General features: G+C 44.6%; 5 protein-coding genes across 10 annotated transcripts; 2 read left to right on the top strand and 3 right to left on the bottom strand.

The window, feature by feature from the left end:
* Positions 1-20,754: 20,754 nt before the first annotated feature.
* tnni3k (TNNI3 interacting kinase) lies at positions 20,755-69,565 on the bottom strand. Its single transcript, XM_041889796.2, has 25 exons — positions 69,452-69,565; positions 68,965-69,073; positions 68,453-68,538; positions 67,858-67,955; positions 67,118-67,228; positions 66,796-66,894; positions 61,143-61,281; positions 60,644-60,788; positions 59,032-59,136; positions 58,853-58,947; positions 58,334-58,483; positions 53,152-53,238; positions 52,489-52,545; positions 46,839-46,931; positions 46,682-46,739; positions 46,285-46,479; positions 27,075-27,179; positions 26,809-26,861; positions 26,445-26,497; positions 25,859-25,991; positions 25,624-25,733; positions 22,897-22,956; positions 22,545-22,711; positions 21,411-21,490; positions 20,755-21,220 (listed from the first exon to the last, which is right to left on the bottom strand). The coding sequence occupies exons 1-25, from the start codon at positions 69,489-69,491 to the stop codon at positions 21,141-21,143; spliced, it is 2,508 nt and encodes an 835-aa protein (XP_041745730.1). The 5' UTR covers positions 69,492-69,565; the 3' UTR covers positions 20,755-21,140.
* Positions 69,566-70,255: 690 nt separating this feature from the next.
* On the bottom strand, positions 70,256-74,573 carry fpgt (fucose-1-phosphate guanylyltransferase). Its single transcript, XM_041889797.2, has 4 exons — positions 74,300-74,573; positions 72,585-72,752; positions 72,209-72,301; positions 70,256-71,971 (listed from the first exon to the last, which is right to left on the bottom strand). Exons 1-4 carry the CDS (start codon positions 74,370-74,372, stop codon positions 70,566-70,568), a joined length of 1,740 nt encoding a protein of 579 aa, XP_041745731.2. The 5' UTR covers positions 74,373-74,573; the 3' UTR covers positions 70,256-70,565.
* Positions 74,574-74,964: 391 nt separating this feature from the next.
* lrriq3 (leucine rich repeats and IQ motif containing 3) lies at positions 74,965-79,293 on the top strand. 2 transcript variants are annotated; one of them, XM_041889795.2, is made up of 9 exons: positions 74,965-75,152; positions 75,356-75,661; positions 76,036-76,359; positions 76,473-76,603; positions 77,063-77,201; positions 77,581-77,658; positions 77,764-77,899; positions 78,102-78,831; positions 79,056-79,293. In XM_041889795.2, exons 1-9 carry the CDS (start codon positions 75,084-75,086, stop codon positions 79,225-79,227), a joined length of 2,085 nt encoding a protein of 694 aa, XP_041745729.2. In that variant the 5' UTR covers positions 74,965-75,083; the 3' UTR covers positions 79,228-79,293. The 2 variants fall into 2 exon arrangements, with proteins under 2 accessions (XP_041745729.2, XP_045079423.1); XM_045223488.1 differs by lacking the exon at positions 74,965-75,152 and having other exon boundaries at positions 75,255-75,661.
* A 98-nt stretch (positions 79,294-79,391) lies between these two features.
* LOC121576559 (acyl-coenzyme A thioesterase 11) lies at positions 79,392-94,894 on the bottom strand. Of its 2 annotated transcripts, none has more exons than XM_041889793.2 (16): positions 94,730-94,894; positions 93,309-93,507; positions 92,567-92,636; positions 92,349-92,409; positions 87,994-88,095; positions 87,690-87,825; positions 86,256-86,409; positions 84,751-84,870; positions 84,338-84,476; positions 84,040-84,095; positions 83,714-83,780; positions 83,437-83,520; positions 82,601-82,734; positions 82,149-82,280; positions 81,764-81,890; positions 79,392-80,545 (listed from the first exon to the last, which is right to left on the bottom strand). In XM_041889793.2, exons 2-16 carry the CDS (start codon positions 93,496-93,498, stop codon positions 80,387-80,389), a joined length of 1,731 nt encoding a protein of 576 aa, XP_041745727.1. In that variant the 5' UTR covers positions 93,499-93,507; positions 94,730-94,894; the 3' UTR covers positions 79,392-80,386. The 2 variants fall into 2 exon arrangements, with proteins under 2 accessions (XP_041745727.1, XP_041745728.1); XM_041889794.2 differs by having other exon boundaries at positions 93,309-93,502.
* Positions 94,895-99,285: 4,391 nt separating this feature from the next.
* Positions 99,286-116,152, top strand: LOC121576558 (single-stranded DNA-binding protein 3-like). 4 transcript variants are annotated; one of them, XM_045223485.1, is made up of 17 exons: positions 99,286-99,478; positions 100,364-100,436; positions 100,594-100,655; positions 100,900-100,984; positions 108,636-108,743; positions 110,362-110,436; positions 110,910-110,972; positions 111,163-111,300; positions 111,530-111,597; positions 111,687-111,741; positions 112,445-112,480; positions 112,642-112,696; positions 112,962-113,026; positions 113,318-113,396; positions 113,877-113,905; positions 114,147-114,248; positions 114,772-116,152. In XM_045223485.1, the coding sequence occupies exons 1-17, from the start codon at positions 99,423-99,425 to the stop codon at positions 114,799-114,801; spliced, it is 1,179 nt and encodes a 392-aa protein (XP_045079420.1). In that variant the 5' UTR covers positions 99,286-99,422; the 3' UTR covers positions 114,802-116,152. The 4 variants fall into 4 exon arrangements, with proteins under 4 accessions (XP_045079420.1, XP_045079422.1, XP_045079421.1 ...); XM_045223484.1 differs by having other exon boundaries at positions 99,290-99,478; positions 114,769-116,152; XM_045223487.1 differs by lacking the exon at positions 110,362-110,436.
* Positions 116,153-116,964: the final 812 nt, after the last annotated feature.

Below are 116,964 nucleotides of genomic sequence, written 5' to 3'. Positions count from 1 at the left end.
AAATAATGCACACTCTAGAATGCCCTTCAAGCCAATCAGAAAGGAGTATTCAAAATGCCATGGTATAATGCTTAAGTAAAATCATAGAACTCTCAAACAACAAACAAACAAGCAGAACATGAAAGATCTCTGATCACAACATTCTACTGAACCAATACAAAACAAATATACTAATGTATGGTTTTAGGTTTTGTTTGGTCCTTAGTATAACTATAGAGGTCACATCATTGTCACATGCAAAAACAAAATATCAGTGTAGTAATTCATTTGAGATTCCACAAAGAATTTCATTGAAATAAAACATTGTCATATGTCAATAGTTTTATTAAGGGGTTTTGAACAGATAATAATTCAGCTTTAGCAAACTAAGATCAAGGCGCATGATTTGGGATTTGGGACATCATCGATATGAGAAACAACAAGCATTGGCCCCAAATTAGTCTCCTAAAATCCCATAATTTGCTACTTTCACATACTCAACCGTTGATTTCTTTCAACCTTTAGGGCTGCAACTACTCATTTGCTTAATAGAAGTTAGGCTAAATTTGGGTGATTTACAATCGACACAACGACCTTGGCGTGAACTTTTCTCCTTGCTGTGAATGGGCCCTCGTTGAGGCTCAAGGGTGCCTTGTGTTAGCTGGTGGCCGATGAGGGATTCAGTTGAAATCACGGCGGTGAAAGTAACATTGGCAAGAGGACCCTGATTGCATTGGGACAGCATGCGAGGGGAAAAAGTGCCCTTATCAGCCAGTAATGGCCCACTTGACAATCACACAGGCACAAAACTGCTCTATTTAACACTGATTGCAAAGACTGGTTGCCTCCCCCATCCCCAAACTGCATGACTCTTCTAGATCTCCCTGCCACCCCCCTCCCCAAGCTTAAAGGCAAGCCCCCCCCCCCCCTCATAATAACCCCACATCTATTTGCAGCCTAATTGTTATTTTAAGACTTTTATTAGGCGTTTATTTCCAGGGAAATGTTGGCCTTGATTACACTGTTCAGTATGGGCATTGGAGGTATTCATACACACACTATACCTCTCGATTCCACCAGCTTGACGAGAGGGGAATGTCTGTATGTCTGTCTAACTGTTTGTCTGTCTGTCTGTCTGTCTGTCTCTCTGTCTGACTGTCTGTCTGTCTGTCTGTCTGTCTGTCTGTCTGTCTGTCTGACTATGATTCCTGCTCCTGCATTAGCCTTGAAGTTAGAGAATAGGTCCAGTAACAGCAGGCTTGCTGGTTTGAATCCCAGGGCTGAATGGTAAAACTCTGGCGGGAATGAGCTGGCAACCAAAGAGCTGCTGGCATCAGAATATTAAGTGCCACCTACTGCCATTGCACCCTACTGCCCTATTCACCTACTGCTGTTGAGCCCTTGACCAAGGCATTTAACCCCTAACCTAGGCTAATCCAGGGGTTCTGCTCTGTGGACAAATAAATAAAATGGACAAATAAATAAATAATATTTTATTGTATTCTCAATAAATCCTGTAATGTAAGTATACATAGATATTATTTATCCTAGCTAGGATCACACTTGGATAAACTGATCTGTTGATTTATTATGTATTATTTCCTATAGTATATTAAACATAAATACATAATTCCTGATAATAGATGTTTTATTTATTTACTAATATTACAGTAATACATTCATGACCAAATTGTTTACAATTATTGATAAATAGGTTAGTAACTATTAAGTAATGGTTTATAAGCCATTTTAGGCCTCCTGTAGCTCAGTTGGTAGAGCATGTCACTTGCAACGCCAGGGTTGTGGGTCCGATTCCCACGGGGGGCCATTATGAAAAATGTATGCACTCACTAACTGTAAGTCGCTCTGGATAAGAGCGTCTGCTAAATGACTACAATGTAAAATAAGCAGTCCTTCTAATATAGTGATCCCTAGTTGTATGTATTTAAATTAGTAATATGTACCCATTGATTCTCGAAGAATATCACTTATAAATGCCTAGTTCAACTTTCTAACCCCATCAGAACCCAAAATGTAAGCTTGATTTATTCCAATGTTTGTAAACAATGCAAATGTAAACAAACACCATGTAGCCTCAAAACATGGTTCAAACTAATTTTGATATCATGGATGGTCAGTCCATACACTGAAACAGGGATTTCACTTTGTTATTGTTTCAACAGCTGATTGCTGCTTTATCTGACATGTGCTCTGACGGCGTTTGTACACATACAGTATCATACCACTGAGAATGGTTTACTTTTTTAATCATCCTCTTGACTGACATTTCATGATATACTATATACTGATAATTTGGTAGGATATCCTTTTACAATACTTAGATTTTACAGTACTTGTAAATACATTTACATTTACTTTTGCAGATGCACAATTGAGAGCATCAACCACCCGAGCCACTGCCTGTTCACCCCGCTATCATCCAGAAGGCTAGGTCAGTACAGGTGCATCAAAGCTGGGACCGAGAGACTGAAAAACAGCTTATATCTCAAGGCCATCAGACTGTTAAACAGCCATCACTAGCACATTAGAGGCTTCTGCCAATAGACATAAGACTAGAAATCACTGGCCACTTTAAGAAATGGAACACTAGCCACTTTAATAATGTTTACATGTCTTGCATTACTCATCTCATATGTATATACTGTATTCTATACTATTCTACTGTATCTTAGTCCATGCCGCTCTGACATCGCTCGTCCATATATGTATATATTCTTAATTCATTCCTTACTAGATTTGTGTGTATTGGGTATATGTTGTGAAATTATTACATATTACTTGTTAGATATTACTGCACTGTCGGAGCTAGAAGCACAAGCATTTTGCTACACCCGCAAAATCATCTGCTAAACACATGTATGTAACCAATACAATTTTATTTGAGTCATTTAGGAGACGCTCTTAGGGTTAAGAGCCTTGCACATCAACAGATTTTTCACCTATATTTCACCTAGTCTGCTCTGGGATTTGAACCAGCAACCTTTCGGTTACTGGCCCAACATTCATAACCGCTAGGCTACCTGCCACACATACTCAGTAACTATTTAAACTATCTTATAATTACGAGATTACGATAAATCACTACTCTGTGTTCTCAAAAAGAACAACAGTTGAAATAGCTTGATATCGAATGTAAACTCTGCAAAAAAAGAAACGTCCCCTTTTCAGGACCCTGTCTTTCAAAGATAATAAGTAAAAATCCAAATAACTTCACAGATCTTCATTGTAAAGGGTTTAAACACTGTTTCCCATGCTTGTTCAATGAACCATAAACAATTAATGAACATGCACCTGTGGAACGGTCGTTAAGACACTAACAGCTTACAGACGGTAGGCAATTAAGGTCACAGTTATGAAAACTTAGGACACTAAAGAGGCCTTTCTACTGACTCTGAAAAACACCAAAAGAAAGATGCCCAGGGTCCCTGCTCATCTGCGTGAATGTGCCTTAGGCATGCTGCAAGGAGGCATGAGGACTGCAGATGTGGCCAGGGCAATAAATTGCAATGTCCATACTGTGAGACGCCTAAGACAGCGCTACAGGGAGACAGGACGGACAGCTGATCGTCCTCGCAGTGGCAGACCACGTGTAACAACACCTGCACAGGATCGGTACATCTGAACATCACACCTGTACAGGTACAGGATGGCAACAACAACTGCCCGAGTTACACCAGGAACGCACAATCCCTCCATCAGTGCTCAGACTGTCCGCAATAGGCTGAGAGAGGCTGGACTGAGGGCTTGTAGGCCTGTTGTAAGGCAGGTCCTCACCAGACATCACTGGCAACAACGTCGCCTATGGGCACAAACCCACCGTTGCTGAACCAGACAGGACTGGCAAAAAGTGCTCTTCACTGACGAGTCGCGGTTTTGTCTCACCATGTGTGATGGTCGGATTCGCGTTTATCGTCGAAGGAATGAGTGTTACACTGAGGCCTGTACTCTGGAGCGGGATCAATTTGGAGATGGAGGGTCTGTCATGGACTGGGGCGGTGTGTCACAGAATCATCGGACTGAGCTTGTTGTCATTGCAGGCAATCTCAACGCTGTGCGTTACAGGGAAGACATCCTCCTCCCTCATGTGGTACCCTTCCTGCAGGCTCATCCTGACATGACCCTCCAGCATGACAATGCCACCAGCCATACTGCTCGTTCTGTGCGTGATTTCCTGCAAGACAGAAATGTCAGTGTTCTGCCATGGCCAGCGGAGAGCCTGGATCTCAATCCCATTGAGCACGTCTGGGACCTGTTGGATCGGAGGTTGAGGGCTAGGGCCATTCCCCCCAGAAATGTCTGGGAACTTGCAGGTGCCTTGGTGGAAGAGTGGGGTAACATCTCACAGCAAGAACTGGCAAATCTAGTGCAGTCCATGAGGAGGAGATGCACTGCAGTACTTAATTCAGCTGCTGGCCACACCAGATACTGACTGTTACTTTTGATTTTGACCCCCCCCTTTGTTCAGGGACACATTATTCAATTTCTGTTAATCACATGTCTGTGGAACTTGTTCAGTTTATGTCTTAGTTGTTGAATCTTGTTATGTTCATACAAATATTTACATGTTAAGTTTGCTGAAAATAAATGCAGTTGACAGTGAGAGGACGTTTCTTTTTTTGCTGAGTTGATATATTTCAATGTCCTTGAGACATAATTAAATGAAAATTAATTGAATTATTAGCGCAATTATTAGCATATATGGTATTAGAATAATACAGTGCCTTGCAAAAGTATTCACCCCACTTGGCGTTTTTCCTATTTTGTTGTATTACAACCTGTAATTTAAATGGATTTTCATTTGGATTTCATGTAATGAACATACACAAAATAGTCCAAATTGGTGAAGTGAAATGAAAAAAATTACTTGTTTCAAATAATTATACAAAATAAATAATGGAAAAGTGGTAAGTGCATATGTATTCACCCCCTTTGCTATGAAGCCCCTAAATAAGATCTGGTGCAACCAATTACCTTCAGAAGTCACATAATTAGTTAAATAAAGTCCACCTGTGGGCAATCTAGGTGTCACATGATCTGTCCCATGATCTCAGTATATATACACCTGTTCTGAAAGGCCCCAGAGTCTGCAACACCACTAAGCAAGGGGCACCACCAAGCAAGAGGCACCATGAAGACCAAGGAGCTCTCCAAACAGGTCAGGACAAAGTTGTGGAGAAGTACAGATCAGGGTTGGGTTATAAAAAAATATCAGAAACTTTGAACATCCCGAGAAGCACCATTAAATCCATTATTTAAAAATTGAAAGAATATGGCACCACAACAAACCTGCCAAGAGAGGGCCGCCCACCAAAACTCACGGACCAGGAAAGGAGGGCATTAATCAGAGAGGCAACAAAGAGACCAAAGATAACCCTGAAGGAGCTGCAAAGCTCCACAGAGGAGATTGGAGTATCTGTCCATAGGACCACTTTAAGTCGTACACTCCACAGAGCTGGGCATTACGGAAGAGTGGCCAGAAAAAAGCCATTGCTTAAAGAAAAAAATAAGAGATTTGAGACTGGGACGGAGGTTCACCTTCCAGCAGGACAATGACCCTAAGCATACTGCTAAAGCAACACTTGAGTGGTTTGAGTGGGGCCCCGTGTAGCTCAGTTGGTAGAGCATGGCGCTTGCAACGCCAGCGTTGTGGGTTCGACTCCCACGGGGGGCCAGTATTAAAAAATTTATGCACTCACTAACTGTAAGTCGCTCTGGATAAGAGTGTCTGCTAAATGACAAAAAATGTTTAAGGGAAAACATTTAAATGTCTTGGAATGGACTAGTCAAAGCCCAGACCCAGGGGCGGTGTGTTCAATAGGGCGATATGGGCGACGCACTGCCAAACGGGAAAAGGAAGGGATTTTTTTTCTAATCAATTATATCACGGCAACAGTAGTTATCAGTGTTCTAATCTGATCTGACTGCCACTAAATGTCAAATCAGGCTAAAGTCGTGCTTCAAATGGCCCCGCCCGTTTTTGGGGCGATTTCAGTCAGGTTGAAAATCGCCCAGAAGTCTGTCATAGACTCTCATGTAAAATCTATTTTTTTCAAATTTCAAAGCTTTCAATACAATCTCTATGGGTGTCTGAGGGCTTGCACTTACGCGCTTTCGTCATACGTGACGTAACCATGAACGTAACTAAGAAAATAGCGGCTAGCAGCGTCTCTGTTGCGACCTGCAGTGTGGCGTTATCTTATGTTTTTAATTTGTACACTTAGTGGCGTTATTTTATGTTTTTAATTTGTACACTTAGTTTACAAACATTCTGCCAACCATGGATTTCCAGTGGTGGGTTTTGGACTGATCTTGTTGATCGTGTACATACCCGCTACGAACGGACTAAATAATGAAAACGCTGCTGGCAGCGGAATCCAATACAGCTGGGAGACTTGGCTGGATGACAGAGTCCCGGACAGAGAAGTGGAGCCGGCCGGCTTCACCCTGGTCAGAGCGGACCGCGATCTGACAGTCAAAGGGAAAATCGATCCTGGTAAGAGAGCGACTCTGTACCCCCGACATTGAACTGCTTTCTGTGTCACTGCGACCTTACTATCTGCCCCGTGAGTTCCCCCAATTGTTTGTTACCGTTGTGTACTGTTGATAATCACAAGTTTACTGGAGAACTGAGACCAAGTAGAGACTTTGGACAGGGTGGATATGGTATAATAAAGGCAGTTTATTCAGAGGTAAAGATATCTGGAATCGCGTGCACGGACTCGTTCGTCAAACTCTTAGGGAGCTATCTGAAGAGAGCCCCGAAAACATTGTGTGCAGACATTTTATACAATAAATGATGTAGGTTGAATCTAGTAGTTCTGATCTTCTGATTGGTCCTGATGAGTTGGGCGAGGTCCCCTCCACTGTTGCATTGGCTCTGAGTCGGGTTCTCTGTCTTCAAATGTTCAGCCTAAAGAGAGGGGATTTGTGTGTGTGTGTGTGTGTGTGTTTAACAGTGATGATGTGTGTGTGTGTGTGTGTTATCAGTGATGATGTGTGTGTGTGTGTGTGTGTGTGTGTGTGTTCCTCAGAGCAAGAACTCGTGAGTTGGAAGAACTGAGAGACCTATGGCGTGGGTGTTGTCCTTGGCCACCTGCTGACAAGGCTGACAAGATAGGACTCTTTTGTCCATTGTTATAGGATAGGAACAGCATTGATTGAAAACAAACGCCCCACACAAAATGGGTCATGCACAAGATTTTAGTCAGACCAAGCTATAACATTATATATTTACTACGACACTACATTCAACCAAAAGCTAATATAACAAAGGCATCAGAGATTATTTATAATCTGTCACAGAAACTGGAATCCATCTCCCCAGATCAGTCAATAAATGCTTCTGGTATTGACTTATATGCTGCCCCTGTCTTCATGTTGTTGCTGGACATATCTTTTTTAAAATGTGTGTAGGTCACCTAAATCATCAGAAAAATTGCCCCTCCTGAGAATTTTTTCAGGAGCCGCCACTGCCCAGACCTCAATTCAATTGATAATCTGTGGTATGACTTCAAGATTGCTGTACACCAGCGGAACCCATCCAACTTGAAGGAGCTGGGGCAGTTTTGCCTTCAAGAATGGGAAAAAATCCCAGAGGCTAGATGTGCCAAGCTTATAGAGACATACCCCAAGAGACTTGCAGCTGTAATTGCTGCAAAAGGTGGCTCTACAAAGTATTGACTTTGGGGGGGGGGTGAATAGTTATGCACGCTCAAGTTTTCAGTTTTTTTGTCTTATTTCTAGTTTGTAAAAAAAATAAAAAATAATTGCATCTTCAAAAGTGGTACGCATGTTGTGTAAATCAGATGATACAACCCCCAAAAAAATCCATTTAATTCGAGGTTCCAGGAAAAATGCCAAGGGGGGTGAATACTTTCAACGAGCCACTGTATGAATATATATTTAGTCTTGTGTATATAATACAAGAGTATGGGTTGTGAGGGTGAAGGAGATGCTGAACTCAGAAGACATGCCCCCCCCCCCCCACTGGGCTAAAGATGGACCAGCCCATCTGGCATACTCATTGCTAGATGGGATACAGCTAACCCTAACCCTTTTTCTAACTTTAACATAATTGTCCTAACTTGCTACGTTAATTCTCCTAACCTGCTGTGTAAATTCTCCTAACCTGCTACAATAAGTCAATTCTGGTCAGTTCTGACCTGAATAAAAACCATCTGGCATTTGCCAGTATTGCCCTAAGGTCAGTCCATCCTGCCTAGAGGGCTGCAGAATGTGCAGGCTCCTGTCTCAACTTAGCACTAAAACACCTTGTTCATGTAATCAATAACAGGGTTGGGGTCAACACCATTTCAATTCCAGTCAATTTAGTACACTGACATTTTCTTCAATGCTTTTCAATTAGGATAATTTGGATTAATTTCTTAATTGACTGGAATTTAAATGAAATTGACCCCAACCCTGATCAATAATCATCAAGACCGTGATCGTCTGAATCATTAGCGCTATGCTTGAATAAAATGTAACGATCCAACACTGCGGCCCCTATATGGTCAGTAGGGGGAACACTGTCATAATTCCACAAACATCCTTACAAAGACCTATGGCTCTCTCTACTAATCAACTGCTGCACTGCATAGGAATCTTCAGCAAACAGTTGCTCACTGACATTAGCAAGAAGCATCTTTTGAGGACCAGTAACTGTTCCCGAGCAAAGACTGGCAACCTTGACCTAAAGCCCCGTTTATACCTTGTGCTAACATGCGTCATATGATCTGATCTTATCCACATTCTGATTGTGCCCACATTTTTAGACAGGTGTAGATGATTAAGATATGCATTGTGACCTGATTGTGATCAGATCTTCCTGACCTCGGGAGGTAGTCAGGCACGCATTGTGTCTGAATCTCTTACAAGTGTAAACCGATCTGGACTCCAGCACTCCAAAATCATTGTCAGGTGGCACCATCAAAATGGGTCTTTAAATAAACAAATATTATTTTGGAAGAAATACCTGTCAAATAATTAGCATACAGGTAACAATGTGGACACAGTGGATTGATAAGAGACATATTTTAATACCATGTGTAGACTGATGTCTGAAAATGTGGGCACAATCAGAATGTGGACAAGTTCAAGGCATTTCAGTGCCAGGTATAAATTAGGCTAAAGAGACAGACATACACGGTCTGGCAGAAGTAAATGTGTAGCATGCTGTGACACCTGTAAAGCTTGTGCCCTCAAACCCCTGCAATTTATCCAGAATGCCGCAGCCTGCCTGGTGTACAATCTTCCCAAGTTCTCCCATGTCACCCTGCTCCTCCACACACTCCATGCTTCCAGTCAAAGCTCCCATCCACTACAAGACCATGGTACTTGCCTACGGTGCAGCAAGAGGAACTGCTTCTCCCTACCTTCAGGCTATGCTCAAACCCTACACCCCAATCTAAGTACTCCGTTCTACCACCTCTGGTCTATTGGCCCTCCCACCCCTATGGAGTCAAAGCTCTTCTCTGTCCTGACACTGCAATGGTGGAACCAGCTTCCCCCTGAAGCTAGGACAGCAGAGTCACTGCCTATCTTCCGAAAACATCTGAAACCCTACCTCTTCAAATATTATTTTACTGTAAATAATCCCACAGCCCCCCCTTCCAAAAATTTTATTTTGTTAACAAATGCTCGCACTTGACTTTTTCCCACCCTACTAAATGACTAAAAGGTAAGACAACTTCCAATAACAGTATTTATTTTATATTCCTATATTACACCTATGTAGAATGTACCATAAATGTGGAGCTCTGCAACCTGCTATGTCTGCATACCATAGCATTACAGTAGGCCTGCCTAAATGTTGTCTAATTCGTCACTAAATGAGGATTTGGGGTTATTTCCTATATCATGGGGCTGTTAGTAATTGTGGTAGTCAGTGTGACTGGTCTCTCATCTCCAGCAGAGGGACACATTGAGTGGGTGTTGGTGGTAGACCGACACTAGAGCATGAGTTCAACGCTATAATAATAATAAAATAAAACATGGAATAGAATAGAATCTAGGGCCAAGAATTTTGATACTTTCTATATTAGAATCGAATAGAAAACAGATCCTGCTGAAACAGAAAAATAATAATTGTAGCCTACTGTAGTTCTAAGTGGAGACCAGCCTCCTCGATAGCATCGTAACGTGACTTTCCATAGCAACGGTGAATGTCATTCAGTTCCACTGAGGAAGAAGTGTAGCAAGTAGTCAGCGATCACCCGTGTGTTGCGAGCCGGGCATTCGAATAGGGAAATGTTTTATCGTCTTGTTCTATGATACAGTATCTGCATGTATTTGAGCAGAGCAGACAGTCTTCCGACCCGGAGCGCTCCGTTTATTATAAAATACTGCATCCCGAAATCATGAGCCACCTGAACGTAGGGTAGGTGCCATTCTTTGGACATTTTCTACAGATTGATGTATACTAGTGATGATAGAGGTGTTAGGGTAGTCTACAGCTGGTAATCATAGGCTACTTCTTGAGAATTGAAAATGTATAGCTTAATATTTGCGTTTGGAAAACATATACTTTTTATTAATAGGTTATTTGGCTCTTCTGTTTAGCACGGAGAAAAGCTTTGCCTTCTAATGCAACTGAGTTGCGTCATCTGATGGAGCCTGACATACCACCATGGAGCCTGACATACCACCATGGAGCCAGAAAAGGAGGCAGAGGAGACAAAAAGCACCAAGGACGATGAGTCGTCTGCACCAGAAGAACCAGAGAGCAAGACCGAGATAGAAACAGCTGTGACGAATGGGGCAGGGGCTGAGGTGGTTGAGAGTGAATCAGTAGAGATGAAGGCAGAGCCCACAGCAGAGTCGGAATCCCTCAGCCATAAAGATACGTCTATAACTAACAAAGACAGGCAGGGAGATGAGGAGGAGGACATGGTTGGAGGCACAGAGACAGAAGTCAAAGGAGAGAATTCAAACAGCACGTCAGAGAAAAGTGGAGATACCACTGTCTGTGCTGGGAGATGAGAAGAGTGAGGATGAGCCCGGAAGACAAACCTGAGAGTGACACAGGACAGGCTACGATGGAAGACAGATCAGAAAAATAATCTGGTAAGGATGAAGTTGGAGTAGCGACTACTACAGAGGATAAGGCAAGTGATAAGGTAGAAGATGAGATTGGCCAAACTGAAGTAGAGGAAGTAAAAGATGGAGAAAAGACTGGAGATGATAAGGAAGAGAAAAAGGAGGAGATTGAGGAAGCAAAGACTGGAGAAGTTGAAGAGAAAGTCAGTGAGGGTAAGGTAGACGAAAGTGTGAACGATGGGGAGGATAACGCAGAAGAGGGGACAGAGGGTGGAGAAAATGCTGAAGGGAACAAGGCAGAGGAGGGAGAAACAGATGAAGGAAATAAGGCAGAGGGAGAAACAGATGAAGAAATAAGGCAGCAGAAGTAGAAGATATGGTGGAGAGTGAAGAGAAGGTTGGGCAGGCAGAAAAGGAAGAAAATGTTGGAGAAGAAATTGTGAACGAGGGCAAGCTAGAAAGTGGGGAAATGGTTGAAGAAGATAAAGCAGATGAAGGAGAAGAAGGCAGAGAAGATAAGGCAGATAAAGTATCAGAGGATGAAATAGGAGAGAAAGAGGGAGAGGAAGTAGTTGAGGAAAGGGTTGTGGATGCAGAGGAAGCTAGTGAACTTAAAGCAGAGGAAGGAGAAGACAAGGCAACAACTGATGTCAAAGATAATGCGGATGAGAAAGATGAATCTGACAAAGAGAGTGACTCAGCTCCAATTGCTGGAGACAGCACTGAGGCCAGAGAGACCCTAGTCAACAGGGAAGAAACAGAGAGAAAATACTGTGAGGTAGATGCTTAGAATGGAGAGACAGCTGCAGCCTCTACGGCTCAGAGTGAAACCTCAAGAGAGGAGATAGAGTCCACAAGCCAAGACACCAAAGGTAAGAACGATACAGAAGTAGAGGACAGGGCTGATGAAAAGGACATGGAGGCAGAAACAAAGACGGATGAACTAGACAAGGTGGAGACAGAGGAAAATGCTGAAGACCAGGAGGAGGCAAGTGACAAGTGAAGACAGCAAAGTAGATCAGGATGCAGACACCGAGGACAAAGAATCTAAGGCAGAGGAAGTGTCTCCCGAGTGGCGCAGTGGTCTATCGCAGTGCTAGCTGTGCCACTAGAGATCCTGGTTCGAATCCAGGCTCTGTCGTAGCTGGCCGTGACCGGGAGAACCATGGGGCGGCGCGCAATTGGCCCAGCGTCGTCCAGGGTAGGGGAGGGAATGGCCAGCAGGGATGTAGCTCAGTTGATAGAGCATGGCGTTTGCAACGCCAGGGTTGTGGGTTCGATTCCCACAGGGGGTATGAAAAAAAAAGAATGTATGCACTAACTAACTGTAAGTCGCTCTGGATAAGAGCGTCTGCTAAATGACGTAAATGTAAAGGAAGCTAACAGAGATAGCCCTGCTGGTTCACATGTAGGAGACCCAGAGCCAGTAAACACTGGGGTTAAATCCAAAGAGAAGGCTACGTTAGAGAATGCTGAGAAGGAGACTGAGAATCTCAAGGAATCTGAGGAGTCTCAAGAGCAATCTGAACAAAAAACTCAGTCAAAGGACGGAATTGACGATTATATACTTGAGAGTGAAGATAAAGACCCAGGTACAAACACAGAGAACTTGGATGAAGGCAAAGAGAAAGTAGACAATGATAAGACAGAGGTGACTGTTGTTTCTGCAGAGTCACAAGCTCAAGCTTCAGAACCCAGAGCTATGGATTTAGAAGATACCACAGAGACTGAATCAGATCTGAAGGAAAAATAACCTAAAAGGTACGACGACTCCACAGAAAGGGCAAGCAAGCCATCTGAAGAAGGAGCCAGCATTGTGCTCAAACCTCAGTCAGAAACACCACAAAAAGAAAGCATTGCATCTGGTAAAGAAGCTAATGTACTTGAGGAAGGAAGTGTTACTGATGAGGAACATGCTGTAACTCTAGATACCTTGGAGAAAGAAAATAGGGTTATTGTAACTAACTGGGTGAACGTACATCAATCCTCAAAGTTCTTCGAGACATTCATAGACCCTCCAGATTACCTTACTTCTGATAATACAATCAGTGAGTCTAATTCGAATGTCAGGTCTATAGAGTCAGCACACGTGACCGAGCTTTCTATACCAGAGAGTCCTACCAAAACGATAAAGACACCGGACCCGAAACCGGACGATCACTATACCAACGCTTCGGAGAGGAGCGCAGCCGTTGAAGGCAGAGGTGACACCATTGTTGAGAGTGCAGTTAATGAACTTAAAGAGTCAGGCTCAACAACAAAAGATGAAAATGAGTCAAACGGTAATAACAAGGTGGAAGTGATCCAATCAGATCTCAGGAGTACTCACTCAAGAGAAGATGAACCCAGTGAAACAGGGCCAACCAAAGACTTTCTGGAGCCGAAAAAAGAAACAGAAGTCACTGTCTTTACACTGTCTATTGAACCTGAACACAGCAGCGGAGAAGCCACAGCCGGGCCAGAGGAGAAGGGTCAACGTTCTTCAGAGGAGCTTAAAGAAACGACAGGGATGTCTGAGGCTAACAAGGATCTGAAATACATTTCCAAAACTGACGTTGAAAGCATTCAGTGCTCTAACCATTTAGCTTCCAGTGGCAGGCCTGAAAATATCAGTGAGAATTCAGCAGAGACTGAAGAAACCAAAGACAAGTCGGGGTTGGATGAGCAACAAAGAACAGTGGAAGAGATAACAGCCCCGACAACACTTTCCAAAAATGGAGATGAAACACAGGAGCAGTCTGAGAGTTCAGAGATTCACTCTGAATCTGAGCCTACTGTCACAACGTCAAGAGAACCAGAAGACATTAAAGATACGAAGGAACCGAGTGAGGAAGAGGCTGCAGAGGTTACAGAAAGCAGGAGTGGAGACAACAAATATCTACAGCTGATTGACCAGCTGAGCACCTTCTCAGTGGAAGACTCTTCACTGTTTGTCCACACCTCGTACCCTCTGTTGACAACTGCACTGACTGACAGTAACTGTTAGAAAGCAACAGCTTGGCACAAGGGTAAGTTGCACAGTTGTTCCATTTCTAAATATCTGAGATTTGTTGATATCTGAAAAAGAAAGTAAGATAACACATACAGTGCCTTCAGAAAGTATTCACACCCTTTGACTTATTCCACATACGTGTTAGAATCAGTTTTGGCAACGGTTTTGGATAAGTCTCTAAGAGCTTTGCACGCCTGGATTGTACAATATTTGTACATTATTCTTTTTTAAATTCTTCAAGATCTGTCAAGTTGGTTGTTGATCATTGCTAGACAGCCATTTTCAAGTCTTGACATAGATTTTCAAAAAGATTTACGTCAAAGCTAACTCGACCATTCAGGAACATTCAATGTCGTCTTGGTAAGCAACTCCAGTGTGTATATGGCCTTGTGTTTTAGGTGAATTTGTCTCTCAGTGTCTGTTGGAAAGCAGACTGAACCAGGTTTTCCTCCAGGATTTTTCCTGTGCTTAGCTTAATTCTGTTTATTTTTATCCTAAAAAAACTCCATAGTCCTTGCCAATGACAGGTATACCCATAACATGATGCAGCCACCACCATGCTTGAAAATACAGTATGAAGGGTGGTACTTAGTGATGTGTTGAGTTGGATTTGCCCCAAACATAACGCTTTGTTTTTCAGGAGTACATTTCTTTGCCACATTTTTTGCAGTTTTACTTTAGTGCCTTATTGCAAACAGGATGCATGTTTTGGAATATTTGTATTCTGTACAAGCTTCCTTCTTTTCACTCTGTTATTAAGGTTAGTATTGTGGAGTAACTACAATGTTGTTGATCCATCCTCAGTTTTCTCCTATCACAGCCATTAAACTCTGTAACTGTTTTAAAGTCACCATTGGCCTCATGGTGAAATCCCTGAATGGTTTCCTTCCCCTCCGGCAACTGAGTTAGGAAGGACGCCTGTATCTTTGTAGTGACTGGGTGTATTGATACACCATCCAATGTGTAATTAATACATTCACCATGCTCAAAGTGATATTATATGTCTACTTTTTTATTTTTTACCTATCTACCAATAGGTGTACTTCTTTGTGAGGCATTTGAAAACCTCCCTGGTCTTTGTGGTTGAATTTGTGTTTGAAATTCACTGCTCGACTGAGGGACGTTACAGATAATGGTATGTGTGGGTACAGAGATGAGGTAGTCATTCAAAAATTATGTTAAACACTATTATTGCACACAGAGTGAGTCCATGCAACTTATGTGACTTGTTAAGCAAATATTTACTCCTGAACTTATTTAAGCTTGCCATAACAAAGGGGTTGAATACTTATTGACTCAAGACATTTCAACTTTTCATTTTTATTTAATTTGTAAAAAAAATTGACATTATGGGGTATTGTGTGTGTAGGCCACTGGCACACAATCTCAATTTAATCCATTTTAAATTCATACTGTAACACAACAAATTGTGTGAAAAGTCAAGGGGTGGGAATACTTTCTGAAGGCACTGTAAGCCTATTATTTTGAATGAAGTTTGCTCTATCTATTTTACAGCACTTGAGATAATCAGATGACTGCAGGATGACCTGGAAGGACATTCTTTGCGATCACATTCTTTCCAGAGTCACATTCTCATTGGATGATATTGCTGTAACGGTTCTCATGAGATTATACCGCTGTAACAGTTTCTCCACAATTGTGAATACATTTTTATGTTTACTAAGATATTTAATGGTTGACCCTTTTTACCAACAAAGGCTAGGTCATGAAAATGAGTGTTTTCATAAAGGTTTTGATAGTAGCATATATGTTTGCAGCCTTCCGTTTTATAGGGGACCTCTATGCGGACGACACCATTTTGTATACATCTGGCCTTGTGTTAACAAACCTCCAAACGAGCTTCAACGCCATACAACACTCCTCCCGTAGCCTCCAACTGCTCTTAAATGCTAGTAAAACTAAATGAATGCTCTTCAACCTAACGCTGCTTGCATCCGCCCACCCGACTAGAATCACTACTCTCGGCGGGTCTGACCTAGAGTATGTGGACAACTACAAATTCCTAGGTGTCTGGTTAGACTGTAAACTCTCCTTCCAGACTCACATTAAGCATCTCCAATCAAAAGTTAGATGTAGAATCGCCTTCCTATTTCACAACAAAGCCTCCTTCACTCATGCTGCCAAACATGCCCTCGTAAAACTGACTATCCTACCGATCCTTGACTTCGGCGATGTCATTTACAAAATAGCCTCCAACACTCTACTCAGCAAATTGGATGTAGTCTATCACAGTGCCATCCGTTTTGTCACCAAAGCCCCCTATACTACCCACCATTGTGACCTGTACGCTCTTGTTGGCTGGCCCTCACTACATATTCGTCGCCAAACCCACTGGCTCCAGGTCATCTATAAATCACTGCTAGGCAAATCCCCGTCTTAACTTAGCTCACTGGTCACCATAGCAACACCCACCCGTAGTCTGCGCTCCAGCAGGTATATCTCACTGGTCATCCCCAAAGCCAAAACCTCCTTTGGCCGCCATTCCTTCTAGTTCTCTGCTGCCAATGACTGGAACGAACTGCAAAAATCTCTGAAGCTGGAGACTATCTCCCTCACTATTATCTCCCTCACTAACTTTAAGCGTCAGTTGTCAGAGCAGTTTACCGATCAATGCACCTGCACACAGCCATTCTGAAATTAGCCCATCCAACTACCTCATCCCCATATTGTTATTTATTTTGCTAATTTGCACCCCAGTATCTCTATTTGCACATCATCTTTTGCACATCTATCATTCCAGTGTTAATACGAAATAGTAACTATTTTGCACTATGGCCTATTTATTGCCTTACCTCCATAATTTACTACATTCGCACACACTGTATATATATATATTTTGTTGTATTTTTGACTTTATGTTTTGTTTACTCCATATGTAACTCTGTGTTGTTGTTTTTATCGCACAGCTTTGCTTTATCTTGGCCAGGTCGCAGTTGTAAATGAGAACTTGTTCTCAACTGGCTTACCTGGTTAAATAAAGGTGAAAAAAATAAATAAATAAAGGGGACAAACAGTGATGCCTTGTCTGCTGGAGGTATCAAGCACAGTCTGTCACCAGCCCCCCTGTAAACAGATACCCCTCCACTCACGCTGTAGAAATAATTAAATAATTAATAGTTGTTCAGCCTCGTGCAGGTCAGCTTGCCCCCAAAAAACCTTAACACACTTCGCAGGGCACATCTGTGTGATGATTGGTTTGGAAAAAAATTAAAAATAAACACTTCAAGCCACCCCTGACTTAAGAGCCAATTTATTCTTGATCCGAAAATGTGGTCGGAGGCCCCGTATGGATGGTGTGATGAAATCGCGTAGCCTCTGGAGGCACACAGAGGCCAAATTGAGCTCCGTACCGCATCGCGGTGTGCCTCTCAGATTTTGTAACAATGCGGAGAGCTCCGTATAGTTCCGAATTGACATGATTGGCTGATGGTGGGTGAGGGCGGGAGGTCCTGTATAAACACAAACTCACTTCCTTGACAACTTCCTTCACAACAGCGCTGTGCTGCTCGGCGAAGCGCAAGAACTATGAATACCCTGACTTCTGCAGAGGCCATATCACCTTAAATGCTGCATGGCCAAGGTGGACGTCGGATTGACCATGCAGCGCCTTTAAAGCACAACATTTTTGTGTTGATCACAGAGACCTTATTGGATGATAGTTTTGCACAGGAGAGAAAATACATTGGTTTACACAAGCTAGGTTTCCATCCAATTGGCGACAGATTTTCCTGCGAATATTCAATATGCAGATTTTCCCACCAGAGATGTTTCCATCAAATTGACTTGTTGCGGATAAAAGGCTGTGCGTGATGACGTAGTGCACATAAAAATATATTTTGCAGTTAAATTCCCATGTACCTAATAAAAAATAGAAGTTAAATGGGTTTCCATCACAATTTCAACTATTCTGATGGTTTTACCACAACAATATTTGCATCATATAGCGAATGTGCCCACTCTGGCCTTGGCACATGCGCCAACAGCTCGCAGATACCTTGTAGGTAGGCTACCTACATGATTATTATGGATGAGTGCAAGATTATTTTTATTTGTCAAACGGCAGCCAAGCATTGATCATCATGTCACCAGAATAAGACCCTCGATATTTATTGGAAAGGAACATCAAGCTCACGACCGTGCACATTCACCAACCTGAGATGTTCATCATAACTTATTTAATCTGTAGCTTAATAAACTCCATGCTTTCCCGAGTTGTAGTGGGAGGACCACGCAACATGTGACATCATCGCGTGACTCCAAGCGTACTTTGATACAATGGTTATTATGTCATAAAGATGTTTCCACTGCCATTTCTCGCATAATACATTTTATCAACACAAAAAGATCCCACCTTGTCTAGCGTATTTTGTTTTGTCAACGTTTGGAAAGTTTACCGACAAATTAGTTGTTTCCATCAGGCCTGTTGTGACATTTTTTTATACTCGCATAAAAAGGTTGCGAAGGAAACCTGGTTACAGACGTAATTACACAGACAATGTTCTTTATTTATACTGAACAAAAATATTAAAGCAACATGCAACAATTTCAAAGATTCTACTGAGTTACAGTTCATATAAGGAAATCAGTCAATTGAAATAAATTCATTAGGCCCTAATCTATGGATTTCACATGATGGGGAATACAGATATGCATCTGTTGGTCACAGATACCTTTAAAAAAAAAGTAGGGGCGTGGATCAGAAAACCAGTCAGTATATGGTGTGACCACCATTTGCCTCATGCAGCGCAATACATCTCCTTCGCATAGAGTTGATCAGGTTGTTGATTGTGGCCTGTGGAATGTTGTCCCACACCACTTCAATGGCTGTGTGAAGTCGCTGGATATTGGCGGGAACTGGAACACGCTGTCGTACACATCGATCCAGAGCATCCCAAACATGCTCAATGGGTGACATGTCTGGTGAGTATGCAGGGCATGGAAGAACTGGGACATTTTCAACTTCCAGGAATTGTGTACAGATCCTTGCAACATGGGGCCATGCATTATCATGCTGAAACGTGGTGATGGCGGCGGATGAATGGCACGACAATGGGCCTCAGGATCTCGTCACGGTATCTCTGTGCATTCAAATTGCCATCGATAAAATGCAATTGTGTTCGTTGTCCGTAGCTTATGCCTGCCCATACCATAACCCCACCACCACCATTAGGCACTCCGTTAACAACGTTGACATCAGCAAACTGCTCGCCCACACAACGCCATACACGTGGTCTGCAATTTTGAGGCCTTTTGGACGTACTGACAAATTCTCTAAAAACGACATTGGAGGTGGCTTATGGTACAGAAATTAACAATCAATTCTCTGGCAACTGCTCTGGTGTACATACCTGCAGTCAGCATGCCAATTGCACGCTCCCTCAAAACTTGAGACATCTGTGGCATTGTGTGGTGTGACAAAACTGCACATTTTAGCATGGCCTTTTATTGTCCCCAGCACAAGGTGCACCTGTGTACTGATCATGCTGTTTAATCAGCTTCTTGATATGTCACACCTGTCAGGTGGATGGATTATTTTAGCAAAGGAGAAATGCTCACTAACAGAGTGAGAAATAAGCGTTTTGTGTGTATAGAACATTTTTGGGATCTTTTATTCAGCTCATGAAACTTGGAACCAACACTTTACATGTTGCGTTTATAGTTTTGCTCAACGTATATTCAGAAAGAAGATTTGAGATAGATTTCCGTATTTTACATTGTGATAACTTTTGTGATAAAGTTCTACAACTTTATATGACTATCTAATGTCAGAAATTGTATCTCTGCAATTGTGACGAGGTGTGAATGAAGGAGTCAGGCGCAGGAGGTAAAATACCGAAGTCCAGAGTTTAATCCGTTTACATAAATCAAACGCCCAAAGCGTCAAACTAAACTATACAAGGGAAAAATCCACCTTGGCAATAACACAGTGAAATGTAGCTCAACCGAGCTACACGCTCTCACAACAAAACAATCACTCACAAAGACAAGGGGAACAGAGGGAACACTTATACACATACTAATTAGGGGAATGAGCACCAGGTGTGTGTGATTGACAAGACATGACAAGTGGAGTGATGAGAATGGGATCGGCAGTAGCTAGTACTCCGGTGACGACGAACGCCGAAGCTTGCCCGAACCAGGAGGGGGGGCAGCGTCGGCGGAAGTCGTGACAGCAATTCCATGCAATTTCAACCATCTCAGTTCCAGTCAGTTAAGGAATCACATTTTATTCCTTTGGAGGATTTTTAAATCCAATTGAAATGGACATGCATTGAAATATAATTCACCCAATGCATTTGAAAACATTGTATGTCATACATAGAACATACAACAAATAGCTACATAACTACACATACAGTAATAACAGTTGGTGAAATTATGAAATGTCCTAGGTAGGAAACAGTTTGTGTCAAAAAATATGTTGCTGCACACACTTTTAAGGCTGTGTTTACACAGATATCCCAATTCTGATATTTTATCCACCAATTGGTCTTTTGACCAATCATATCAGATATTTTGCCAATGATTGGACAAAAAAATCTGAATTTGCCTGCCTGTGTAAATGCAGCCTAATACCTCTACTTCTAAATATTCTTGGATAATTGATTTCTTCATATGCCATTCATTATGAATCATGTATTTTGTTTTGTTTGGTTAGGATGCATCTTGTTTATCACTGTCAAATCCAATAGAATGAAACTCAATGATTTCTCTTATTTTATTGAAAATAAAAAGCACAAATTGCCTAAGCATTCTGACGCTTAAATATGTTTTTACTGAATAGACTATACAGGTGGTATACTATGAAACATTCTCAAAAACCCCAAAATGCCTCTTATCTGAAGAATATTTACAAGATATAAAAACCACAAAAATCTACTCAAACAGTTCAACACCATAAACACAGAACATGGTAAATAGCTTTAGGAAATACACATAACGATATAGCTTATACTTTTTTTTTTAACCCAAAGTGAACACTCAAGACTAGATCAACCAATATGTCTATGTGATAAACTTAGAAATAAGGTTATGGCTTTATGACCTACAATAATAGTGCATAGTGGAGCTGGAAGACTTCCCATGTGCGTTAGTTGCTGTCCTCGAAGCTGCCGTTGCTGCAGCAGTTGGAGTGGAAGCGCATGGTGCTCATAGGGTCTGACACGTACCCTGAAGGAGATAGGACACAGAGGTCAGGGGTTAGGGGTTAGGGGTGATCCACAGCCTGTTCCTTTCCCAACACACACCAACACCAGCTTTGATGTACATTCTACCCAACTGGCTGTAATCCATTTCAAATGATGAAGTTCTATAATACCGGTAAAGGCTTGATGAGTATCTTCATTAATATGCTTTTTACCATTTCGGTCAATAGGTGGAAACTGCATATTCCTCCTCAGTTCGTCCAGAGACGGACCTTGGGAACCACGTCGTCCCTCGCTGAAAATAAAACATACATGAGCTGTTATAAGGTTGAATATAGTGATTCTGTTTACATAAACAACTACTACATAATACGACAATCTGCATCAAATAGTACAGACACATTTTGTATAATGATCTCATTAACTAATTAAAAATTGAAGAGGCGGAGTTAGATGAGGCAGGTGTAAACACATCTCTGATGTCCTCTGATGAATCTAGCATGACCCCCTGTGTAACAGCCCAGGACCTAATAACCACACTCTCTCACTTTTACATCTAGTATAAACAAAATGGATGAAACATTCGATTAACTGCCAGTCTGCCAGGACATTTCTAACCGACAGACACTTCAGCAGTAGAGAACACACACACACAGATCTAACTCCAGTTACTGTGTCCCTGGAGACCGTTGCCAGGCTCACTCTCTACTCCCTTTTCTCTCCAACCACATACACACACACTCACACATACTCACACATACACACACACACACAGATACACACACACTCACACATACACACTCACACATACACACTCACACACAGGCTTACAGGGCTGGTCACCAGTGGAGTCTTTAGTCCTTAGTCAGAATGCCATGTATGTTTTATTGCATTTGCTTGCCTTTGTTTTCCCTGACTCGTATCCGGGCAACTACACCTCTAACTGTTGCAGTAAAGCGTCTCTAGTGTTGTACACGTTATTGCTCAAACAGTGGATCAAGGCGGGTGCTATCGCTGCAACAAAGCACACATTTACAGGCCCAGACATGATGTCCATGGAATTCCTACTAGTACTGGCCTTCACACTCAACTTGGTTATGCTTAGCAATCCAGTTTATAGGGCACAGAGCACAGAAACAGAGGTCAACGTGCCCTAATAGAAAATATAAACTTTTCAAACAGTGAAACTCTCTAATCCACTCTCTCGGTTTTGTGGTCATCTGTGTGTGGAGAAGACTATATGATACACTAGCCTGGTCCCAGATCAGTTTGTGCTGTGTAGACAACTCCTATGGTCATTATCAACGCCAGGCAACGCCAGATGTGGGACCAGGCTAGTGATGCCCTACCTCTGAGTCCAGACTGCGTAGGCACGGGCGTTGAGGGCGTACTCCAGTTCAAAGCGGGAGCGGAGGGCGGCCACGTGACTCCGACCAGGACTGCCCCTCGCCAGGCAGTCAGAGGAGCCAGCGGGGGACAGGGACCCGCTGCTGTTACTGGAAGCCGGGGACATCAACTGTGGATCACACACATACACACACACACACACGTATGACATTATCATCAACAAGTATCACATGGACAGACAGGAAAGCCATAAGCTAGGAATCTGTGAACTTCTGAAAATGTAAGCAGCATTTTATATTTATATGTTTATTCCCACCATTGTGTAGATTCACATGCTATAGAAAAACACCATACCTCCACATTGCATAGGCATTCCTCTAGTGTGGCCAGCACCTCAGAGAACTCAGGTCTATCCTGATTCAGAGGAGATAAAATAGCATTATTTTACCTCTAAACACTAAACATAAAAAAGACACACACACACAGCTGTGCTTTCTCGGTCTGTCTGTCTGTGTGGTCATGTGGATCTACCCACGCATGAATCAAAGGTGAACTCTGCTTCAAAAGCAGCCTTTCCATTCTACTTCACTGTAAGACAACAAACACAGAGCCATATCCTACTTCACTGTAAGAGGAAAAACACAGAGCCAGATCCTACTTCACTGTAAGAGAACAAACACAGAGCCAGATCCTATTTCACTGTAAGAGGACAAACACAGAGCCAGATCCTATTTCACTGTAAGAGGACAAACACAGAGCCATATCCTACTTCACTGTAAGAGAACAAACACAGAGCCATATTCTACTTCACTGTAAGAGAACAAACACAGAGCCATATCCTACTTCACTGTAAGAGAACAAACACAGAGCCATATCCTACTTCACTGTAAGAGAACAAACACAGAGCCATATCCTACTTCACTGTAAGAGGACAAACACAGAGACAAATCCTACTTCACTGTAAGAGAACAAACACAGAGCCAGATCCTACTTCACTGTAAGAAGACAAACACAGAGACAGATCCTACTTCACTGTAAGAGGACAAACACAGAGCCATATCTTACTTCACTGTAAGAGGACAAACACAGAGCCATATCCTACTTCACTGTAAGAGGACAAACACAGAGGCAGATCCTACTTCACTGTAAGAGAACAAACACAGAGCCAGATCATACTTCACTGTAAGAAGACAAACACAGAGCCAGATCCTACTTCACTGTAAGAGGACAAACACAGAGCCATATCCTACTTCACTGTAAGAGGACAAACACAGAGGCAGATCCTACTTCACTGTAAGAGAACAAACACAGAGCCAGATCCTACTTCACTGTAAGAAGACAAACACAGAGCCAGATCCTACTTCACTGTAAGAGGACAAACACAGAGCCAGATCCTACGTCACTGTAAGAGGACAAACACAGAGCCATATCCTACTTCACTGTAAGAAGACAAACACAGAGCCAGATCCTACTTCACTGTAAGAGGACAAACACAGAGACAGATCCTACTTCACTGTAAGAGGACAAACACAGAGCCAGAGTAGACCTACTCACTAATACATTGGTCATGGTCTGTGTGCTGTTTTCATTTAACATTCCCAGGAAGTATCTGAATTGTGCTTCTTGGGAGCGTCTATTATTAAAATGTACAAAATTCTACAACCTTATCAACAGCTAAGAGGTTTCAAATCTATATTGATAATAATCATCTTAGATTGCAACATTCATTCACATCTTTCTAGATTTTAAACATGAAAGTCAGATAGTCTGTGGAAACCTATAACTGTTGGGACCATGTGTACATGGTAACCTATAGGTGCATGTGGATTCTGACCCCAGCGGGAACTTAAATGAAAACACTCAGCCTTGACACGGTTTCAGATTGGGTAGACTGTGGCTGTGTGGAGTCATGCAACAACCCAGCACCTTGGGAATACAGTTCCATTCATTATAGGTTTAATTATACGCTCCAAGACCCCAGTGCTAGCATCTGACCTCAGCGTTGACTCTGGTGTAAACACCTCTACAGGTCTACACAAGTACAGTGAACTTAGCTCACATGAACTTAGCATAGTTAGCACATGGACATAGCTCACATGGACATGAACTAGCAACGCGCATGCCCTGCCCACCTGAGGATCTGTCTTTTTCAGCCATCTATTTCCTGTGTTTGAGGGGTGCAAAATCCACTTGTGACTTAAATCTATCTGAATTGATTGCTTTCATTTTACTCCTTCGACTCTTTCGTACTATTGCTCGTTTTTCCCCGTTAACGTTATGACCTCCGGAATGTTTGTAATCACCTGTCAAACACACCACGGTAATGGCTGAAATGGGCTCAATGAAATACAGTACATTGTCTTTCCATTAAGTCTATAAGAACGATAGAGCTTTGTCTGGGATTTAATGCATCGTCTCGACACTAACGTCACAAGAAAAAGAGAACTTTATTTTCATGTTTTGGGAATTTTAAAAAGTAATAATTTAATACAGTTGAAATGTATACAAATAAGTTGCGCTGAAATAAAAGCAACTTCCGAAAATGAACATTCGGATTATAGTGATATGTCTGATCTCGCAAACAATGTCAAGTATGTTTAGATGGGTGTAATCTAGAGCCAAGCGTGTTGATTTAGAATCCGAGGGTATCCTGCTATTGACACACTTGATGAATTATGAAAGAGAACGTGACAACAACAATAATTAATGTGGCAGTCTAGACAGCACAGGTGAGCGCAGGTAGGGTAGACAGAGAAAGTGTTTGGCGGTTGCGGCCCTGTTCCACCCCTTTATGTTAATTTATTCATACGTAGCACTTAGCTCACATCAGCTGTATCATACTTACTTAGCACATGAACTTAGCTCACATGAATTTAGCTCATATGAACTTAGCATATGTAGCACTCAGCTCACATGAACGTAGCATCCTTAGCACATGAACTTAGCTCATATGAACTTAGCATACGTAGCACTTAGCATACTTAGCACATGAACTTAGCTCATATGAACTTAGCTCATATGTTTAGGGGTCTTTTACGCTCTAAGGAATCAAGGGGCTATCTATTGTAGGAGGACACTGACCTCTGGACAGACATTCCAGCCCCTCATTAGCATGGCAGAGATGGGTTTGGGTATGGAGTAGCCAATAGGAGGCCGGATGTGGTGGTAGGCCATGTCTGCAGCTGCTGCAGCTTTGATGAGGAGAGGGAGAATCCAACATATGTAACATGCTTGAAACAATTCAATACTCACTCATTGATTCACATTCTCCCAAAACAGTATCAGATTGGTGTGTTTGTATTCATGCAGGGATTACCAGGTTTCAGGTGGGCAAAGGGGATCTCTCCAGTGAGCAGCTCCCACAGACACAGGGCATAGCTGAACATGTCTGCCTTGACAGTATAGCGGGTACACTGGGTGAATATCTCTGGGGCCATCCAGCGCAGGTTCTGTACACCAACACAAGAGTCCAATTAGCAACGCAAAACACTCTGGCTACCATGGACAAATGGTTCCTCAGCGAAGGCTTCACCCCAGGGAGCATAATGCACACACACACGCACACGTGTTTAATTAACCTTGTGGGGACACACAATTTATAACCATTCAAAATACTATTTTCCCTAACCCTAATCCCAAAACCTAACCTTAACCCTAAACCTAATTATAACCCTACCTTAACCCTAAACCCCCTAGAAATAGCATTTGACCTTGTGGGGACAAATGTTGTTGTTTGTTTACTATTTTTGTGGGGACTTCTGGTCCCAACAAGTATAGTTAAACACATCCACGCACACGCACACGCACACACACACACACACACACACACACACACACACACACACACACACACACACACACACACACACACACAGTACGGTGACCCAGGAAGTTGGACTAACCCCTGGCTGCTTGGTCATATTGTCCACAACCTCGGATAACAGAAATCTGGATTCTAAAGAGGAAATAAAAGGGTTTCAAGATTCTAATAATGAGGTTAGTGAGGCAGCCATTTTTATTTCAATATCAAATCATTTCTGTGTAATTTAGTACCCTACTGTAATAGTTTCCCATTAAAATGGTAAAAAATGTCTCAAGCAAGAATTTTGTTAGGACAGTCTTGGAGTGGTCTGAGTCGGGAGGGATATGTAATCTGAAAACTAGCTGTTATCGGGCCTTTATGGCTAATTCACTATAGGAAATGGCTACTTTATCTACTGTAATCTATGTCTTCATTATACTGTATGTTTATATTTTGCTGCTTACCTCCAAAATCAGCCACCACAGCATGCCCGTCCTCATAGAGTAGAATGTTGTGACTAAAAGTAGCACATTTCATTATTGGAAGAATAACTAAAAACACTTAAATTCACATAGTCACTATAGCTTCAATTCAACATCTATACCTCTCATTATGCTCAATTACTACATAGAGTGAGTCCCAGTATCACTTCCCCACAAAACACACAAGCACCCAATTCATCACCCCACCCCCACACACAAAACCCCACTGACCCCCACCCTCCACTGACCTGTTGAGATCCCTGTGGATGATGGGCTGAGTGAGGTTGTGCAGGTACTCCATGCCCTTGGCCACGTCGATGGCGATGATGAGTTTGGACTGCAGGTCGATGATCCTGTCCGTTGACACATCATTACACATCATTAGAGGAACAACACCAACACTAAGTAACACAGATCGATGCTCCCTGGCCCTGCCAATCAACTGATACCACGGTACACAGCAGTAGATCAATTCGTCAGCTCATAGACTGTTAGACTTCATCTAAACGCAGAGTAACACTTAGTATAGATCAATGTTGGTAAGTGGGAGAAACGGATGTAAAGACATTACCAAGAAATAAGACATGAAACAGTTAACAACAATTGTTTTATGGCCACAATCTGCACGTTTTCAAGTACACTAATTTATTTCCATAAAAAAAACTGGATGATGGATTGACAACAGCACTAAACATTTAACCTACATATCAATTAAAAAGTTTAGGTAACGCTTCAATGTAGGTGTCCTTATGAATAAAGCCTTTATAACAGCTATGTAACACATTATAACATTCATAAGCTGTCATAAGTAGTTTGAAATAGTTATGAGTAACGCATGAGATGTTATAAAACCAGTTATAATGACTCGCTGACACAAGTTCTCTATAACTTTTGATTGGGTCCTTTTGTGTCAGCGATTCATATAGCTGAAATTTAATGGGCAGTTTGGAGATCCAATTAAACGTTATTGAGAGCTCTTGTGCCAGCTAATCAGTTGACATTAAAGCATTATGACAACAGGATGAACAGTCATTTCTATCACCAATTATAACTCGTTTTTATAACATCTCATGTCATTACTCATTAATATTTAAAACTACTTATGACAGATTATGACAAGTGTTATAATGTGTTATATAGCTGTTATAAAGGCTTTATGAATGCATTCATAAGGACACCTACAGTAGTGTTACGAAAGTTTAAATGTGAGAGAGATATACTGTTAGGAATTCCCTGCCGGTGACTGTTACCTCACAACCCTGAGTTGCACACTCCCTCGCACCCCATTCCCCACGACCGGAGCCTGAGAGTCTAGGGGGGACCATAAACCTGCCTCTCAAACTCTCTCTGACCTGTGTGACCTGTGCCCTGATAGGTTGCTGGACACCTGCCCATGCTATTGACTATACAGGTCACACAATACTGTCAGTCTCCCTCAAGCAGTGTCAGAGAGCAACAGCTCTGTCTCTGCCCATCAACAACTGGACTAACTTATATCTCTGTCTGGACTTGTGGGATGGTGTGCGTGCCCAATGTTGAGTTGTGTGACAATATATATTGTTCTTAATAGTTAGTTGTTTATTGTTGTTGCATTATGTATGTTGCCTCTGTATAGCTTGTAACATGTAAACATGTTCAGGGATTATGTGTCATTTATACAGTCCTTTATTACTGTTATTATTCTCGTCATATCATATGTACAGTATATTCATTGTCTTTCATTTCCTTCTACAGAACCACTACTATTCCTCTACCTTTCCCACTGTTCATCCCCGTGTTCATCTTCCTCAGTGCGTTTAAATAAAGTTCCTGTGTGTTAACTGTTGGGCTGCTTTATTCCCCTTTAACAGGGGGCGGTGTCAGTGAGTCACAGACCAGTAAGATACAGTGGGGAAAAAAAGTATTTAGTCAGCCACCAATTGTGCAAGTTCTCCCACTTAAAAAGATGAGAGAGGCCTGTCATTTTCATCATAGGTACACGTCAACTATGACAGACAAAATGAGGGGAAAAAAATCCAGAAAATCACATTGTAGGATTTTTTATGAATTTATTTGCAAATTATGGTGGAAAATAAGTATTTGGTCAATAACAAAAGTTTCTCAATACTTTGTTATATACCCTTTGTTGGCAATGACACAGGTCAAACGTTTTCTGTAAGTCTTCACAAGATTTTCACACACTGTTGCTGGTATTTTGGCCCATTCCTCCATGCAGATCTCCTCTAGAGCAGTGATGTTTTGGGGCTGTCGCTGGGCAACACGGACTTTCAACTCCCTCCAAAGATTTTCTATGGGGTTGAGATCTGGAGACTGGCTAGGCCACTCCAGGACCTTGAAATGCTTCTTACGAAGCCACTCCTTCGTTGCCCGGGCAGTGTGTTTGGGATCATTGTCATGCTGAAAGACCCAGCCACGTTTCATCTTCAATGCCCTTGCTGATGGAAGGAGGTTTTCACTCAAAATCTCACGATACATGGCCCCATTCATTCTTTCCTTTACACGGATCAGTCGTCCTGGTCCCTTTGCAGAAAAACAGCCCCAAAGCATGATGTTTCCACCCCCATGCTTCACAGTAGTTATGGTGTTCTTTGGATGCAACTCAGCATTCTTTGTCCTCCAAACACGACGAGTTGAGTTTTTACCAAAAAGTTATATTTTGGTTTCATCTGACCATATGACATTCTCCCAATCCTCTTCTGGATCATCCAAATGCACTCTAGCAAACTTCAGACGGGCCTGGACATGTACTGGCTTAAGCAGGGGGACACGTCTGGCACTGCAGGATTTGAGTCCCTGGCGGCGTAGTGTGTTACTGATGGTAGGCTTTGTTACTTTGGTCCCAGCTCTCTGCAGGTCATTCACTAGGTCCCCCCGAGTGGTTCTGGTATTTTTGCTCACCGTTCTTGTGATCATTTTGACCCCACGGGGTGAGATCTTGCGTGGAGCCCCAGATCGAGGGAGATTATCAGTGGTCTTGTATGTCTTCCATTTCCTAATAATTGCTCCCACAGTTGATTTCTTCAAACCAAGCTGCTTACCTATTGCAGATTCAGTCTTCCCAGCCTGGTGCAGGTCTACAATTTTGTTTCTGGTGTCATTTGACAGCTCTTTGGTCTTGGCCATAGTGGAGTTTGGAGTGTGACTGTTTGAGGTTGTGGACAGGTGTCTTTTATACTGATAACAAGTTCAAACAGGTGCCATTAATACAGGTAACGAGTGGAGGACAGAGGAGCCTCTTAAAGAAGAAGTTACAGGTCTGTGAGAGTCAGAAATCTTGCTTGTTTTTAGGTGACTAAATACTTATTTTCCACCATAATTTGCAAATAAATTCATAAAAAATCCTACAATGTGATTTTCTGGAGAAAAAAAATCTCAATTTGTCTGTCATAGTTGACGTGTACCTATGATGAAAATTACAGGCCTCTCATCTTTTTAAGTGGGAGAACTTGCACAATTGGTGGCTGACTAAATACTTTTTTCCCCCACTGTACGTAGAGCCAGGAAGGAGAAAGAAAAAGGACGTAACAACAAACTGATCTACCCCTCAGCCTCTCAATGTGTCTAAACAACAGATCCAGAAGAGATAGCACACATGTACAAGATGTAAAAATGAGATGCACACAGATACAACACAGCTAGCACGCAAAGCAGGGGAAGAACTGCCAGTCTTCATTCAATTGGACGACCACCAACTTCATATCTCATTGTGTAGAGCAGAATTCTACAACAACCGGACAAGAAATTGAAGCTGAAACAGATTACCTTTGACTACAGAGAAAAAATCCCATCAGATCGCTCTAACAAACCAGTATACCAGTGTTCAAGTGTTTCTACTTCATAAGAAATATGAGGCTGGTCTCTGCTCAGTTTGGACTATTGATGGTTTGGATCATTGGCTCCTGGGGTTGGTTGAGTAACAAATGCATCCTCTATGACAAGTCAATCAGTCACTGGGTTACCCCTCACAGCTACTGCTCACATGTCTGCGACCTCAAACTCAACCTCTCCATCATCCCATCTCACTACCAGTTCCTCTGGCTCAACGTCAGGAGTGGATCTGTCCTGCAGTCTGGAGCCCTCTCTAGGTTCTATCCTCTACTGACACTTTCTATAAAGGGCTGTCTGCCGACCATTCTCCATGGCACCTTCAAGGGGCTCTCCTGTGTGAAGAAATTGTCTTTGTCCTGCAGTAAGTTCATCACTTCCAATTCATCCCTTCCATCCAACACATTTACTGACCTGACTAGCTTGGAGGAACTGGAAATGATAACTACAGGCTTTCTGTGATGGCACCGGACGCATTGGGAGGGATCCCTCTTCTGAAAAAACTCTCAGTCTACAGCGGCACAGAGGAATTGTCTGATTTTGTTATGTAGGATAGTCAATATGTCACAGTCATTAACTAACCTGTACTTTAGGTCAGAGGAGATAGCCATTTTAAGACACCAGAACTGCTCTGACACGAACGGAGCTGTTCTTGAGCTTCCTCAATTCTATAGTCTTCAATAAGTTATTTTTCTTTCCCTAATGCACGCCAGTTAGAAAATTGAGCATTTAGATGCTTCGAAAACATCTCATTGCTCACTTTGCCCAATGAGCTACAGACACAGCTTATGCAGTCTGGAATTTGGAGACTGCTTGAATTACATTTTTTCAATGAGAAAAGCATTTCCTTTGAGTCTGTTTGTAAAACAGTTTTGAGACTTTCGATTACAAAACTTGATATATGAAAACATGAAACTGGGAACTACTCAGCGTCTGCAGTGAGAAACTGTCAGGGGGTTCAGGTGCTTAGCATCTACTTTCCTGCTGGTGTTAAGGCCAGTGTTAATCTGAGCTTGATCCATGATTTGAAGAATCTCACCGAAAAGAGCGCTTCTGTTCATTTCACTGATATCCTCTCTGAGCCCCCTGATTTAAATGTGCTTTGTGACACTCAGAAGAGTCCTGTCACATGGTTGAAACAAATTCAAATCCCAAACATCACCTCAGAGCAGTTCTGTTGCTTGATCAATCTGAAATGGCTGGATTTAAGATTCAATTATATCACCACTATTGTGGACTTTACATTTAAGGGACTTGGTGAATTGAGGTTCCTAAACCTAGGGAGTAACAACATCTCTCAGATTACAGAGAACAGTTTCTTTGGCCTGCAAAGTTTAGAGATTTTAACACTGTTCAATAATCCAATCATGCAAATTGCAGCATTTGCGTTCATCCACCTCACTTCGCTGACAAATTTAGATTTAGGGTACATTCACCATCCATCCAGCCAGTGGGAGAAACATGTGAGTGTGAATCTGACGCACATATTCGGTCGAGTCTTCCCTCAAGCGCTGACTCACATGAATATAAGCTCCTGGTGTCCTCTCAACATCACCGTCGGCAGCGACAGCACCCCAAAACCAGGCTTCACCCTGCAGCTCTTCACTCCATTGAATGTGATCTTCCAGGACTGCTGGAGACCATTCTTCCAGTCTGTTGTAAACCTCAGGGCTGTAACAGGACATCTTCTGTGTGGGTCTCACTTCGTCGCAAAGTACTTCCTCTCTCCACAGGAGTTTGAGTTTGAGTTGGTTCTCTCACCAGACTTTGTGAGAGAACCAACTGTGGACATGACTAACCTGAACAGGCTTGTGCAGCTGAAGCATCTGAAGCTGACAGGAGTGGACCTCATCGTGCAGCCAGCGCTGGGCATCATGTTCCACAACCTAACCAGGCTGGAGAGCCTGAGCCTAATCGAATGTAGGATCCTCCCTCTGGAGGAGGAGCTGAGCAGAGACCTGCACTCCCTCATTTTGATTCAAGTCCAAGCCCGAGAGGAGTTTAGCATGTTAGAGAGCTTTCCAGAGCCTCTGACCAGCCTGAGGTATATGGAGTTCTTCAGTCCTCGCCTGCACTGCAGCTGTGACAACGCCTGGCTGGACAACTGGGCCAGGAGACAGAGACAAGTCCAGGTATTTTTTTGGCTAAATGGGGAGTTGGAGTTGACATGCAAAAATGAAGATGGCGTCCAGAACTTCCACAGGTACTCTGCGGCCCACTGTTCCCTGGACATGGGCTTTGTCCTGTTCCTCTGCACCTCCCTGGGCCTGCTCCTCTTCATACTGGCTGTGCTGCTCCATCAGCTGGCCGGGGACTACCTACTGGCCTTCTGCCACCCACATCACACGTGGCTGGCTGGAAGAGGCTGTGTGGAGGCCCAACCCCAGGGGTCATCACCGCTTCGATGCCTTTGTGTCTTACAGCGGGAGAGACGAGAACTGGGTGGTGGAGCAGCTGTTGCCGGGCCTGGAGCAGAGGGGGACTCCCTTCCTTTCTCTCTGTCTACACAGCAGGGACTTCCAGCTGGGGAAGGACATCGTGGACAACATCATAGACAGCCTCTACGGCAGCCGCCACACCATGTGTGTGGGGAGTCATCACTACCTGCGCAGTAACTGGTGCTCCCTGGAGCTGCGGCTGGCCACCCTGTGTCTGCTGGTGGACCACAGGGATAACCTCATCCTGGTCTTCCTGGAGGAGTCACTGTCAATAATGGCTGATTCCTGGCTGTGAAACCACCCTCCGAGGATGTCTCAGGGGGAGTGGGATATGCAAAAAACTAATTTCCAATTCACATGCGTACAGTGCCTTCAGAAAGTATTAATACCCCTTGACTTATTCTGTCAAGGGGTGCTGAAGGTGGGTGTGGTGCATGAATCAAGCGCAGGACGCAGAAGCTCAGTCCAAAAGACTTTAGTGCAATATACACGTGGAAAATAAGCACAATAAGCCCGAAGGCGAAATAACGGCGCACACAGGCGTCAAACAAACGGCGCACTAACATGTGCGAAAAACCTCTCCAAAACACTGGAGGGAAGTACGTAGCTCCAACACGAAACAGAAGAGCAATCACACACAAAGACAAACACACACAACGAGAACTAAATAGGACACTAACGAGGACTAACAAGACACAGGTGTACAACATCAAGACAAAACCAAACGAACATGAAACATAGATCGGTGGCAGCTAGTACTCCGGGGATGACGACCGCCGAAGCCTGCCCGAAACAGGAGGAGGAGCAGCCTCGGCCGAAACCGTGACAGTACCCCCCCTTGACGCGCGGCTCCAGCCGTGCGCCGACCCCGGCCTCGGGGACGACCAGGAGGACGCGGAGCAGGGCGCGCGGGATGGTCCCGGTGGAACTCCGACAGGAGAGATGGGTCTAGGATGTCCCTCCGCGGCACCCAGCACCGCTCCTCCGGGCCGTACCCCTCCCACTCCACGAGATACTGGAGACCCCCATCCGGCGTCTTGAGTCCAAGATGGACCGAACGGTGTACGCCGGAGCCCCCTCGATGTCCAGTGGGGGCGGAGGAGTCTCCCCTATCTCATTGTCCTGGAGTGGACCAGCTACCACCGGCCTGAGAAGAGACACATGGAACGAGGGGTTAATATTCTTATACTCAACAGGTAGATGTAACCTATAACACACCTCGTTCAATCTTCTCAGGACTTTAAAGGGCCCCACAAACCGCCGACCCAGCTTCCGGCAGGGCAGGCGGAGGGGTAGGTTTCTGGTAGAGAGCCAGACTCGATCTCCGGGTGCGTACACCGGCCCCTCACTGCGGTGGAGATCGGCGCTCTCCTTGTGACGAAGGACGGCCCGCTGCAGGTGGACGTGGGCAGCGTTCCACGTCTCTTCCGAGCGCCTCATCCAATCATCCACCGCAGGGGCCTCGATCTGGCTCTGCTGCCAAGGTGCCAGAACCGGCTGGTAACCTAACACACATTGGAAGGGGGTTAGGTTGGTAGAGGAGTGGCGGAGAGAGTTCTGGGCCATCTCGGCCCAGGGAATGTACCGTGCCCACACCTCCGGCCGGCCCTGGCAATACGACCTCAGAAACCTGCCCACATCCTGGTTGACACGTTCTACCTGCCCGTTACTCTCCGGGTGGTACCCTGAGGTAAGGCTAACCGAGACCCCCAAACGCTCCATGAACGCTCTCCAAACACGGGAGGTAAACTGGGGGCCTCGATCAGACACTATATCCTCGGGTACCCCGTAATGCCGGAAGACGTGGGTAAATAGGGCCTCAGCGGTCTGTAGGGCAGTAGGAAGACCCGACATAGGGAGAAGACGACAGGCCTTAGAGAACCGGTCCACAACGACCAGGATGGTGGTATTCCCCTGAGAGAGGGGAAGGTCTGTCACAAAATCCACCGAGAGGTGGGACCATGGTCGTTGTGGAACGGGCAGGGGTTGTAACTTACCCCTGGGCAGATGTCGGGGCGCCTTACACTGGGCGCACACCGAGCAGGAGGAGACATAAACCCTCACATCCCTAGCCAAAGTGGGCCACCAGTATTTAGTGCTAAGGCAATGCACTGTCCGGCCAATACCCGGATGTCCAGAGGAGGGTGACGTGTGAGCCCAGTAAATGAGTCGATCCCGAATCTCGAGCGGAATGTACTTCCGACCCTCAGGACACTGTGGAGGGCTGGGGTCGGTACGCAACGCTCGCTCGATTTCGGCATCGACCTCCCACACCACCGGTGCCACAAGGCAAGACTCAGGTAGTATGGGAGTGGGCTCAACGGACCTCTCCTCCGTGTCATACCGCCGGGACAGCGCATCTGCCTTACCATTCTGGGACCCAGGGATGTACGTGATTTTAAATACGAACCTGGTGAGAAACATACTCCATCGAGCCTGGCGAGGGTTCAGTCTCCTCGCTGCCCGGATGTACTCCAGGTTCCGATGGTCAGTCAAAATGAGGAAAGGGTGTTGAGCCCCCTCAAGCCAATGCCTCCACACCTTAAGGGCTTGAACTACAGCTAACAGCTCCCTGTCCCCAACGTCATAGTTACGCTCCGCCGGGCTGAGCTTTTTGAGTAAAAAGCACAGGGGCGGAGTTTAGGTGGCGTGCCGGACCGTTGAGAGAGAACGGCCCCTATACCAGCCTCAGACGCGTCTACCTCAACCTGAAAGGGTATCGGGATCCGGATGCGCCAGCACCGGAGCCGACGTAAACAGGTCCTTCAGTCTCCTAAAGGCCCTGTCCGCATCAGCTGACCACTGCAGGCGCACCGGACCCCCTTTCAGAAGGGACGTGATGGGAGCTGCCACCTGTCCAAAACCCCGGATAAACCTCCGGTAGTAATTCGCAAAGCCCAAGAACTGCTGCACCTCTTTTACAGTGGTTGGAGTTTGCCAATTACGCACAGCGGACACACGATCCACCTCCATTCTCACCCCTGACGCGGACAACCGATAACCCAAAAAAGAGACCGACTCCTGGAAAAACAGACATTTCTCTGCCTTGACATATAGGTCGTGCTCCAACAGCCTCCTCAATACACGACGCACCAGGGTTATATGCTCGGCTCGGGTAGACGAGTACACCAGAATGTCATCAATGTACACGACCACCCCTTGTCCCTGCATATCCCGGAAAATGTCATCTACGAAGGATTGGAAGACTGAGGGAGCATTCATCAACCCATATGGCATGACGAGATATTCGAAATGACCTGATGTGGTACTAAACGCTGTCTTCCATTCGTCGCCCTCCCTAATGCGCACCAAGTTATACGCGCTCCTGAGATCCAATTTTGTGAAAAACCGCGCTCCATGCAATGACTCTGTCATGGTCGCAATCAGAGGGAGTGGATAACTGTATTTCACAGTAATCTGATTGAGACCACGGTAATCAATGCACGGGTGCAACCCTCCATCTTTCTTCTTCACAAAAAAGAAACTCGAGGAGGCGGGAGAAGTGGAGGGCCGAATGTATCCCTGTCTCAAAGATTCGGCTATGTAAGTCTCCATAGCTTTTCTCTCCTCTTGAGACAAAGGATACACGTGGCTCCGTGGGAGCGCTGCTCCTGCCTGGAGATCAATCGCACAATCCCCCTGTCTATGAGGAGGCAACTGCGTCGCCCTAGTTTTACTAAACACGAGAGCTAAATCCCCATATTCAGGCGGAATGTGCAGTGCGGGCACTTGGTTTGGACTTTCCACCGAAGTCGCCCCCCACGGAAACACCCAGACATCGCCCCTCGCACTGAGCAGACCACCCATCGAGAGCCCTCTGTTGCCACGAAATAGCAGGGTTATGGGTGCTAACCAGGGAATTCCCAGCACCACTGGGTACGCAGGAGAGTCGATCAGATACAGCTGTATAGTCTCTTCATGACCCCCCTGCGCACACATCCTAAGTGGTGCTGTGATCTCCCTAATCAACCCCGACCCCAACGGGCGGCTATCTAAGGCATGAACGGGAAAAGGTTTGTCAACAGGTAGGAGAGGGATCCCTAAATCTAAACAAAACTTCCGATCAACAAAATTCCCAGCTGCGCCTGAATCTACTAGCGCCTTATGCTGGGAATGAGGTGCAACCTGTGGAAAACACACAGGTATACAAAAGTGCGCAACAGAAAGCTCTGGGTAAGTGGGACGTCTACTCACCTGGGAGGCCCCCCAGTGCGTGGCCTGTTGTCTTCTCCCCCGGAGAACCCTCCCCAGCACCTGGCCGCAGTGTGCCCTCCACGACCGCACTTGGTGCAGGGAGACAGGCCCCCTCGGGCTCCTCCTCCTCCTTTCTCTAGCGCCGGCACCCCCGAGCTCCATAGGGCTCGGCTCGGAGGTGCCGGAGGGCGGAATGGACGGACCCCCCTCGGGACGTCCACGGGTGGCCAGCAGGGTGTCCAGACGGATGGACATATCGACCAACTGGTCGAAGGTGAGATGGGTATCCCTGCAGGCCAACTCACGTTGAACGTCCTCCCGTAGGCTACATCGAAAATGGTCGATGAGGGCCCGTTCATTCCACCCTGCGTCCGCCGCTAGAGTCCGGAACTCTAGAGCAAACGCCTGTGCGCTCCTCCTCCCCTGTCTCAGGTGGACTAGACGCTCCCCCGCCGCTTTGCCCTCAGGTGGATGGTCGAACACGGCCTTGAAGCGGCGGGAGAACTCGGCGTAGGAGATGGTGTTGGCGTCCATCTTCCTCCACTCGGCGTTAGCCCACTCCAACGCCTTGCCCGTGAGACAGGAGATGAGGGCGGAAACGCTCTCGTGTCCCGAGGGCACCGGGTGTACAGTGGCCAGGTAGAGCTCCACCTGCAGGAGGAACCCCTGACACCCGGCAGCTGTTCCGTCATACGCCCTCGGGAGCGAGAGCCGAATCCCCCTGGGTTCCGGACCTGGGACTGGTGGACCGGCCGATGGGGTTGGCAGGGTAGGTGGAGGTGTGGGTACCCCGCTGGCCTCCCATCGGTGCAGGGTGTTGATGACGTCCTGTAGAGCGGTCCCCAGTTGTCGTATCTGGTCATCTTGGCCGCGAACATGCTCCTCGAGCGACTCAGGCGTAACTGCAGATCCTGCTGATTCCATTGGGGTGTGTGATTCTGTCAAGGGGTGCTGAAGGTGGGTGTGGTGCATGAATCAAGCGCAGGACGCAGAAGCTCAGTCCAAAAGACTTTAGTGCAATATACACGTGGAAAATAAGCACAATAAGCCCGAAGGCGAAATAACGGCGCACACAGGCGTCAAACAAACGGCGCACTAACATGTGCGAAAAACCTCTCCAAAACACTGGAGGGAAGTACGTAGCTCCAACACGAAACAGAAGAGCAATCACACACAAAGACAAACACACACAACGAGAACTAAATAGGACACTAACGAGGACTAACAAGACACAGGTGTACAACATCAAAACAAAACCAAACGAACATGAAACATAGATCGGTGGCAGCTAGTACTCCGGGGACGACGACCGCCGAAGCCTGCCCGAACCAGGAGGAGGAGCAGCCTCGGCCGAAACCGTGACATATTCCACATTTTGTTGTGTTACAGCCTGAATTACAAATGGATTCAATTGTTTTTTTTCGCACCCATATAGACACAATATCCCATAATAACAAAGTGAAAACATGTTTTTAGAAATGTTTGCAAATTTACTGAAAATGAAATACAGAAATATCTAATTTACTTAAGTATTCACACCCCTGAGTCAATACTTTGTAGAAGCACCTTTGGCAGCGATTACAGCTGTGAGTCTGTGTAAGGCACTAAGAGCTTTCTACACCTGGATTGAGCAACATTTGCCCATTATTCTATTAACAATTATTCAAATTGGTTGTTGATCATGCTAGACAACAATTTTCAGGTCGTGCCATATATTTTCAAGTTGATTTAAGTCAAAACTGTAAGTCGGCAACTCAGGAACATTCACTGTCTTCTTGGTAAGCAACTCCATTGTAGATTTGACCTTGTGTTTTAGGTTATTGTCCTGCTGAAATGTGAATTCATCTCCCAGTGTCAGGTGGAAAGCAGACTGAACCAGGTTTTCCTCTAGGATTTTGCCTGTACTTAACTCCATTCCGTTTCTTTTTTCCCCCCCAGTCCTTAATGATCACAAGCATACCCTTAACATGATGCAGCCACCACTATGCTTCAAAATATGGAGAGTAGTACTCAGTAATGTGTTGTATTGGATTTGCCCCAAACATAACACTTGGTAGTGGGCGGCAGGTAGCTTAGTGGTAAAGAGCGTTGTGCCAGTAATCGAAAGGTCGCTGGTTCTAATCCCCGAGCCGACTAGGTGAAAAATCTGTCGATGTGCCCTTGCGCAAGGCACTTAACCCTAATTGCTCTGGATAAGAGCGTCTGCTAAATGACTAAAATGTAAATGTATTCAGGACAAAATGTTAATTGCTTTGCCACATTTTTTGCAGTATTACTTTAGTTCCTTGTTGCAAACAGGATGCATGTTTTGGAATATTTGTATTCTGTACAGGCTTCCTTATTTTCACTCTGTCAATTAGGTTAGTATTGTGGAGTAACTACGATGTTGTTTTCTCTTATCACAGCCTTTAAACTCTAACTGTTTTAAAGTCACCATTGGCCTCATGGTGAAATCCCTGAGCGGTTTCCTTCCTCTCTGGCAACTGAGTTAGGAAGGACGCCTGTATCTTTGTAGTGACTGGGTGTATTGACACACCATCCAAAGTGTAATTAATAACTTCACCATGCTCAAAGGGATATTCAATGTCTGCTTTTGTATTTTTACCGATCTACCAATAGGTGCAATTGGCATTGGAAAACCTCTCTGGTCTTTGTGGTTGAATCTGTGTTTGAAATTCACTGCTCGATTGAGGGACCTTACAGATAATGGTTTGGTTGGGTACAGAGATGAGGTAGTCATTCAGAAATCATGTTAAACATTATTATTGCACACAGAGTTAGTTCATACAACTTATTATGGGACTTGTTAAGCAAATTTTTACTCCTGAACTTATTTAAGCTTTCCATAACAAAGGGGTTGAATACTTATTGACTCAAGACATTTCAGCTTTAAATTTTTTATTTATTAAAAAAATATTCTACAAACATAATTCAATTTTGGGCCTCCCGAGTGGCGCAGCAGTTTAAGGCACTGCATTGCAGTGCTAGAGACGTCACTACAGACCTGGGTTCGATCCCGGGCTGTATCACAACCGGCCGTGATCGGGAGTCCCATAGGACGGCGCACAATTGGCCCAGCATCGTCTGGGTTAGGGGAGGGTTTGGCCAGGGGGGCTTTACGCCCATTGGGGAGTTGCAGCGATGAGATAAAAATACAATAAATAAATAAAACCATTATTCCACTTTGACATTATAGGATATTGCGTGTAGGCCAGTGACACAAAACTCAATTTAATCTATTTTAAATTCAGGCTGTAACACAACAAAATGTAGAAAAATTCAAGGGGTGTGAATACTTTCTGAAGACACTGTATAATATACACTTGTACATACAGTATGTGAAACAGGACAGATGTAAGCACCCACCTAATTATTATTTGTATTATTATAATGACTTATCAACAAGATTATTACTTCCTCCTACGTAACTAACTGTATCACAACAGAAGTATTTTACAGAAGAGAAAATGTTTCTTTTTTCCATGGTGTTCTGTTCTGTTCCTTTTACTGCAACAGAAGTATTTTACAGAAGAGAAAATGTTTCTTTTTTCCATGGTGTTCTGTTCTGTTCCTTTTACTGCAACAGAAGTATTTTACAGAAGAGAAAATGTTTCTTTTTTCCATGGTGTTCTGTTCTGTTCCTTTTACTGCAACAGAAGTATTTTACAGAAGAGAAAATGTTTCTTTTTTCCATGGTGTTCTGTTCTGTTCCTTTTACTGCAACAGAAGTATTTTACAGAAGAGAAAATGTTTCTTTTTTCCATGGTGTTCTGTTCTGTTCCTTTTACTGCAACAGCTTTTCCTTTCCTTTAGGTCATTTTTTCATTCAACATTTACAAATAAATTGTTCTTGTTTGATATTTTGTTCTTGTTGTTGTTGCTGTTTTTACCTTGAATAAAACTCCCTCTTAGAGGAGGAAAAGTATGTTTCTTGTGTAACTTGCTCTATATTAAATATTATATTAGTTTATTATTAACAATGATGTTATTGAGGATTGGCCAGTAACACATGACTTATAATAATTGAACAAGAAAACCTTTAATGAATGCCTAACAAATGTCTAACATGGCATAATTAAGCCCTATTAACTACTTGTATACACACTTATAAACTACAAATGAGTAGCTAATATGTGTACCTTATAATAAAGTGTTACCATGGTCCATTACTAGGTTCTTTGTTAATTTATATGTTGTGGAGATGCACGAGTATTGACTAATGTGTGGCCCATTGACAGCTACAGTGCATTCGGAAAGTATTCAGACCCCTTGACCTTTCCCACATTTTGTTACGTTACAGCCTTATTCTAAAATGGATTAAATTGTTTTCCCCCCTCATCAATCTACACACAATACCCCATAATGACAAAGCAAAAACAGGTTTTTAGAAATTTTAGCAAATGTATTACAAATGAAAAACAGAAATACCTTATTTACATAAGTATTCAGACCCTTTGCTATGAAACTCGAAATTGAGCTCAGATGCATCCTGTTCCCATTGATCATCCTTGAGATGTTTCTACAACGTGATTGGAGTCCAACTGTGGTAAATTCAATTGATTGGACCTGATTTGGAAAGGTACACACCTGTCTATATAAGGTCTCACAGTTGACAGTGCATGTTAGAGCAAAAAACCAAACCATGAGGTCGAAGGAATTGTCCGTAGAGTGCAGAGACAGGATTGTGTCGAGGCACAGATCTGGGGAAGGATACCAAAAAATTTCTGCAGCATTGAAGGTCCCCAAGAACACAGTGGCCTCCATCATTCTTAAATGGAAGAAGTTTGGAACCACCAAGACTCTTCCTAGAGCTGGCCACCTGGCTAAACTGAGCAATCGGGGGAGAAGGGCCTTGGTCAGGGAGGTGACCAAGAACCCGATGGTCACTCTGACAGAGCTCCAGAGTTTCTCTGTGGAGATAGGAGAACCTTCCAGAAGGACAACCATCTCTGCAGCACTCCACCAATCAGGTCTTTATGGTAGAGTGGCCAGACGGAAGCTACTCCTCAGTAAAAGGCACATGACAGCCCGCTTGGGAGTTTGCCAAAAGGCACCTAAAGAACTCTGACCATGAGAAACAAGATTCTCTGATCTGATAAAACCAAGATTGAACTCTTTGGCCTGAATGCCAAGCGTCACATCTGGAGGAAACCTGGCACCATCCCTACGGTGAAGCATGGTGGTGGCAGCATCATGTTATGGGGATGTTTTTCAGCGGCAGGGACTGGGAGACTAGTCAGGATCAAGGGAAAGATGAACAGAGCAAAGTACAGAGAGATCCTTGATGAAAACCTGCTCCAGAGAGAGCTCAGGACCTCAGACTGGGGCGAAGGTTCACCTTCCAACAGGACAACAACCCTAAGTACACAGCCAAGACAACGCAGGAGTGGCTTCGGGACAAGTCTCTGAATGTCCTTGAGTGGCCCAGCCAGAGCCCGGATTTGAACCTGATTGAACATCTCTGGAGAGACCTGAAAGTAGCTGTGCAGTGATGCTCCCCATCCAACCTGACAGAGCTTGAGAGGATCTGCAGAGAAGAATGGGGGAAACTCCCCAAATACAGGTGTGCCAAGCTTGTAGCGTCATACCCAAGAAGACTCTAGGCTGTAATCGCTGCCAAAGGTGCTTCAAAAAAGTACGGAGTAAAGGGTCTGAAAATTAGCAAACATTTCTAAAAACCTGTTTATGCTTTGTCATCATGGGGTATTGTGTGTAGATTAATGAGGGGGGAAAACAATTTAATCCATTTTAGAATAAGGCTGTAAAGTAACAAAATGTGGAAAAAGTAAATGGGTCTGAATACTTTCCGAATGCACTGTATATGTTTAGACAGAGTAAAAGTACAGTGGTCCATTGACAGGTCTAAGATCAGTTCAGAACCACCTCTTCTGTTCCTGGCCATTGACAGCGCTATATGTGTCAATGGCCAGGAACAGGAACGCTATATAGTATGCTAACTATTCTAGCTAACTAACTGGCTGAATAAGTTGACGACGGACTCGCTCAAGCTGTCGGGACTAACCCACAACGTTAGACACGGACACGAATGATCTGCTTGGCGTGTTGACACACTGGTGGTTTGTTGTGGCCGAGTATTGGTGCTAAACCGTGTTGTTGGAGTCCGACATGCTAGCTGGCTGTGGCGTCTTATGACTAGGTGCCCTGGACGATTTTCACGGAAGAATACTGTACCAAGTTAGCTAGCTGAATAAACTAAGTTAGTCTATTCCTAGAAAACATTGAACCGCTGTAGTTTACAACAATTATAGTTTCTGAGGTGGAAGTTGGGAGAGTTATATTTGGGTGTTGTGGTGAGGGAGGCCCCGCTCTCTCCTTTCCCAGATGTTTAGTTCATTTCATTCCGATCTCCTTTGCATTATTGTAGCCATTTTCTGTAGCCTGTCAACTATGCCTCTGTCTATCCCTGTTCTCTCCTCTCCGCACAGGCTATACAAACGCCTCACACCGCGTGGCTGCTGCCTCTCTAACCTGGTGGTCCCTGCACGCACCACCCATGTGGAGTTCCAGGTCTCAGGCAGCCTCTGGAACTGCCGTTCTAATGCCAACAAGGCAGAGTTCATCTCAGCCTATGCTACCCTCCAGTCCCTCGACTTCTTGGCGCTGACAGAAACATGGATTACCACTGAAAACACTGCTACTCTTACTGCTCTCTCCTCGTCTGACCATGTGTTCTCGCATACCCCGAGAGCATTACATTTACATTTTAGTAATTTAGCAGACGCTCTTATCCAGAGCGACTTACAGGAGCAATTAGGGTTAAGTGCCTTGCTCAAGGGCACATCGACTGATTTTTCACCTAGTCGGCTCGGGGATTAGAACCAGCGACCTTTCGGTTACTGGCACAACGCTCTTAACCACTAAGCTACCTGCCGCCATCTGGTCAGCGGGGTGGTGGCACAGGAATCCTCATCTCTCCCAAGTGGACATTCTCTATTTTTCCCCTGACCCATCTGTCTATCTCCTCATTTGAATTCCATGCTGTCACAGTCACTAGCCCATTTAAGCTTAACATCCTTGTCATTTATCGCCCTCCAGGTTCCCTTGGCGAGTTCATCAATGAGCTTGACAAGTTCCTTTCCTGAGGATGGCTCACCCCTCACAGTTCTCGGGGACTTCAACCTCCCTACGTCTACCTTTGACTCATTTCTCTCTGCCTCCTTCTTTCCACTCCTCTCCTCTTTTGATCGCACCCTCTCACCGTCCCCCCCTACTCACAAGGCAGGCAATACGCTTGACCTCATCTTTACTAGATGCTGTTCTTCTACTAATCTCACTGCAACTCCCCTCCATGTCTCCGACCACTACTTTGTATCCTTTTCTCTCTCGCTCTCCTCCAACACTACTCACTCTGCCCCTACTCAGATGGTAATGCGCCGTCGCAACCTTCGCTCTCTCTCTCCCGCTACTCTCTCCTCTTCCATCCTATCATCTCTTCCCTCTGCTCAATCCTTCTACCTCCAATCTCCTGATTCTGCCTCCTCAACCCTCCTCTCCTCCCTTTCTGCATCCTTTGACTCTCTATGTCCCCTATCCTCCCGGCCGGCTCGGTCCTCCCCTCCAGCTTCGTGGCTTGATGACTCATTGCAAGCTAACAGAACAGGGCTCCGGGCAGCCGAGCGGAAATGGATTAAAACTAGACTCCCTGCGGACCTGGCATCTTTTCACTCCCTCCTCTCTACATTTTCTTCATCTGTTTCTGCTGCTAAAGCCACTTTCTAGTACTCTAAATTCCAAGCATCTGCCTCTAACCCTAGGCAACTCTTTGCCACCTTCTCCTCCCTGCTGAATCCTCCTCCCCCTCCCCCCTCCTCCCTCTCTGTGGATGACTTCGTCAACTATTTTGAAAAGAAGGTTGACGACATCCGATCCTCGTTTGTTAAGTCAAATGACACTGCTGGTCCTGCTCACACTGCCCTACCCTATGCTTTGACTTATTTCTCCCCTCTCTCTCCAGATAAAATCTTGCGACTTGTGACGGCCGGCCGCCCAACAACCTGCCCGCTTGACCCTATCCCCTCCTCTCTTCTCCAGACCATCTCCGGTAACCTTCTCCCTTACCTCACCTCGCTCATCAACTCATCCTTGACCGCTGGCTATGTCCCTTCCGTCTTCAAGAGAGCGAGAGTTGCACCCCTTCTCAAAAAACCAACACTCAATCCCTCTGATGTCAACAACTACAGACCAATATCCCTTCTTTCTTTTCTCTCCAAAACTCTTGAGCGTGCCGTCTTTAGCTAACTCTCTTGCTATCTCTCTCAGAATGACCTTCTTGATCCAAACCAGTCAGGTTTCAAGACTGGTCATTCAACTGAGACTGCTCTTATCTGTGTCACGGAGGCTCTCCGCACTGCTAAAGCTAACTCTCTCTCCTCTGCTCTTGTCCTTCTAGACCTGTCTGCTGCCTTTGATACTGTGAACCATCAGATCCTCCTCTCCACCCTCTCCAAGCTGGGCATCTCCGGCGCGGCTCACTCTTGGATTGCGTCCTACCTGACCGGTCGCTCCTACCAAGTGGCGTGGCGAGAAGCTGTCTCCGCACCACGTGCTCTCACCACTGGTGTCCCCCAGGGCTCAGTTCTAGGCCCTCTCCTATTCTCGCTATACACCAAGTCACTTGGCTCTGTCATATCCTCACATGGCCTCTCCTATCATTGCTATTCAGACGACACACAACTAATATTCTCCTTTCCCCCTTCTGATAACCAGGTGGTGAATCGCATCTCTGCATGTCTGGCAGACATATCAGTGTGGATGACAGATCACCACCTCAATCTGAACCTTGGGATAGGATAAAGTAATCCTTCTACCCCCCACTGCTGAAGTGGTTATCCCACTGGCTATAAGGTGAATAAACCAATTTGTAAGTCGCTCTGGATAAGAGCGTCTGCTAAATGACGTAAATGTAAATGTAAATGTAAATGCTATAAAGACAGTAACAGTGCAGTCCATTGACAGGTCTGAGATCTGCCCAGGGCCTCACCTCTTCTGCTCGTGCAGCAGGGAGAACAGGGAGCCCCCAGAGACATATTGGGTGGCGATGGCGAACTGGCTGGGGTCGTCCAGACACGCCCCCACAAACTGGATGACACAGGGGTGGTTGAGACGACACAGGATGGACACCTCCCTGCAGAACATGTCCACATCTGACTTGGAGCAGTACGTGTTGGCCCGATACCTATAGAGAGGAGAATTAAAGTTAGTTCCTATTTCATTCATTTGTGTCTCAGAATTGTATTTAATATTTTAGTAGTTCGTATTTAAGTCATTTGTATTTTAGCATTTTATGTTGTATTTTAGTCCTTTGTATTTACATTCATTTTGCGAGCCAAGAGCAATGCTAACCAATGTTAGAGATGTTAATCCTTAGACTTACCTACCTTTTGATGGCAACGACCTGGTTCTTACACTTGCCTCTATAGACCTTTCCAAAGGAGCCTGTGGGTAGAAAATATATTATACTATTCAATATAGTCTGTATGTGCAAAAAGCATGTTGTTAAGGAAAACAGTATAGGGTTGAATCTGTCCGTAATACCTGAACCAATGATCTCATTGAACTCCAGGTCAGAGAGCTGCAGTTGGAAGCTTGAGTGGAGGCTGGCCCGGAGGAGAAGAACATCTGCCTTTTCTAAAGAGAGATAATAAAATGTTCAAGGTCATTTGAGTCTTATTTTGAATCAAGTGATCAATGATCAAGAAATGTGTCAAAAACAAACAGATATCAGGTAGGCTAAACTAGGAAAATATATAATTGACCATCAGTCAGTCCGCAGATTATCATTAGCCTGGTGTTTACTATATTGATTACCAGATCATAATTAAAAGACACACCGAGTCCAGGGCTGTCCCCGACAAAAAGAAATGTTGGTCGACCAAGAGTCGTCTGTTCGTTCGACCAATCAATTGGTCAAAATGTTTAAACGTGTATATTTCCATATGGTGGTGGCAGCATCATGCTGTGGGGATGTTTTTCAGCGGCAGGGACTGGGAGACTAGTCAGGATCGAGGGAAAGATGAACGGAGCAAAGTACAGGGAGATCCTTGATGAAAATCTGCCCCAGAGCGCTCACGACCTCAGACTGGGGCGAAGGTAACCTGCCAACAGGACAACGACCCTAAGCACACAGCCAAGACAACGCAGGAGAGGCTTCGGGACAAGTCTCTAAATGTCCTTGAGTGTCCCAGCCAGAGCCCGGACTTGAACCCGATCGAACATCTCTGGAGAGACCTGAAAATAGCTGTGCAGCGACGCTCCCAATACTACCTGACAGAGCTTGAGAGGATCTGCAGAGAAGAATGGGAGAAACTCCCCAAATACAGGTGTACAAAGTTTATAGCATCATACCCAAGAAGACTCTAGGCTGTAATCGATGACAAAGGTGCTTCAACAAAGTACTGAGTAAAGGGTCTGAATACTTACAGTACCCGTCAAAGGTTTCGACACACCTACTCATTCAAGGGTTTTTCTTAATTTTTGCTATTTTCTACATTGTAGAATAATAGTGAAGACATCAAAACTATGAAGTAACACATTTGGAATCATGTAGTAACCAAAAAAGTGTTAAACAAATCAACATATATGTTATATTTGAGATTCTTCAAAGTAGCCACCCTTTGCCTTGATGACAGCTTTGCACACTCTTGGCATTCTCTCAACCAGCTTCACCTGGAATGCTTTTCCAACAGTCTTGAAGGAGTTCCCACATATGCTGAGCACTTGTTGGCTGCTTTTCCTTTACTCTGCGGTCCAACTCTTCCCAAACCATCTCTATTGGGTTGAGGTCTGGTGATTGTGGAGGCCAGGTCATCTGATGCAGCATTCCATCACTCTCCTTCTTGGTCAAATAGCCCTTACACAGCCTGGAGGTGTGTTGGGTCATTGTCTTGTTGAAAAACAAATGTTAGTCCCACTAAGCACAAACCAGATGGGATGGCGTATCGCTAAATAATTCTGTGGTAGCCATGCTGGTTAAGTGTGCCTTGAATTCTAAATACCACCAGCAAAGCACCCCCACACCATCACACCTCCTCCTCCATGCTTCACGGTGGGAACTACACGTTTGGAGATAATCCGTTTACCTACTCTGCGTCTCACAAAGACACGGCGGTTTGAACCAAAAATCTCAAATTTGGACTCATCAGACCAAAGGACAGATTTCCACTGGTCTAATACCCATTGCTCGTGTTTCTTGGCCCAAGCAAGTCTCTTCTTCTTATTGGTGTCCTTTAGTAGTGGTTTCTTTGCAGCAATTCGACCATGAATGCTTGAGGTGAGATGTGTCTGTTACTTGAACTCTGTGAAGCATATATGTGGGCTGCAATCTGAGATGCAGTTAACTCTAATGAACTTATCCTCTGCAGCAGAGGTAACTCTGGGTCTTCCTTTCTTGTGGCGGTCCTCATAAGAGCCAGTTTCATCATAGCGCTTGATGGTTTTTGCGACTACACTTGAATAAACTTTCAAAGTTCTTGAAATGTTCCTGATAGACTGACATTCATGTCTTAAAGTAATGATGGACTGTCGTTTCTCTTTGCTTATGTGAGCTGTTCTTGCCACAATATGGACTTGGTCTTTTACCAAATAGGGCTATCTTCTGTATACCACCCCTACCTTGTCACAACACAACTGATTGGCTCAAACGCATTAAGAAGGAAAGAAATTCCACAAATTAACTTTTAAGAAGGCACACCTGTTAATTGAAATGCATTCCAGGTGACTACCTCATGAAGCTGGTTGAGAGAATGCCAAGAGTGTGCAAAGCTGTCATCAAGGCAAAGGGTGGCTACTAAAATATAAAATATATTTTGATTTGTGTAACACTTTTTTGGTTACTACATAATTCCATATATTCTACTATGTAGAAAATAGTACAAATAAAGAAAAGCCCTTGAATGAGTAGGTGTGTTCAGACTTTTGACTGGTACTGTATGTAAATGTTATATTTCAGTTATTTATTTGTAATATATTTGCAAAAAAATCTAAAAAACTGTTTTGCTTTGTCATTATGGGGTATTGTGTGTTGATTGATGAGGCGGAAAAAACGATTTTATCCATATTAGAATAAGGCTGTAATGTAACAAAATGTGGAAATTGTCAAGGGGTCTGAATACTTTCCGAATGCACTGTAAATACATAATTTCTGACCGAAAAGTTCTGTTACCAAACTCCCTCGTTTGTTTAGGAAAAACATTCCATATTCCCTCAACCGCTTTACGTCACACATGTATGCATCGCATGCACGTGACCAAAGACCTATTCTCACGGGACTAGTATTATTAGAGAACATCGGTTATCTAATTATTACTCCAGAATGTCCGCTATTCCAGAGTAAGATTCGGACGGCATTAGTTTTTTCCCCTGTAATTTGTATTTTAAAAAATAAATACATTGACAGTTATGACGGAAGCCTGGATGTTTAAATTCTAGGTATGAAGATACAGTATTTCAACATGTCCAGGTGATAGGGACACACTGATAACTCAAGCTTGGTTCCCAAGTTTCTAAACCATACCAAACCATCTTTGGTATATTATCCACATAATATTTGAATTGAGGAAGTGTGATCATAATCATTAGGCTATTTTAGCGATCAACAGTACATCCTAAATGCCCCCCAGCCTTCAGATGTGAGCAATTTCACTTGAGATGCGTTTTAAGGCTTTGGATGAGAAAATGAATGTATAATTTCAAACGTTTAGGTCAGTTGTATGCTGCTTTGCGATCTATTAACAGCAAGGGTTGCATTAAATAGGCTCAATAATTGTTTTTTACGGATGCGTTTGCCAATATTATATTCATACGCACAAAACATATAAACAAAAGCATTCACTGGGAAAGTTGCTAGGCTACATGTAGGCCGTTCATATATAGTTTATACGCAGCACTTAGTTCAATTTATCCAATCAGTTATTATTTTCTTGCGCAAACCGCGAGCAACACCTGTCAAACTCAGACCTTTCGTTCAAAACACAAGGATGTCGATTCGCACGGGACTAGTATTATCAGAGGACCTTGGAGTTCACAAAAAAGCAGTAGGTTATTCTGGCTGGAATTGTTACTCACCTGCATGTAAAAATTACTGACATGGCAGATTGGTATGGGACCAAAATTACAGATGTGGTGTTTTGTGCTCATGCACATAATTACATTGCCCAACCTCCCCTAGTAAAACTAATCAAGTCCGAATAGGGCACAATAGGGTTTGACCTATAGCATATCATAATCACATAAAATGGTATAACAAACTCTGAACACTGTAACCCATGTGACAGCAAAATGGATGCAGATGACCTGACAAATAAACTTGAAATGGGGAATGTTTACTGGTTGTGCAGGAGGTAAAGAGGAAGACAGATGTGTAGAATACATTTTACTAGTTGTGGAAAATACTGGCGATTAAGAAAAATAAGTTATGGAGCAAGCACTGCGTCATATTATGTGCGCCAAACAGGTGCTTTATACAATACAATATAATTTTCCTGACCATTTAGAACAATGTAAACACTCAATAAATGATAAGCTTCCAGAGAGTCTGTTGTAACGTTTTTTTTAAAGCCTTTATTACAGCAAAGACTAAAAACAGGCATTCATTCGTGAATGCCATTTCCGACTTGGAACGTTTTATTTATTGTTTAAGCTAATTATTCAAAGCTCGCTTTATTTTATATGAAAACTAAAATGCTTGATTGCATTTCAAATCAGGAATGACTGGTATGCTGTGGCCTAAGTAAGTTATACAGTATTAAGACTAAACAGGATGTGCTCTTAGGCCTACAGCTCAATGTTGGTTATACAAGGCTGCTATACTAAGCCTACTAATGACAATAACATTACTTATGATCATAATAATAATAATAATAACAATAAGAGGAGATCAAGAAAAAGGAGCGTTATTATTATTATAAATATTATTTTCCAGACAATTTGGAACAGTTTAAACAACAGTAAATAAATTATAAATAATACCAGACAGGCTGTTCTATCCAAAAAAAAGTATAAAGCCTTTATTACAGCAAAGCAAAGATTAAAAACAGCTGAATTTGTGGAATTGTTTAGTTGACATGTCGTTGCATGAGGCTTGGTGCTCACGGAATCAGTAGGCTATTAAACTCAAACAGGCAACAGAAGCAGGATCTGTATTATTTCTGTAGATATATTGATGATTTATAAACCAGGCACATTTAACAGTTAGGCTGTTGAATATAGACCTAATTAAGTTGGGGTTTCCTCTCTCCTCACTTTTCTTAGACAATAAGGCGAGGGCTGTTTTCTCATCTCCTCATTCTGCTGCTGCCTCCGCCGCATTGTTCTCAACACCAATATGCTGGTTAACTTTGCTATTATGCACATAGCAACATGGTCTAGGAAAAGGCGCCAATTAAACAGCGCATTGATGTGTTTCTGAACCGCGGACAGCGACCACTATCCAACGAGGGAGAAAGCGCATTTGTTATAAAATAATATTATTTGTATTAGTTTTGAGTCATTGTTCTTATGTAATATAACCATATACAATTTCAGTAGTGTAACAGTGTTGCTTCTGTCCATCTCCTCGGCCCAACCTGGGCTTGAACCAGGGACCCTCTGCACACATCGACAACAGTCACCCTCGAAGCATCATTACCCATCGCTCCACAAAAGCCGCGGCCCTTTCAGAGCAAGGGAAACAACTACTTTAAGGTCTCAGAGCGAGTGACGTCACCGACTGAAACGCTACTAGCGCACCGCTAACTAGCTAGCCATTTCACACCGGTTACAGTAGCACACGTCTTAGACTGATGGACTGTGCCATCCCAAAGGCCTCCACAATAGATCAGTCCACTCAGACAGGCGCCAATCAGACAGGTGTCTTATACACCATGATTACTTATTTTTTGGCTACTGCTGGACTAAAGAAATCTCGGTCGACCAACAGCCTATCGACCAAACAATCGACCAGTCGACTAAATGGGGTCAGCCCTACCTGAGTCACATAGCAACAGTAACCAGTGAGTTTTTTCTCTCTTTTTTTTGTTGTAGTTTCTTTTACATTGGCCTATTGTTTGCTATTGTCGATTACCATATCATCATATATAGGAGACACACACTAATAAGTCCCATAGCAACAGTAACCAGTGTCAGTATGACAGTGATGTGAAGTGCTCCTTGGATGATGCGTGTCATGTACTTCGCTTCACTCCAGTACCTTTAGTCATGCTTTTGATCTTGCCCAGGGGAGACGGCACAGACACGTAGGACCCATCTGAAAGAGTAGTGACAAGATAAACAGGATGAAGAAAATGCCCCATGTTTCTGCTCAATCTTTATTCCTTTTTAGAAAATCACATATACAGTGTTGTTTGTATTCAGCAATCTTGGTGACGTGTTATCTTGCACTTTGAACATTACACATGTTAATAATCAACATTCTCTCCTTTGTAGGCCTATTATTTAACATTTACGTGTGTTGTATTCAATCATCTTGGTGAGGTGTTATCTTTGAACATTACTAATGTTAATAGTCAACATCCTCTCCTTTGTTGGCCTCTCCTAAAGACACATAGCATTAGATGTACAGTATATTGCATAGCAAAGACATACAGTATAGCATCAAAAATAGAATATTAGTTCTCTCAATTGTCTTTGCTTAATTTCTTACATCCTCTCTCCTTGGCTCCTTAAAACGTATTGGAGAAAATCTGAGGTATCTCCCCTCTCACCTTCTCCCCCAATGTGTTTTGAGAAGGCAGTAAGTAGAGAGAACACAAGGAATCAAGCAAATACAATTGAGATTCACCCTATGAGATGGCCCTAGATGCTAGAGCCTTGAGGTCAAAGTGCACCAGTGACCCCCACCTCTCCCACTCACCTCCGCCAGGCTGAGAGTACTCATTACAGGGGGAGTCGTCCAGGGGACGCTTGTAGTGTTTGAGCAGAGTGACGATGGTATCATGACCTGGGGTAGGGACACCGGGACAGGGTCACAGATACAGGGATACACAGACAGGGTTGTTACGGTGGCATTCACTATAAACTAACCCATTATTACCGCATTATACCCATCTACCAAAGTCACCATTAGTAGTTGTACTACTACTAATACTACATGTACACTACCAGTCAAGAGTTTGGAAACACCTACTCATTCAAGGGTTTTTCTTTATTTTTACTATGTTTTACATTGTAGAATAATAGTGAAGACATCAAAACTATGAAATAACACATATGGAATCATGTAGTAAACAAAAAAGTGTTAAACAAATCAAAGTATATTTATATTTGAGAATCTTCAAATAGCAACCCTTTGCCTTGATGACAGCTTTGCACACTCTTGGCATTCTCTCAACCAGCTTCATGTGGTAGTCACCTGGAATGCATTTCAATTAACAGGTGTGCCTTCTTAAAAGTTAATTTGTGGAATTTCAATTTCAAGCCTGCCTGATCTGTCTATCTGAGACCTGGATTACGGAACAGGATCCCGACTCCGTTGTGGAGCTACACAATCGTTAGAATGGACCAAAACATCAACTCTGGTAAGAGAAAAGGTGGTGGAGTTTGTGCATTCATCAACGAGAAATATTGCAATCCTGCCCATATTACAACTAAGCACCAGGGCTGTACTAAAGACATTGAACTCCTTGCTCTTAACCTACGGCCATACTACCTGCCACTGGAAATAAATCAGGTCCTACTATTTATTGTTTACATAGCCCCCTCCGCTGATACCCATATAACTGCCGACTTGATTCATGACCTTGTATCCCAGGCTGAGACAGAGTCACCTGAAGCAATAGCTGCCGACTTGATCCATGACCTTGTATCCCAGGCTGAGACAGAGTCACCTGAAGCAGAAAAGCTGCTCTGACTTTAACATGTGTAATCTATCTGAACATTTACCATCATATCAGCAATATGTTACATGTCCTACCCGTCTGGACCTCTGTTATGGTAACATCCCAGTGGGGTATTTTTCCAAGGCATTACCCAATGTTGGGGGTTCGGATCATAACATGGTTCAGCTCATCCCAGTCTACAAACCGCATTTGCAGCGAGAGAAGACTAAAAGGTGGAGATGAACAGCTGGACTCCTGAAGCTACAGAAGCTTGCAGGACTGTTCTGAGTCCCCTGACTGGGCGGCCCTGACGGACAGCTCCGACGACCTGGAAGAGAGTCCCCTGACTGGGCGGCCCTGACGGACAGCGCCGACGACCTGGAAGAGAGTCCCCTGACTGGGCGGCCCTGACGGACAGCTCCCATGACCTGGAAGAGAGTCCCCTGACTGGGCGGCCCTGACGGACAGCTCCCATGACCTGGAAGAGAGTCCCCTGACTGGGCGGCCCTGACGGACAGCGCCGACGACCTGGAAGAGAGTCCCCTGACTGGGCGGCCCTGACGGACAGCTCCCATGACCTGGAAGAGAGTCCCCTGACTGGGCGGCCCTGACGGACAGCTCCCATGACCTGGAAGAGAGTCCCCTGACTGGGCGGCCCTGACGGACAGCTCCCATGACCTGGAAGAGAGTCCCCTGACTGGGCGGCCCTGACGGACAGCTCCGACGACCTGGAAGAGAGTCCCCTGACTGGGCGGCCCTGACGGACAGCTCCGACGACCTGGAAGAGAGTCCCCTGACTGGGCGGCCCTGACGGACAGCTCCGATGACCTGGAAGAGAGTCCCCTGACTGGGCGGCCCTGACGGACAGCTCCGATGACCTGGAAGAGAGTCCCCTGACTGGGCGGCCCTGACGGACAGCTCCCATGACCTGGAAGAGAGTCCCCTGACTGGGCGGCCCTGACGGACAGCTCCGATGACCTGGAAGAGAGTCCCCTGACTGGGCGGCCCTGACGGACAGCGCCCATGACCTGGAAGAGAGTCCCCTGACTGGGCGGCCCTGACGGACAGCTCCGATGACCTGGAAGAGAGTCCCTGACTGGGCGGCCCTGACGGACAGCTCCGATGACCTGGAAGAGAGTCCCTGACTGGGCGGCCCTGACGGACAGCTCCGATGACCTGGAAGAGAGTCCCCTGACTGGGCGGCCCTGACGGACAGCGCCCATGACCTGGAAGAGAGTCCCCTGACTGGGCGGCCCTGACGGACAGCTCCCATGACCTGGAAGAGAGTCCCCTGACTGGGCGGCCCTGACGGACAGCTCCGATGACCTGGAAGAGAGTCCCCTGACTGGGCGGCCCTGACGGACAGCTCCGATGACCTGGAAGAGAGTCCCCTGACTGGGCGGCCCTGACGGACAGCTCCGATGACCTGGAAGAGAGTCCCCTGACTGGGCGGCCCTGACGGACAGCTCCGATGACCTGGAAGAGAGTCCCCTGACTGGGCGGCCCTGACGGACAGCTCCGGTGACCTGGAAGAGAGTCCCCTGACTGGGCGGCCCTGACGGACAGCTCCGATGACCTGGAAGAGAGTCCCCTGACTGGGCGGCCCTGACGGACAGCTCCGATGACCTGGAAGAGAGTCCCCTGACTGGGCGGCCCTGACGGACAGCTCCGATGACCTGGAAGAGGCAACAGATACCGTCTCGGAGTACATCCGTTTCTGTGAGGATCTCGTTATTCCCAAAAAGAAAGTCAACATCTTCCCCAATAATGAACTGTGGGTAACTCTGGAATTAAAAGAGCTCCTCAACCAGAAAAAAAACTAGTGTTTAAATCAGGTGGCAGTAAAGAGGAAAGGAAAAACATTGAGAGGCGACTCAAAAACAAAATAAAGGAGTGCAAGGCAGCATAAAGAGAAATTAGAAAACCTTTTCAATCACAAGGCCAGTAGGAAAGCCTGACAAGGGCTACAAACCATCATAGGATACAAACCAAAGAGACATTGTATGACTGTTGAAAATGACCTTGCTTTTGCTAATGATTTAACAGTTTCTATTGTAGGTTTGACATGTGTGATTTTACATCGCAGCAGAAAGTGGCCTTGGACAGTATAGACAGCATACCAGCTGTTGATATACAGATCTCTGTGAATGACGTCAAGCAATCCTTTCAACGTGTCAACCCACGGAGATCATATGGTCCAAACGGCGTCAGCAGCAAGGTACTTCAGGCATGCGCAGACCAGCTCGCATTACCATTCCAGAAGCTGTTCCAGCTGTCACTGGACAGTGGGATAATTCCAGATTTATGGAAGTCGCTGATTGTCCAAGTACCCAAAAACAACAGGCCAAAAGAATGAACGATTTACGCCCTGTAGCCTTGACATCTGTACCTATGAAATGTTTTGAAAAAATAATTCACAAAACATTTCTCTCTGGTCACTCATCCCGATAAGATCCAAACCAATTAGCCTACGGTGCCTCCAGGGGTGTTGATGATGCGTTACTGGTAATGCTGAATAACATCTACAAACATTTAGAAAAGGCAAATAGCCTAGTGAAAATGGTTTTCATTGACATCAGTAGCGCGTTTAAAACCATCCAACCCCACCTACTGGTGGATAAACTGGTGTCAATGAATACTGTGAAGCGTACTCAACAAGTGAAGTTTAACTCTGCCATCTCTACATCTAGAACGGTGAATACGGGAGCCCCTCAAGGTTACGTACTTTCACCGATACTGGACACACTGTACACAAATTATTGGCAAGCCTCTAACTCAGCCCCAAATTATTTAAATATGCAGATGACACCCAGACCAAGCCTCTCTTCAAGGTTTTGACAGAGAAACGGCAAAAATTCATCCAGTTGCGCGCAGATAACTTTCTTGAAATAAACGTTAAGAAAACAAAAGAGATGGAAATTGATTTCAGAAGGAACAAAACTCACAACCCCCTACGAAGATCAATGGGGAATCAGTTGATAGAGTGACCACATATAAATACCTGGGAATCGAAATAGACAATAAACTGAAATGCAATGACTGTGCCTTTGCAAAGATAAAGAAATTGCAACAGAGAATGTTTTTTTTTAACGCAAACTGAACCATTTTAATGTTGACCGCCATATCTTACAAATGTTCTATAAATCTGTCCTGCAGAGTGCGCTGTCCTTTGGTCTGATATGTGTGTTTGGAAACATGTGAGTGCAAGACCAAGTCAAACTTCAGAGCTTGATCAAAACGGCGGGAAGGATAATTGGTATAGATCAAGAATCAGCCACCAACCTGCACACAAAACTCATCCTCCTAAAACTTGAAAGTATTTTACAGGACAGTACTCATCCCCTTCACTCAAAACTCAGTCACAGCAGCAGCCGGACAAGGGGAAAGAGACTTCTTCAAAATAAAATAAAAAAATATAGATATGGGGACTCTTTTATTCTAACAGCCATTAGGCTGTATAATCGATAGTCTGTTGGTCCCTCGAGTATACAGCATATTGCACTTTCACTTTAAATGTGTAGTTATAGCACTTTTAATGAATTATATTGTGTAGTTTCTGTGTGTTCATGTTTTTTGTACCATCCTTTTAAGCACATGACCAAATGAATTTTCCCCTGGTGGGATAATAAAGTTGATCTGAATCTGAGTACTACTACTACTACTACTACTACTACTACTGCTGGGTAGTACTACAGTCACTACTACTACAGTCACTACTACTACAACAGTCACTACTACTTCTACTACTACTACCTCTGCTGGGTAGTACTACAGTCACTACTACAACAGTCACTACTACTACTACTGCTGGGTAGTACTACAGTCACTACTACAACAGTCACTACTACTTCTACTACTACTACCTCTGCTGGGTAGTACTACAGTCACTACTACTACTCAAACTCTTCACTATTTATTCTACTGAGACAGGGGTAGGGTGACAGTGTGGGAGACTAAACAGCCAGACTACACTTAATTACAAACAGTTACTGTACTGTACTATCAAGGTTTCCTAGCAACACCACAACTCTGAAAGTGACAAAACATCTCCTCACAATTCAAGCAAAGTCAATCATCTGTGAAAAAGAGATCGTACAAATGTCATAATCTTAATGTTTTCAGCTCTATTTCGTGTTGCTACAAAAGCTATCTTTTCTGAGATACAGGTTTGTCCTTGGCCTCTCATTGGACAGACCGATCTGTCCATCACTGACTAACCTTTCTCATAGGCCCACATGAGGCAGGTTTGCTCCTCCTTCTCCCCACTGGACCGGCTGGGGTCACAGGCCACCAGGTTCATATCTGCCCCGCTGTCCAATAGGAACTGGACCAGACGTATGTGGCCGTGGAAACATGCACTGTGCAGACCTACAGAGACAGTGACAGGGTTCAAAGGTTATTAGCCCAAGCAGTCAGATCAACCGCTCTTCTCCCATTCATATGGACCTTATTTGTGTTGAAGTCCTTGCTAATTGTCAGTCATTTTTTATGTATGACTATTGCTGCAAAACGAATCTCCTTCTGGGATTACAAAGTCGGAACTTGACCTTATTGAGTGCTCTCGGCTGGTTTAGATATTATTTGTAGGGCCAAGAGTTTTTCCTCTTCAGTTCTGGTCAACAAAAACTCCTGGCCTCAGTCATACTTCATCATTAGGGTCAGTATATTGTTCTGATCACGTAACCTGGCCAGGGAAAACCTCCTGGCCCTAGATTAGAAATTAGGAGAAATAGCCACCTGTGTGTCCGTCTCGACCCTGATGGTTGATGCTCATGGCATTCTGACCGAGCAGGCACTTGACCATCTCCAGACTCTTCCCATAGGTGCAGGCACTGTGGAGAGAGGTAGACACTGCTGTTACCTTGGACCTGTACAGACAGAGAAGTTAACTCATAGGGGTACACTAGGGTTATTACCTGTGAAAGGCGGTCTCGCTAAATATATTCTCCTTGGACAGACTCTCTGTGCCTGACAGCTGCACAATCTCCTTCACCACCTCAAACTTGCCATTGTAGCAGGCCCTGTGGAACACAGGGGCAATGACTTGCAGATACAGGTAGACACATAAGGAGATTATAGTAGCTTTTATCAGTCTCAGTGAATTAGACCAGGGACCATATGTATAAAATAAATTAAAATAGTATTTCTGTAAACAACAGGTGTAGACTAACAGTGAAATGCTTACTTACAGGCCCTTCCCAACAATGCAGAGAGAAAAATATAGAAAAAATAATAACACAAGGAATAAATACACAATGAGTAACGATAACTTTGCTATATACACGGGGTACCAGTACCGAGTCGATGTGCAGGGGTATGAGGTAGATATGGGCATGGGTAAAGTGACTAAGCAACAAGATAGATAATAAACAGTAGCAGCAGTATATGTGATGAGTCAAAATAGTTACTGCAAAAGAGGGTCAATGCAGATATTCCGGGTAGCTATTTGGTTAACTATTTAGAAGTCTTATGGTTTGGGGGTAGAAGATGTTCAGGGTCTTGTTGGTTCCAGACTTGGTGCATTGGTACTGCTTGCCGTGCTGTAGCAAAGAGTACAGTCTATGACTTGGATGGCTGGATTCTTTGACAATTTTTAGGGCCTTCCTCTGACCGCCTGGTATAGAGGTCCTGGATGGCAGGGAGCTCGGCCCCAGTGATGTACTGAGCCGTACGCACTACCCTCTGTAGCACCTTGCAGTTGGATGCCAAGCAGTTGCCATACCAAGCGGTGATGCAGCCAATCAAGGTGCTCTCAATGGTGCAGCTGTAGACCTTTTTGAGGATCTGAGGGCCCATGCCAACATTTTTCTGCCTCCTGAGGGTGAAGAGGCGTTGTCGTGCCTTTTTCACGACTGTGTTGGTGTGTGTGGATCATGTAAATCCCTTAGTGATCAAGTGTCTCAGAGTAGGAGCACTGATTTAGGATCAGTTTTGCCTTTCAGTTTAGATCACAATGAATAACATTACATTGACAGTGGGGGGGGGACCAGATTCTAGATTAGCACTCCAACTCTGAGACACCTGAGACATACAGCCCCAGTAGAGTTCAATCTACTGCTGCATGCCTCAGAGGGTACTCACATGAGCCAGTGATATCATTCTCTGTCTATTCCCACCGTGTTGTACTCTAAATGGTTTCACCCCAGATGTTCTTATCATTATGATGTACTGTATCATTAGTTACATTTACATTTATGTCATTTAGCAGACGCTCTTATCCAGAGCGACTTACAGTTAGTGAATACATATTTTTTTATACTGGCCCCCCGTGGGAATCGAACCCACAACCCTGGCGTTGCAAACGCCATGCTCTATCAACTGAGCTACATCCCTACCGGCCATTCCCTCCCCTACCCTGGACGACGCTGGGCCAATTGTGCGCCGCCCATGAGTCCCGGTCGCGGCCGGCTGCGACAGAGCCTGGATTCGAACCAGGATCTCTAGTGGCACAGTTAGCACTGCGATGCAGTGCCTTAGACCACTGCGCCACTCAGGAGACTAGTTAACTCAGGAGACTAGTTAACTCACAGGTGGAGAGGGGTGTCTCCGTAGATGTTGACGGAGTGAGGCTGCAGCTCAAAGTTGCCCTGCAACAGGAAGCGGACCACTTCATGGTGGCCGAAACGGGCACAGAAGTGGAGCGGGACGTGGTCCTCGTTGTCCTGAGCATTCACTGTGGAGGAAGAAGGACTGAGTTGTTTTCTCGTTGGGCAACTTTAAAGAAGCTAGTAATTTCCTTATTAAAACCATTTACAACTTTGAACACTTGGCTGAATGTGATGTCATTGTGTGACTTGTAGATAAACATGATGGTAAGTACCGGTAGACCATAATGAACATCAGGTCCACTTTGCAGTTACATCTTAATGTTCCCCACTCAAGCGCACGTCCCATCAAGATAAACAGTATATCACCTGAACCGAGGATTGTATTTTTTGACAATGTCTGTATTGAGAGCATGTTTACAGACACAGTGAAACTCAAGCATGTACCATGTAGCTCCCAGACCTACTGCAATAACTCTCACCTTCAGTCTTGCTCCCTTCTGCCAGCAGCAGTTTGACGACGCTGAGGAAGCCCTTGGCGGCTGCCAGGTGTAACGGTCTGTCTCCCACCTCCCCGCTCACATTTACATCCGCCCCAAACTTCAACAACAGTTTAGCCACCTGAGAGATTCACATTTACATTTTAGACATTTAGCAGACGCTCTTATCCAGAGCGACTTACAATTAGTGCATTCATCTTAAGATAGCTAGGTGAGAAAACAACACATCACAATCGTACATCACAATTTGGGAGGGGAGGGGGGCGTCGAGTGAGCCTAGAGAGTTATGTAAGATACTCTGCAAAGAGGTAGGGTTTCAGACATTTTGGGACGATGGGCAGGAACTCCGACGTCATGACTTTAGGGAGAAGCTTGTTCCATCATTGGGGTGCCAGGACAGAGATCAGCTTTGACTGGGCTGAGCGGGAGCTGCCTTCCCATAGGGGTGGGAGGGCCAAGAGACCAGAGGTGGCGGAACGGAGTGTGCGGGTTGGGATGCAGGGTTTGAGCATAGCCTGAAGGTAAGGAGGGGCAGTTCCTCTTGCTGCTCCGTAGGCAAGCACAAGGGTCTTGAAGATGATGCGAGGTTCGACTGGAAGCCAGTGGAGTGTGCGGAAGAGCGGGGTGACATGGGAGAACTCAAATTGTATTGGTCACATACACATATTTAGCAGATGTTATTGCGGGTATAGTGAAACGCTTGTGACTGCAAAGTTGCTTAGGAGCTAGAAGCAGAGCTGCCATGTCTGTCGGTGTCACGATCGTCTTGAAAATGAGCAGACCAATGCGCAGCGTTGCGAGTGAACATGATGACTTTAATACGAAAAGCACGTCAATACAAACAAAAGACGAAAGTGAAGTCCCACAGAGACAAAGCCTGAACTTGGAACAAAAACCCACAACCCATATGCAAACACAGACCGAATAAATATGGCTCCCAATCAGAGATAACGAGCCGACAGCTGACACTCGTTACCTCCGATTGGGAGTCACACGACACCAATCAACGACCTAGAAATAGACACACAGAACTCCCAACCTAGAAATAAACGTGACAGACATGCAAACATAACCAATCACCCAAAACCCAACGAAACAACATACACCCTGGCTCAAATACACAAGTCCTGGAGCCAGAGTGTGACAGTACCCCCCCCTAAAGGTGCGAACTCCGGGCGCACCAGCATACAGTCTAGGGGAGGGTCTGGGTGGGCGTCTGTCCACGGTGGCGGTTCTGCCCCTGGTCGTGCTCCCCATCCCACCTTAGTCACCACCCGCTTCCCTAGCCTCCTCCACATTACCACCCCCCAACTACACCCCACTGGGTTAATGGGCGGCACTGGACTAAGAGGCATCACCGGACTCAGGGGCAGCACCGGACTAAGGGGCAGTACCGGACTAAGGGGCAGCTCCGGACTGAATGGCGGATCCTGGCTGGCTGGCTCTGGCGGATCCTGGCTGGCTGGCGGATCCGGGCTGGACGGCTCTGGCGGATCCGGGCTGGACGGCTCTGGCGGATCCTGGCTGAACGGCTCTGGCGGATCCTGGCTGGACGGCTCTGGCGGATCCTGGCTGGACGGCTCTGGCGGATCCTGGCTGGACGGCTCTGGCGGATCCTGGCTGAACGGCTCTGGCGGATCCTGGCTGAACGGCTCTGGCGGATCCTGGCTGAACGGCTCTGGCGGATCCTGGCTGGACGGCTCTGGCGGATCCTGGCTGGACGGCTCTGGCGGATCCTGGCTGGACGGCTCTGGCGGATCCTGGCTGGACGGCTCTGGCGGATCCTGGCTGGACGGCTCTGGCGGATCCTGGCTGAACGGCTCTGGCAGATCCTGGCTGGACGGCTCTGGCGGATCCTGGCTGGACGGCTCTGGCGGATCCGGCTGCTCATGGCTGGCTGACGGATCTGGCTGCTCATGGCTGGCTGACGGATCTGGCTGCTCATGGCTGGCTGACGGATCTGGCTGCTCATGGCTGGCTGACGGATCTGGCTGCTCATGGCTGGCTGACGGATCTGGCTGCTCATGGTTGGCTGACGGATCTGGCTGCTCATGGCTGGCTGACGGATCTGGCTGCTCATGGCTGGCTGACGGATCTGGCTGCTCATGGTTGGCTGACGGATCTGGCTGCTCATGGCTGGCTGACGGATCTGGCTGCTCATGGCTGGCTGACGGTGCAGGCTGGGCGGCTGGCGGTGGAGGCGGACCCCAGCCTCGGAGAGTGGTCATCACCTCCCGCAGGGCGGTTCTCATCTGCAGGAGCTGCTCTTGCTGGACCCGAACCTGGGCTTCCAGTCTTGTACGGGCTGCGTCGGCTCCTGCTGATTCCATCGCTGGTGTATGATTCTGTCTGGCGGAAGGCTCTAGCGGCTCCTGTCTGGCGGAAGGCTCTAGCGGCTCCGGTCTGGCGTAGCACACCGTGGACCTGGTGCTTGGAGTAGGAACAGGCCGGTCCGTACCGGGAACACACACCACTGGCCTCAACCGAGGATCAGGAACGGGCCGGACCGGACTGGCAACACACATCAGTCCTTCACGCCGTGCCACAAACACTTCCCTCCCTCTACTCGCCAATGGCTCCCGTACTCCGTTAGCCTTCTCTCCTTTTCTCCCTGTGGCAGCCTCCTGCTGCCCAGCCGCCCAAGCCATGTGCCCCCCCCAAAAAATTTCTTGGGGTTGCCTCTCGTCCTTCCGACGAAAAACCTGCTGCCGCCGATGCTCCTCTCTCGCCAGGGCCTTGATCTTCCCCCAAGGTCCCTTGCCCCCGAGCATGTCCTCCCAGGACCACGATTTGCCCACCTGGGCCATCGCCAGCCTCTCGATCTCCTTACCCGGCGCCTCCACCCATGTCCAGTCTCTTTGCTCCTGGACACGCTGCTTGGTCCTTTGATGGTGGGTTTTTCTGTCACGATCGTCTTGAAAATGAGCAGACCAATGCGCAGCGTTGCGAGTGAACATGATGACTTTAATACGAAAAGCACGTCAATACAAACAAAAGACGAAAGTGAAGTCCCACAGAGACAAAGCCTGAACTTGGAACAAAAACCCACAACCCATATGCAAACACAGACCGAATAAATATGGCTCCCAATCAGAGATAACGAGCCGACAGCTGACACTCGTTACCTCCGATTGGGAGTCACACGACACCAATCAACGACCTAGAAATAGACACACAGAACTCCCAACCTAGAAATAAACGTGACAGACATGCAAACATAACCAATCACCCAAAACCCAACGAAACAACATACACCCTGGCTCAAATACACAAGTCCTGGAGCCAGAGTGTGACAGTCGGAGCCATCTTACTCATCCTTAGGAAGGTTGAACACCAGGCGGGCTGCAGCATTCTGGATAAGTTGAAGGGATTTGATGGCACAAGCGAGGAGCCCAGCGAACAGAGAGTTGCAGTGGTCTAGACGGGAGATGACAAGTTCCTGGATTAGGACCTGCGCCACTTCCTGTGTGAGGAAAGGTTGTTCTCTACAATGTTGTAGAGATTTAACCTGCAGGAGCTAGTCACTGCTTTGATGTTTGCAGAGAACGACAGGGTGTTGTCCAGGGTCACACCAAGGTTATTTGCACTCTGGAGGGGGGACAGCATGGAGTTGTCAACCGTGATGGAGAGGTCTTGGAGCGAGCAGGCCTTCCCCGGGAGGAAGCGCAGCTCCGTTTTGTCAAGGTTGAGCTTCAGGTGGTGGGCTACCATCCAAGCTGAGATGTCTGCCAGGCACGCAAAGATGTGTGTCGCCATCTGGGTGTCAGGGGAAGGAGAAGAGAAGTTGATAGGAGAGCCCATGTGAGGATATGACAGAGCCGAGTGACTTGTAAAGAGAAAAGAGGAGAGGGCCTAGAAGCGAGCCCTGGGGGACACCAGTAGTGAGAGCACGTGGTGCAGACACAGATCCTCTCCACGCCACCTGGTAGGTGTGACCTGCCAGGCAGGATGCAATCCAGGAATGTGCAGAGGTTGTCCAACCCTGAGAGGGTGGTAGAGGAGTATCTGATGGTTCACGGTCTCGAAGGCAGTGGGTAGGTAAGGGAAGGGAAAGTCAGTTGCACAACTGAATGCATTCAACCGAAATGTGTCTTCTGCTTTTAACCCAACTCCTCTGAATCAGAGAGGTGTGGCGGGCTGCCTGAATCGAACGTCCACGTCATCAGCACCCAGGGAGCAGTTGTTCTTGGGGGTTAACTGCCTTGCCGGCTCGGGGATTCAAACCAGTGAACTTTTCGTTTAATGCTTTTAACTGCAAGGCTACCTGGAGGTTGAGAACAGAAGAGAGAGAGTCAGCTATGGCAGAGTGGAGAGCCTCTGTGACACAGAGGAGAGTAGTCTCAGTTGAGTGAAACACGTTGAAGCCCGACTGGTTAGGGTTTTGAAGATGGTTCTGAGAGAGATAACAAGAGAGTTGGTCAGAGACAGAACGCTCAAGTGTTTTCGAAAGAAAAGAGAGAAGAGATAGAGGTCTGTATCTTTTGACGTCAGATTAATCGACTGTTGGTTTCTTGAGGAGGGGAGCGACTCTGGCCATCTTGAAATCAGAGGGGACACAGCCAGTGGAAAGGGATGAGTTGATGAGGGAAGTGAGGAATGGAAGAAAGGCCTCCAGAGATGGTCTGGAGAAGGGAGGATGAGATGGGGTCAAGTGGGCAGGTTTTTGGGCGGCCAGTCATCCCTAGTCGCAAGATTTTATCTGGAGAGAGAGGGTAGAAAGAGGTCAAGATGTAGGGTAGTTCTGTCTGAGTGGGACCAGTGGACTCAATAGGCTGAGTGAATGAGAAGCGGATGTCGAATAAGGATGGAAGAGAAAGTGGAGACGAGTTTCCCAGGGTTGGAGGTAGAAGCTTGAAATGTAGAGTGATAGAAAGTGTATTTAACAGTGGATACAGAGGAAGAGACGGTAGAGTGAAGGGAGTGGATGATAGGTCGTTTCCGCTCAGCTGCCCGCAGCCCTGTTCTGTTAGCACGCAGTGAGTCACTCAGCCGCGGAGTGGGAGGGGAAGGAAAGTGGACAGTGGGAGTCAAAGGAGGCGGAAAGGGAGGAGAGTAGGGTCGAAGAGGGAGAGGAGCGAACTGGGAGAGAAAACACACACATAGTTGCCAAAGCTACAAAAGAGCAAAATGATATCATCAGAGAATAACTAGGTAAGATACTCAAGTGAGAGAGTGGTGTAGAGTGGTGGGGGACATCCATGTATTCAATCTACATCAAGATTGTGGGAGATGGAGAGACCTAGCTCTGGTCCGGGGCATTAGTGCGCGTTCCTCTAATAACAGAGCAGAGGCAACTCGTTGTTTTTGTCACGTGATGGGAGCAGAGCTTGGAGAGACCCAGACGAGACAGACTTGACATGGAAGTGGAACTGGGCCTGGGGGGTTACTGTAATAGACACTGTACGGCTAGGTCCCAAACAGCACTCTATTCCCTATAGCCCATAGAGCTCTGGTCCAAAACTAGTGCACTATGAAAGCAATAGGAAGCCATTTGGGACGCAGACTAGATCTCTGGTGACAAGAAAAAGGGATGAACAGATTTCAACACATCCCCTGCTTGGCAGAAGGTAAAGAGGGATATCTTGGATGAAGCTACCTACACTGTTATATTAGGACAAAACTTTTAAACCATTACCTGGTCGTGGCCATAGTAAGCAGCAATGTGCAGAGGAGTAAAGAACACAGCATCCTGGACGTTGACATAGGCTCCGTGCTGGAGAAGGATATCCACTGCCTAAGAATGACAACATGTAGGCTATATTACAGGACATATTATTATCATATCATCACATCACTAAATCTCTTGTTGGAACACCCATTGTTGCTGACGCCAGCAGAACGATTCATAAATATGAATAGTACTGTACAGAATGTGAGGTAATGTCTGAGACTGGTATAAACAGGGGCAGTGAGGATATATTTATTTTTAAACCCAAAAAAACAGAGGCAGTGCCCACCTCATGGTGCCCAGCGATGGTGGCGATATGCAGGGCGGTGAGGGCACCGTACCCAACTTGCTGGATGTCTGCCCCTCCGTGGAGCATTGCCGTCACCAGCTCAGCATTGTCCTGGGAGGACACACAACTACTGTCAATCACGTAGGTTTGTTTTCACTTTAACACTTGAGGAGAATTGTATTCCTTTATTCCTTGTGTCCTCTCTCAAAACACACTGGGGAAGATAAGCTTCCTCCCGTCTGACCTTCTCTTCAGGCATTTTGAGGAGGTAAGGAATCAGGGAAATACAGATGACGTTCACCCCAAGTCATCAGCACCTTGATTAAGCCAAGACCTCAAAATAGACACATCTGTAATACTGATCCTGTGTGCCTCAGGACTAGATGAACTGTCTCTAGTCCTTAGCATGAGAGCAAAACAGAACCTATCACACTGTTCATAGAACAATGTGTGCATTGTGATGTGACTTGCGCTCCACCATGTGGTAAAACCATGGAATGTGTCCAATTCATTTAACAATAAAGGCCAATCCACAGAAACATTCTTATAACGTTCAGCAAATCCCAATATAATCACACATCATAAACAGTAACCTACTCACTACAGACATATCTTTGTAACTATATCAATAACACTGTCTTCAAATGAATGCATTATCCATCTCTTTCCTCATTTTTGTGTGCGCATAAAAAAAAAAATATATATTTATGAAGGGAACAGGTGTCTAACCATTCTCTCACCTTATAGACAGCCAGGTGTAGAGCAGTGAACCCATTCCTGGTAAGCCTGGATGGACGTAGGCCTTTCAACATCAGAGTCCGTATGTGGACTTTATTCCCTGGAGAAAACCATATACTAGCCTGGCATCAGATCTGTCTGTGGTATATTGTCTCTGTTCCTAGATCTATATTTAAGCAATAAGGCCCGAGGGGGTGTGGTATATGGCCAATATACCACTCTGCATGACGCAACGTGGAGTGCCTGGACACAGCCCTTAGCCGTGGTATAGTGGCCATATCCCACAAACCGTGAGGTGCCTTATTGCTATTATAAGCTGGTTACTAACGGAATTAGAACAGTAAAAATAAATGTTTTGTCATACCCGTGGTATACGGTCTCATATACCACGGCTTTCAGCCAATCAGCACTCAGGGCTTGAACCACCCAGTTTATATTGCTGGTTAGACAGCATAAACAGATCTGGGACCAGGCTAACAAAACAATGGAGCACAATCAAATCTAATGAGCTCATGGGCGTCAAGCCAAGAGTGCAGCAGCAAATGTAGCACTTTAATGTTTTGGTAAGAGGTTATTAATAGTAATAATCGTACATACCGTCACACATGCAGCAGAGATGCAACAGGGACAGCCCGCTCTCTGTCCGGTAATTCAAGTTCACTTTCTGGAAAGCTTCATCAGAGCTGAGCCATCCAAATACAACATACTGATGTAAGTCCCGCGTACAAATGTGTAATTACAATAGCTATTACACTGTCCTTTACACCATAATTAGGACACTGATGTAAAACATATAATCCATTTAATATAACATATAGCAACAGTAATAATCGACCCAGAAGACATTTGGACAATGTCTAGAACTATATGGAGACTGGGCATGAGTCACTATCATAACATTTCTGTGATGTTATATCATGACATGATGTTATATCATGACATGTGAAAGACTGAACAGGGATGAATGCATCGCTTTAACCACAGAGAGCTACTATTACCTGAAGTCACTATCATAACATTTTGTGTCACGTTATGACATTACAACATGACACATGGAAGAATGAATAGGGAATAAATGTCTGGCTTTTATCACAGAGAGCCTCTGTTACCTGAAGACCTGTTTGAGGTCTATCAGCTCGCTGTCTTTGATGCGTAGGTCATCCTCCAGCCTCTCGATGATCACGGAGTACGACTCGCTCACCTTCTTCTTCCACTCATCTTCAGAAAGGGAGTTAGGCAAGATACTGTTAGCATAGGTATAGCATCATTTACTGAGTTATTAGCCTGATTGCGACTGAGGTACTGTAATTTTAAAAAGCTGAAACGCTTTCCATAGGTTACACACTGAAATGGATTTAGTACATCTACAGACTGCATTTCCCATCACTTGTATTTTCCAATGTTAAATAATGTAACTTCTCTATATCCTAGTTTAAATACCAAAGGAAGTGGGAAAATGGCAGCAAAAGTTACTCCCACCCTATTGGACATACATTTTCCAAAGCGAAGCTTCTTAATAGGCTTCTATAGTACATATTTAGACCCCGACATATACTCTCAGGCAGCACAAAACACTGAAAGAGAACAAGCCATTACCTGTACACGTCTGAGTTGGTCTTGATTTATAATTACCCATTGAACCTCTTTTTTCTTCCTGTGTACGTTGTATAGTTTGGTGGAACAGAGGAGTGAAGCAGTAACACTATCCCTATCGCAGTCACAATAGAGTAGGACCAGATAGAAGAGGGATCATGGCAGAGGGCTAAAAATAACATCTCTAAGAGGAATGCCTGACCACTATGACAACTGATCTGTTTGTGTGTTGCTCTTTTCAAACAGCAGGTGGCCATTAGCTTACATTGTCTTGCACAAGCCGTCGGTCAGTTTTCACATTTTGAAGTTGTCAACTGCTTGATGGCCTGAAAACGAAACAATGTAGTCAGAATGGCAAGGACACTGTCTTAGCGTTTAACTACTGACAGCTTGATCACAGAAGAGTACTACTGTACCTTGCAGTGATTAAGTAAAAGCATTTGAAGAATGGGGACCTGTGGAATTGAATGGCATCCATGTTGCTAAGCCTTCCAGTTCATCGCTACATCACAAAGCTGCCACAGACCATGCCCCAGTCCAATTTGACATAATGGTCCGTGTGGTGGATATCTGACATTCTCTCTGGGGAAACCTATAGGGATGCCAGCATGACATCATTGACTACTTGCTTGCCGATAGGCCACTACCTATACCTAACTCTGCATAGGATGTAAAGAGCTGTCCCTTACACTTGTGTTCAAAAATAGAGCAGAGCACCAGTGGAATGCACACAGAAATAGAATCAGAACTGATGGGGGTGATGCCCCATACCAGCTTAGAACAATGAAGAGACACACAACTTTCAAATATTTTTTGAAATATTTTCAGTCATTGTTACAAAATGGATTGTCATTACCATTTAATTTCCCCATAGACACATTTTTAAATACCACAAAAATATAAAATCTTTGCAACAAAACAAAAAAATCTACATCCAAAATATCAAACAGCTGATCCAACCTTTCCACCTGTTAATCATTAACATGAACTCCATCAACTACCCACCACATTGTATTCCTTTTTCAGTTCAAGTTAACACACAATCATTCCTATCATGATTACAAAGGAACAATAGTATTACAATCAATATTAGCCTAGTTATCCCTATAGTTCACAGTCAGCTCCATTTCTTCTTCTCCACGTCCTCCATGAGTCTCTTCCTGTACTTGAGCATCTTCTCCAGGTGTTTAGATTGCAGGGCCTCCTGTAGAGACATCAGCTTGGTGCCAAGAGGCAGTGTGACAGTGGATACGCCTGGCTGCAGTGCCTGCACCATCTCCAGAGTCAGGGAGAACGAGTCACGCATATCCGGGCACACAGGGAACAGACAGGCGTTCCACAAACTACAACTCGATGTGTCTCCAGAGAACCTCAGGCTCTCAGGGCTCAGGCCCCACTTCGCCAGGCACTCCACCAAACTTGCCCCGAACAGGTTCAACCCCTCCATATTTGCAGGGGCCCCCACAGCCTTTTTGAGGTTGTCCTCGATGCCGAAGGCGACGGTGACGAAACCTGTTTGGCCCTGGCGGTTCACGCAGAGGGAGTGTATGAAGGTTCCATCGGGCACCTTTAGGCCCGCGCCTACCCAACAGCCGCTGAGGATGGTCCGCCCACCCACGTGGGCGCCGGCCTCGAGCCTACAGTACTCTACCACCGAGCCTGGAGTTAAAGAGGAGCCGGGCTTCAAGTCACTGAGCATCTCACAGCAGACCTTAAAGCTGAAGTTTTGGTTGCAACCTAGCACCTTGTATAGGCCCAGCTCGCTCCTCAGGCACGGGTCCTCGCTGAGGTAGAAGAGGTACTCGGTGGTGGTGCCGATGTGGTAGAACTTGGAGTGGTTGAGGGCCACCACATTGAGCGGGGTTCCCTTGAGGCGGTGGAAGATCTTCTGACGCATCTCCACCAGGCTGCTCTCCTGCTTGGTGACGTTGGCTGTGTTGTTGGTGTACGCCACCGTGGCTTGGGGACCCAGGGCCTGAAGGAAGTCCCCATAGGCATCTATCTCGCAGCCCAAAGGACGCACCTCTCTGAACAGACTAAGTAAAGACATCACAGTCTGGTAGTCCACATAATATGTACTGTCTGTGTAGACAAACTCTGCATCACTCAGCAGAGACACAACGTTATCCTCGTTCTTACACACAGCACCGTTGTCATGCATCTTCTTGACGCTAGGTTTGTGCAGAAAATGGAGGCAGGTCCTGTATTCCATGTCGGCCAATTCAGACTTCTCCTGCTGGTCCAGCACAAACACTCCGTGTGTGGTTCCAATGGAGATGGGGGAGGGATGGGCTAGGGCAGTGAACCCAGACCTGTCAAACCTGATACTCTCATCCTCTGCTATGCTGTAGAGCTCTATGCAATCCGCACTGGTCACCAGCACACCCGGTTTCATTTGCGAGGGGAAATTGACAAACACGGCCAGTTTGAGCTCCAGCATCTGGTACAGAGGATCTCCCAGAGGCATGGGGGTGAAGATTTTCCCCAGGGCACTGGCATTGGGCAAGCGCTGGCTGAATCCCCCTAGGAAAATCAAAGCAATTTGAAAACAGTCAATAACAATCATGCCATTTAGCAGACATTTTTATCCAAAGTGTCTTCCAGTAGACTTACAGTAGTGCTTGCATACCATTTTTCAATAATATAGGCCTGTCTTACATTGATATCACTTTTACATAATTTCCAACTAATATACGGTTTTAAAATGTTATATTCACACAGTAAATCATGACTTAAGTGTAGATGAATGAGTGATTATACCTGCATGAATTAGGAGGACCCTGTATCCACCCAAAGCCTTCCCATAGATGTCTTCCAGCTGTTGTAGGGAGTGCAGTGTCGCGCCTCCATTTCCTGAGAGCGAAGTTCAATTCAGTCAAAGTGAAATGCTTCAACGAAATCAGGGGCTGTATGTACCAAGCATCTCAGAGTAGGCTTGCTGATCTAGGATCAGGTCCTCCTTGTCCATGTAATCTTTTTCAATGTGATCTTAAAAGCAAAACTGAAAATGTGTAAATGTACCTATACTCTTCTATCATGTGTAATTGTCCTATGTTTATTGTACTATTTTACTCTGAGACACTTAATATCGGAATATTTAAATCAGAAACAGAACAATAATATAGGTTATCCTCACCTATTTTGGCTCCTGGTGGATCTGAGAACACGTGATAAGGAATGCCAAGTGGGATCTCTTTCCTCTCAAGTTTCTCTGAGATCTGAAGCTCATATGCTTCTCTCTGGTCATCATCCACAGCAGTTAACACAACTAGATCCCAAAACTCTCCAGGTTGCACCTGCTTACCTAAATGACAAAAAAACATGGCTGTGTTTAGACAGGCAGCCCAATTCAGATCTTTTACCAATTATTTGCATATCTGATACCTATCTGGTCTCATCCCTAATGTGTAAACAGCAACAACATAAAACACATGGAATCTGATCTTTTGACTTCCAATTTAAAGCACCATCCTACATATATGACCTCTGTCTGGACGTTAAGATCACATTTCTTTTTTACTCTTGAAGTGTTGTTGTTGCTATTGTTGTTTTGCACATGACCTGCCGTTACCATGACAACCACCCAACAATTTAATTGAACAGTGATAGGAAATGAGCATGGCATCTGTGGGCTACTTCAGAGCCTACATCAGAGTGAATGTGCAAATCTGATGTGGGTCACACATAAAACTGAGTGTGGACAGTCAGAAAAAAAAGATTGGATATAGAAAGAAAATCTGATTTGAGTTCTTAGGGTGTGCAATATATGACACACATATATTAGCTTCTGTGGGATTGTTCGACATTGAAGCCGACAGTGCAGGCGACTGCCGACTGACTGATCTACAAATCACCTTGCATCATAAATAACAACTCATTATTATTTGTAGATCAGTCAGTCAGAATGTATCCCTGAAACATCACAGTTTTGATGCTCTCTAACACAACATGGCTAGTGACTAGCCTAGCTCTTGATCATGACTCTCAGTTCCATTGCGTTACACATAAGAGTCATTGGACGAAGGTGTCTTCTGTACGGGGGAGTTTTGTCAAGAGCCCTGACGCTTGGTCTGAACATTAACACACATCGCTTGCGGTACGGTTTTGGAAGGACCTTATCTTTCATATCAGCTAGAAATAATTTTCAAAAAACTAAAATGTTAAAATTGATACACATTAGTGTTCCCACACAGACATATCTCCATGCTACAGCACGTGTTTACGGATGACAGACGGAAGACAGAGGGACGACCTGTGCTAATTAAGCTTTCTAGCATGCTCGGAACACCTGTGTGTAAAGGAAGAAGGCCGCCAGAACTGTGTTGTCACTGAAAAATACTGTTGGCTGCAATGGCGATTAAGCCGGTTAAAACAGTGCACAGCAGTGGAGGCTGGTGGGAGGAGCTATAGGAGGACAGGCTCATTGTAAGGCTGGAATATAATTAATGGAATGGTATCAAACATATGGTAACCACATGTTTGACTCCTTTCCATTGATTCCATTCCAGCCATTACAATGAGTCCGTCTTCCTATAGCTCCTCCCACCCGTGTACAGTAAGTGTATGTTTTGATGTGATATGAAAGTAAAGGGCTTTATGTTTCTAGAACCGTATCGCAATTGAGAATCGATTCACCTCTGAAAATAACATATATGGAGTAATGATAGGCTCCTTAAGAGTATGACTAACCTATGCAGCCAATCAATCAATCAAATTTAACAGCAAAAGCTTTAGGTCAGGTAAATTAAACTTTTGCATTGAAGCTTTAAGTATGAATAGTTACAACAAGCTACACATAGAGATCCTATTAAATTAGTATTTTAATTCCTAATTCTATAAGGCTACACTTACCACGTAAAGTATCGAATCTTTGAAGTTTCTCACTTGTTGCGATTTGCAACTTCTTACTTCCTTGTTCGTTCATTCTCCTGGCTCAAAGTCAAGTGGTCTAATAATGGATACCAAATGGGGCCGCAGAATGAGTTACATAACATTAGCGTCATTCACCTTTTAGCTTGTAAAACAAAAAAAGCCTATACACTTCTTGTGGATATGGATTGAAATGTTGTGACTAAGCTACTGTAGTGTTGTTGCCTGCCTCATTTCCGGGTTTGGTCACATGGTTATTTAGTATGCATGATGGTCATGGCTACAATGTATCACTGCAACGTTGTCGAACTCTGCAAAACGAGCAAGGCGGCCAAAAGGAGCCGTTCTGTCAAGTAACAAATTATTGAATAGATTTAGTGAAACAAAAGGCTTTGGCTACAACAAGTCATTTTATGATTGGTGGTTCTTCTCTTCACCTGTGGTTTTGTAGGCATGATGCCAGTTGGGCTAGTGTGGGACTTGTGTGTTGTAGAAATGTGTGTGCTAAATGTTCAATGATGAACGCAGTCCAATTCATAGCCTAGTGTCAGATAAACATTTATTTTCAACATTTAGTCATCCGTTCGTTTCTTTCAGACGTTTAAATAGCACATAACCCCGTTATATATATACAGCTAGTTGTCGATATTGACATTGGCCAAAAGTTTATGATAACACCTATTTTATTTGGCAGCAAAGCGAGAAACGCACGCTCAACACACCATGCTTGCTGTCTGCCGCCTCCGCACAACGCAAACCTTTGCAAATGTGCATATTAACTGTAGCCATGACAACATTAAAACCTTGCTGTTCACAGAGACGGCAGCACTGCACAGTGAGTAGATTAGTTTTATAAGAAATCTAATTCTCTGATGAAATAGCAAAATATTTTACAATCAACTCATTGCAGACTATGTTTTACCTGCTAACTTTTTGGTTTTATTAACTTTGTTGTTTGTTTAGTTTTTTTAAACAAATGTGGCTAGGCTACTATTGTAATATGACTATTCGCCTATGTAATATGCCTCTTCAAATCAGAGGGAAAATGTGAAGACCCATGAAGAAATGGATTCACTTGATGCCCAGAGGAAATACCTGGTGACCTGCTCGGAGTCCCTTATATTGAGCCATGGTCAGGGACCAGGTTTGGACCTGGAGGAGAAAGAGTCTGACCCTCAACAAGTTGTTATGGTCAATCTGAGCCGCTTACTGCTGAAAAACCTGGATAATTTGGGAAGTTGCAGGTCACTAACAGTATGCATTTTGGCGGACAATTTTATATCCAAGATAGATGCTCTCATCACATGTGTGCATATAGTGAAGTTGGATCTTAAAGGAAATCAGGTACTTTTTATTTAATTAAGGCCTAACCTTTATATAACCAGGAAATGACATTGATGTCAGAAGACCTCTTTCCGAGGGAGACCTGGATAGGACTCAATTCACATGATTTGAGTGGTATATCTTATTCCTTTGCTATACCTGATTGCTACTGTCTGTATCTGATTGTAGAAAACCATTTATATTCTGTATCATACTAAACATCATGGTTAATACTGTATCTTGCTCTCTTTTTTGGAGTTTTGCATTCAGAATATGAAATGTGAGCATGATGTATTCTAGCTCTGGTCCAGGGTGTTACTGCTACTCCTTAGTAGAGGAACGGGCAGTAAAGCCCTGGACCAGAACTAGATAGATGTATTCCATCTGTCTTTCAGATAACCCAACTCCCCGGCGTAGTGTTCTGGGACAGCCTGAGACGACTCCAGCTTCTCCATCTACATGACAACAACATGGGGACTAGAAAGAACATTGAGGGGTTGTCAGGCTGTCCTAACCTTACGGCGTTGACCCTCTACGACACACCGCTCAGCCTAAAGGGAAACTACAGACACTGCATCATCAACAGCATCTGGTCACTGAAGGCTCTGGATAACTATGTGGTCTCTGACGAGGAGATCATTGAAAACTGGATTCTCCCTCTGCATTTCAAACCCCTCTATCCTAATTTTTACTTGAACCTCTATCCAACAGCTAAGACGGTTTGTAGGCCTTCTTGTGCTCCTTAATGTCATTTGCAATCTGTGTTTCCCATGTTATGTCCATGGTGTATCCTCCATAATTTTTCAATAAACTTTTAAATTGTCTCATCCAGGGGCCTTATCAGAGTGAAATGAGAGCAATCCATAAGATTATATCAGAGGTCAATAGGATACAGTCCGTTTATTCTCCAACGTTGATCATCCAACGATGGATCAGGGGACATCTGACCAGAAAAAGGCTTGGGTAAAGCATTTACTGTTGCCATACTGTTCATTGAAAATTGACACAAGTATTCCAATGTACCCATTGATTCTTGAAGAATATAACTGTCGTAACTGAACCCAAAATATAAGCTTGTTTTACTCCAATGTTTGTAAAGAAAGTAAATGTGAACAAACACTGTATAGCCTCAAAACATGGTTAAAACTATAATGTTGATATCATGGATGGTCAGTCCTTTGAGAGTAATTACATTTCTCCAGTCCCATCCCTCAGCTTTTTACCGAAACAGTGGCGGGGAGCCCACTGTTATTGTTTCACTTCTGATTGTCCCTTTAAAGAATTGATTTATATAGGAAACCAAATCCTTGTATAGGAGATCATTTTCCTATAGATCATTGACTGCAGACAATCACCTCTCTTTCCTTGTGTATTCTGTGTCATCGTGTTTCACTGAAATGTTATCTGTTTTTATTCTGTCAGACTTGTCCCTGCTGTGCCGAGCCGTAAGAGGTTCAGCCTCAGAGTCCATCTGTCTCCCATCCCCTCTGTGGAGACAGACAGTCAACAGACCCAGGGGGAGACATGGGTCAAAGAGTGCATAGCTGAACAGCACCTGCAGGTTTGGACCCCCCAATAATTTCATTATACCCTGTAATGTAGCTCAGTGTCAACCGTCTCCGAGTGGGAATGCTGATCTAGGATCGGTTTTGCCTTTTAGATCATAATAAATAAGATTACATGAACAGGGTGTACCTGATTGTAGATCAGTACTCCTACTCTGAGACACTTGATACTCCTAGAATGAAACACCCACTCAATCCAGCTCTTATGGCCTCCATTAATCCACTTTAATTTGCAGACATGGATGAAATGGGTCTTGTATAAGTTCTCTGAATACTGTCATTGTGGAACCATTTAAAAATAAACAACTAGGAAAACATCTGATATTATTTGTAGAGTTTCTGTTTAAGTAAATAACATTTTCCAATATTTTTCAGAGGCACGAGGAGCGAGATGCGAAAATCAAGAGTTTGTATGTGAATCTGAAGAAATTGGTGCAGGCTGGTAGCCCAGAGGTAAAATGAATCAAGTTAACGTGTTTCTGTGACAGCTATTTTCGTTTTCCCATGCAAAATATGTAATAACATGTGAACTAAATAAGTGTTTTTTCTGTTTGGCAGGTTTTACAAGAGGTGGTGACAAGCCAGGTGTCTTTAGAGGCCAATAAACAGAAAGACATCAGTCCTCCGCATAACACCCCTCAGAACAGTAAGACCCTGAGGTCCAGCAGAGCCAAGCACAGTGAGGGGGAAAGAGGTATGCTGCGTCTCAAATGGCACACTATTCCCTATATAGTGCACTACTTTTGACCAAGGCCCTATATAGGGAATAGGGTGCCATTTGGTATGCAGATGTAAGAGTAACATTACAGACTCAAACTCCAGTATGACCATTCTAATCATCACAACACTGTTGTTATTGGAGTATATTTGTGATGATCTTCTCTGTCTCTGATCAGACTTCACTGCTACAGAGGAGTTCTATGAAGAGAAGCTTGGGAAAATGTGTTTCCGCCTCATCGGCTTCAAGGCTCTGGTCCACCAGGTCGAGCCTGTCAGCGACATGCTCATCTCCCGGCAACAGGGGGGACAGGACATCCGCAGCGCCATCCGCCTGTTCCACACACAGCGTCCCGAGCCACCCAAGCTGCCTCACCCTCGGCCGCCCCTAATCAACGCCGAGAAGCATCTGATGGGTCGCTGCCTCGGCTCCATCAGCCTAGCCCCCTTCCAGGTGATTCAGCGGGCCTACCGGATGAGGGAGCAGGCCGAGGCCCTGCAGAGGAGGGCCCAGCAGGTGGCCCGTTCCCAGGCTCGGAGGGAGGGCGCCCAGGGCCAGCGCCACGGCCTCCTGGAGACCCGCAGGAAGGAGGTGCTCCAGGTGAGAGAGAAGGAGCAGGAGGAGGTGGAGGGGGCCCTGGCCCTGCTGAGAGCCAGCCGGGACAGGGAGATGCAGGAGGTCAGGCAGAGACACGCTGTGTTCCTGGAGGAGAAGAGGAGGCGGGCGTCGGAACGGGCCATGGTTGTTGCTTTCAGCAGGCAGCATGCGTTTCTGTCCAAGACGGTCAACAGGCATGCTGTGCGGCAGAGGCAGAGTCACACCCAGCAGGAGAGGAGCGACATGGTTGCCAGCAGCAAGCAGCAGGCCAGGATTCAGAGGGAACTCATAATGGGGTGCATAGAGGACAGGTACTGTACTTTATAAAGCCTAAATACTGTAGCTGCTTCATGTGACATAGAGATGATATAACAGACCCTTTTTTCCACCACCTATTTAGCATGGCATGCTTATTGATCATTTGAGAGGCATCTATGAAGGCCTTATAAAGGGTTTATGAAGGCTTCATAAAGCCTTGGAAGTTGTTCTTTTAAAGTGGGACCATTCTCATAATGTTTTCTGTTTCGTATTACAGGCAACAGTCTCTAAAGGAGGAGGCCATTGCATCCAGAGTGAACAGAGACACTTATCTGGCCACGAAGCACACCTACCAACTCCTCCGAGCCCAGGAGAGAGTGGCCAGTGTGAAGGCCAGCCATGCCAAGATGGAGGTCCTGCATCCTGTACCGGTCAACCAGACTGCCTGATCACCACCTCTGGTCCCCCTGTATCCCTCTACCATGCTTCTCAAGAGTTAAATGCTATGAACCGTTTTTTGGGGGCTATTTGTTTATCTTTAATTCTGTTTATGAAACCACAAGGAGTAAGGAATGTGAGGATTCCGGGAGGATGAACAAGAGAGAGGTCAAACCAAGGTCTATAGTGTTTATTGTTTGAGTGAAATCACAGCGATTCATTCACCTCATGGCTTCTACTCATGTTGAAATACTTTTATTTTATTTTTTTAAAGCAAACCATTTGGGTCTCTTTCTGAGATTAGTCTCTCAAATCAAAGTGCTATCACAATTACAGTAAATGTACATCTTGACTACAGTTTTGAAAGGTTGACTACGAACATGATTTAATGAGGTAGAAAATATCCTACCAGTATTTTAAAACAAGCTGCATCTAAATGCTCAGGCATGAACTAGTCTGCTTTTTTTAAATCCATAGTTCAGTAGCTAGAGACAAGGCAGAACATGTACAAGCATGTCAGACTCAACTGCAGCACAACAAACCAATTTGCATACTTATCTCATGTTCATAGGGCTACTAACTGTTTAATGCCCAGATAAGATCTAACATTTAATACAGAGCTTAGTATTGCACATTTTAGAAAGATGAGGTGAGGTCTAAATAGCCTGGTCCCAGATATGTTTGTGCTGTTTATCCAAGTCATATGGTAATTGTCATGCCAAACTGAGACCAGGCTAAGTTCTGGCAGTCTAAGAGTAAGTAACCTGTAGTGTGGAAATGTACACTGGAATATCACATCAAAGATAGTAACAATAACAGTAACAACAATAAGTCCTTTGACTAATCCCACATTTGAAAATCCCACATTTTAGAAATGCATTAGTTCTGATTTCCTTGGCATTTGGAGTCGATTTGGGGAGGAGGGGGATATCCCAGAACTGGCTCTCCTAGATCTCCTAAGGAGGAGAGGGGTGGATAGGGTAAGCTGTTCCCCAGTGCAGAAAGGGTTTAAAGGGAATGAGCTATCCTAGTTCTCTCCAAGTGCACATAAGGGTAGGGGTGCTGGGCCAGCAGGACAGTACCATTCTGTTGCAGGGCAGAGGGGTGCTGGGCGATACCATTCTGTCACATGGCATAGGGGTGCAGGGAGGCCAGGACGATACCATTCTGTCACATGGCAGAGGGGTGCAGGGAGGCCAGGCTGTCTCTATTCTCCTCCAGGTACTTGTTGCAGGAGTGGAAGGTGCCGTAGAAGCTGGAAGAAAGGCCTGCGATGTCGTTGGAGATGTAGGGGAGGACTCCCGGCGTGGCCTGGTTGTAGTAGGAGATCTGAGGTAAAACACACAGAGACAATGAGAGCAGTGGCCAAAAAAAATGTTATATAATAGTTATGAAAACAATGTAGAAGTACTATCTATCTAGATGTAATGTATATCAAAATATCAAATTACTTTACTCTTGCTATGTAACTACTGTAGAAAAATAAATTAAAAAATGTATATAAAATGTGTGTAAAAGGTACATGTAACAACAAAAGAAAAAGCTGTAAAAACAACGTTTATTTTTGTCCTCCGAAGAGGGGGGGTGGTGGATGGGCCCCCCAAATGTATTTGTATATACAGTGAGGGAAAAAAAAGTATTTGATCCCCTGCTGATTTTGTACGTTTGCTCACTGACAAATAAATGATCGGCCTATAATTTTAATGGTAGGTTTATTTGAACTGTGAGAGACAGAATAACAACAACAAAATCCAGAAAAACGCATGTCAAAAATGTTATAAATTGATATGCATTTTAATGAGGGAAATAAGTATTTGACCCCCTCTCAATCAGAAAGATTTCTGGCTCCCAGGTGTCTTTTATACAGGTAACGAGCTGAGATTAGGAGCACACTCTTAAAGGGAGTGCTTCTAATCTCAGCTTGTTACCTGTATAAAAGACACCTGTCCACAGAAGCAATCAATCAATCAGAATCCAAACTCTCCACCATAGCCAAGACCAAAGAGCTCTCCAAGGATGTCAAGGACAAGATTGTAGACCTACACAAGGCTGGAATGGGCTACAAAACCATCGGCAAGCAGCTTGGTGAGAAGGTGACAACAGTTGGTGCGATTATTCGCAAATGGAAAAAACACAAAAGAACTGTCAATCTCCCTCAGCCTGGGGCTCCATGCAAGATCTCACCTCGTGGAGTTGCAATGATCATGAGAATGGTGAGGAATCAGCCCAGAACTACACGGGAGGATCTTGTCAATGATCTCAAGGCAGCTGGGACCATAGTCACCAAGAAAACAATTGGCAACACACTACGCCGTGAAGGACTGAAATCCTGCATCCACCACTTCTTTCCACACTCAGTTTACATGATAAGGTGGGATGAAGAAAGTCACTGAGCTAGCTGGTCCCAGATCTGTTTCTACTGTCTTACCAACTACGGTTGCTGTCATGTTTGACATGACAACAACCATAGAAGTCGGCTTTACGGCACAAACAGATCTGGACCAGGCAAGCTTTTCGTTTAGCTAGCGAAGAGCCCCATTGGCCCACCTTGGTGACAGCGTTGGACTCCTCCCAGATACTGAATCCGGCACAGAGCACCTCCCCCCGGGTGTAGTCCTTAGTGGCAGGGTGGGTCGGCAGGGTGACAGAGCGCAGGGCAATCAGGTACGGGTCCCTGAGAGGGACAGAAGAGGCAGATCGCACCATTAGAGCGTGATTAAAGATGTGGAATTGGGCAGGATGATAGATACAGTACTGTGGGACACAACCAGACCTGGGTAAGTTAGGGTGCATTGAGAACAGAAAAAGAATGCAGTGCCATTGGAAAGTAGGACGGATTGTTGAGTCATTGGGGAACAGTGACCAAGCAAAAAATAAAGCATATTGGTGAAGTCAGGATGCTGATGGATGGATGACAGGCAGGCAGTGTTACCTGGAGTCACAGGGCTTCCTCCTAGAGGCCAGGAGGATGAAGTCCTGGCCCTTCCCCCCTTTACTGACACACGGAGTGGCTACGCGGTAGATAGTGTCATCCTCATCTGCCTGGATGATCACATCACACTGTCTACATTGGACGAAAGGGTAAAGGCACACTGTGAAATGGAGGTTTCAATCCAAATGGAGTTTCAATCCAAATGGAGGTTTCAAAAGGATTATAGTAACTACTTTGTGATTGGTTGTGACCACTTGTGGCTGTGTTCTGACTAGCTGTGACTTTGTTGTGACTAGCTCTAACTAGTTGTGACTACTTGTGGCTGTGTTCTGACTAGCTGTGACTTTGTTGTGACTAGCTCTAACTAGTTGTGACTACTTGTGGCTGTGTTCTGACTAGCTGTGACTGTTGTGGCTACATCAGTTGTGAATAGTTGTGGCTGTGTTACCCACTGGTAATGCCTGTCCCACTCATGTCTCCTGCGCAGGTCTGAGAGCAGATGGAAGGCCTGTTCAGCAGGGACGGTGACATGAGTCTCCACCTTAAAACACAGGATCTGGTTCTCCTCCAGCGTGTACAGACTGACCTGGGAACAGATCAGGAAGGAGGGGGTTAAACCATGGAAATGACTATAGGATCTTTACGGGTTAAAGCACAGTCTATTCCTTTACTACCACAGATATCATATATTATTGACATTTACTGCTATTTTGTGGAAATGTTTTATGTAGCTAGCTGCTTTAAGAAAGACGGTTGACTTGGTCCACATTGCTTCCTCCCAACTTAATCAAATCAACGTGTGGGCCGAATTTGGGGGGAAAAACTGACTGTGCATTAGAAAGTAATGATTTGATTAGACAGTGGGGAGGAGGAGAGGGGAGACATGCAATTCTTCAACATCATTCTAATGAATAATATCAATGGCATTCAATCATTTACATTTACATTTTAGTCATTTAGCAGACGCTCTTATCCAGAGCGACTTACAGTTAGTGAGTGCATACATTTTAATACTGGCCCCCCGTGGGAAACGAACCCACAACCCTGGCATTGCAAACGCCATGCTCTACCAACTGAGCTACATCCCTGCCGGCCATTCCCTCCCCTACCCTGGACGACGCTGGGCCAATTGTGCGCCGCCCCATGGGTCTCCCGGTCGCGGCCGGCTACGACAGAGCCTGGATTCGAACCAGGATCTCTAGTGGCACAGCTAGTACTGCGATGCAGTGCCTTAGACCACTGCGCCACTCGGGAGTTATTCTTACACTGTTCTACACCCTGTACTAACCTTATTTTTCTCAGAGCTTAACATCCAGTTGCTTCGAGCAGCCATTATTTTCAGTGCAGACACATTGTTGTAGCTGAGATACATCTGGGGGAAATAAAGTTTGGATTCAGAATCTGAAGAACGATTTTTGTTTCAAAACAAGCACAGGCCAGCACACAGGGAGGCAGTAGAGAGTTAAATCTGTTACCAAACCCCAACACAACACATGTAATCTAGGAGTAGTAGTAGGTTGTGGTCCGTTTGTGTGTGTGTGTGTGTGTGTGTGTGTGTGTGTTACCTGGTTGCTGATGTCCCAGGGCACAGACAGAGGAACCTCTGTTTGCTTGCAGGAGATGATGTACTTTCTGTAAACAGACAGTGTATAGTGATGTCAAAACAGATGAAAATGTGTTATGACTCAATGGTTTGGTTTACTGTTTACAAACTAATTCAGGGGTATCACTCAATCAGCCCGATTTAATGTGGCCTAGCATGATGTCTTAGTAAAAAATAATATACTGTATATCATTTATTTTTAGAGGGGGGGGGGCTCAATCTACTGAAGGGGGAAAATGAGTTTGACACCCCTGCACTAACTGATAGAAATGGGGAATAGCACCTCACCTGTCCAGACGGATCTTCTTCCTAGCGATAGCCTCTTGATAGCGTCTCTTCCCATCCTGACAATTAAATAAACAAGTGAAATGGGCTTTCACAGTTCTGCACCGACATTGGATGAGCAGAGGCATGTATCTCTTAACATTACAAAATCAACAACCATATGGCATTTCTCAATATACATTGACCTCCATAAACACACACACACACACACACACACACACTCTATCTCTCTCACTCACACACACACACACACTCCACAGGTCTAACAGCCTGTTCTTCTGAGGTCATCTGCAGAACTCACCACAGGTTCGGGTCGTATCCGGGGCAATGTGCGTGGCTTCCTGTCCTTGTCCAGCACCTCAAAGGTCATGAAGGCGCTGTTGATGTGGCGCAACACACCCGCACCCTGGTAGGCCTCTGCACACACACCCACCTCCATACTAGAACACACACACCCACATACAACTAATATCATTAAAACATAAAAGGTTGCCATACCACTTTCCCATTCATTGTTTGTTGCCAGTAAATATCCCTCAAAGCTGAAACTCACTCTCGGGTTGAGTTCATTAGGGCTCACCGTAGCAACAAAAACGACAGAAACAGAACAGAAATGAAAACCAGCGGTTATTCTTGGACAGCGGTTGAGAACAAGCGGTTCTCATTTTCTTCAGTTTGGTGCCTAATGAATAAGACCCTATTATTAGGACTCACCTGTGCTTGAAGGCATTGTTAACAATGGCCTTTAGCACCAGCCGGTCCCCAATGTGAGACGGGCCCCGGAAGTGGAACATGTCTATGGTCCTCAGAGTGGGGTGAGCGTTACACAGACGACTGGAAAGTAAGAGTGAGATGAGATACAGAGAGAGAATGAAGGAAATATAGAGAGTATATTAGACTAAGAGCTCAACCTGGTTTTGATCATCTACTCATTCTACTAAATATACTGAACAAAAATATAAACGCACCATGCAACAATTTCAAAGATTTTACTGAGTTACAGTTCATATAAGGAAATCAGTCAATTTAAATCAATTAAGTCATAACCTATGGATTTCACATGACTGGGCAGGGGTGCAGCCATGGGTGGGCCTGGGAGGCCCACCCACTGGGGAGCCAGTCCCAGCCAACCAGAATGAGTTTTTCCCAACAAAAGGGCTTTATTACAGACAGAAATACTCCTCAGCACCCCCCCACCCCACCCAGACGATCCCACAGGTGAAGAAGCCGAATGTGGAGGTCCTGTGCTGGCGTGGTTACACGTGGTCTGCAGTTGTGAGGCCGGTTGGATGTACTGCCAAATTCTCTAAAACAACGTTGGAGGCAGCTTATGGTAGAGAAATTACCATTCAATTCTCTGCCAATACCTCTGGTGGACATTACTGCTGTCAGCATGCCAATTACACGCTCCCTCAAAACTTGAGACATCTGTGGCATTGTGTTGTGTGACAAAACTGCACTTTTTTTTTCTCCTTTTATTGTCCCCAGCACAAGGTGCACCTGTGTAATGATCATGCTGTTTAATCAGCTTCTTGATATGCCACACCTTTCAGGTGGATGGATTATTTTGGCAAAGGAGAAATGCTCACTAACATGGATATAAACAAATTTGTGCACAAAATGTAAAATATAAGCTTTGTGTGCGTATGGAAAATGTCTGGGATTTTTTTATTTCAGCTCATGAAACATGGGACCAACACTTTACATGTTGTGTTTATATTTTTGTTCAGTGTATATTAAAGGCCCAGTGCAGTCAAAAACGAGATTTGTCTGTGTTTTATATATATTTCCACACTGTGAGGTTGGAATAATACTGTGAACTTGTGAAAATGATGATAATGCCCTTTTAGAGTAAGAGCTGTTTGTTAAGAAAACTGTTTGATGGGATGGAATTCTGGCCTGCCTAAATTAGTTAATAGACCAATAAGAAAGAGTTCTAAACCTAGTTTTCAGTTTTCCCCACCCCACTCAGACAGTCCTAGCAAAAGTCTTGCTTGAGAAATTGATCTTTGCTAAGAAGCTAGTTCTGTTTATTTTTGAAAAAAATCACAATAAGGTACTTAATTGTTACCCAGAAATGATTGGATATTGAGATAAAAACATCTGCATTGGGCCGTTAATATATACTAACTATCTCCATATTCTGTCACAGTAAGAAACCTGATTATCTCTATGAGAAGGACAGGCTACTGACACACAGGCTACAGACAGACACTCACCATGCTGCGATGGTGGCCACGTTCTCCATCCAGGCCATGATCTGACCCCCGAAGGTACTGACTTGGTGGTTGGCATGGGGAGGCAGCACAAGCTCCACGCTCTCCACCCGCGTCCGCTCGGCTGACACCGCACCCTGGTACTCCTGGCACTCTCCTGTTGACACGCACGCACACAAACACACACACACACACACACACACACGCACACGCATGCACACACACACACACACACTAGAGGGTAATACTGCTGTTCACCAGGCTGGGCACGGGTGTGACTGCCACTGATTTCACTTCACATTAGAGATAAGTGTGACTTGGACATCTGAGGCATCCTGTGACATATAAAGGCTATAAATAGGGCCTTATAAGATGTAACTAGGGCCTTATAGGGCCTTATAAGATGTAACTAGGGCCTTATAGGGCCTTATAAGATGTAACTAGGGCCTTATAGGGTCCTTATAAGCTGTAACTACCTTCACATCATTTAGCATTCACATCATCTTATCCAGAACGACTTACAGGAGCAATTAAGGTTAAATGCCTTGCTCACAGGAATGTCGGCAGATTTTTCACCTAGTCAGCTCTGGGATTCGAACCAGCAACCTTTCAGTTACTGGCCCAACACTCTTAACCACTATAATACCTAGTTGAGCTTTGTGTTGATAGTAAAATACCTAGTTCAGCTGTGTGTTGACAGTGAGATACCTTGTTGAGCTGTGTGTTGACAGTATAATACTAGTTCAGCTGTGTGTTGACAGTGTGATACCTTGTTGAGCTGTGTGTTGACAGTATAATATCTAGTTGAGCTGTGTGTTGACAGTATAATACCTAATTGAGCTGTGTGTTGATAGTAAAATACCTAGTTGAGCTGTGTGTTGATAGTATAATACTAGTTGAGCTGTATGTTGACAGTATAATACCTAGTTGAGCTGTGTGTTGACAGTATAATACTAGTTGAGCTGTGTGTTGACAGTATAATACCTAGTTGAGCTGTGTGTTTCAGTGTGTTGACAGCATAATACCTAGTTGAGCTGTGTGTTGACAGTATAATACCTAGTTGAGCTGTGTGTTGACAGTATAATACCTAGTTGAGCTGTGTGTTGACAGTATAATACCTAGTTGAGCTGTGTGTTGACAGTATAATACCTAGTTGAGCTGTGTGTTGACAGTAAAATACCTAGTTGAGCTGTGTGTTGACAGTATAATACCTAGTTGAGCTGTGTGTTGACAGTATAATACTAGTTGAGCTGTGTGTTGACAGTATAATACCTAGTTGAGCTGTGTGTTTCAGTGTGTTGACAGCATAATACCTAGTTGAGCTGTGTGTTGACAGTATAATACCTAGTTGAGATGTGTGTTGACAGCATAAAACCTAGTTGAGCTGTGTGTTGACAGTATAATACCTAGTTGAGCTGTGTGTTGACAGCATAATACCTAGTTGAGCTGTGTTGCTGCTCAGTAGGTCTGTTATGATCTCAGCATGGGTCAGTCTCATCCTCCTCCTCTCTGCCGCGATGCTGTACTCCATCTGCTCTGTCTGCGTCCGCGGAATCACCTGCTTCAGCTGCACCTGCACGCACACACACACACACACACACATACCCACACACACACACACACACAGTGTTGGTGTGTGTGCCCTCCTATTGAAGCATGACATATTGATGTGGTTGATATGTCTAACGCTGTCAAACCAAGATGGGTGCCCTCTCTCTCTTTCTCGCTCTTCAGCCCTCACCTTCCCCTCCTCAGTGCGTCGCGCCACAAAGGTGGCAAAGGCATTGCACACGTTCCACTGGCAGCTACTGAACAGGTCCTCACAGCTCACCGCGATGCCCACCTGAGGATAGTGCCCACATGGCATCACATCATGACACCAGCAGAGTGTCAGACATATTGTTACATAAAGTTCAAGTCGGAAGTTTACATACACTTAGGTTGGAGTCATTAAAACTCGTTTTTCAACCACTCCACAAATTTCTTGTTAACAAACTATAGTTTTGGCAAGTCGGTTAGGACATCTACTTTGTGCATGACAAGTAATTTTTCAAACAATTGTTTACAGACAGATTATTTCACTTATAATTCACTGTATCACAATTCCAGTGGGTTAGAAGTTTACATACACTAAGTTGACTGTACCTTTAAACAGCTTGGAAAATTCCAGAAAATGATGTCATGGCTTTAGAAGCTTCTGATAGGCTAATTGACATCATTTGAGTCAATTGGAGGTGTACCTGTGGATGTATTTCAAGGCCTACCTCCAAACTCAGTGCCTCTTTGCTTGACATCATGGGAAAATCAAAAGAAATCAGCCAAGACCTCAGAAAGAAAATTGTAGACCTCCACAAGTCTGGTTCATCCTTCGGAGCAATTTCCAAACGCCTGAAGGTACCACGTTCATCTGTACAAACAATAGTACGCAAGTATAAACACCATGGGGCCACGCAGCCGTCATACCGCTCAGGAAGGAGACACGATCTGTCTCCTAGAGATGAACGTACTTTGGTGTGAAAAGTGCAAATCAATCCCAGAACAACAGCAAAAGACCTTGTGAAGATGCTGGAGGAAACAAGTACAAAATATTCTATATCCACAGTAAAACGAGTCCTATATCGACATAAACTGAAAGGCCGCTCAGCAAGGAGGAAGCCACTTCTCCAAAACCGCCATAAAAAAGCCAGTCTACGGTTTGCAATTGCACATGGGGACAAAGATCGTACTTTTTGGAGAAATGTCCTCTGGTCTGATGAAACAAAAATAGAACTGTTTGGCCATAATGACCATCGTTATGTTTGGAGGAAAAAGGGGTATGCTTGCAAGCCGAAGAACACCATCCCAACCGTGAAGCACGGGGGTGGCAGCATCATGCTGTTAGGGTGCTTTGCTGCAGGAGGGACTGGTGCACTTCACAAAATAGATGGCATCATGAGGAAGGAAAATTATATGGATATATTGAAGCAACATCTCAAGACATCAGTCAGGAAGTTAAAGCTTGGTCGCAAATGGGTCTTCCAAATGGACAATGACCCCAAGCATACTTGCAAAGTTGTGGCAAAATGGCTTAAGGACAACAAAGTCAAGGTATTGGAGTGGCCATCACAAAGCCCTGACCTCAATCCTATAGGAATTGTGTGGGCAGAACTGAAAAAGCGTGTGCAAGCAAGGAGGCCTACAAACCTGACTCAGTTACAACAGCTCTGTCAGGAGGAATGGGCCAAAATTCACCCAACTTATTGTGGGAAGCTTGTGGAAGGCTACCCGAAAAGTTTGACCCAAGTTAAACAATTTAAAGGCAATGCTACCAAATACTAATTGAGTGCTACACCGGCTCTGACGCTCGTCGAATGTGGCAGGGCTTGAAAACTATTATAGACTACAAAGGGAAGCACAGCCGCGAGCTGCTCAGTGACACAAGACTTCCAGACGAGCTAAACCACTTCTATACTCACTTCGAGGCAAGCAACACTGAAGCATGCATGAGAGCACCAGCTGTTACGGATGACTATGTGATCACGCTCTCCGTAGCCGATGTGAGTAAGACTTTTAAGCAGGTCAACATTCACAAGGCCGCAGGGCCAGACGGATTACCAGGACGTGTACTCCGAGCATGTGCTGACCAACTGGCAAGTGTCTTCACTGATATTTTCAACATGTCCCTGACTGAGTCTGTAATACCAACATGTTTCAAGCAGACCACCATAGTCCCCGTGCCCAAGGACACTAAGATAACCTGCCTAAATGACTACCGACCCGTAGCACTGACGTCTGTAGCCATGAAGTGCTTTGAAAGGCTGGTCATGGCTCACATCAACACCATTATCCCAGAAACCCTAGACCCACTCCAATTTGCATACCGCCCCAACAGATCCACAGATGATGCAATCTCTATTGCACTCCACACTGCCCTTTCCCACCTGGACAAGAGGAACACCTATGTGAGAATGCTATTCATTGACTACAGCTCAGCATTCAACACCATAGTGCCCTCAAAGCTCATCACTAAGCTAAGGATCCTGAGACTAAACACCTCCCTCTGCAACTGGATCCTTGACTTCCTGACGGGCCGCCCCCAGGTGGTAAGGGTAGGAAACAACACATCTGCCACACTGATCCTCAACACGGGGGCCCCTCAGGGGTGCGTGCTCAGTCCCCTCCTGTACTCCCTGTTCACCCATGACTGCATGGCCAGGCACGACTCCAACACCATCATTAAGTTTGCCGACGACACAACAGTGGTAGGCCTGATCACCGACAACGATGAGACAGCCTATAGGGAGGAGGTCAGAGACCTGGCCGTGTGGTGCCAGGATAACAACCTCTCCCTCAACGTGACCAAGACAAAGGAGATGATTGTGGACTACAGGAAAAAAAAGAGGACTGAGCACGCCCCCATTCTCATCGACGGGGCTGTAGTGAAACAGGTTGAGAGCTTCAAGTTCCTTGGTGTCCACATCATCCATGGTCCAAACACACCAAGACAGTCGTGAAGAGGGCACGACAAAGCCTATTCCCCCTCAGGAGACTGAAAATATTTGCCATGGGTCCTCAGATCCTCAAAAAATTCTACAGCTGCACCATCGAGAGCATCCTGACTGGTTGCATCACCGCCTGGTATGGCAACTGTTCGGCCTCCGACCGCAAGGCACTACAGAGGGTAGTGCGTACGGCCCAGTACATCACTAGGGCCAAGCTTCCTGCCATCCAGGACCTCTATACCAGGCGGTGTCAGAGGAAAGCCCTCAAAATTGTCAAAGACTCCAGCCACCCTAGTTATAGACTGTTCTCTCTGCTACCGCACGGCAAGTGGTACCGGAGTGCCAAGTCCAGGTCCAAAAGACTTCTTAACAGCTTCTACCGCCAAGCCATAAGACTCCTGAACAGCTAATCATGGCTACCCGGAATATTTGCACTGCCCCACCACCCCCACCCCCCACCCCATCTTTTTATGCTGCTGCTACTCTGTTAATTATTTATGCAAAGTCACTTTAACTCTACCCACATGTACATATTACTTCAACTACCTCAACTAGCCGGTGCCCCCGCACATTGACTCTGCACCGGTACCCCCCTGTAGATATAGCCTCCCTACTGTTATTTTATTTTACTTCCACTCTTTTTTTCTCAACACTTTTTTGTTGTTGTTTTATTTTACTTTTTTATAAAAAAATAAATGCACTGTTGGTTAAGGGCTGTAAGTAAGCATTCGGCGCATGTGGACAATTAAATTTGATTTGATTTGATTTGTATGTAAACTTCTAACCCACTGGGTAAGTCGCTCTGGATAAGAGCGTCTGCTAAATGACTAAAAATATTTTTTAAAATTGCAATGTGATGAAAGAAATAAATCACTCTACTATTATTCTGACATTTCACATTCTTAAAATAAAGTGGTGATCCTAACTGACCTAAGACAGGGAATTTTTACCCAGATTAAATGTCAGGAATTGTGAAAAACTGAGTTTAAACGTATTTGGCTAAGGTGTATGTAAACTTCCGACTTCAACTGTACATATATTACTAAGGTTGAGTCCCAAATGGCAACCTCTGTTCCCTATATTGTGCATAATTTTTTACAAGATCCCTCATTGAACGCTGTTCACTTTAATAATGTTTACATACTGTTTTACCCACTTTATATGTACATACTGCTGTACACACCATTCACATATATTTAATTATATTGCTCATTCTCAGGTCTTAATACTTGTTATTTTCTTCTTTCTTTTGAGGGGGAGGAGGATTATGTGTGTATTGTTATTGTATTGCTAGATATTGCTGCATTGTTGGAGCTAAAAAAAACATAAGCATTTCGCTGCACTTGCGATAACATCTGCAAAACCGTGTACGCGACCAATAAACTTTGATTTGATTTCAAGTAGTGTACTATATAGAGAATAGATTACCATTTGGTGAATTAAATGGGACTAGATTCTACAGTAAAGAACACAGGTTGTAAACAGGGATCATCTATTATGGAACAGCCTTGTGTATCATTTCTCTCCCCGACATACATTATAAATGATTTCAAAACAAAAATTCCAAAGATTAAATATTTACTACACAAAGATCAAAGATGGTGTCCCCACAAACCTCCATGCTGGATGTGAAGGCTCTGTTGACTTTTGCCTTGATGTTAACAACCTGTCCGACTCTGCGTGCAAACAAACAAACATTTATATGATCAACATTGGACAGTGGTTACAGTGTAAACAGAAGAACACCAGCCCCTCCTTTCTGTGGCTAAGCTAAAGGCTATAAGTCACTGTAAATATACTGAAAAGGTCTGTTTCAGGAAGTGAAATACATACCCTATAGTGTGCTCAAAGTGGATGTCGTCAACAGAGGCAGTAATACAGGGAGACCCAGCGTGTCTTTCAGCTGTGACAACATAGAGGTCCATAAACATCACATGTACAGTACATACAGTGGGATGAAAAAGTATTTAGTCAGCCACCAATTGTGCAAGTTCTCCCACTTAAAAAGATGAGAGAGGCTTGTAATTTTCATCATAGGTACACGTCAACTATGACAGACAAAATTATAAAAAAAAATCCAAAAAATCACATTGTAGGATTTTTAATGAATTGATTTGCAAATTATGGTGGAAAATAAGTATTTGGTCACCTACAAACAAGCAAGATTTCTGGCTCTCGCAGACCTGTAACTTCTTCTTTAAGAGGCTCCAATGTCCTCCACTCGTTACCTGTATTAATGGCACCTGTTTGAACTTGTTATCAGTATAAAAGACACTGGCATAGTGTACCTATGATGAAAATTACAGGCCTCTCTCATCTTTTTAAGTGGGAGAACTTGCACAATTGGTGGCTGACTAAATACTTTTTTCCCCCACTGTATATGCCTTCTCGGCTGACAGGACTCCATAGCTGTTGATCTCAATCCACGTCTTGGAGGGCTGCAGTCAGAGTCTGCGTCCCAAATTACACTTTATTTCCTATAAGTGTACTATTTTTGGCCAGAGCCCCAGGTTGGGACTTGGGAGGGACCACTTTTCTTTAGAGGTCATCCTATGAGGTTAAGGTCATAGCTCACCAGACAGGCAGGCTGTGGAGTCCATCCACTTGAGCAGCTGACCTACACTGAGCTCTCCACAGTGGTTGGTGTGGCAGGGCATCACGATCTGGCTCATCTTGACCTCCGTGGGGTTCCTGTACACCTCGCCACTCTCCAGGATGAAGAGGGGGTCCTCCATGGGGTCCCGGTCGCCCTTCTCACACGACATGATTCTGTACTGGACAGGGGGGGGGGGGGTTGGGGGGGGCACAGGGGAAAAGTAGAAGTCAAAGTTTATTACAGTACATGAAAGGGATAGTCTCAATCTAGTGTGTCATGGTCATGGAACACTATACAGTATAACAATTTATTGTACACTGTTTCATCTCTTTAAAAGGTGCTGCTAGGTTGGTTTTAGAATACAAACAACAAAGAATATTGTAGTTATTCGAGCTCTTTGAATAAATTATATTATTTCATTATGCCAAGGTCTTAATGGCACCCTATTCATCACATTCGAGGAAGTCCTAATCTAGTTACAAGGAAAACTAATTCAGAACAAAACAGATTATTTCACAGTCTGAGCTAGGCCTACTTGGCTCACAGAAGGATTGAGGTGAACAACAGGCAATTCCCACCCTAACTGCTTTGTTTATACAATGGGTCTCATGGAAATATCAAAATAACTTCTAAAAGGAGTAATCATTGGTCACATCTCTGAAACAAATAACTAAACATTTTGTTCCTCTATTTTGTGCTATTTTTTCTGTTTTTGTGCCTTCAAATAATACTTTATTCGCTCAAGCGGCACAGTCATTTTGGACCAGAGCCACTGCCCCAACAAAATATTTATTGTGCTTCACAAAACAAGGTGCTTTACTAGGGAATAATCTGCAGCCCAGTTTGTCATCTGACAGATTGCTTAAAACCACTATTTTCCCCCCTCGACAAACTAATAATGCTGTATTATAATACCCTTAGTGAATTGGATAGGAAACTGGACAGACTCGCTGACTGTAGACTACACATAAGGTTGAAACGAAATCAACTTCAAGAAATAGAAACGAAATCAACTTCAAGAAATAGACTACAGTGTATTCTTCTATCACGGCTAAAATAGAATGTTGTCGTTAATCCATTCGTATTATCAACTGTCTGTTCCAGCTGTCTGTTGACATGACCTGGTCACCTGTCTCGTGCTTGCCGGGCATGCGACATAGCGGAGCAGTAGCAGTGACGTCCAATAGACTGGTTTACTGTACTGACGGGATTCGTCCAGTTATTCGGTTATTATCTCACACTCATGAGATAGCTAGACTACTAGGCTATACGCGTGGTGGAATGAGTCACTCACTAATGGAATAGATTGACAGAGTAAAACGTGACAGAGTAAAAACAATGATTAGGCAATCGCTTTTAAACGTTTTACATAATTTCCCAAGACAATAAAATAGACTTACCCAAAGTTAACTTTTCTGCTGACGGTCAGGTGACATTTGCATGAATTAATAAGTAAAACAAAACGTCAGTCTCGTGAAGAAAAGTCTGCACACCACCCCCTCTCTGTCCATTCCTTCATTCTTCCGACGCAACTGTGTGGCATAAATGTCATCATGTGTATAAACCCGGGACGACTGTAACACCGCCCAGCCATCTTGGTACTCCTCCTCCGTTGGAAAAAAAAAAAGATTTTGGAAGCTATAGAAATGTATTTACTAATGTCTATATTCGTTTTTGACACGTTTATCAGACCTTAATGCATACTTTTAAATACATTATGTGAGCTAAACATATTTTTTTTTTTTTTTTTTTTTATCCTTCCAGTATTTTTTTCAGAGAGTACTAATGTTACTGTCCCCACTACAAAAAAAAAATAATATATATGTTATTTTGTCCTTGAAACATTTAATTGAAATACTGAAGAATTCCATTCATTCCTATGGAGGACTGCTACTAATGGAGAGTGCCAATATGGCCGACCAGTTGCTTCCAAGCCTTTCAACTGCCAATACATAGTGTCAGCAATCAAGGGTTTATATACATCACTGGTGGCATGACGCCGCTAAACAGAGCAGACACACCTCCTGTTGGTGGAGTTGGGGGACCAATTTAACTTAAACTTTTTAAGGTGGAACTTTAATGTGGAAATGGTCCATTATTAGTCCTAAATATTTAAAGCTGAGATCTGCATGAAAAAGCGCCAACGGTCGCCCCAGGGTATTAAAAAAATTGTTTTAAACGGGGCAGAGGAGCATCCTGCAGCATGGTAGAAATATTTTATAGTAGGCTAAATACTCTGCTGTTGTATTGGGCTTGCAATGAGTTGCAATGACGTTTGAGATAAAAAAAAAACAACGGTGTTCGTTGTTTAAAGTAGCATCTTTGTTGTTGTTGTTGTTGTTATATCGCAAACGGATCTTGGAAATGGTTCATAATTCTAAAGTGAATATTTACATTCATCTACTGAGAAATAAACCAAACAAACAGGTGCGAGTTGGCAGCTATAATGCGCTTGCATTGATTGGGGAAATCCAATAATTGGGGAAAGTCCATGCAAGGCTTGATCCAGCGCCCCTGCGGAAATTGAGCAAGTACATTACCATCCTGTGCCATAGGTCCACACCTCTTGGCAGACCTCTGTCCAAGGGAGGTAACACTATTCCTCCTTTCTCATACACAACCCAATGTGAACAGGGACATTTTAGGGATTACCATACTTCTATCACCAGCGATTGAGAGTGAACAACCCGAATGGGGCTTAATCCAGATCCAATGACCATGTACTGAATGAGCTGTGCCATAAAGGTTCAGATCTATTGCCTGAGATGGCATATAATAATAATAATAAGCCATTTAGCAGACACTTTTATCCAAAGCGACTTACAGTCATGTGTGCATACATTTTTACGTATGGGTGGTCGCTGGGATCGAACCCACTACCCTGGCGTTACAAGCGCCGTGCTCTACCAACTGAGCTACAGAGGACCACTATGGCAAATATTATATATTATTATAATGAGGCTGTAGTAGCATAGACACACATGTGATCACGCTTTCTTACCTGTTTAGTCTGGAAGGAAAGTAGGACCTATCCTACAAATACATGTCCCCCTCACATTCTGAAATTGAATTTTTGTCCCCCCCAGTTGTATCATTGGAATGTGATACAAAACGAGGCAACTGTGTGCTTTAGGACCATGCGGATGCGTCTGAGCGGTCAGGTAGGCTGTTTGGAGTGTTTATCCGACTGGATAAAAAAATAAATTATTATTATTATTATGCCCCCCCCCCTTCTAAAACCAAAGTTGTGCCCCTGTACAGGCCTATACCCCAATGTCCCCTGACAGATAACTCATATAGTCTATAGTGAATTTAAGGTTACAGGTTGAGAACCAAGAGATTTGTCCTTTGATTTTTTTTAACACAATGTTTACAGAACGAGTGCTGCACTATGGCAGGTTTGTCCTGTCACAACTTACCCCATTAAGTTAAGATTCGTTCATAACCAAGTGGGAAGGTGGTAATTACTAGTTGTGAAGTTGTAAATACCAGTTCAAATCAAATCAAATTGTATTTGTCACATGCGCCGAATACAACAGGTGTAGACCTTAACGTGAAATGCTTACTTACAAGCCCTTACAACAATGCAGTTCAATAAATAGAGTTAAGAAAATATTTACTAAATAAACTAAAGCAAAAAAATAAAATCAAAAAGTAACACAAGAAAATTACATAAAAATAACGAGGCTATATAGGGTACCAAGTCAAAGTTGAGAAACGCTGTTTGACTAATGGCCAACAAGCTGCATCAACCATAAGATAAAAGTAAAGCTATCATGCTTTTAAACCAATGATAGTGTTGAAAAACCATATTAATAGATTTATTTTTTATAAATAAGGTTTGCTGTTGTTTTTAACTGCCGAAAATCTTGTTATCGAGATAATTTCCTTAGTAGGCGACGTCAGAGGTCAGCATGTGGGAGAAGTCGGAGCTCAGGGATGGATGAGGAGTTACCCACTTGTAATTACCAGTTGGAGGGGCATTCAAGTTCATTTTTCCCAGTCATATGTGGTAAATACCACCTTCCCAGTTGGTTATGAATGCAACTCGGCTTTCGAGTTGAACTGCATTCTCGTATCTGGAGGCCTATTTGGTTTACATAAATTCACCGGCCGATCAGGTATGAGATGTGAGTTGTCAATGAGAACAAAAATAGGTTAAACAAAAAATATATATACTTTCAGCTAACTAGTTTGAGTCTAATCGGATTCAAACAAAATGAGAAGACAATGTTTTAACGATTGTGGAGAAATTATCAACTGTATGGGTATGTGAGGCTACAGTAGGATAGCTTTTAATTTGCAAAGTACCAGAAACAGAAGGCTAATGACAATACAATTGGTAGCAATGTGATAACAGGACATTCTAATTGAACGTTTTAGGATACAATACTCCTTTTCAGCCAGACGCGTGACAGAGCGTGTAGCTTGTTTACCTACGGGGCGTCTTCACAGTCAACAGTTTTCAGGGACCCGTGAACCTATTCCATATCAACAACCAATAAAATGTCTCTTTTTACTTGCAGTTTTCTTAAAGGGGAAGATGCTGCTACTTCAGTTCAAATCAAATCAAATTGTATTGGTCACATACACTTGTTTAGCAGATGTTATTGCGGGTGTAGCGAAATGCTTGTGCTTCTAGCTCCGACAGTGCAGTAATATCTAACAAGTAATATCTAACAATTTCACAACATATACCCAATACACACAAATCTAAGTAAGGAATGAATTAAGAATATATACATATATGGATGAGCGATGTCAGAGCGGCATGGACTAAGATACAGTAGAATAGTATAGAATACAGTATATACATATGAGATGAGTAATGCAAGACATGTAAACATGATTAAAGTGGCTAGTGTTCCATTTCTTAAAGTGGCCAGTGATTTCTAGTCTTATGTCTATAGGCAGCAGCCTCTAATGTGCTAGTGATGGCTGTTTAACAGTCTGATGGCCTTGAGATATAAGCTGTTTTTCAGTCTCTCGGTCCCAGCTTTGATGCACCTGTACTGACCTCGCCTTCTGGATGATAGCGGGGTGAACAGGCAGTGGCTCGGGTGGTTGATGTCCTTGATGATCTTTTTGGCCTTCCTGTGACATCGGGTGCCGTACGTGTCCTGGAGGGCGGGTAGTTTGCCCCCGGTAATGCATTGTGCACCCTCTGGAGAGCCTTGCGGTTGCGGGTGGTGCTGTTGCCGTACAAGGCGGTGATACAGCCCGACAGGATGCTCTCAATTGTGCATCTGTAAAAGTTTAGGTGCCAAGCCACATTTCTTTAGCCTCCTGAGGTTGAAGATGCTCTGTTGCACCTTCTTCACCACACCGTCTGTGTGGGTGGTCCATTTCAGTTTGTCAGTAATGTGTACGCCAAGGAACTTGAAGCTTTCCACCTTCTCCACTGCGGTCCCGTCGATGTGCATAGGGGGGTGCACCCTCTGCTGTTTCAGATCTAATACTCTTGAATAGTAAATTATAAACATTAGACTAGATGGAAACAGGTGGTAGCCTACACCTATGATAAAAACCATAACATAAATAACCTACTTCTTGGGAAAAAACCTTTGCATTTCACAATAGTCTATGGACTGTGACATTTCAACCACAGAAATGAAACAGAATATGGGTTAACATTAGCAAAACCAGCTAGGCTACAATGAAAATACACAAAATGTTCTATTTGCTTATGTCCTATGGATAAAGTATAATTTAGGCTCATTGAGAGGGCTAAAACTGAAGTGCTTGTCTAGATGATACCACTCAATGTTGAAGATATTGTGCCTTTTATTCGAACTTTGCATGATAATAAACGTTGGGATATGTAAAGTAGATGGCCTACTGTAACAACCACCTCCAATTGGCAACAGAAAAGCGTGACATAACGTTAAGGCAGGGCTATATGGAATTCCTGTACGCTCATTGGTGAAAAAAGTTGCCAGTCAATTTAGCAATATCCCCTTCTCCTTGACCAGGCTCGGTTGAGAAGTGCGGTAGGAGTGCGAGAGAGGTTCGCGGCGGTGGCTGACTGATGGTCGGACAGATGAAATAGCGAAAATAGAGAAAGAGAAGGCGGGCGTTCTCCCTCACAAAATCATGTTCCCTAAAGGCAAAGGGTCCGTTGTGCCGTCGGATGGGCAAGCACGGGAAAAGTAAGTTTTCAAACATATTTCATACCTAATGCATATTGTACCCCCCCGCTCCTCGGCTTTGTGGTTTGCCGGACAGCGAATTTCCTCTTACCGAGGGGGATGGAATTGAATGAACCGCCTTGTCTGCTCGCCATTCGTTCCCGATTCTGACTTCGGCTTTATACTCTTCCTTGGCCTCATTACTGAACGTAAATGGTTGCTTTTATTTTCAGTTCAGCGTCTGTAAACTATATCTATAGATTTTGTTTGTGGAAAAATAAGTATCGTGAACAAATGCACCTTCCAATTTGCTTTATGTATTTTTTCTGTTACATTAATTGATTAAAAGGTTGCTTCCCCAATGTTTCGGTTACTACTTCGTTTGAGTTCGCCGCTACGAAGGTCGTCTCCAACACTCATTTATCGACCTATAATTACGCGTTTTCTTCTTGGTTACAATGTTTCCAATTTGAAGTGTTTGGAAAGCCATCGTGCGAAAATACCATTTGGAGTCGGTGTTCCATGCAAAACGTTGAATGAAAATTCAGGGGTGTATTCATCCCGCCGATTCTGTTGCAAAACGTTTCTTAAACTGAAGTGAACCAAATGGGGCGGGACCTACCAGAATTTCTCCAATAGAAACTCTAGTTTTAGTTGAAAAACGGAACTGCAACTGTTTGGACAAATGATTACACCCCTGGTCTGTCGATCATGTGCCCCAAAGTGCAAGACATCTTAGTTGATTAGAGACCCAAACACCCATTAGGCCTAATTAATTTACCTCCGTTTGTGTAGGCTAATATGTCTGCGTTGAAATGGAGTCAAATAAGGCTAATTTAGAGTAGCCTAAAATACTTGCTTTTTATGCCATAATATTATTCAAACTGTTTTTTATTTATTTCACAGGTTAGCTTTATACGTCTATGAATATTTGTTACACATAGGAGCACAGAAGTCCGCACAGACCTTTTTATCAGAGGTGAGTATCTTACTACTAACTGGATATCAGTCCTATCCATGTGACCATACTTCAACAACAAACTAATTCCCATTTTGAATCAATAAATGTCATAGTTTTTTTTGTTAAAGTAGGCCCTATTGTTCATGCACAATTTTTTTATTCACCCCTTTTCCAGATCCGATGGGAAAAGAACATCACACTCGGGGAACCCCCTGGGTTCCTACACTCTTGGTGGTGGTAAGTGTTCCGTATGTCAATCAGTGGAGGCTGCTGAGGGAGGACGGCTCATAATAATGGCTGGAATGGAGTCAATGGAATGGTATCAAACGCGATTTCCATGTGTTTGATGCCATTCCGTTGACTCCATTCCAGCCATTATTATGAGCCATCCTCCCCTCAGCAGCCTCCACTGATGTCAATACACCATATTGTATCATGTACATTATTCCGTTGCTCCACGAGCTGTGTGTCTTGTCCACAGTGTATTTTGGGACCTGTATTGCGCCGCACCAGAGAGAAGAGAGACGTGTGACCACTCCAGTGAAGCGAAGGCCTTCCATGATTACGTGAGTTCTGCTCCTCCTCATAAGACTTGCTGCTGCACATGTTGCTGGGGTTCTGCTGAAGAGCCTGGGCCCGTATTCATAACGCGTCTGAGTGCTGATCTGGGATCAGGTCCCTCTGTCCATATAATCGTATTCATTATGATCTTAAAGGGAAATCTGATCCTAGATCAGCACTCCTACTCTGAGACACTTTATGAATACAGGCCCTGGTTTCCTTTGAGCCTACATGAATGTAGAATGAGAGCGCACCCAGATGAGCAGAATAATAAATTAAGACATGTTTTGCTATGAGTACCTGTTTTTCTCAGGTGTTGGAAAGCAAACTTATGCAATGAGTACTTTCCTCTGCTGTGAGATCTAGACCTACTACATAGAGACCCATCTTCCTTGTTACCCCTTGTATGGTTTTGATGCCTTGGGTAGTGGCGATAGAGAGAGGTATCTTGGGCCATACCTTCTAATCTTAATTTAAATGGGCCCCAGTTGTACTCTCCTGCATATAGCTGGTGTGTTGCTCCTGCTCTCCTCTCTGGGTAGTGTACAGAGTATGTCAGAGCAGTAGGGCAGGATGTTTCAGAGCCGTGTGTGTGTAGCTATTTATCAGGCTTCGTGGACTTCAGGTGTGTGTGATGTAGGCTATAGTTTGTCAGGGTGTCTCGGCAGCATCCTATAGCTGTCCATCCAGCTGTCATCTTGCCCTGACGATGACCCTCCGACAGTACAGAGCTTAAAGGCTTCTGGGAAAACGGTGTTTACGTCAGCATGTCCTGAGCCAGACATGTCTGATCTGATGTGGACTCCCCCCTCCCTGTTTCTCCACCGTGCTGCAGCACTCACCTCTCACTACCTCTCATTTCATCACCCAGAGGAAAAATACTGACCCATGTTTCCTGTGATTCAGACCTGGGTGTTGTTCATTAGGGCACCAAACAGAAGAAGAAAAGACTGAAACAGGGAGGTATTACCTGGACCTGTCCAAAAAGAAACGCTCATTTTTGTTTTTGGTTGCAAAGTGTTTTCTATTGCGTGCTCCAATGGACATGACCCTGCTCTCTGTTTGTTGTGTCCAGTCACTGTTGTGCAATGTTCGTAAGCAGAGTTTGAGCAAAATGGGTTCAGATTCTCAATTATCTCGAATGGTAGTGGCCAAGAGTAAAAAAAAAAAAAAAAAAAACTAAAGATGAACCTGTCCCCATCTTGTGCTACCATGTTTTTTCCTGAACTTACAGGATGGTAGTAGCCTACTCCAATGGAACTCAAATTCATAGAGCTTGTAGTTTTCAATATATTTCCACAGCGCTTGTGGCCTGTCACTAAACCTGGCTGTTGCATATTGACCATTTGCATATTGTCTTTGCATGTTCAGAACACTATGCACTTGGGGAAATGGCTTTAGTCTCCCCATCATCACTCCTATCTCATACTACTGCTGGTCAGGTCAGAGGTCAGACTTCCCCAGGACAGGTAGTCCAACCTGGGAGTGTCCAAATAGCCTCCATTCTTCCTCTTTCTGTTTTCTTCGTCTGTTATGTTTTTTCACTAGGAACCAAAAATGGACAAACAGGAAGGGACTATCCTGAAGTTGTCCAATGAGAAACGCTCGTTTTCATTGCAAAACCTCTTCTGTTGCAAAAAACAAATGTTTTGCTATGGTGTGCACTAATGAGTACACCCTTCACTGATCTAAGAAGACAAGATAGGAGCCAGTACCATAGCAGAAGCCCACTGAGGGATGTACTTTCACCTGTACAGTGCTGCAGGCCACTAAGACCAGCCCAGACAAAGGAAAACATACTAGTTGGAGAGGAGGCCACTGTAGACTTGAGATCCACCCATTGTGGGGTTGACATCCCAGGAAGGGGTTAAAGCGGGGATGTTGGGCCTTGCTCTTGCCAGAGAGGGTTGTCAAGGCAACAATAGCCCTCCTGATCTGGCAGGTGACCTGGGAGCCAGTTAAGGCTGAACGATTTTGGAAAATAATCTAATTGCGATTTTTTGCCCCCAATATTGCGATTGCGATTTAATATGCGATTTAATTTATTTATCCTTTTTCCCCTACAAAACATAATGAATGATTTAAATATGACCAACACAATAGTATATACATTTAGTGTGAAATGTTCTTTCCCATAGGCTGGGTCTATTTGTTAGAATTAAATTCAAACATGTATGACTTGAAATAAATGACATTTTTATTGAACTGCTCATTACAGAAACATCTGTGGCTTTGCCACTGTGCATTTAAATAATTTAAACAAAGGCATGAACTTTGTAAACACTGTGTGCAAAAGGTACAGTCTTAAGAAAAAAATAATTTTAAATTGTATGTATCTTACTGCTCCCAAGTCAGTAACATTTCACACAACTGAAACAAGGAATTTGCTTTGAAAATATTTTGTAAAATCAAAGTAAATAAAGTTATAAATAAAAAATGAGAAATGCACTTTTAATTTAGACAAACTATTTTTTATAAACGATTTGAATATTATAATATAAAATAGATGAGCCTCACTTATCTCAAGTACACAACAATAACACACCACACAGACTAAAGTTCACTACGAGTATGGCACTGCCAGCCATACTTATCCAACAGTTCTGATCAATAAAATGGACTGTAAGACTCTGGTACGGCTCAGCTGTGCGGCTTGACCACATATCAGTAGTGCTAGCAAAAACTCCACCGTTTTAAGTTCCGCGGCGACTTTCTCTTTGCACTTTTTGTACAGCTCCGGTATGGCAGTCTGACTGAAGTATGTGCGGGAGGGTATACTGTAACGTTTATCAAGCGTATGTATTAATGCCATGAACCCAGGCTTGGTCACCGTGCTGAGAGGCATCATATCTTTGGCTATGAACTCGGTTATTGTCCGAGTGATTTCTCCGTGCCGTTTTGAATTACGTTCATACGGAGTGACACTTTCGAACATTTCTGTCAGTGATCCCTGTCTTGAGGTATTTGGCTTGTCTCGCGCACTGATGCTCGGCATTTTGGTCATACAACTGTCATGCATTGATTTGTGGTATTTTTTTAAGTGCTGAAACAGGTTTGTAGTGTTACCCCGTGAAGTAGCAATCGGAGCACGGCATGCTCTGCACAACACCTGACGCTGCTCAGCATCTTCTTTTTTAAAACCAAAATAGTTCCACACCACCGACGTGCTGTTCCTCTTCGATATTAAAGTATCAGCTGTGTCAGTTTCTGACTGTTCCGTCGAGCAAGAGGCCATTGCGCTGGACAGCATGAAAAGTCGCGTCACGTGACCACCTCAAATCGCGCACGTTGCGATTAGAAAATCGCGTTCAGTCAAATCGCGATATTATCGCGAATGCAATTAATCGTTCAGCCCTAGAGCCAGTAGGAGGAGGCACACAATGGAGCCTCCTTAGCTAGCTAGCTAACAACCATACATCTTTAGCGTTAGGCTAGTGCTAGCCAACAGAAATGGACAGCTTTTTGACACAGAGACGTGCTGTGATTGTGAAGGAGAGCAGTAGGGTGTGCAAATGAATAGGCTTGTTTGGCTTTTGAATACATTTGTTGATATGTCAATGAAACTAGTCAACTGTGTTATGTCTGTGGCGGTATCGAGAGATGGGATCCCTGTGTATTGATGTTGGTTCTTCCTGTGTTCACCTTAGGCTAGTACAAATACACATGGACAGTGGGCCCATTCTGTCTTTGTTTGCGTGGGCCCAGACTTCCTCCTCTCCCTCTCTCTCTCATTTTCCTTTCTCTTATCTTTCTCTCTCCTCCTCCCTCCCTCTCTCTCTCGATCTCTACTTCTCTCCACCCCCTATCTCTCTTCTATATCTTTCCCTCTCTCTCTCCCCCAGTCTCGCTCTCTCTCTCTCTCCCCCCTTTCAATTCGAAGAGCTTTATTGGCATGGGAAACATATGTTGACATTGCCAAAGCAAGTGGAATAGACCGTAAACAAAAGTGAAATAAACTATCAGAAATTAACAGTAAACGTTACTCACAAGTTTTAAAAGAATAGAGACATTTCAAATGTTATATTATTGGCTATGTACAGTGTTGTAACAAAGTGCAAATATTTGAAGTACAAAGGGGGAAATAAATAAACTGATAAATATAGGTTGTTTTTACAATGGTGTTTGTGCTCCACAAATCTGTATTTGTTGTCAAATTCATCTCTCTGTAGGTGAGGCCTTTGTTATGGGTGGTTGTAGAATTTAATTGCTCTTTTCTGGATTTTGATAATTAGCGGGTATCGGCCTAATTCTGCTCTGCATGCATTATTTGGTGTTTTACGTTGTACACAGGATGTTTTTGCAGAATTCTGCATGCAGAGTCTCAATTTGGTGTTTGTTCCATTTTGGGAATTTTTGGTTGGTGAGTGGACCCCAGACCTCATAACCGTTGAGGGCAATGGGTTCTATAACTCATTCAAGTGTTTTTAGCCAGATCCTAATTGGGATGTCAAATTTTATGTTCCTTTTGATGGTGTAGAAGGCTGTTCTTCCCTTGTCTCTTCACGGCTTTGTGGAAGTTACTTGTGGTGTTGATGTTTAGGCCGAGGTATGTATCGTTTTTTGTGTCCTCTAGGGCAACAGTGTCTAGGTGGAATTTGTATTTGTGGTCCTGGCAACTGGACATTATTTTTGTCTTACTGAGATTAACTGTCAGGGCCCAAGTCTGCCAGAATCTATGCAGAAGATCTAGGTGCTGCTGTAGAACCTCCTTGGTTGGGGACAGAAGCACCAGATCATCAGCAAACAGTAGACATTTGACTTCAGAGTCTAATAGGGTGAGGCCTCTCAAGTGCTCTCCTTCTCTCCACCCCCCCGTCGCTCTTCTGTCAGTCTCTCCCTCCCTCCCTCCAGGGCCAGTAGTCCCATGTCTTTGTCTCTGCAGGCTGTGCGTGGGGGGAGGTGGCTGGCTGGGCTGTAGGTGGGGGGGAGGTGACTGGCTGGCTGGCTTGGCTGTATATGGGGGGGGGAGGCTGTCTGGGCTGCTAGCATGCAGGGAAGCAGCGCTGCATCACGGCTCGTAAAGCGCAGACCCTCCTTCCCTGGCATATTCACGCTGGGTCTGACAGATGCTCCCCTGGGAATCCCGTCACCATGGTGTCAGCCGCTGATTGATGGCTGTCAGGGAACTAAGGGACAGATTGGAAAAGGGGAGGGGGGAGAGGCCACTGTAGCATATGTCCAGCAACCAAGGGAGGAGCAGAGGGCATACGGAGAGAGGGGAGGGGGGGAAGGAGGGAGGGAGGCAGAGATGAGGAGAAGGAGGAGGGAAGGAGGGGGAGAGAGGAGGAGGAGAGGGAAAGGAGGGAGGGAGGAAGAGTCCACTAGCATATGTCCAGCAACCAAGGGAGGAGCGGAGGGAGGGAGGCAGAGAGGAGGAGAAGGAAGAGGGGAGGAGGAAAGGGGAAGGAAGGAGGGAGGGAGGGAGGGAGAGGCCACTGTAGCATATGTCCAGCAACCAAGGGAGGAGCAGAGGGAATACGGAGGGAGGGGAAGGTGGGGGGAGGAGGAGAGGGGAAGGAGGGAGGGATGGGGGGCACTGTTAAATATGCCCAGCAACCAAGGGAGGAGCAGAGGGAATACGGAGGGAGGGGAAGGTGGGGGGAGGAGGAGAGGGAGGGATGGAGGGGAGGGGGGCGCTGTTAAATATGCCCAGCAACCAAGGGAGGAGCAGAGGGAATACAGAGAGACATAAGAGCGTCTGCTAAATGACTAAAATGTAAATGTAAGATGCTCTCAATGGTGCAGCTGTAGAACTTTTTGCCAAATCTTTTCAACCTCCTGAGGGGGAAGAGACACTGTCGTGCCTTCTTCACTACTGTGTGTGTGGACCATTATTTAAGTCCTTAGTGATTGGACACCAAGGAACTTCTCTCAACCCGCTCCACTACAGCCCTGTGGATGTGGATGGGGGCGTTTGTCTGTTTTTGTACAACAACAGCGGCTGTGACCTACCCTTTCATAACCCCTCTTTAATGACTCTGTATGGCCTTTCTCTTAAATACACACACTGACCCAGAGGCGTTGGTCTAGTCTGTCATAAAGAAGCCCCCGCCCCACCCCACTCCTCAGGCCCCCAGGCAGCAGAGTATGACATCTGCCCCCTCCTTTACTAAAGTATCTGGTAGTCCTGGCCCTCCTCTCCCGCAGCAGAACAGCGGCTCCGGCCCAAATGACACTCTATTCTCTAGATAGTGCCGGCACTGGTCAAAAGTAGTGCACTATATAGGGCAGTGGTCACCAACCTTTTCTGAGTCAAAACGTAAGCCTAGAAAATAACACTAGAGCTTACATTAAGATAAACACTGGCAACACACTGGTGTGTGATGGAAAAAGGCAATTTTTAAGGAGTAAAGTAGTGTACTGGACTTGGTTTTATATAGTATAGATCAGAGTTGGGGTGAATTCCATTTAAATTCAGTCAGTTCTAGAAGGAAATGAATAAATAAAAAATTCTCATGGAGAAGCATTGAGGAAAATTGGAATTGCAATTTCAGTTTACTTCCTGAATTGAATAAATTGAAATGGAATTGAACCCCAGCCCTGGAATAGATATTGAGGAAAATTGTTATGGAACGTAACTATGACTGTTAATGATTTCGAAGGTATCATTCTTAGAGAGGATTGTGGGTTGATCACACTATTCTATGACAACAATACTAGTCTCCCAAAGCTGTGTATAGCTCTGTAGGCTCAATACAGGAGTGGTAGTATTGGATTCCCCCTGAACATAGCTAACTGTTGTCTGTGCGTTCCAGTAACAGGCTGGGTGATTCCTGGCTGGCTCCCTCCGGCCTCACTTCTCTCCCTGCTGTGGTATTTCAGTGGCCCTGCAGGGCCCGGCCTAGATAGAATTAGGAAGGGGTGCAGTGAGTCGATATACCAGGGACCATGGCTATATCGACTCGTGATGTCTGAGGAGGTCTACTGCTTTAGAGAGGCAGGTGTGTGTGAAGGATAGAGTAAGGTGTGTGTGAGCCTGTGTGTGTGGCTTTATTTTCTCAAGATGTGTGTGTGTGCATGCCTTTGTTTTCAAGGTGTGTGTGTGTGTGTGAGCGCGCATGCCTTTGTTTTCAAGGTGTGTGTGTGTGTGAGCGCGCGTATGCATAAAGGCGTACCTTATACCGTTATTCCCCTACTTACGACAGCTCTATTAGTCTCAACCGCCATCAATCTATAGCCATGGATACCAGATACTAATGTCAGTCTGTCCTGTAGGCATTAGCCTCTGGTCAAAGGCTCCTACTAAAGAAGAGCGAAAGCGTGTGACCAAAGCAAATGGCCCATTAGTGAATTATGGCTGTGGTCGAGACAGGAAATGGCCTAGCAGGGAGATCCTGCTGTGCCTGAGCACTTTGAAGTGAATGAGTGAATCCCACAGATTCTTATCAAATCTACTGGGCCCCTGCTGGATCAGCACATTTGGCTGTGAAATTAGATTCCAACTCTGTCAAACTTTTGAGTGTGTGTGGGTGCGCGCGCTATCTGTTGTTTAGCATTCCATCTATCTAATGGCTATGCTGTCTATGATTCCAGACATGTTAAATAACATATGTTGAAAGGTTTTATAACCCTACAAATGCTTACAAAGCAAACAGTTAGATCTGCAACCCGTATTTCAGATGCAACCCCTCTAACCGGTGTTTGTTTTGTTTCCAGAGTGCGGCTGCAGCCCCCAGTCCTGTGATGGGGGGGATTCCCCCTGGGGGGGGGATTCCCCCTGGAGAGGGGATGCCCGGTGGACCCATGCCCCCTGGATTCTTCCAGGTCAGTGTTTCCTACCTCTCACACATCCCTCCATCTACACTCTATGGCAGGGGTAGGCAACTAGATTCAGCTGCGGGACGATTTATTTAGGTGCGAATTGAACATAATTGTAATCATTTGTACACAGCCCAAAAATATAACAATCATTTCATACCTTGAGACACGATCAAATTTGTTGCTTAATTTCTGGACACTATCTTTCCCCTGCTGAATTCCTGGTGATTTTAGTGTATTTTAATTGTTTTAACTAAAATGTTGTGGTTTTGGCCTGCAGGCCGCCTGTTGCTGACCCCTGCTCTATGGGTCCCAATTCTTTCCTTTCAGAGGACCACCATATCTCTTTATTATCATTTTATAGGGGAGGGGGGGGGGAATGTGTGGACCACCTGAAGTACCTTCCCTGACCACAAGTGGTCCCAGGACCATAGGTTGGAGACCACTGCTTTATTAGCTGAATCCTAACTTAAGATCCACAAGCAAGAAAAACTGACTTCAATTTCTGCTGAACTCCATTGATGTCAATAAAGCATCGATAAGTTACTGTATGTGTGATTCTCAAGTAAAGAGTTTAGCCTGTATGTGCGTGCATGAGCCACACTATTGTGCAACTTTCCTCACTCTCATCTGCTCTGCTGTCTCTCTGTTCTACCGCCCTGCTGACGTGCCTTCCACATCGGTACCCGTTGTGTGTGTGTGTCAATGATGCTCTGCTCTGCTGTGGTCTGTAGTCTAGTTCCTGCTCTGAGCATGTGGCTATAGCCCAAATGGCACCCTATTCGCTACATAGCACACTAATTGTTCTTGTCAAAAGTAGGGTGCCATTTTGGATGCAGCCGTGTTTTTAGTAGACATCAGAAAATAATTTGTCTGTCTACCCATTCAGTGTACTGTAGTGAAACCGGGCGGTGCATTTGGGCCCTTAATCGAGAAATGGAAAGGTGCTGTAACACCTGCCGTAAATCAATACCCCATGAGGATAAACTCTTGGCAGCTTTCCCTCTGTAGTGAAGTCAAACCACTCACTTCTGTTTCTTTAGGTAGGCTATGTAGGCATGTTGTCTATAGGATTAGTCATTGATGTTTGTGTTTTGAAAACCAGAGAAGTAATTACAGTATATGTAGCCCAACTCACTGTAGGCATGGCTGTGTGTGTGTGTGTGTGTGTGTGTGAGAGAGCGAAAGAGACTTACACATGCATACATACACACGCACAGAGATCTCCCTTTATCAGAGTCATTTGAATATGTAAGTGGTTTTAATTAAGCCACCCTGTTAACAGCCGCATTGGCCCACAGTGACAGTGTTTGGGGGCGGCTGCCGTAAAGCTAATTGCATAGGGCTTAATTGATGCTGTGGTAATTGGCAGAGGGGGAAATTGCCAGTGATGACAAGCTGGAGGCTGGCTGCTGTTCTGACTGGCAGGCATCAGAGCACACATTCTCTCTCGCTCTCTCTCTCTCTCCTACTACTGCGGAGTGAATAATCAACAGATATACCGCGCAGCTTTTTGTATTTGCACAGCAGCCTCTCACTCGTCTCTGCTCAGCTCAGTAATCCTCCTTTCTCTTCTCTCCTTCCCGCCATCTGTCGCTCTCTCGGTCTCTCTGTGACGCCACAGGGTCCTCCTGGTCCCCAGGGCTCTCCTCACCCCCAGCCTCCTCTCCCTAACAGTATGATGGGACCACAAAGCCAGGTACTGCTGCTCTCTCCTCTGGATGTGTCCCAAGTCACACCCTAATCTGTATATGTGTATTGCATTTGACCTGGGCCCTGGTGGAAAGTAGTGCACTATATAGAAAATAGGATGTCATTTAAATTGGGACGCAGCCTCTGTCTCTTTGTTGGAACTCTGTTTCTCTATGTGCTTTCCTATTTGGAAGACTACTGTTATTTCACCCCCATGGCTCCTCATGCTATCTCTGTCTGTACGCTTCCGCATCTGTCATTCAGCTTGACGCTTTTGGATGCAGCGCAGAAACGTCTTTTTAAAACAAAGTGGGATATAGGAAACCGTTATTATAGGTGTTTATACACATGTTATAGATATTACAAGTGAAGCAACTACCTCCTTATGGATGGTTGCAATGGTTGTTTCTTCAGTTTAATTGTGTTGACGTTATGTTGTGACGAAACACTAATGAATGTAAATGAATTGTTTGTTTGTAGTCTTTCATGAACCCACGCTTCGCCACAGGCCAACGAGGTCCTCCTATCCGGATGGGCAACCAGGTAAACAAATTACAGTACCCCGCATTCTCCACCACCATCACCATATAGTACTATCATCAGTCTACCCAGCACTACTACTGTTGTTTTAACAAAGGGATTTACCTCCGTATGAGTTGCTGTTGGGATAACTTGTCTTGGCATCATGATTGTCAGTGTTCCTCCTTCCCTCTTTCCCCTGTCTGTCTCGTAGCCTCCTGGCGGTGGCCCCGGCCCCCATCTCATGCTCCAAAACATGGATCACACACGACCACAAGGCCATCCTAACTTGGGACCGATGCAGAGAATGAGTGGGCCTCGAGGCTTGGGCCCTATGGGTCCAGGACCCCAGGTAGACTGCTATGTCCCCATTATCTCCCATTCTGTCAGACTAGTAGTGTTACACACCAATCTATAAGTAGCCATTATCTCTCAGCAGTTTACAAAATGCCTGTAGTCTTTCGCAGACTAGCCCCCTCATTATTGAAACTGCCTGCCCAACATCACCCATCCAGTCTCTCTCGGTTCTTGGCCTTGGTTCTTTCTGGTTATGGTAGTCTGATTCTTAGCTATCGTTGCAGAACTTTGGTGGTGGGATGCGGCCTCCACACAACGCCATGGGCCCTGGGATGCCAGGAGTGAACATGATGTGAGCCTTCTCTCTATCACTCCCTTTCCACATGATGCATCTCCAGTGTGTGTTGTTTTCTAACTGGGGTTTCTCTCACCACGATGCAGGGGCCCAGGCCCAGGTGCTGGACGACCATGGCCCAATCCGAACAACGGCAACTCGGTGAGTCCAATTTCCCCTCTAGACACACACACATACTATATACACTGAGTGTACAAAACATTAGGAACACCTTCCTAATATTGAGTTGCACCCCCCTTTGCCCTCAGAACAGGCTCAATTCGTCGGGGCATGAACTCTACAAGGTGTCGAAAGCGTTCCATGGGGATGCTGGCCCATGTTAAAAATCCTTCTTTAACCTGTCTCCTCCCCTTCATCTACACTGATTTGAAGTGGATTTAACAAGTGACAGCAATAAGGGGTCATAGCTTTCACCTGGTCAGACTGTCATGGAAAGAGCAGGTGTTCCTAATGTTTTGTACACACACACACACCATGATGTTGTCGGTTCAGATTGCAGCAGTCTGTCTGTCCTCTCTCAGTAAGAGCTCTGGAGGCCTAATGCATTACCAAGTTCCCCAGTCCTGGATGTAATTGAAGTATTATGTATCCCAGGCTACGTCCTAAATGGTACCCTATTCCCTTTATAGTGCACTACAGAACCCATAGGACTCGTGTTAAAATAAGTGCACTATATAGGGAATAGGGTGCGGGACACACCCCCAGCTTCCATGTAAGCTAGATACCGATTAGGCTGCTGATGTTAGAGCGATGCTAAAATGATGAATGATGGCATTTTGAGAGGTGAACACCGATTTCGATTCCCTGTTCCTGGTCTGAAATGTTTCTGTTGTGATTGTTTCAGATACCTTACTCATCACCTTCTCCTGGAGCATACGGGGTAAGGACACTCCCTGACGATCACACACTTCAGTCAGACGCCAATATATTATTGTTATTGTCCTGGTGTTTGTAGAATTTGACCTGATACAGATAAATTGCTAGTGTTGTAATTTACTGTTGAATTATAAATGGTTTGTGTTCTTCTGCCACTCTCTGCAGGGAGGTTCTGGAGGAGGGGGACCCCCTGGAACACCCATTATACCTAGCCCTGCTGGTAGGTACCCCATAGTCCAGTATTAAAAATGTATGCACTCACTAACTGTAAGTCGCTCTGGATAAGAGCGTCTGCTAAATGACTGAAATGCAAAAAATAGTCCACCTTGGGGAACAGAAATTAATGTCAAAATGTTTTGACGAAGAAAACGTCATCTTCAATGACTGCGTTTGCCATCTTGGCTGTTCTCATTGCCTGAAGTACACTTGTCTATTGATTATCGTCATAATAATTGAGATTTGATTGATAATCAACCACTTTTCAGACTCTAACAACTCTGGCGACAACCTCTACACCATGATCAACACTGGACCTGGCAACCGATCAAATGTGAGTCTCCTTCTCGTACCAGATATTTTGTAGTAGTCGCATTGTTTCATGATTCTTCATCGCCAGATGATGTGTCTTATAATCATATCTTAAAAGTTAACTACTCTTCCATAATGAAACTGTGTTGCATCCCAAATGGCACCCCATTCCCTACATAGTGCACTATGGGCCCTGGACAAAAGTAGTGTACTATATAGGGTGCCATTTGGGACATTACCTGGCCTAGTCTGTTGTGATAGTGGTGCCTGTCCTTTTGATGTGTAGTAAGGCAGTGCTTGTCTCCTGCTACAGTTCCCTATGGGCCCTGGCTCTGACGGACCCCTGGGGGCCATGGCAGGCATGGAACCACACCACATGAATGGATCGCTAAGTAAAGCACTGCACTCTACTCTGCCAATGTTACAACACAACATAGTCCTCTAGATCCTCAAGTGCCGATTCAGGTTGAGTTCAGTTTAGAACAGTATTGACTAACTAGTGCATGACTAGTTGGGAATAATAGTTGCTGACTCAGACAATCTGAACGTAGGCTACCTCAACTATGGTGTCCCAAATGGCACCCTATTCCCCATGTAGTGCACTACTTTTGACCAGGGCCCATAGGGTTCTGGTGAAAAGTAGTGCACTATATAGGGAATGGGGTGCCATTTGGGATGCACACAGTACAGTGTAGTAGACCAAGCAGTAATGTGAAGCAAGCAGACATTCTCAGCAATAGTGCTAGGCTGTAGCATAAATATGGCCAATGATGCAGTGAACGCTTTCGTCGGGCACCTTTTGCATTATTAGTTCAAGAAAGAATCTAACGTTTTAATTTGTGTTCATAGACTATAAACATTTTATTTTTTAGGCTCTGGTGATATGGACGGAATCAACAAGGTGAATACTATAACATGGCTATACACATAAATTACTATCAAAACATGACAAATCATTTGGACTCTGAAGCTGTCTTAAAAGTTCAACTAAATTGTGCAATACATTTGTTTGAACTTCTTGTTTAGCCTGCTCTTGCCAACTCCATTGCTGTCAATGTCAAGAGTGACAATGAGTTGGCAGGATGGCACTTACACTACTTGTTGTTGCCTCTTTACTTAGTCTCTTTCCTGCCCCCTCGCAGAACTCTCCAAACCATTTAAGTGGCATTAGTAACCCTCCTGGAACCCCGAGGGACGGTGACGAGTTGGGCGGGAACTTCCTGCACTCCTTTCAGAGTGAGAATGTAAGGCCCCTCCCCCACCATGCAATAGAAAACGTTTTAATGTTTTTTTTAGTGTAGGAGAGGATGGAATTATTTGTCAAAATTGTAAGTAGTGTTGAAGAAAACGTTTTAAAATGGATTACAATTTATTGTTTCCTAATGAACAAGATCAGGTAGTCACTATGTTTCAGTCCGTTATCTTCCATTTGGTGCCTAATGAACACAACAAGATGAGGTCACTGTTGCCAGTAATGAAGCTTTGAAGAAGCCTATAGTGCCTATAGGGCAGCATTTACTCTACACTAAAGCAACAGTCATGGCACATTGACACTCAAGGGAAGCCACAGTGACAGAATCATTGACCCTACAGTGGCAGTGTAGTGTGGGGGCACGGGGCAGTTGCCAAGTAACAGTTTTTTGGCTAGAGTGAGGAAGTGCATTTCCTGTCTACGGTTGCAGTATGTGGTCTATTGTTTGTTGTGTGGCATGCCATAACAGCAAGCGCTCCTGATTTTAACTCTTTGTCGTCTGTGCCCCTCAGCAGTACTCCCCTACCATGACGATGAGTGTGTGACATCCCCCTCCATCTGCCATCACTCAGAGGATCCGAGCTCATAACAGGACATGGCCAAAACACATCAGCACAGAACCAGGGACAGGCGCCATTTTGGTTCCATGCAATTCCAGAATGCTGATATACACATTTTCAAAATGGCGACTTCTTGCGCCTCTTCGCTCCAAATGAAGGACAGTTCTTCATTCATCACCACCCCAAGTGTGACGAAACCAGCTACTGAAACTACTGCATACATGCCAAGTTTTTTTTAATTCTTTGCAGAAATGATTATCCCCCCCGAGCAAAGAAAATGGTTGACCTCTTTTGCTTTTATTATTGCTTTGTGGTGCAAGATGTTCAGTCATCTTATGTTTCAGCTTATAGCCACCTAAAACACTGATGTGCATTAAGCATTGTGAACTAGGAAAAACTCTTTTTTGTTTTCATATTTCAGGTCCCTCGTTCAGCCACGTAGTATGTGTCACAAAACGAGTCTAAAAACAGGTGTCTGAATCTGCCTTTAACTCTGTGACAACTCCTTTAAATGACTTTGTCCCAATGTACTATTTAGCCACATTTTAAAGGGGAAGTGATGTGATCTAATGTGATCGAACCTTTAACAGTTTAAGTGCTCAGTGGGTTTTTAAAATGTAAAATTGGATCCCATTCAATGCGTCAACAGAATCTCATCGATAGGGAATGTTTTGTGGGTTCTGTTTTTGTCGATGAGGAGAGCAATCTTATTCTGCACTGGTTTTATTAAGCTTTTTATTTTAACAGTCTCACTGCTGTTCTTGTTCTCTGTCAAGGGGGAAAGCAAACTTGGGCTAAACCATGGGTTTGGAAACAACAGGGGTGCATGAATGCTGAGATCTGTGTACAACATACTACCTAGAGCTGCTCCAGTCCACGTGTGACGTGTTTAACCCCTTCCCTGCCTGTGCTTAACACTCTGTGCCCCTTTTCTCACCATGGTTGTAGCCGTGTTTTCCTACTGTTCCATGACGAAGACGTGATGATGAAGGAGTTAAACCCATTGTATCATTGGTAGTTCTGTTTTTCTTCTTCTGTCCAGGTATTCATTGTTTGTTCTTTTTTGCCCTCTTATTGCTGTTTTTTATATTTTGATACCAATGTGACTATGTATATTGACCCAGTTATTTTGAGATTAGTCCAACGCTTTCTAAACAAATTCTAGTAGGTATTATCATAAACTTAGTGGCAGTCTTGTAAATGTGATAAACCTTTATTCATTTTCTGTGAATATTAAGCATTATACACCTCTGTCCTAGGTTGCCTTTATTAGCTGTTTTTTTTGTGTTTTTTTTTTATTGAGGAAAGAGTGCTTGTTAATATAATTTTACAATGACTTGTCTGTTTTTCTTTTTTCCTGTTTTGCCACTCTACACAGCAAGTAGGGTCATTTGGATAGGATCATTCTCTAGTTGAGGATTAGCAGGCACCCATACAATCTCTCTCTCTCACCACACACGTAAATAGATCTCTCGCACTCGCTGAACTCGCAAATGCTCTCATCTACTGCTACCCCTGACTACCACAAAGTGGGGAAGTGTCCAAAAGAAGAACCAGTAACACAACAAATATAAACTAAGAATTTGTGCATATAAAATATATTTTTTTAATTCAAGTACACATCAAATATGACAGAAGAGAAGAGGAGTCTTGCATACAAACTGGAGAGACAGGAAGTGACTGGTGCTGATGACCTCTAGTCCAGGGGCTGCATCCCAAATGGCACCCTTTTCCTTATTTATTGTACTACTTTCGACAAGGACCCATGGGGCCCTATGTAGTTTGAGCACCCCTGATGTAGGGAATTGTGTGCCATTTGGGACGCCGACCCTGTGTCCCTTAGATTTTTGTCTGACCACTTTCATCCATTGGATTAGGGCCTTCCATCTACCTTACAGCACACAACAAACAGATTGGTGATACAGAACATCTCTCTGCTCCGGTAAGTGTGGGGAAACAAGTGTCTGTATCGAGGTCCCAGACTAGCCTGTACCAGCCCTCCTCCATCTCCCTGCTGCCTCTGGACCCAGCAGGCCCAGGGTCACAGTACACACCAGCCTGAAGCGGGCAGGACACACCATCCTCGCTCAGCGCCTTGACCAGACCACCACAGCAGAGGGCACTATAGCCTACCGCTTCCAGCCAAGA

The sequence above is a fragment of the Coregonus clupeaformis genome, chromosome 11, assembly GCF_020615455.1.
Source record: "Coregonus clupeaformis isolate EN_2021a chromosome 11, ASM2061545v1, whole genome shotgun sequence".
NCBI classification, from domain to species: domain Eukaryota; kingdom Metazoa; phylum Chordata; class Actinopteri; order Salmoniformes; family Salmonidae; genus Coregonus; species Coregonus clupeaformis.
Note: the sequence above shows the minus strand (reverse complement) of the source record. Positions and strands in the feature narration are given on the sequence as shown.

What these genes read in the sequence shown, in the direction of transcription:
- fpgt (XM_041889797.2), bottom strand. Translation starts at nt 74,372, where the DNA reads ATGAACGAACAAGGAAGTAAGAAGTTGCAAATCGCAACAAGTGAGAAA. An exon ending in AAGATTCGATACTTTACGTG is followed by an intron (nt 72,753 to 74,299) that starts GTAAGTGTAGCC and finishes TTTGTCATTTAG; the next exon opens with GTAAGCAGGTGCAACCTGGA. An exon ending in TCCACCAGGAGCCAAAATAG is followed by an intron (nt 72,302 to 72,584) that starts GTGAGGATAACC and finishes CTTCGCTCTCAG; the next exon opens with GAAATGGAGGCGCGACACTG.
- lrriq3 (XM_041889795.2), top strand. Translation starts at nt 75,084, where the DNA reads ATGTGCATATTAACTGTAGCCATGACAACATTAAAACCTTGCTGTTCA. An exon ending in TGGATCTTAAAGGAAATCAG is followed by an intron (nt 75,662 to 76,035) that starts GTACTTTTTATT and finishes TCTGTCTTTCAG; the next exon opens with ATAACCCAACTCCCCGGCGT. An exon ending in TAGCTGAACAGCACCTGCAG is followed by an intron (nt 77,202 to 77,580) that starts GTTTGGACCCCC and finishes AATATTTTTCAG; the next exon opens with AGGCACGAGGAGCGAGATGC.
- LOC121576558 (XM_045223484.1), top strand. Translation starts at nt 99,423, where the DNA reads ATGTTCCCTAAAGGCAAAGGGTCCGTTGTGCCGTCGGATGGGCAAGCA. An exon ending in CGAAGGCCTTCCATGATTAC is followed by an intron (nt 100,985 to 108,635) that starts GTGAGTTCTGCT and finishes TTTTGTTTCCAG; the next exon opens with AGTGCGGCTGCAGCCCCCAG. An exon ending in ATATGGACGGAATCAACAAG is followed by an intron (nt 113,906 to 114,146) that starts GTGAATACTATA and finishes GCCCCCTCGCAG; the next exon opens with AACTCTCCAAACCATTTAAG.
- tnni3k (XM_041889796.2), bottom strand. Translation starts at nt 69,491, where the DNA reads ATGGGTAATTATAAATCAAGACCAACTCAGACGTGTACAG. An exon ending in CAGGTCGTTGCCATCAAAAG is followed by an intron (nt 46,480 to 46,681) that starts GTAGGTAAGTCT and finishes TCCTCTCTATAG; the next exon opens with GTATCGGGCCAACACGTACT. An exon ending in ATATGACCAAGCAGCCAGGG is followed by an intron (nt 25,992 to 26,444) that starts GTTAGTCCAACT and finishes GTTGGTGTACAG; the next exon opens with AACCTGCGCTGGATGGCCCC.
- LOC121576559 (XM_041889793.2), bottom strand. Translation starts at nt 93,498, where the DNA reads ATGTCGTGTGAGAAGGGCGACCGGGACCCCATGGAGGACCCCCTCTTC. An exon ending in GACGCACTGAGGAGGGGAAG is followed by an intron (nt 87,826 to 87,993) that starts GTGAGGGCTGAA and finishes GTGTGCGTGCAG; the next exon opens with GTGCAGCTGAAGCAGGTGAT. An exon ending in GAGTGGGACAGGCATTACCA is followed by an intron (nt 82,281 to 82,600) that starts GTGGGTAACACA and finishes CGTCCAATGTAG; the next exon opens with ACAGTGTGATGTGATCATCC.